Here is a 103,549-nt window from a genome sequence, read left to right as displayed (position 1 = left end):
CCCAGGTGGGTGACATTTGCACATCGTATAAGCATCCTCTCTATTCTATTATCCACCTCATCCATGACAGTACTGAACAATACCAGAGCCAGAACTGACCCCAGCAAGACCCCATTACCTACACCCCATGAATTTTTGACAAACATTGACGAGGGCTCGGACTACAGTCTTTCGACCCGTTGTGCACCCACCTTACAGTAACTACATCTAGGTCTCATTTGCTTATGAAACTGTCTTGTGGGAATAAGTGAAAAGCTCCCCATCTGATCAAGCATCAACAGCTTCTCCCATAGCCACTAGGCCAAGAACCCTGTCAAAGAAGCAACTAAGGAATGATTGCTCTTGATAAAGCCATGCTGGCCATGCCTTGTAATCCTCGAGGGGCTTACAAAATGATGGTGGTTTAAATGGTTTCAGTATCTTTCCAGATATCAAAGACAGGCTGATGGATCCATAAATTCCCCAGGTCCTCTGTTCCTTTTTGCATACCATTCTCCAGTCCCCTGAAACTTCACCTCCTCCCTGAGTTCTAGAAGATCACTGCTAATGCTTCTGAGACCCCTTTAGTTACCTACACACCTCAGAATCAATTTCATAAGTTCTGTACATGAAAGCGAGTAAGGGTTTATATAAATAAATATTCTTTGACCAGTGCTTTCCCTAGATCAGCTTGCGCTCCTTCCAGTCTCTGTTTATTTCAAAGAGGCAAATAGATGAAAACAAAAAACTCGGGCAAGATGCAGCCGTTCCATTCTTGTCCATTCTACCAAGAAGGCCACATCTGGCCTCGTACTCTTGTGAGCATGGCCTGGGATGGAGGTAGCCTATTGCAGCTGGTAACAGAGGCCAAGCGCACGGGGGGTGCGTGGTACAGATGGATTTTATTGACAGACAGGCACAGCAAGTGAATTCCCTTTTTGAGAGGAAGGAGATGAAGCGCATTTAGTGCCACAGGACCTACCCCAGCCTCTCCCCCGCTTCCCTCCCTGCACGCACGCACTGGTTTCCCTGCGCCAGTCCCAGTTTACCCACAAGGCCTAACTGCAGCATTACAAATAAAAACAAACCCCCAAACTGGCTGTTCTGGAAAAAACAAAAAGCAGCCGCCTCCCTCCTCCCGCTCCTCTGTACAAGGCTGTGTTGAGCCAGTCTCTGCTCAACGGCTAAAAAGACCCGGGGCCCTATGGCTCCAGCAGCTTGCCCAGGAATCGCAAGTTCAGGATCTTGAGCTGCTCCTCCAAGTCCATGCGGACGATGCCGTCCTCTCCATCGATGCTCAAGAGGACACCCGTTGCCTCCCGGTCCTCGCCCAGGATCACCTTCACCTGGAACGCACCAACACAGGAATTAAGGAGCCAGGGGTGATGGTTCTACAAGATCCGATGCAAGGAAGTCTGGCTGCTATGCAGGAAGTTGACTGATTGTGTCTGCTGTGGGATGGAAGGGGCGCAGGACTGGCTGCATTGGGTCAACATGTTCCTGCTTATTATCCTTGCCTGGCTGCCCCTAATCCTTTGTGTTTTGATTTTCCCAGCTGCCAGGATGTGGGCCAGTGCCTTAGGATCCATAGATGGAAAACAGTACACAAAAGCCTGGTATATCATCCCCCCTATTGAACAGATGGGAAAACTGAGGCCTAGAACATCAAAGTGACTCGTCCAAGTCCAGAATCTCAGTTTAGTGCCACAACTACCTGACTATTCTAGCCCGTAAGCAATGCAGCCTTCCGAAGATATTGCTCAATACGATCCTGATTAGCTAAGGGCTGGTGGAGAGAAGCGCAGCATTCCAACAAGCGAGAGTTGAAGGAGGCCCCAAGCACAGCTATCAGGGTGGTCTCAGCAAAAGCAGGCCGTCTCCATTTCAATTCCTTATCTATTAAGAAATGCCAGTTGAACCTCTGTAATCAAAAACTCTCTCATCCAGCAACAAATATAATCCAGCATGGTTTTAGCTGGCTGGATGACCACTTCTCATGGATGTGGCCAAGCTTCCCACAGTCCCATAAAGTTTGCTTCCAGCCACCAGTCCTGGCTCTCAGTGTTCTGTGCTGTTTAGCTGTAAGTTACCCCTCAATGTCTTCTAAGAGCCATGTAAGCAGTGGAAGTGTTCGTAACACTGCTGGACAATACCGACTTCCCATGGTACAGCAAATTCTCTCATTGCCAGACGAGAGAACTTCAACCTGTTGCTCTTCAAAAGGGCTTGTCTCTTACTCTGTGCCTGGCCTGATGGGCATTCAGTCCGGACATCATAAAGTTACACACTTGTACCTCTAATCCAGCAACCTTGGGAAACTGACATGTTCTGGCATAGCCTTTTTCCAGGCCATGAGTGTTTGTCATAAAGAAGGGCAAATAAAATCTATTGCTAAAGACTTCATATGTACAAAACATACTAGAGTACTGTTCGTGTTTAACAGGTCATAAAGTAAATCCCTTATGAACCGTATTTAAACTAACTTTGTTATTATTGTATTTAGATAATTAAGGAGAAAACCACTAATTGTACAGTACCCTGCTCTGCCATTTCTCATGTTTACACAAGTTATATTTGTATATGAGTGTACACACACACACACACACACACACAGAGTTTTGCACTGTATATAAAAACTTATTTTGTTTTTATCATCATTATGGTGCTCCAGCCACGCAGGGGGTCTGAACCACAGGAATTCTGGAGTTACACTTGAATTAAGGAGGTTCGACTGTATTGGTGATCTCACACTAGATCTTTAATTCCCTCTTTGTTGCTGGGGGGGTCCTGGCCAAGTTTAAGGGGTAAAGGAATTATTCTTTAATTCTGGTGGTGCCCACAGCATAGAAGTCAGCATGTCCCAGCTCCACGAAGAAGGATGATTATACTGCACAAGTACCTAGGAGCTGCAGTCATGGACCAGCACCCCATTGTTATGAACAGAACAAAACCTCCTGGGTAAGCTTGCGCAATTCACACACACCACCTGTCCCGTGCCTCAGTTTTCCCCCTGGGACAACAGGCATGCTGACTCTGGCTTCCTTTGTAAAGCACTTTGAGGTCTGCTGATAGAAAGCACTGGTTGAGAGCAAGGGATGATTGACAGAATGCTGCTTGAATGGGGATTTTTTTTCTTGAGATATATTACCACTAACAGAGGGACAATTCTTCCCCCGGGGCCCAGTGATTCCACCCTTGAACTCCCAGCTATCTAGGGCTGGGTCACTTCCTACTCTGTACAGCCCCTAGCACAACGGGACCCCATGGCTGGCCCTTAGGGGGTACAAAGCTAACCAGGAACAAGTTACTGTTAGTCAGGACCCAAGCCACCTTCAGAATCAGATTCTATATAGGACCGCATAAGCCAACCACAGGAGAGGCCAGCAGTACTGCTCAATCAGAGCCTCCAGAAACAGACCGGCGTTACCCTACCTTGTTGTTTTTGGTCGGTATGACGGGTTCCAGGTGCTCGCTGGAAATGCTGACCACCTTCTCACTGTCCTTCAGGTAGACTGAGCACATTCCACCCTGACAGGAGAAGACACCCAGGTCAGACACCAACACCGAGCCAAAGGGCTTTGGGTACCACTCGCTCTTTCAAACCCGGTTGTCGAGCACAGCTGAGCTCCAAGGCAAACCTGAGAATTCACCTCTTCCCACCTGGGGTGCACAGCCTTCAGAATTCCAGTCAAACTGATCCCCAGAAACTTCGTTCATCCCTCAACAGCCACTTAGGGTATCTCAACATTGCAAATAAAGGTCTGATTGCAGCACAGACGACTTTGATCCAGTGCGCACATGTAAACGGCTGTGTCTGTCCTACAGCACAGTAACCAGCAAGGGGCAGTTCCCCAAGTCCAGGCCCAGGCCAATAGCACACCAACACTGCTGTTACCTGCTCACGGGGTGCCACAGAAAGGTGGATACAAGAGCCTTCTCCTCTGCAGCTTGTGGTGTCTGAGCGGCCTTTGCGTGCACGCTTGCTGCTAACCTGAGTGTTCGTACAGCTCACCTTCCTGCCTTAATTTCCACCTCTGCTCCTTCATGGCCTTGCAACTTTGGTTATTCACTGCACCATATCTTGGCCCCACTGTTGTCTATATCCCTCCTGCTGTTCTCTGTCCCCCATGCACTATCCTGCACAATTCAAACCTGTTGACACCTGGTGTTGCTAGCCTGAGCGTCAGAACGGACAAACTGGGTCAGACCAAAGGTCCATCTCGCCCAGGATCCTGTCTTTTGATAGTGGCCAATGCCAGGTGCCCCCAGGAGAATGAGCAGAACAGAGCAATCGTCAAGTGAGCCCTCCCCCTGCAGTGTTCCCTGTAAGCTGAGTGGTTGGGCAGCTGCCTAGGAGAAACTCCAATGCTGCCCAGCTCACTGGCAGAGCACCCGCAGCTCTCAGAGCTGGCAGCCTGTGTTTCTACTGGTGGTGCACATCCACACCTGCGTTTTTGCACAGAACAAGATGTATTCCACCCATGGATGTTTTTAAAAAAAAAAGAGAGAGAGGGAACACTGCTCCTCTGTCACCCATTCCCAGCTTCTGACACACAGCCTAGGGACCCTGCTCCTCACTCATACCAGTTGATGGACCTAACTACCATGAATTTAGCAGTTTTTCGAACCCGAACCTGCTTGACAGCATCTGGCAATGGGCAAGAGGGAAAGGATCACGTGATGATCACCGGTTCTGTTCACTCCCTCAGGGGCCCCTAGCATTGGCCAGTCAGAAGACATAAAACTGACCTGAATGGATCATTGGTCTGACCCAGGATGGCCATTCTTACGTATGCATTGGGGCAGGATAAACATTGAAGGAAATGCCAGACCCAATACAGCTGTGCACACAGGCAGTTGTTTGACTTTGACTGGGTTTCTCCACACACCCCGGACCCCTTTTCCCAACACCTGCACAGTCTAGCCTACAAAACTCCACAAAAACTCAAATTAGACCAGGCAGCAAATTCAAACGTGACAATGGCCTGGGGAACTGTTCTAATCCGCCCATTCACGTACGGCTGTTCCCCACAGTAGAATTCTGCAGGGCTTTTCCTTGTCCTAATTCAAGAGGATCCAGTGGTCGCCCAAGATAACAAATCCTTCACGCAGTTGCTCTCGCTGTCAGAATGCTTCCCTGGGTCTCTCATGAGCTTTTCCACCTTTGGTTAATTTCATCCCTAATTATTTTATCCCATTCCTTATAATTACATTTGTCAGAGCCTCTCGTATGCCCCATTAGGCCCAGCTACAAGCTGGCAGTGCGCTCTCCTCTACGCACCGTCACGCTGCGGATGACTCCCGTCTGCCCCACCACCTGGCTGTCCACGTAGGTGTCTCGGACTTTGACCTGGATGTCAGTGGTGACCCAGTCGCTGGAGTTCTGCTCGATGCTGGAGCCGGGGGTGTGAGGGTTGTAACCCCCCGGAGAAGGAGCCCCTGGGGTCATGGGGCTGTAGCCCACAGGGCTGGGGCTGGGGCTGGCCTGTGGGGAAGAAATCTGAGTGTTAGAGGTCTTGGCTCTCCGGCATTAAACCCTCGTGGCCACAGCAGCAATTCCCATTGGAAAAAGTCGTGTCACACCCCGGAGCTGGCTATACCAATTACAATCTGCAGCTCGGCCTGGCGTTTTCACAGCAAGGAGCATGGACGGTACCTGGTACGCCATGGGCGATGGGGTCGGGTGGTAACTGGCTGGTGAGTGGGTGTTCTGGTAGCCTACAGGGCTAGGCGCCACCTGGTGATAACTCTGAGGGCTGGGGCTTGGTTGATAGGAGCCCTGAGGAGATGGGACAGCGTATGGCGAAAACTGGTCGGTGTTATACCTGCAATGAGAGGAGACAAGCAGTCAGGAAAGGGGTAGGGGCACAACTAGGAACCCAGGGAGGGTCCAATCCATCGACTGCTGCCCTGACTGCTCAGTCCATGGAGGCACAGAGAAGGGGAGCAGAGGTCTGCCCCGTTCACCAGGCTCCTCTGGACTGGCAGCAGCACAAGCACAGATGGACGATCAGATCCCCAGCAACACGGCAAGGGTCTATTTACAACTCCGGCAGGCAGATCTCCATTCTGGAGAGCCCTGCCTGGCAAGAGAGCAGGGCAGCTCCCAGATCACAGGAAGCAACGCTGCTTCTCGTTGGGGTCGGGCTGCAGGGGGCTCTGCTGGGAAGCGAGCAGCCACGTGGAATCAGAACAGACAAGGCAGCTCGGGAGCAACGCAGGGCCCCTGGCAGGCACCGCCCAGCTCTGCTCGAACACTGGGTGTAGCGATCCACCCCGAGCTAGGCGCGCACACTCACATGGCTGGGGTCCCCGGCGTCTGCGGATTGTAGGGTGGATTGACCTGCGGAGATGAAGGGTCGGGGTAGCCGGGAGTCTGGGGATTGGGAGTCCCCCCGTAGCCTTGCGGAGAAGGCGTGGGCTCGTCATCGAAGCCGTATTCGAACTCCTCATCCGCCCTGGGGGGAGAACGTGTCATTCACAGAGCACGCGGGAGACCCGAAGCCTGCAGCCCCCTCCCCGCAGCAGCTCCCTACTCTCCAGCAGAGGGCGCCACACTCACAGCCGATCAGCATTTCCCTTGACCGCCTGCATCGCATGAACCCGTCCCAGCCCAGCCCCACCTCCCAGAGCCCCCACCAAGCCATGCCCCTCTGCCCCTACTGGCTGCACCTGCCAAACCCACCCTCTCTGCCCGGCCCAGCCCGGCGCACAGGGCACGAACCTGGAGGGCGTGTTGGGGTTGTTAGGGTCCCAAGCCCCGCTCTGCGCAGGCGTCCGGCTGCCATCGTGCAGCGGTGTCTGAGAGCCATAGTGCGGGGTCCTGCTGCCTGCAAGAGCCCAACGCGCGCCTGGTTAGCTCTTGTGCCCGGGCAGCAGAGACAGGGAGGGGCCAGGCCCTACAGCACCCAGCTTCTATGCCACTCCCTGCCATGGTCTGGGGCAGGTCCATCAGGCTCCCCAGTTACCCAGCACCCTGGCAGGGGCAGGGAGCACAGGCAGCGTGCAGGCCACAGGACAGAGTCGGTCAAGTGCTGGGCTAGGTAATTCCTGCAACCCATTCCTGGGGTATCCCCCAAGCCTTGGGAGCCTCCTCCCAGGGCCAGCTCTGTTGTTCCCCCCACCCCCAACAGGCTGTGCTCACTCACCGTCGTGAAGCGGCGTCTGTGATCCGTACATGGGCGTGCGGGAGCCAGAGCCATACATGGGGGTCTGTGAGCCGTACATGGGGGTGCGGCCATAGGCGGAGGTCATGCCACCAGGTCTCCTCGAACCCCTGCCAGGGGAGAGGGGCAGCTGTCCACTGGCTCACTCTGCCCATTGCCCCAGGGCCAATCCCACAGCCCCGGGAGCACCCGCCCCCCTGAATGGCTCCCACCGGACTCACTGCCCACCACCACCAGAGGGATTCGGCTTTCCCTGAATAAGGCCAGTCTCCTTGGGCTCAGATCCACTGAAGCTGACTATGCACAAAATAAAGCTCATGTTCCTGTTGGGGGCACCGAGCTGCCAGTCACCACCCGGCTGGGCTGCTTTAGCCAGGGTCCTAGAGGTCAGCTGCTCTAACCCAGGGGCCTCAAAGGGAATTTCTCCTGCTTCCCTTCAACTGGGGCACACTTGGGGATCACCTCTGCCCCCAGCCTGATGAGTATTTGCTTTGACCACAGAGCAGGGCTGCCAGCCTCCATTCTGGGCCCTACCTCAGACAAACCTATAGGCACAGCCCCCAGCAGTGGGACTCGGACGCATGACAGTAGCACCTAGCAGTCTGAGTCACAGAACCAGACCCAACTGGCCAGGGATGTTGGAGGCCAAAACTATCACTGAGCTCAAAAAAGAATGACCTGAGTGCCTGAGGACAGGTCCATCAAGGGCTACTAGCCATGACGGGCAGGGATGCAACCCCATGATGTGGGCACCCCTAAACCTCTGCCCACAGCTGGGCCTGGGCAATAGGAAATAGATCCCTGGGCAACTACCCTGCTCTGGTCATCCTCTTGGAAGCTTTTGTGCAGTATCCAGTCTTCCCAGACTAGCCACTGATCTGACCCAGTAGGGCCTGGTTATACTCCTGTTGTGATAGCTTCTAGGCACCCCCATCACAGGCCTGGCCCCAGCATGCCAGGTGCTGTACAGTGCAATCAGTGGTGCAGCTGTCTGGGCCAGAGCCGATCCCAGCACCCTAGGATTGCAGCTTGCTGGGCGTCAGGTACCCCCGGGACAAGCGCCGCCACACTTACACTGTCGTGAGGCGCTGGCGATCCACCGAGATGGTCTGGCAGGTGGAATGGAGTTCCACACGGGCCGTGGACTCTGTGGCATCTTTAACCACCCCGATGTAGCCTGCAAGCGACAAGGGCTCAGCTCTCTGACCCAGATGCAGCTCGAGGAGATGGAGCGTGTACAGCAGGGGGACCCCGAGAGCCGTGTGGAAAATGGGCCATGGGCCAGCAGGGGATTCACAACCCCTGGCTTCCCAAGGTCAGAGCACCAGCTGGGATCCCCATCTCCCTTGCTGGGTGGGAAGGACCAGCTGGGAGCTGAGATCTACTCAGTCCTCACTCCACGGCTATAGGGAGAGGCCTTGAGCTCCGGAGCTCACGTTAGAGCCTCCCCTCCCCGTGTATCACAGGGACACTCGGGCTTTCCCCTAACAGCAAAGACTAAACTGGCTCTCAGGGGTGAGAGCAAAACCCAGGAGTCCTGGCTCCCCACACTCTGCCCACTAGACCCCACTCCCCTTCCAGAGCCAGGGATAAACCAGGCGTCCTGGCTCCCTGCCTTGCCAGCTCTAAGCACAAGACCCCACTCCCCTAACAGAGCCAGGAATAGAATCTCCTCATCCCCATCTGGCAACTGGCCCATTACCTTTGTAAGGTCCTTGGGAGATCCGCACCGTCTGCCCAATCAGGTCGTTATCTCTGCGCCCGCGACCTCGGCTCATGCCGCCCCCACCAAAGCCACCTCGCTGCCCTGGGAAGGGTGGGGAAGACGTCAGAAGGCTGCAGCCACGTATCACCCCAGCCTTACAGGTTGCATCCCCCACATAGGGCCACAGATCACTATGGTATAGCACCAATCCTCACGTGGGGGCAGCTGTGGGGAGGGGCTATGAACTCTGGGGTGAGCCACAGCAAAGCCCAGCCCTACAGGACACCCACCTGCAGCGCTGGGGTGCATGGGGCTGCTGATCCGAGGACTCATGGGGGCAAAGCCTCCGACGGTGAAGTTGGTGACGTCCCGGGGCTGCAAGAGGGAGCGTGAGTGAGAGCAGGAAAGGGGGAACCTCCCACAGAGCTGGGCTCCCAGAGGCAGCTGGGAGTGGGGGAGGGAGAAGTCCATCTGGGGCCTTGAAATGAAACCTAGTGAGAAACCAAGGAGGAGCCAGGCTGAGGCAAGAGGGCACTTAGGTTCCCCCAGGACAAAGGAGAATAGAAGATTCAGGCCCTAGGAAGACAGATCCGGACTCATCCTCCACCCAGCCCAGAAGGGGCTCTGGCCCCGCCCCTGCCCATCAGCTGCAGGAGAACACAGCCTGCAGGCAAACCAGCCTCCTGCCTTTTCTCTTCTCTAGCGAAAATCTCAAAGCACTTCCTTAACTTACCCCAGCCTGTTTCGTCATCTCACCCCCAGTCTATTGGGTCTCTCACAAACAGGGGAACCGAGGAGTCCTGCTTCCCAGGACTACGCTGTAGCCACTAGAAGGCTTACAGCCTTCACCTTTCAGGGCATGAGCTAATTGCCAGCTGGGGGGTCTGGTAGAAGTCCGCTTCTCCCACTGCAGCAGCACTGGGTGCCACTGCCTTTGAAGCACCCAGAAGCAGCTGACAAGACAGAGTGTTGGGGACAAGGCTGCCTGGCCCAGCCTCAGGCTTCAGGCAAGTCCCACCTGCCAGGTCAGCTGCAGCAGGTCCCTGGGAGTCTCCCTAGGTGCCTCACCTTCGAGCCCCCAGCCAACACCAGGTGGCGAGTCTTGCACACAAACATGCCCCCGTTCTCCACCAACTTCTTGCAATGTAGGAATCCAAAGCCACGGAAAAGGTGCCTGATCTCCCCTTCGCGACCCTGGGGAAGGAGAATTATTCTAGAGACAAACCTCTAACCCATGCTGCATCCAGAGCCTGGCAGGCTGGCCAAAGCTACAGCCCACCCCCACTGGGGGAGGGCACATCCCCGAGCTAAGAAGCAGCCGAAACTCCCCTCTCCCTGAAGCCTGCACCTCGGCAGTGGGGCAAATCCGAGGAGGGAATACTTCGCCCACTGCTGCAAGGCAGCCCCTCCGGAATCCCTCACAGCAGCAGTTCGCAGCCTGGCATGAGGAGAGGAACTGAAGGACGAAACTACTTCTGGTTACAGAGGGAACCCAGGGACATGGGGAAATTTTGTGCCAGTATCTGAGTACCAGCATGTCGGCAGCCCCGGCCATGGGATTGGCTGGAGATGAGGAGAGCTGGCTGGGTACCAGCAGCTCTTTCTTTTAAGTGAAAAAGGCACTGTGCACCACCGACAGGCTAGCGGCAGCAACTGCTCTGCTAACCAGGTGGGCAGTACCTGAATCTCTCCTGGGCAGCCACCCAAGTGCTCAGCTTACAGGGAACAGTGGTGCCCACCCAACCCATCCCAGCTGCAAGTACACCATCCAAGAGGGTGCAATCTCATATGGCGGCGCTGCATGTACAGCCGAGATCCCACTCGCCCCGCACACAGGCCCTGGGGCTGCCCATCAGGAAGCCCCTTCCCCCCCTCACCGAATGTGGCCCGTCAATGACTTTAACGATGTCCTTGACATGGATGTTGTTCTGCTCTGAGTCCAGGGCCACAGCAAAGCGATTGTCCTTCTTCCGCGTTACAGCCTGGTGTCTGACCGTCACCACTTTGCCATACATGTTCAGGACCTGCCCAGGGGACAGAAGGGGGAGAGGGGGGATCCCAAAGGAAATACTCCCTTAAGACAGAGCAGCAGAGACCCAGGCCTCACCTTCCTCTGCAGCCTGGGGCCTGCGTCATTTGCTGCTTTGAACTGGAGTAAACGGCAGATTCACTGTAATGTGAAGTCTTTATATCAAGACTTGAGGCCATCAGTAACTCAGCCAGGGCTATGAGCAGAATGTGGGTGTGGGGGCCTGCAAGCTGCAGCCAGTCAGACTAGATAATCACAATGCTTCCTTCTGACCTTAAATTGCAGGAATCTACACGACGGGCTTACAGACACAGCCAGGAAATCAGAGTCACAGAATCATAGAATACTGCAATGGGAAGGGAACGCGAGAGGTCCCCTGCCCTCGCAGCAGAACCACGCACCATCAAGATCCGTGTTTCTTAAACTCATTGAGACCACAGAACACCAAACAAGACTATTTTTTATGGGAAACACTTATGAAAATTTTCTTTAAAAAAAGAAGCAGTCAGACCAAAAAGAAAAAAAAAAAAATCAAACCAGCAACATAGAAAGCAAAAACAAAAGGAAGTAACTGGACCAAGTATCACAGCAAAGTAGTAGTAACATTGTATCTGGTTTTAACAACAGAAAACAGAGCCTCTGTGTATCTTTCCCAAACACACGCGGCTCACCTGGGAGTTGTTCACAGAACACCAGTATTGTGCAGAACACAGTTTAAGACACTCTGATCTAGATCATCCCTAAGAGGCGTTTACTCCAGTGATGGAGATCCCACAACCTCCCTGGGCAATTTATTCCAGTGCTTAACCACCCAGCAGTTAGGAAGTTTTTCCCAATGTCCAACCTAAACCTCCCTTGCAGCAATATAAGCCCATTTCTCCTTGTCCTATCCTCAGAGACTGAGGGGAACAATTTTTCTCCCTCCTTCTTGTAACCCTCACAGGTATTTGCAAACCGCTATCACGTCCCCTTTGTCTTCTCTTTTCTAAGCTAAACAAACCCAGTCTTCCCTCCTAGCTCCTGTTCTCTAGGCCTTTAATCAGTCTTGTTGCTCTTCTCTCGACCTCTCCAATTTCTCCATGTCTTCTTGAAATGGGGTGCCCTAAACCGGGTATAATACTCCAATTGAGGTCTAACCAGCGCAGAGTAGAGAGGAGAGACTCACTTCTAACATCTTGCTCTAATGCTCCCGTTAATGCATCCAAGCAGCATATCTGCTTTTTCACAACAGTGTCACATTGAGTCCTATGCGGACAGGGCTTCTGCCCAAGACTCCATAACAACCTACCAGCCCAGACGGGACCACAGATAATCCAGTCTGACTGCCTGTGTCGCATAAAGAACCCAGGCAGTGAGGGTTGCACGGACGCTGGGGGAACAAGCTCAGCACCCCCACCCCCACCCCCCGCCGATCAGGCTGGTAAAGCAGAGAAGCGGGATCTGGCAGAATGGGGAATTCCAGCCTCGAGCCAGGCAGAGGCTGTGGCCGGATCATTTCAATCCCGTTAACTGCTACATTGAACATTGCTGGTGGGCGAGCAGCCAAATACCGAAGGGATCAGGAAGGAATTCCCCTTCTCGGCTGCTCACTGCTGAGAAAGGTGGGGCCTGGGCCCACAGCAGAGGCAGGATACCAGACCACCCAGCCCTTTGGTCTGATCCAATGCAAATACCAGGTTTCTTCTGCCACACAACTCAGCACCCAGGCCTAGACAGAGAGAAGCCAGCAGCTCCCTCTGCCTCATTACCGCTCCAATAAGAGGGTTCAGTGTGGGCTTCCCCAGTGTGGGCAGCACCAGAAGAACAGAGAGCCATGCACACCCACCTGGAAGGTTTCCCGCTCCAGGCGGACAATGACCCCCACGGTCTGGGGATCCAGCTGGACCAGCTCGCCCCACTCATGCTGCCCACCCACGTCTACGCCGGAGGCTGTCTCAGAGCAGAGCTGCAGGTCCCGAGGCAGCACCTTGAGCTGGAACAGGGGAAGCAAGTGAGCAAGCAACTCCAGAAGGGGATGGTTAGAGGGAAGGTGCCCAGATCCCCGCCCTGCTCACCTCGTGCATAGTGAGGTCCGAGAAGAGGATGACGAAGTTCTCCTCCACCCGCACGATCAGCCCTGTGTCGCCCTCAAAGCGCCCTGCAATCACCTTGACGTGGTCCCCCATCTTGAAGTACTTGCGCAGCTCCTGAGCTGGGAACTCCAGCATGTCCTGGATGAAGAGAGAAGAGGGTCAGGGTAGGATGCAGGAGACGGGCCGAAGGCAGGTGAGGGCAGGATGCGGGGGGTGGGAGGGGCGGCAGGGGGGCACCGCTCTATTGTTTTACATTCCTAGAGATGCCTGGGAACCGCAGACACAGCATCCAGGAACCCGCAGGTGCTCAAGGCTGCGAAGATCCATCCCAAGAGGCCCTCTGCCCCATATACAGCCAGGAACATCACACACTTGCAGTCATTGGGTCTCTCCCATCCTCCTCAGCAGCCTATGGGCCTGGATGCAAGCGGGGGGAAGCTGCATTGGCCAGTGCCACCCACTCCATACCTTGAGATCCTCGTGTTTGGGCATGATGGTGATCTTGTTGCCATCCACACTCAGGATCTTGCCCTGCAGGTTGATCAGCTCCCCCTCGCACACTTCCACATTGTCGCCAGGTTGGAAGTTGTGCTCCCGTTCCTTCCCTGCCCAACGGAGAGCAATATGACTTGCAGGGAGGGCGTCGCCCCTCATTTAGGGGAAGGAGGGTGCCTACAGCAAGACCTGGGAGGCAGAGACCAGGCCCTCCCATAGATGTGCATAGTCTAAATGGCCTCCCCCGCCTGCAGACACACGCTCTGCACATACCTGTGCTTTCAGTAACCACCTCCAGATCGATGCCTTCTGGCTGATCCTCAAACTTCTCCAGCTCTGACAGGGTGGGCTTCACGCCCTCCGTAATCTGGAGCACAGAGAGATAGAGTTCAGGGAGGGGAGATGGAAACAGGAAGGGAGCCTGCAGCACTCCCCTCCAACCTGAGATTCCCTGCAGCATGCTGAGGACCAGGCTCCCTGCCTTGCTGCGCACCAAGGGATGACAGCAGGGCTCTGGCTCCTGAGGTGGGCTTGTCTCCAGCCCCATGGGGAGCCTGGCATGCAGATGATGCACCCAGCCGGGGATCTTACTGTCCACTGCTCCCCTCTTCCAGTGCACACACAACCTGACCCCTCCCCACGTAAATGGGGATTTCAACAATCTGTCCCCTCTAGTCAGGCATCCAAAGGAGGATCCCACGCTGATCACATGCCCAGACTGGGACCAGCTCAGCTCACACCAACCACAAACATTTCATCAGCGGGGTTTTAAATAGAAACGTGGGTTTGTGACTGCATGGAGGTTTCTGTGCTCTGTGCCTACGTCCCAGGGGAAATTTCAAATTGTCTATTAAAAAAAAAAAAACAAAAAAGTGCCCAAAGACAAAATATTCCCATGTGGATGTGCTGTTGTGGGGCCTTGGAGGGGACGTGGCTCAGTTAATACTTCCTGATTCTATTCTATGGGCTGGGCTTTCTAGCCGGACTACATCTTTCCATGGTGCACTGAGGCCATGGATTTCCACAGTGTACCTGCATGAGGGGAGGCCATGGTGTCTCATGGGAGATGTAGTCTACCCAGGGAAGCCAGATCACGGAAGGAAAGGCGAACACAAGGCATCCAAACTACAACTCCCAGGAGGCATCTTGGTGACATTTCCAGACCAGAATTATGTTGTGGTTTGAATTTATTGCCACAGGAAAAAAATGCTGAGGGAAGCAGGTTTTCTGGATCTGCCATGACAGGTCCAGTTCCCCCTTCTCCTCAGAGCCCCACCTTGTGAAGAAGTCCATCATGCAGCCTCTTGGCACAGACCCACAAACACTCACCACAGCCGACATGGCAAAACTCTTGAACAGGAAACCCTTGCGACTGTAACGATTGCCTTCAAAGATGAGGAAATCGCCATCGGAAGCAACATCTCCCCCCAGGGACCTGGAGTGGGAAGAGAGGGGGAACGTTAGAAAGTCAGACCCCCACAGCGGCAACCTTTTCAGATAAAGGATGTTTTGTAACAGGATGGGAGAACCCTAGCAAGATCAGGGAAGGGTAGCTCCACCTTAGCCGTCAGGGAGGTCACAACTTCATGGTCAGGTCTCTCACCAGCAGCTGTCTGGCCTGCTAATCTAGAGTAACTTCACCCAATTCCCAGACTCCCTGTGGCCTAGAGCCTCCTGCCACTCAAGAAGCCCAAGTCCTGGTGTGCCTGCGGATGGAGTTGGAGGAAAGATGCAATGGAAGGGTGACAAACCATCACCATCTTTATCTGCCTATGGCCTAGGAGCCCTGCAGTGTCACCTGGGAGACGGCTCAGGGGGTGCAAAGGTTTTTACAGAGATCCGCTGAGTTGGGTATCTGCATGATAGTTCGAAGGGTAGCAGGTATGACACCTATGATCATAATCACTACAAAATACAGATTGAACCTCTCTAGTCCAGCAACGTTTGTAATCCAGCATTATTTTAGCTAGCTGGATGACCATTTCTCATGGGCGAGATCAAGTTTCCTATGGTCCCATAAAGTTTGTTTCCAGCCTCCAGCGATGGCTCTCAGTGTTGTGCTGTTACTTAGCTGTAATTTACCCCAACAGGTCTTCTAGGAGCCCAGCAGGCAGTGGAAAAACTGGTAACACTGTTAGACAATGCTGACCTCCTGTGGTTCAGAAAATTCTCTCATCCAGCACCAGTCAAGCCCCAAGGGTGCCAGATTAGAGAAGTTCACCCTGTGAAAGCCCAGATAATCTTCAATACTGAATGGTGTGCTCTTAATGCCTTGCAGCAAAGGCATGTCAGCAGGAGGTGACTACCTCCTCTATGTTTCATTCCAGCAGGAGGTAACGGACACTTATCTCCCCATTGGGCCACATGTGCATCAGGTGTTCTATGCCTATGTGCAGATTGGGCCGGATGTCAATTGCGTCCACAGGAAGATACAACCCGTGGGGGCTGGGAGGTCCCGTTCATGAATAACGGCAAAGAATTGACCTGGTATATCCAGCAGTTCACCAAATCCTTCATCTAGACAGCAAACAGAAAGGGTCACGGCTAACCAGGCAGAAAAGCAACAAGGATTTGGGTGAGCAAGAACCCGCAGCAGTAGCGTCTTCATTCAGTCTAAGCTCCGGGAGGCATTACGATTGTCTGTGGTATCCTTTGTTGCCAGCACTTCTCCACGCTGCACTACATATGCTTGCGTTTGATTTCACTATAACCCTAAATGCCCCAGCTAGGGCAGATGCTGCTTCCTTGTGCTCAGGGCACACTGCCCCCCAGGGGTCAACCCCAGCAAGATACCAGGCCTGTACCGGATCTTTTCCGCATCAAAGAGCCGCTGTGGGGGCCTCTTGAACTTCTTCCGCTTGGCGAACCAGTCCTTCTGCAATTCAAGGGCGGGGGGGGGGAGAGGAGGAGGAAACAGTCACCACCAGGCCTGGAAGGGAGAGGGGTCAAGAGCCCAACCAGACCGTGCAGTGGGGTACTGAGTGGCAGGGACAGCCCCTCGGCCAAAGCATTTGCCTCCCTCTCTGGGAGCACAGCAGAAGAGTCCTGCTGATCATGGGCCGCAAACAGGGGCACTCTGCCCTTCCTCAAGTAATACCGCACAGCAAGAGGCAGTGCGGTAGGCGCCGTACAGCAGAGAAATGTGTTGCCCTGTAATCAGCTGGGTAGCTGCACACGGATGTCAAACCTGCCACCAACCTGCCACCCTTTGAAGCCCCCCAAAGTGGAAAGGCCAGGGTGGGGGCCTAGGGAATTAAAAGCTTTGAAGCACCAGCGGGGACAAACTCTTGTCTAGCAGAGCTCAGGAAATCCCGGCAGCCAACATACCAGGCTCATGCGAGCTTTGATCCGGTCAAAATCGATCCGTGGGATCATCTTCAGAGAGATCTGGTTCTGGCTCGGCTCAACATAATCCACCTGGGCGAGAAAACGATGATGTTAGGAGAGGAGCGGGGAAGTGTCATGGAGGCACCAGAGGGGACCAGTCTCACTCACAGCTACTCTCCGGGCAGTAGGATGGGGAGGCTCCCCTGGCATTCAGTGTCACGCTAGCTAGGGAAGAGCAGAAATCAAACCCAGCCCTAGGCAGTTTCTGGCCCACACTCCCATGCCTAGCAAGGCCAAGGGTTCCCAGCACCCAGCTCCTCCTCTGTTGAACACAACGCTGCCAACGACAGTCTGCCTCCTGGTGAACTGCATGAAATGAGCCCCTCAACACCAGCTAAGCGAGACGAGCTCCATTCCGAGCCAGCCAGTGCCATACCTGAGCAATGTCATCCTTGTAAATGCCTCTCTTGAGCCGGACCCAGGACTTAGGCTTCAGGTTGGTCACCTCTTTCACCACCTTCAGCACGTCCGTCATCTCCTTGATGGGCACCATCTGCTGGTTCCAGTAGCCCATCCGCAGGTTGCCCACTCCCTCGATGGCCTGCTTGACGTGGGTCTGCTTATAGGCCTCCACGTAGATGTACCCCTTCACGTGCTCAGGGGCCACCACTGACTTGATCTGCAGGGGCTGCGGGCAGACAGGAAGGGAAGTTACGTGAGATATGGGGGCTGGCCTCAGGCATGCTGCAGCCTATACAATCTCCCCACTACCTTCCACAGATCAACAGCAAGAAGCCTGGCCCAAGTCAAGAGTCCCAGGACCCATTACCACCCCTCAACAAGCTTTGTGGTCAACACCACTGAAGATTTGGGGGCTGAGGGACCCCCTGCCCTCCAGCCTTACCGTGTCCGTGAACTGGTAGGCGATGAACTTCCTCATCAGGGCTATGGCTGTGGAGCGCTCCTCTCCGATCTGTGGAGAGGAGAAGAGAGGCTTTGGTGAAAGAAGTCTACAGCCAGAAAAAGATGCTCTGAGCTCAGAGAAGAGATGGTGCTAGCTAATGAAAACCCAGCCCTAGGGCAGCTGGTTTTCTGGGTTTAGAGGTTTCAGTAGCACCCTCTGTTGCCTGGAACGTACCTTACACTTCACAGTCCAGAGGTTGGGATCCCTGAGTGGAAGGAAAGATAAAAAGGCTATTAGCAAAATAATGCGTGAGGGTTGCTGACTAAGTACCAGCTCAGGCCAGTCTGCCGGTGTATTAGTACAGACCAAAGTGATTGTAAATGTACCAGGGTGTAGCTGGTGTTTAAATGTTATTAGAACTAATGGCCGGTTAGTTGTGTTTTCACTTACTTGTATCCTGTGGTAGGAAACGTCCACCTCTCTAACTAAACAGCCAATTAAAAGACGAAGAAGCCTAAACAGAAAAGTGTACTTTCAAAGCAAGAGGTGCAGGGGATCCCAGGCTGACGGCTCACCAGGCATTCCACACTCTCCATGATCAAAGAAATAGTTCACTTGGGTCACAACCAGAGCTCCCTCTAATGTTTTCCATCCACGTGCAGAATAAATTTTGTTCTGTGCACCAAGGCATGTGCGCATGCGCACCACCAACAGAAACACACCCGGCTGGCTGTGGGTGCTCTGCTAACCAGCCGAGTGGCACCTGAATGTCTCCACACTCAACTTCTAGGGAACACTAGTAGTGATCCTGCATGATGGACAGTATCAGAGAGGTTGCCGAGTTAGTCTGTATTTCAACACAACAACCCAGCAGTCCTGTAGCACTGGAAAGACTAACAAAATAATATACTAGGTGATGAGCTTTCATGGGGCAGACCCACTTCTATTCCAGGTGTGCCCCATGAAAGCTCATCACCTTCTAAATTATTTTGTCAGTCTTTCCAGTGCTACAAGACTGCTGATTTGTTTTGTTAGTAGTGACCCGGACAGCTTTTCTGTGAGAAGCAGCTATACATATGGATTCAAGAAAAAAAAAATCCTCTGTCTTTGAACTGCTTGCACTCTTACAGGGACATGTACCAGATGCAATGTGGGGACCCCCTCTGGGTACCCTGAAAAAACTTGAGACACTGCCAACGTTTGGAATTGCGAACTGTGATTCACCCACGCGTGTATGTTACCTGCTTGAGCTTCTCTGTAACTCGTTTCCCTCTCTTAGCTCAACTCTTAGTTTATTATAGAACTGGCTGACAGTGCTGCCTTTGGCATAAGAACTAGAGATCTGGTCTCTCGGGACTGGAAGCAACCTAAATGAGATGTGGCTTTTGGCATAACTGACCATTTTATCTCAGTGTCTAGCTTGTCTTGGTGGCAAGATAGGCTGGGAAGTTTAAAAGGGACTGCCTGTGACTCCTTAGGGAGGCTGGAATAGCGACCCAGAGTTCTCATGTGTCACTGCCTTGTTGAAAGTACAGAACACACCTCCAATTGTGGCATCTGAGCTGTTCCCCCAACAGCCTGCCCTGCTGTAGACACTCACGGACGTGAGACACTCCTCACAGCACGATACCTATTACCACCACCTAAGTCTCCCAACACATCATCAGGTCCTTATTCTTTATGAACCCTCGCCCCTCTACTTCTGGCTTGATGTCACAGCCCATTCCCAGCTTTATGATGACCTTCCATCCACCCTCTACCAGGTGCACATGCTCACAGGTGGAGAGGCCTTACTTGACACCGGGCAGTAACTGCTGCTGCGTGATGTCATCCGAAAGCTCATCAGAGCCGCCATACACCCTGCCAGGGAAACAGAAGGGTGCGGGGGGAGAGAAGAGTCAGGACAAACAAGGACTGCACAAGCCAAGAACTGTGATCCTGAGAGCCCAGGGCCACCAGCCACTCCACACACACCAGGAAGGAGTGGAATTCTCTGCACTGGTTCAGAGCCAGTCTAGGAAAACAGTCTAGAGAACAGTCTAGGAAAACAGATGCTCTAGAACCAGCCAGCACTGGCCTACATTCAGGGCACCAGTCCCATCCCGCAGTCACCCTACCCAAAGCACTGGCTGGGTCAGTTACACATGCGGAGAAGTGGGCAGAGCCTTTGCAGGGCTCATCTCTAACAACCCCAGGGCCCTGAAGGAGGCAGAGAGGGTCCTGCAGTTGTCAAGGGGTCCATACAGCATATCTGTTCCTGACGGTCAGACCCTTTCCAGGACTGAGAGTGGGTAGAACCCAGCTCCCCTGTGGAAATCAGGGAATTCGAGGCCTATCATTGCCATGGGGATCAGAAGGAGGAATGACATCCCCAAGGGGAAGGAGCAGGAGCCAGGTGACCCTGAGGTGAGGGTGACCAGAAGATGTAAGGGAGAGATGACCCCTCATTCCCCCACACCCGCACCCTGCGCTAGGACCCTGCACTCACGTCTCTCCCACTGAGGACTTGGCATACTTCTTCATGTAATATTCGCCCAGCTCCTCCTCCCGTTGGTCCCTGCAGAGACAATGAAAGGTGTGAGCAATCAGACAAGAACCACACAGTTCCGTCAGCATCACTTAAAGCCCCAGCACTCCTGCAGGGTTGGCACGTTCTGCCGGGGTGATGAGGGGAACGACTCGGGCTCCTTTTCCCACTTCGTCTCCCAGACTGATCGCCACTCTGGGACCACAGCTGTTGGCAGAGGTGAGGCTGCTGTAGGATACAGCCGGGTCTCCCCAGCTGGCGGAGATAAAGCACCCAGGTTGCCAGAGCATTGGCACAGTCACCAACACCCCCTGCTGGACACTCACGGGCACTACTTTGGGCTCTTTAGGGCTCCCTCTCATGGCAAGCCCTTGTACCTCCACAGCTGCAGAGAGATTCTTTTCCAGCTCCATCAGCGAGGCCATTGTGCTGGGTCCCGAGTCCCATTCCCCACCGCGCTATTTACACTTGTCACCAGCACATTAATGCCACAGGCCGCAGCCACAGGCCGATCTGCAGCTGCCACATCCCCCACCCTCCCCAAGCAAAGGGTAACATCACCTCCAAAGGTTCTGCAGCCTCCGGGCCCCAGAGCGATCCTCATCCAGAACCACATTATCAATGTTGGAGGCTGCAAGAGACATGGTGGTTAAATAGCCCCCACCTAGCTCGGCCAGGGGAGAGGAGAACTCTCTAAATGGTCAGCGACCTGGCCAAAGGGCAGTCAAGCCACAAAAGAAAGGAGAGGCCAGGGAAGGGACGGGAGGGTGGGAAGCCGAATCCAGCCACATACAGCAATTTCCTCGTGGCTGCAGCACAAATGGGGCACCTGCAGGGACACCCATGTTTGGAAGAGGCATCACGGACTGCATGATCCCCATGGCACAAAAGCTAGCTTTGACTCCCTTCCGCCAGGCTTCGCCGACCGATGCACCTTCTCCTCCTCTGCTAGAGTCAAGCCACAGCTAGAACCAGAGCCCCCTGCTGACCTGCAGTCATCTAGGGTAAGACAGACCACATGTGGCTACTGCCACTCTCATGGCAGTGCAAGGCAATAGAGCCCATGAGGCAGCTTCTGTGATCAATACAGGAAACAGCAAACTCATTGCCCTTCTCCCCCCATCACCCCTCCAGCCTGTTCTACTGCTGCACCATTCACAGCAATTGAGCCAAGGGTCAGCTGTTGTCTCTGGCATGACTCAAAGAGCCCACCCGGCTGGAGGGACATGGTGGCACGGGGAAGGAGCATGGTGCGGGGCAGGGCTGCAAAAAGGCAGGGGCTGGAATGAAAAACGGACTTACCTTCAATTTCTTCTGCTCAGGAGGCAGAGGTGGTGGAGGGCGGACAGTATGAGCCAAATAATAGCATCAAAACCAACCACAGGGTGAATGGGGAACAGAAAACCGGAAGGAACAAAATTAAGATGTGGCACAAACCAAGCAGGTGCGAATGAAATGCACGTAAACAAAAAAACCAGCACACAAGAGGGGTAGACGGGGAGAGCCCTGGCAAGGGGGGCAGGCTGTCATGGCACAGAATATCAGTGTCGCGTTGCCTGGGTTCTGCAGGAGGCACTAACACTTGATAATCCCTAGCTCTCATATAGTGCTTTACAAGGGATCTCAAAGCGCTTTACAAAAAGCTCCCCTCCCCATTCTACAATAAGAAAACTGAGGCAGAAAGCAGGGGAGCAATGAGCAGAAGGGCATTCAGCAGAGCCAGGACTAGAAACTGGATTTCCTGAGGCACAGACCAGCTCTCTCCCTATTAGGTATGTTCCCACTCCATTGGATGGCCCTGCTCCAACTTCCACACCCATGGAATGAATTGTTGGCTCTGACATATCCCGCCCCCCGACACACACACAAATCTAACCTCACAGCTGTGATGGCTTTGGCCTTGGCAATTCCCAGCCAAAAGCCCAGGAGGTGCCAACGATCCTGACCTGAACTCCATGACCTGAGTGCCCCAGGCAATGTGCATCACTGCTCCCTAGCCAGACACTGTCTGATCAACAGGTGTGTTTGGCTTGCTAGGTAGGCAATGAATGAACCCACAATCAATACCACCACCAAACAAGGAGCCAATCGGAGCACGGCACTCCTTCCCAGGGCAGGATCCTCATCTCTAGGGCCTCTGAATCCAGCCTGGGAGCAGCAGTGACTATCACTGTCACACCTCCATTGTTTGGTAAAACGGGACCAAGCGCCTCACTCTAATTCCCAGGGGACAGGCTATGGCCTTAATCCTGCATCCCGTGCCTGCTGCCCCTGTCAGCAGCATCACCAGACAGGCCAAGCCCTGGAGCCTCCTCTCCCACTATAGAGGTCCCTGCGTGGCCAGGATGAGACACATGGACAGGACACGAGCTAGCACCAGTCATCACAAAAACTGGCCTCCCCTCCACCTCCAAGGAAAAGCCTCTTCACGGTGATGCCACACAAACCAGTCCAGCCCCAGAGAGCCAAGGCAGACAAGCAGAGCCGTCAACAGACCCCACAGTGCTCCCCTGGGGAGAACAACTCTTCCAGGCCCCATGGCCAAAATCAGGGCCTGCCCATCTCCCTTTAGAACAGAGTGCAGATGGATGCAGAGAGCAGAGCCCCTGGACCCCAGAGTGGCTTTTAAGAAACAAGGGCCTCAGATAAACATAACGTGACTGACACAGCAACACCGACAGCAGCCGTTGCCCAGGGACAAGGTGGGAGGGGGGCCAAGCTCCCTGCCCCAGGAAGGGTTGGGACCAAAGGCTGGAGGGGGCGGGGCGGGGCAGGGCTTAGGACAGTCAGTCCTGAAGCATCCCCCCTCCACCACATACACCCCATGTGCGGCAAAGTAGTGCTCCACGGTGTCTCCAAAGGTCCCGGAGCTCCAGCCGCCGCTGCTGCTACTGTGGCAGTGTCCAGAGCTCTGGACCTCTTTGAAATGCTGGGTCCCGGGACTGCCCGGCCCTGGCGACAGACCTAGGCTGAGATCCAGGAAATATATCCCTAGCTGGAATCATTTAGACTGGACACTAAACACCTACCCACATGCAAAGTTAACCTCTAACAGCTCTTGGCATGCCTTGGTTTCTAGCAAGTACCAATACCACAGCAAGCTACTGTTTCGTTCAGCTAAAAACCCATCTATCAAAGTACTCAACTAGTTCAAAATCTTCCAAACAACCTTTATTTGTAGAAATTTGGCCAGTTTTCAAAAATTGTCGAAAACGTCTTTCATCGACACACTCTCCTGAAGTCTTTTGGGTTGGAAACATTTGGGACAACGTTGTTAACCAGAAAAGAATCAACCTGGTAGTCAACCTTTTCGAGCAATCAGTTCTGACTGGTAAGATTAATCAGACGGGGGAGTGAGGGGAAAGAAATGAGGGGGATTTACATCTCCAGAACCAGGGGATACGGGATTTGTTTCTGTATGTTCCTACGTCAAAAACAAAATTATTCCCCAGGAAATTTCAAGGAAAAAAGTTGGCTCATCACAAAAGATGCTTTGAAACTTGCCCAAGTCGACACAACATTTTCTGGATTTTGATCAGCCCCCAATTTGGAGCAACATTCTTCTTTGAAGAGGGACTGCTAGGCCCAGCCATTCACACCAAGGGTGGCCAAGCTTCTTAGCTTCTGCATTACTACAAATTGCTCGTATTACTTAATGCCTCAGAGCCTCAGGCCCAGATCAGAAATCCTGTTGTGCTGGGCATGGTATTTTTTTTATTGCTATTAGACATATCATGATAGGGCCTAATCACAGCTCAGGACCCCCACTGTGCCAGGAGCTGTACAAAGAACAAAAAGACGGTTCCTGACCAGGAGATAAAAATTCCGATCCATGTTCCACTTATGCAATCCAACAGGCTACTGCAGAATTGGGAACAGAATTCAGCTCCGTGACAGCAGCTATCAAGCATTTTGATGATATGAGCCAGACTGGAAACCAGCTCCTTCTCTGAGCTGTGTTGGTTTCTCCAGGACTCGCAGAGGCAACTTTAATGTGCAGGCAGCAGCCGCTTTTCTGATAACTCTCCACATCTGGCTGGGCCAGAGCACTAGTGCGTCTCAGCACTTAATTTATAGGTCATTACCATGGCCGGGTTAACACCTCCTCTAGGAAGTGCTGGAGCTGCTACTGCAGCAACATCTCCTGCACAAAACCCTCATTGTCGTTGCCCCCAACATTAGCACAACTTTAGCAATGATCTTAGCAGGCAAATCAGGTAGCGTGCTGCCGGCTTGGAGACCCGCCCGCTCAGCAGCTGTGCAAAGGGCCCAATCCTGGTGCTAACAGACAGCCAAAACCCACGTAATGACACATTTCTATGGCTTGAGCACCATCAACGTGCAGTACAAAGGAAGACAAGAATCTCTGCTGAGTTAAGTGAGGGGAAACAGAGATACGGGGCAGGGAAGTGACTTCCTGACACAGCAACTCAGCGACAGAGCTGAGAATAGAACCCAGGAGGTCCTCGTCCCACCCCCACCCCGAGTACACCCCTCTCAGAGCTAGAGCATGGGTGTCCTGACTCCCTGACCACTACACCACCCTGCCTCTCCAAAAGGCAGCAGAGCAGGTTGATTTCCCCTCTGATGGGGAAGGGCCATGTTGGGAGCCGGGCAGCAGACCAGCCTTTAAGTGACAGATAAGCTAGGAATTCCCAGAGGTGACGAGACTTGAACGCACCTCTCCTGCCAGCTGCAGTGAGCTGTTTACAGGGCTCTGTATGTCAGTGCTCCCATCACCCTCATATGGGGCCCACAGCTCTTCCTCAGCAAAAAGGAATCAAAAGTAGTCAAAGCACGCTCTCCACCACTAGCGGAGGGGGAGGGGCACGCACAGGAGCGAAACAATAAGGAGCAAAGCAATGTCAGAACCCAGTGCCATGCGCGGAGGTTGGAAGATACGGACAAGACATGCAGCAGCACCCCATCCCCAAACCTTCCTGCACTGGGGTCTGGTCTGCCTCACCCCACAGGGCTTCCAACCTAGTTCAAATGCAGGGGGGGCGGGTGCAAGTCGGTGAGTAAACAGCAGCCACTCACCACTCCCCATGGGAAATTGCTAGCTAGAGAGAATCTGACTGCTAAATCTGTACTGGAGATGGCTGCAAAGAGCAGCTCAGCTGGAGAAACAAGGACCACCCTGGAACATCACCCCTGGAGAGTCCTGTTAACACCCCATCCTGCCTTGCACAGGGCTCTGCTCTTTAGCCTCCCCAGTCACCTCAGGTCAGAGCTATCTCACTCCAGAAGCCAGTTGAAAGCCAGGGTAATGCCCTGGGATTACTCTGAATCCCCAGCTGATCCTCACAAGGAGTGAGACAGGGGAGGGCACAGCCGTACCTTTCTCCAGAATGTCCTCTGCGCCGTCTTCCCACTGGTCCTCATCTTCATATTCGTCGTCCACGTCTGCAGAAAAGAGAGGAAGAGGAGACTAGCTCAGGTAAATGGGATGCAGGCAAGTGCTGAGCAGAGACGCAACAGGGAAGGCATGGCCCAGAAGCTGCCTGAGGGAAGCTAAAGATGCTCTGTGATCACTGGCCCCGAGGGGAAAAGGTGGAGAGAAACCCGACCAAAATTTCTGAAGCCCTTAGCATCTGGGGAAACCCTGGGGGCAATGCACAGGCAGCCAAGAGATCCTGCCCACAGCACCCATGGCCGGAGGACCAGCATTCAACTGACAAGTCCGAATCTTCTCTGGCCCCCAAGGGACCTCTCAGAAGATAGAGGGAAGGTAACAGTAACCGGTAGTCAGAACTAGCACTTGCTTAGGACCTCCCCAGCCCTGCTGACACCAGGAATAGCAGAGCACTTTGTCTCCTGACACACTGGCTGAGAAGACAGGAAGACATTTCGTGCTCATGTTAAAGCAGGGGAAACTGAGGCAGAACAAACATGATTTGATCCCAAGGTCACCCAACAATTGGACAGAATGACTGGGAATAAGGAGTCCCGATCACCCATATTCCCCTGCTCTAATGTCGAGAGCCAACTCCTCTCCCAGGGCCAGGAACCAAACCCAAAAGTCCTGACTTTCAGCTCCCTCTGTTCCTGCCAATCACGCTGCAGGAGAGGCAGCTGTCCCACCAGACCTCAAAGTTGCCCCTCCTCCTCACCAGCTTCATCCAAGATGAACCCTCCGTGTTTCGGCTTCTTTGCAGGCCGGTCATCATCGTCCTCCTCTTCCTCCTCATCATATTCCTCCTCCTCCTCCTCTTCCTCCTCTTCAGCCTCTTCCTTTTCGCTGCCCCCAACGCTGGCGTGCTCCTCCTCTGCCTGGGCATTGCCGAGGGATGCAATCAGTTACACGGCAAATGCCAGCCCTGGACTCTCAGGGTGCATCTTTCAGGAACAGGTAAGAACCAGCATGCAGGGCCCACAAGGGAGTGGAGGGGTGATCAGGGAGATCCTTGCTTCCTGCACCACACCTCCTTGCAATCTGCCTCACCCAGCCATGAGCTGACACCCCAAAATCAGATTCAGTCTCCAAGGCCTACTCAGTCCATGGCCACTCTGCTGAAAATGGCCACAAGAAGGGTGACTGGGCAAGTGATTTGGGATATGGACATGTGTCCTCCTGGACTGACAGGTGTCAAACTCACGTGAAACTGGTCACTGGCCAGACACGAGATGGCAATTTACTCCTGTTACCAAAAGGAGTTGGACTGGAACTGGAACGCCTAGAAAGCTCTTCGTGTGTAACTAAATGCTTTTTAAAAAAAAAAAAAGGTGGGGTATTACAGAAGCAATTTTCCTCCTTTCACATATGAGGAAACTGAGACACAAAGAGGCAGTGACTTGACTCAAGTCACACAACATAGCTAGGAATAAAGCAGGGTGTCCTGACTCCCGGTCCCCTGAGTCATGCTCCTGGCTTTCTGTTTTTTGTTTCAAACGTCTGATTAAAGTAACTTTTGGGACCTGCTACATTTCATGTGGGTATAAACACCTGTCCCTCTCCCCCACATAAAACACATTCCTTTAGGCAATGGCCACATCTCTCCTTCAGCCTCACCTCGTTCTCCTCTACCTCCTCCGCCTCGCTGCTCCGCTCGCTTTCATCCTCAGAGAAGTTGCTGTCTTCGCTATCTGACATCTCTGTGGGGTTCCTGAATTCTAAGGGGTTGGAATTTCCTCTAGAAAAATACCTATGAGAACAGGAGACACTCTCAAAGAGGGGACCTTAAATGGATGTCACCCTTCCTGTGCCTTCCACCCAGAGAGCTCAGAGCTCTGTATATGCATCAATAAGTCCACCTAATTACCCTTGCAGGTCTTCTATTATTCCTGTTTTTATAAACTAAGAGAGATACAGGTTAAAGTAATTTACTCATGATCCATCAGAGGTGTGTATTTATAAGACCTCCAACACCAGAGTAACCAAGCACCTTACAAATATTTATGGATTTTTTCCTCCAAACACCCCAAGGATATAGGAAAATATCGTTATCCCCATTTTACAGATGGGAAACAGAGGCCCAGAGTGACCTTGGGCAGCTAGACAAGAGAGAACCATACAGCTTACATTCCAGAAACATCAATCAACAACCTCCTTCGTAGTCATCAGATCTAAGCCCCATGCTTAATGGTAGGTGAAACACGGCAAAAAGGCAACATCTGCCAAATGTGGTAGACACCTATCAACTGAGCCAAGATAATCAATTAAAATCCACTGAGTGACTATTATATTTATTACAATGGCTCCCGGGAGAGTTAAGGCTAGAGCAGGATCCCTCTGTGGAGGATGTGGTACATTTTAATTGCTATTAGGTGTTTTACGGTAACAGCTAAGCAGACCAAACCCCCATTATGCTAGCTGCTGTACAAACCCAAAACAAAAATGCAGACAATCTGAGAGAGAATAGGAAGAGCTGGACTGGGCACACAAGCCAACAATAATTAATAATATAATACACATGAAAAGACCCACCCTGGAGTTTGTCTTTTCTTTTTTAAAACAAAACCTTACATTTTTGCCATCTATTTCCATTTTAATACAAAGGTTCTGTTCGGCAGCTGAGTATGAAAGTGTCAGTCACATAGCCTGGAATTCCATCACTGTGCTAGACAGTGGAAGTTAATCCCTGACAACGACGCTGGGCAGAGGCTATATGGGTTGCAGAGGAATGACATCAAGCACAAACCTGGCAAGCGTTCAGGTCCGTCTGCAGTCTGAAATGACCACTTGTAAATCCCTGATCTTTAGACTCCGCTGTGCTTCTCACTGCATGTGATAGATATAGCGATTACCACAACAGGCTCTGTATAGGACTTTGGCAACCTATCTTCTATTCCTGGCTCTGCTCCAGCCTACTCACAGGGGCTTGTTACGGTCTCTGTACTTCAGCTCTTCAGCTGCAAAATGTGGTAATGATCCATATTCCCTCTAATTTTTTCCCAGACATGTGTGAAATAAATTTTTCTATGTGCCCCAACAGTAGAAACCCCACTGCCGACTGTGAACACTCTACTAGTCAGTTGGGCAGCATTTGAATTTCTCCTGGGTCGCCATTCAAGTGCTCGGCTGACAGGGAACAGTGGTGATGATACTTCCCTGCCTCTCAGGGATACAAAGCTAAACACACTAACAATTGTGAGGCACAAAAATACTAGGATGATGTGGGCCGCACAGTACCTTAAATACAGAGAGACACCTTCTGAAACCAGTGGGGATTTGTGGGAACACTGGAAATCACCCACTGGGGACTCACCACAGAACCAAGACCTATGTGATTATGCATGTGATTTTGCAAAGACTTCCTTACGCATTTCACATTTAGCACGAGTAGTTCTGCCCTGTGTAGAAATCCTCTGAAGTCACAAGCCCTAGGGCCTTACCCAAGCTCACTGCAGTTAATGGAAATTACTGACTTCTAGCAGAACTCTAAAGAACTGAGAATTTCACATTGATTCAACACTACACAGCACAATCAATACCAAGCACTATCATAATTCAAACCATTTCCTAACTTCTAAACACAGTACAGCCTAAATTATGCAGTTCCCCTGGGGTGCATCTAATACATGTGGCTAAGCAAGGGAATTTTTCAGTGTAATTAACTGACATGGGGTACAAGAGCCTCTTTCAGGTAAATGAAGTTGTAAACTTTAATCAGTTATGGCACAGATAGGTGTTAACTGATAATTAACTTAGGTAACGTTTGCACTGCTCTTAATACATTTTCTACAAGCTAGCCTCAGTATTTTGAGGGAAAGGGTGTGGGGGAAGCAATCCAATTTCCTTACAGGAAATAACTTTCCTAACTCCACCATGTTTTAATATATTATTTGCAATACAGTAGCATTCAGCGACCCCAACCAGACCCCATCATGTAGTGCACTCTGCAAAGCAGTCCCGACTCCGAAGGAATTAGAGACCAAACTCCAGTCCTGGAAATTGCTCGACGCACGTGTAGACCTAAGAGGCTGCTAAAGCTCCCCAGGCAAAGCTTTCATATCAGAGGCCTATATGAAGACAGGATGCTGAGACTGCAACAGGGCAGGTGGAGGGAAGTTGAGGGGAACAGTGGTGAAAACGTAGTCAAACACACCTTACCCTTCATTTAAATGTGGTGTAACCCCACCAATCCCCACATACTTTACACACAAATACATCAACTATATACACGAAGGACTTCACATGCCAGGGAAACAGGACAATGTGAAACATGCCCCACCAGAGCTGGGACCACAAGCAGTACCACACAACAGTTTAAGGCAGGAAGTGAAGAATGACACTACATCCTGTATAAACCACATGGTTGTGGGGATTTTTTTCTTTTTCTTTTTTCAAAGGAAGCAAAATGTAACTATGCAAGAAAGGGACAACAAATCCAGTTAAGAGGAGTTCTGGGATATGGCTAACAGAAAAAGGTTATCAAGATGGGCAAAAAGAGTCAGAGGAACTGAAAGAAAAGGGGATAAACAGGTGGGAATTAGAGTAACATTACAGATAAATTATAAATTCCTTTAATAATTTATATTCTATTTTACTGTATTTCTGACCAATATTCAAAAGAATTTATAAGAAAAAAGATAAAATGGGTCTGTTGGGATTACTTCACTACATAATCATAGAACACTAGGAGTGGAAGGGACCTCGAGAGGCCATTGAGTCCAGCCCCCTGCCCCAATGGCAGGACCAAGTAGTCTAAACCATCCCTGACAGACATCTATCTAACCTGTTCTTAGAAATCTGCAGCCATGGAGATTCCACAACCTCCCTAGGCAATTTATTCCAGGTTTGACCACCCTGACAGTTAGGAACTTTTTCCTAAAGTCCAAACTAAACCTCCCTTGCTGCAGTTTAAGTCCATTGCCTCTTGTTCTATCCTCAGAGGCCAAGAAGAACAAGTTCTCTCTCTCCTCATGACACCCTTTTAGATACCTGAAAGCCACTATCACACAGAATGCAGCATTAGAGAAAGGCTTAGACCACAGATGAGCAATAAAGCAGCCTGTGGGCCAAATGCAGGTCACCAGGGTTAGCCCCTGTATGCTGCTTTGCTTACCTGGCCATCCACTGGTACAGCCGTTTGCACCTCCTTTTGGCTTCAGATTGTCATTCACAGCTAATGGAAGCTGCAGGAAGCAGCACGGACTGAGACATCACTTCTTGTGGCTCTCATTGGCTTGGAATAGCGATCCGCAGGCAACGGGAGGTGCAAATGGTCTGTTTGGCTAGATGTGGTCCGCACAGCTAATGGGCCACTTACTGCCTATCCCTGAGTTAGAACCCAATATATACCCAAATGCACACAGAAACTACCCTATATATTGACCACTGTAGCACCAAGAGCGCCTCACCTGACATAATTTTCTGATGATTGCAGATGGACACTCCCCCAGTACAAGCAACGGAGAGTCCGTATTTGCTGCCGCGGGAAGCAGATGGCCAAAGGTAGGCAAGAATCATCTTACTTGGCTGCTCTAAAATTCTTAGGCCAGACGTGCATGTGGAAGGAAAGCCACCAATTCAGAATCCACTGGGCAAGAACTATCACCAGGGTTCTCAAGGAAACCTGAACAGGCCATATGCCACATTACAGCCTCAAATGTCGAATAACCTGATGGGAACTAGAAAACCACTGGGTGACTAAATGGATTTTCCTACATTCCCCTGGATAGCAGATTTCCAAAAGCAGAATTACCATGTCCTGAAGTCTGATTTCCAAAACTTGCCACCTTCGATGTACTTACAGAGCAAAGCTTAGGGATTCCCCATGCCAGAATATGAATCCTCTCACACAACAGTTTGCCAAGCTTGGCCAAATCTGGGATTGGGTACTGCAGGGCGGGGGGGGCCTACTCATCTCAGTCTTTTCATGTCAAAGCCAAGAGAGGTGTATGGGGAAAGCGAGGGTCAGGGCTGGCTGGAATTACAATCTGACTTGCCTAGGTGAGAAGCAAGAGCTCACAAGGCAGCATGCACACACAGGGATCAGAGGTTTCAGGTCAAGGTGGGAAGACTCACGTTAGAAGTCACAGATCAGTGAGAGCAGGTAAGCATGGGTGGCTAGGTCACAGGTCAACATGGGAAGGCTCAGGTCAGGGGTCAGAAGTCAGTCCAGAAGGGGCATGGGAGACACATCAGCAACTGATGTAAAAAGGTGTTGGGTCAAAGGTCACAGGGGAGAAACCAGGTTCGGATCCTCCACCACTCACGGGTCAAAAGCCACTGAGCAGAAGGGACCAAATCACCCCAAATTCTGTCATTTCCCTGGCTGGGCTGGGCAGAAGCCTGGTGACATCCATCCCATTTTTAACAGGGCAGTCCTGTATTTCAAGTATCTGCCAAGCGTCCTGACTATTTTTAAGGAACGGGCAAATTGCCCCATGTTTTACTTCCCTCCCCTACTGAACTGCCCTTCCCTGGTCAGCGCAGCCTCCTGCTTGCTGCTGCAAGTAAAAAGCTACCAGGTGTCGGACAGCAGGCGCAGCACGTACTGTCTGGCAGGCAGCAGGAGAGGGAACCAGCCCACGGGCCCTAAGAGGGTATGTGAGGGGCGTAGTTGCACACCACCTCCACGTCCAGGGCTCCTAAGAGGAAGTGGAGGGAATCCCCCTGCAGGGTGGCACATCAGGGACAGCCCCCCAACTCCCCCCAACTCGGTGGTAGCCCCATTCCAGCACCCTACAAGGCAGGGCCTGCCGGGGAGCCCCTCCCCCGCACCACCTGGGAACTCTGCCGTCCCCATGGGGCAGCCACCCGCGCAGCGCAGGGAGCCACCGCCTCCTCCTCGCGGGGCAGCAGGCGGCAGTCCCCCTCCCCCACGGGCAGCAGCTCCCCGCCCTGGTGCCCTGCTCCAGTGGCCGAGGCGCGGGGAGCCCTCCCCCGCCATGGGGCGGCTGGGGGTCACCCCACGGCCCGGGGTGAGGGGTCAGGGCCAGGGCCTGCGGCTCTCGGCCCCAGCAAGCGGGGGTGGGGGAGGGGAATTCATTCACTCACTCACTCATCCCCCTCCCCTCACCCCGGCGGCTCCGCTCTCCGCGCGGCCCAGACCCAGGCCCAGCTCCGGCCTCCACAGCCCCCGCTCGGCCCGACGCTGCAGCCAGTGGCGGCGCCGTCGCCGCCGAAGCCTCGCGAGAGCGGCTGCGGGGTCACGTGGGAAACGGCCGTGCGTTACGTCACGACGCAGAACGAGCGGGAGGCGGGAGGACGAGAGGAGGCAGGCGGAAGTGCGGCATAGTCACGTGCCGAGGGGAGCCAACACGCGCGCTCCCCTCCCTCCAAACCGCGGAGAGTCACGTGACAGGAGCACGCGCTGTCTTTGAGTATGGGGGCCGAGATGGGTTAAACTAAGGGGAGTTGGCGGGGAGGGGCGGATCCCGGAAGGGGAACCTGGAAGCGGGAAGCAGAGTAGTAAAGGGACGTGTCCTGGAAGAGTGTCAAAGGGGCAGGCCCCGGAGGGGGGAGCAGGGACCAGTCGCGGGGTATTAGGACAGACCCCAGGGTACTGGGGAACTGACAGGAGGTACCTGGGGAATGGGATGCTAAATGGGGCTGGGGATCCCATACGAGGTAATGGGGGAAAAGTAAAGGGACAGGACCCAGGTGCAGGGGGGGAGCCAGGGGCAGGGTATTAGAGGGGGCAGGTGTCAGAGAGCAGACCAGGGATTTGGGAGTCCCAGAGAAAGTAGCTGGTGGTGGGTGGAATTAAACAGGCAGGACCCAGAAGCCTTGGGGAAACATGCAGCTGGCTTGAAGGTTGGCAGGGGGCCATGGGAAGATAAAAGGACTTGGGGTGATGCAGGAGGCCAGAAACCTGCTGTGACCAGCTGTCCTTTTGGACCCCAGTAACCGTGTTACCGCCCAGCCTAGCCCAAGGACTGCAGCCTAAGGGAGCCCAGCCTGTGCCCATGGCTTTGTTTGGTTGGCAGAGCTTGGGTTTGTCCTGCCTTAGCACCTAAGCTGCCCACACACATTCCTCTTCCATGCCCTCCCTGTCTGCCCCCTGTCTTCTATTTAATATTCCAACCTTCAGGGGTGTAACTACACTGGGGCCATTCCTCCACCTCCTTCCCTGGCCCGGGCTGGTTTCTGGAAAGCTGCTTTGCACCCTGCTGAATAAATCTCAGGGTTTGTCTACGGTCATAGCATTGCATCAGCACAGCTATGCTGCTGTTGCACTCATTGGAGATGCTACCTGCACCATTGCAAGAGCTTCCACCCGTGTGGGTGCTCCATATCCACGAGGCAGTAATTTGGTGGCCAGGAGAAGCCCTCCTGTCAATACAGAAGCATCTCCAGTGGGAGCGAGGTCAGCATGCACATGGGTGTGGAAAATCCACATAGTTACACTGACATAAATCTGTAGAGCAGGGTTAACACTCTTCTAGCTTTGGAGTCAACAAAAAATGCATGAAATCAATTTGTGGATTCACGGCCAAATCTCAGCTCTGCAGCCTCGACCGTGGGAGCTTTCTGACTGGGGTGCTCCAGGGTTACCAGTGCCAGAGAATACACATCCTGCTGATTTAGCAGACCTTGATACCTGTGTTCCCTCTAGACCGTGCACTCATATAGCTGCTCAGGAGAGCTTCAAATGGGGCCCAGCTGAGTAGCAGAGTGCCCACAGCTGGGTTTTGTTTCTACGGGTGGTGCACATCCACACATGCCTTGGTGCACATAAAAATGTATTCCGCACATAGATGGACAAGACTGGAGGAGACGTTGCCTGATATGCATAAAGAAAGGCCATACGCACAGTTTGGTGTCCTGGCTCTGTGATTACAGGTACACTAATGCATGAGTGCCCACTGGCAAGGAGCAACTCAGGGCGTCTCTACTGCCTCCTAGGCCATGGAAGGGCCAAGGTGCTGTATCCCAATACAATATAATATATGGAGATACATATCTCAGAGAACTGGAAGGGACCTCCGGAGGTCATTGAGTCCTGTCCCTTGCCCTCTTGGCAGGACCAAGCACCATCCCTTTTTCTTTTTTAAATCTATTTGTCCCAGATCTCTAAATGGCCCCCTCAAGGATTAAGCTCACAGCCATGGGTTTAGCAGGCCAGTGCTCAGACCAGAGCTGTACCTCCCCCCGATATGCATAGACTGACCCAAACAACTGAGAACAACGAAAAGTCTTGTGGCACCTTATAAACTAACAGATATTTTGGAGCATAAGCTTTCATGGGCAAAGATCCACTTCATGTATCTTTGCCCACGAAAGCTTATGCTCCAAAATATCTGTTAGTCTATAAGGTGCCACAAGACTTTTTGTTGTTCTCGAAGCTACAGACTAACACAGCGACCTCTCTGATACTTGTCACCAAACAACTGAGCCATTTACATACCACCTTATGTGTTTCATGACATCTGTTACCTTCCTTATTTCTGATCTATACAATAAAACATCCCCGTTCATTATTCTGTCAAACCATCTTATCTTGCACTGGACTGGGGGCCCTCTATACTAGCCTGTGGGAACATAGTTACATAACTATCTCATGCATTGTGGTTTTGCTAAGGCCCGGCCAACTCTGGTCCACAGCCTTTGGTTTAGGCCTCAGAACTTGCTCCAGGCTTGCTCACTCTCTGCTGCCTATGGTCCAGCCCCAGCTCTTAAGCAGATGGGTGTTGGACTGTGTTTCAAAAGTCCAATATTACGGAATTCTCCCTTGAGTGCACCCACCCTTTTCGCCAGGCCTGGCCACCAGGTGCCTGCTGAGTCAGTTGTTGGGCTTTTAGCACTTGCACTTGGAATGCCCAGCCTTGGTCTCTTATGAGTTATTTCTGTAATGCACTGGCCCAAACAACTTCAGGTTCCTCCAGGGCCCATCAGAGTGGTGTCAGGTGACTTCAGCCAGTGGGTGCAGGACTTCTGGGGGGCCACTATCCACCTGTCCCTGCTCCACCCCTTCCTCTGCTCCTCCCAAACCTGCTCCGCACCACCCTCCTTCCTCCAGAAGCTCTGTGCTGCTTCTGGTAAATATAGGAGGCCGGTAGTTCCCTCCACCTCCGCTTTCCTGGAGCAGCATCAGCAACAAAGCTTGCTCTGCTCGAGGGCCATGCAACTGTGCACCCCCATGTACAGTACTCCACCCATCACCCCACTTCAGCTCGAGTCAATTCTAAAGTCAGCATCTTGCCATGACTGTTTAACTTCGCTCTCCTGTCAGGGTCTGTTATCGCAAGGGATCGATCCCAGAAACAAGGGCTCTTGAGTAGCAGTCAACTCCCTAACTGCTTTTGAGTACCAAATACAGGGTACCTGGTCCCAGGGGCTGGGGAGCTGCTGTCCCACACCAGGGCTCTCCAGCCACGAGGGTCTGCTGCCCCCGATGGGACACCAGGGATGTTGGCTTCACAGCCTCCCTAGGGCAGGGGCACAAGGAGCAGGGCAGCTGTCCTGTGGCAGGGGTCGCCAGCAGTGATGCACAGGGAGCTGGGGGACACAGCCGCCGCCCCCTAGCAGTCGGAGCTGCTGCCTTGAGGCGCAGGGGATGCAGCAGCTGCGCCACAGCGGGGCTCCTCAGCAGCAGGGGCTGCCCCACTGGGGACCAGGGCAGCTGCCCCACAGAGGAGCTCACCTGTACTGGGAACTGATGCCCCAGGGTGCGGGGCACAGGGGAGCAGGAGCCCTGCAAAATAGGGGACAATTTGCCCATTTTCTTAAATTAGTCGGGCTGCCTGTGACACAGCTCACATAAGGGACTGTCCCAGTAAAAACAGGACAGACACACGGTCACCCTATTTCTGCTAACCTCATAGTTTTTAAGATGACTGTGTCTGTTTTCCATGTTTAAGGGCCAGCTCTACACTAGTGCTTATACCAGCCCCACTTGGCTGCTCTGGGATGTGGAAAAAAAGCTCAGCCTTTGAGCAAGCCCAGGCACCCAGTGCCTTCCATGGAGAAAGCGTTCTGCTGCTCATCCAGCTGGCTGCCGGGAGAGCTCTCTGCCAGCGGCATAATGCAGTTGCATGAGAGATCTTAGAGCATGGCCCTATTGGTTGGTCTGGGCTGCTGTAACCGGGGCCCCATCCCTTGGAGGCGGGGGGGTCCAAGCAGTGTTCCCTGGAAGCTGACCGCTTGGCAGGTCACCCAGGTGAGATTCAAATGCTGCCAAGCTGATGAGCAGAGCGCCCACAGCCGGCAGCGTGTCTCTCTAGTGGCGGTGCACATCCACACATGCCTCAGTGCATACAAAATTTATTCTGCATGCAGATGGAAAAATTTCACAGGGACAGGGGTGCAGGGGGCTCCGGGTAAACCCCCCCCCCCCCCCGACTCCTGCTCTGATCCCACCCAGCCCCCGCCTTCCCCAAACCCCACCCCCTTCTCTGCCCCATGCTGCCTCTCGCCACCCCTGCTCCCCCCTTTGCACCCCCTTCTCCAAGCCCCACTCCTCTGAGGGTCACCACCTAGGGGATTTCACCAGGGTGGGCTGGGGCCAGGACTCCCCCCCTACAACAACTGCAGCTCCAGGAAGAGGAGTAACCTGGTCCCAGCCTGCTCCCTCCCCCTTGTTCCACTTCTCACTGCCATAGTAAACATGAAGGCTGGGGGGAAGGCTAGTCCAACCCCTTCCACTGAAGCACGTGATCCAGGGGATTACCAGAGAGCCTGGCACCAGCAAGAGGGATTTCCCACTCCCCAAGCAGCAGGCAGCACTGTGACCCAGCTGAGAGATGACAACATGAGGCAGACTGCAGCTGGGTCGCTCCCCTTCCCATAGCTGCCACTGCCCCTCCCCAGTTATTTCACAGGCCACCCTTGGCCCCTGCAGAGCCCACACAGCATGGGGCCAGGGCGGGGGCTGCCCCAGGTGTGGGACGGCTCTGCTTGTAAGCGGAGGTTTAAGTTTGGCAAGCTCCCCTAGGCTCGATTCTTGTGCTAGTTTAGACTTTATCCTTTTGTGCTCTGCCCGGGAAGACTCAAGTTGGTTTATTTCAGCTCCTTCTCCCACACAGCTGCTTTGCGGCAGGCTATAGCTTGCCCCCCCCAGTTTACAAAGCTGCTTGGATCTGAGCCTGTCGGGTTGGTGCGCCAGCCCAGCTGGGGGGCACCGGAATGTTCACATCACACCCTGTCGGTACCTGCCTAAGGATCCAACCCAGCTGGACAAGTTCAGTGAATCCCGGTCGCTTGCCAGCCATCCCCCCACAGTGGTGCTGGACCTGGCTTTCTGGTCATCAGCCTAACAGAGGTCTCTTGTCTTGCTTCTCCATCTCCCAGCACCGACTGGTGTGGACTGGAATACAAGGCAGCAGGGAATCTCTGCTGGTCCATCCCTTCCTTGCTGTCCTTCAGTCACTCTTTCATCTGGAAAAACAAAGGGAACTTGGTCAGGCACTTGAATATAAAGGCAAATTGTCCTTAAAGAAACAGTAGCTGCCACCCTAGACCTACGAGCCCCACTGCCCACCTTTCACTGCCTCCATAGAATAACCCTTGAGAGCACTGGCACATCTTTTCCACGGATGAATGAAGGCACAGCTGGGGCTGCCCCTCACCAGTGTGGCTGGCACGCAAGGCCAATGGTTTCTCTGGAAAGAGCTCTTAGGGTGCATCTACATTAGGAACTAACTTGGAAGTTAGTTCAAAGTTAGGGGCTACTTCAAAGATGCTCTGCAAGCTACTACACATTTTCCCTTACTTCAAAGTAAGGGAGCCCACCTTCAAAGTCCTTACCCCCACTCCCAGGAATGGACTAGTGCCCTACTTCCAAGTTTAATTTCAAAGTAGGGTGTGTGTAGACTTCAAAGTCTGGTACTTCAAAGTTATTTTATAGTGTAGACACAGCCTTGGAGAATTTCTTCCCAGAAAGTCAATGCCCGCACTCTCCTCCTGCCACCCCACCTACGGTTTTGTCCACCTCTGAAACATATGGGCCAGGACTCCACAACGATGGAGAAGCAGAGTGTGGGATGGGGGCAGAGTTCCCTGGAAGCTGAGCACTTGGGCAGCCACCCAGGAGAGATTCAGGTACCACCCAGCTGATTAGCAGAACACCCCCAGCCATCAGCATGGTGCACATCTGCACATAAAATTTATTCTGCACATGGATGGAAAAAATATAAGGGAACGCTGGTCTCGTGGGCAGATGTCCAGGGTGGACAGCTGATTCCACTTGGGATGGAGGGAATTGAAATGTGAAATTGCAGAACTATTGCCTGTGACATGTGACCTACCACTGAACTCAGACTCTGTACAAGATGACTGCCTCCAGAGCCTTTTAGCGCACAAAAAAACAGCATCACATTAGCTATTACAGGCCATCAAGCTTAACCTCAGTACCAGGTAAATTGGGTGAAATCAGCATAAAGAACAGAATTATCAGATGAATACAGTACACTTGGGAAGAATCAATGCAGCTTTTGTAAAGGAAAAAAAATCACTCCTCCCCAATCTATTAGAATTCTTTGCCACATGCTTGTTGAACCCCGTCAGAGTGTACTTGGAGGTTCAGAAACCATTGACAAGTCTTCACCAGAGGCTCTTGAGCATGGGATAACAGGGCAGGCCCTCTCATGGATCAGTAGCTGGTTAAAAGACAGGAAATAAAGCATGGGAATAAAATGGTTAGTTTTCAGAGTGGAGAGAAGAAGTATGTAGCAGGAGCCCCAAAGGGTCTGTACTGGCACAAGGGGTGTTCAATATAGTCCTAAATGATCTTTTAAAAAAAAAAAAAAAAGAGGTAAACTGTGAGCTAGCAAAGTCTGAGCCTATATAAAAGTTACTCAAGGCAGTTAAGTCCACAAGCTGCCTACAGAGAGTTACAAAGGACTCTCACAACACTGGGCAACTGGCAGCAAAACAGCAGGTGCAATTCAGCATTCACACACGCAAAGGCACACCCATCGAAGCCTATCCTCCCAACTATTCCTACAAAACGATGGGGTCTAAACTAGCTGTTAACACTGGAGAACTGCTCTTGGGATCGGGTTCTTGGAGAGCATCTGCTCAACATGCAGGGCAGTCAAAAAAGCAAAACAGGCTTAGGAACCATTAAGAAAGGGATAGATGAGAGAAAAATATCATGCCACCATGTACATCTGTGGTACGCCCCCACCTTGAATGCTGCTTGCTGGGTTGATTGTCACAGTCTCAAAAAAGATGCATTAGAAATGGAAAAGGTGAAGAAAGGGGGAGCAGAAAGGGTTTGTTATATGGAACAGCTTCCCTACAAGAGAATACTACAGTTCAGCTTAGAAACGAGACAATGACGAGGGAGGGATAGACCAGAGGAATGTGAAATCCTCCACAGTGTGGCGAGAGTGAATGCAGAAGTGTCAGTTACCCCTTTGCATTGGGCAAGCACCCGGGGTCACCTAGGAAAATTAAGAGCAGTTTTAAAACAAAGGAAGAACTTCACCCGACAAAATCAACCTGTGGATCCCCTTGCCAGGGAGATGCTGAGAAGGACAAAAATAACTGAATTATCAGATACAGGTGGACACACTTAGTTGGGGAAAAGAACGAGATGAGTTCTGGGAGGGTGAGTACCTTGATGACTATTAGCCAAGATGTAACCCCTTACTCTGGGGGTCCCTAACCTTTTGAGCACCAGGGGCTGGGATTGGCTGACCAGGGTGGATCACTTGTTAATTGCCTTATTCTGTTCATTACCTCTGAAGCGTCTGACACTGCCAGAAGACAGGATGGTGGCACTCAGAGTTCCCTCTAATTTTTCCCATTGGGGCAGAATAAATTTTGTTATGTGCAGACATGCACCACCAATAGACACATGCTGCCGGCTGTGGGCATTCTGCTAATCAGCTGGGCAGCATTTGAAACTGTTGGGTGGCTGCCCACGAGCTCAACTTCCAAGGAACACTGCTGGCACGACAGACAGACAATTGGTCTGAAGCAGTAGGACCAGTCTGATGATGTGAAAGATGCAGGTGGCACCAAGATGCTCAGAACCATGAGCCAGAGGGAAGATGCAGGGCACTGGGGTGGATGAAAATGAGGCGGGGAGAGAAGAGTAGTATCAAGGCCTTTCTGGGTGCAAAGATTCCACCAGGATCACATTCAGAAGGTATCAGAAATGTCAGGCTGGACAGGCCCTCAAGCAGTCATTGCATCCAGGGCCAGTCTAGGGTTATTTGATCAGGTCTCAGTGGAGGGATCAAATAATCCTGGACTAGGCCTGGCAAAACCTCCACTGCCAGGTATTACACAGCCTCCCCGAGAGCCTGTTCTAGACCTTCTCCCTCCCTGGAGTTGGAAGGTGTTCCTCCTATCACCTTAGTGTCCATTTTGGTGGATTACACCCGTGAGTTCTGGTCTTGCTTCCCCGGGGGCATGGCCAACTACTGATGTAGAATTCAGTGAAGTTTAAAAAAAAAAAAATCTTAAAATGAACCAAACTATTCCATAGAATCTCTATGGATAGTATTTCCATACGCCAATAGAAATATAGCAGTAGGTATATATTCTCAACCACTTTACCAGGACAGTGATAGTGACTATGAAATGCTAAGGGAGATCAGAGAGGCTATCAAAATAAAAATAATCATCAGGGTTTTCAACTATCCCCAAGTTGACCAGGTACCTGTCACCTCAGAATGGCATGCAGAGATCAAATTTCTTGATACCTTAAATGATGGCTTTTCGGAGCATCTGGTTCTGGAACTCACAAGGGGAAAAGCTATTCTTGATTTAATCCTAACTGGACCTCTTGGAAATAGTGACCACAATGTAATAAAAGATTTAACATCCCTGTGGTGGGGAAAATGCCTCAGCAGCCCAACACTGTGGCATTCAATTTCAGAAAGGGGAACTACACAAAAAAGAGGAGGATAGGTAAACAGAAATTAAAAAGGTACAGAGCCAAAAGCAAAATTCCTGCAAGCTGCATGGACACTTTTCAAAGATACCATAAGAGGCCCAACTTAAATCCATACCCCAAATTGACAAAACAACCAAAAAGTGCCACTGTGGCTTAACAACCAGGTAAAAAGCAGTAGTAGTAGTAGTAGTAGACATCCTTCGATCCCGAGGGATCATGGGTTTGCACCCCAGTTGGACTGATTCGAGCAGCGTCTTCTGTGGCTGTCCAATCCAATCCGGGAGTGGCAGTAGGCAGATGTCACTCTGGTATCACGGGCACGGATCTTCCTGAGGGCTCTCCTGTCTTCCGCTTCCTTCACCAAGGTAGTTTCATACGTAACAAGAGCTTCCTTCACTTCCTGTTTCCAGGCGTGCCTGTCTGAGGCGAGCGAATGCCAGGTGTTCACACTGATAGAGTGCTGAGGTCACGCTTGCATGGGTCCTTGTAGCGTAATTTAGGTCGCCCTTTCGGCCTCTTTCCAGATGCCAGTTTGCCGACAACGAGGTCCTTCGGTATTCGGCCATCCGTCATGAGTGAGACGTGGCCCAGCCAGCGCATACGCCTCTGTTTGAGAAGGGTGAACAGGGAGGCGGCGCCTGCCCCCTCAAACACTGCGCTATTGGGGACCTTGTGCTGCCGTGAGATACCGAGTATGCGCCTAAGGCAGCGCATGTGGAATGTGTTGAGCCGCTGCTCTTGTTTTGAGCACAAAGTTCATGTTTCACTGACGTACAGCAGTGTGCTCAAAACACAGGCTGTGCAGACCTGCACCTTGGTGTGTACAGTGAGCTTATTGTTGGCACATACTCTCTTCATCAGCCTGGAGAACGTTGTGGTGGCTTTTCCAATGTGCTTGCTGATCTCGCTGTCAAGTACACGAACTCATGGACGACTTCCAGTTCATAGTCTAGCACGCTGATAGATGGCTCGTCACCCATGTTTCGGCCCATCACCTGGGTCTCCTTTAAGCTGATTGTGAGGCCAAATTCCACGTATGCATCCGCAAAGCGAGTTATGAGTGACTGCAGTTCCTGCTGAGTGTGAGCAGCAATAGCTGCATCGTCAGCAAAAAGGAACTCCCTTAGATGCTTTGTAAGCACCCTGGTCTTCGCTGCAAGCCTCAACAGTTTGAAGAGGTTGCCGTTCGTTCTCGTGCGGAAAGAGATGACCTCTGTAGCAGTTCCGAAGGCATATTTCAGCAAAACTGCAAAGAAGATGCCGAACAGTGTTGGAGCCAGCACCCACCCCTGCTTCACTCTGCTGAGAATCTCAAAGGGTTCGGATGTGGATCCATCATATACGACGGTCCCTTCCATGCCTTCATGGAAGGCCCTAATAATGCTGAGCAGAGTTGGGGGACAGCCGATCTTAGCCAGAATTGCGAACAGACCTTTTCTGCTGACTAGGTCAAATGCCTCGGTCAGGTCGATGAAGGCAACATACAGAAGTTTGTTCTGCTCCCTGCACTTTTCTTGTAGTTGCTTAACAGAGAAAACCATGTCTATGGTGGACCGTTCAGCTCTGAACCCACACTGAGACTCAGGGTAGACTCTCTCCGCAAGAGCATTGAGCCTCTTCAGAACAACACTTGCAAATAGCTTCCCCACGGTACTGAGAAGGGAGATGCGGCGATAGTTGTTACAATCGCTGTTGTCACCCTTGTTCTTGTAGACAGTAACGATGTTAGCATCCCTCATAGCTTGCGGTACGCTGCCTTCTCTCCAGCATTGGCAAAGTATTCCATGAAGCTCTGAAACTAGGGTACCATTAGTGCATTTGAGGATTTCTGAGGGAATACCATCTTTCCCTGGGGCTTTTCCAGAAGAGAGTGCTTTTAGTGCATTGCTGAGTTCCTCCAAGGTGGGCTCAGCATCGAGTTCGGTCATGGCGGGCAGAGGCTTGATGGCATTCAGGACTCTCTCTGTAACTACGGTCTCTCTGGTGTACAACTGTGACTAGTGTTCCACCCAGCGTTCCATCTGCTTGGTTCTGTCCTTCAAGACCTCACCTGTGGCTGACTTAAGTGGGGCAGTCTTCCTTTGTGATGGACTGATGGCCTGCTTGATCCCATCGTACATTCCTCGCATGTTACCAGTGTCCGTGGCCTGCTGAATCTTGGAGCCAGTAATCATTGGCACACGGCCAAGCAAACTGTTGCACTTGACTCCAAGCAGACCGGGGCGCCTGCAGGTTCACCTCACTGGGAGAGGACCTATATGCAGCCAGTGCCTGTCTCTTCTTCTCAATCAGGGGCGTCAGCACTTCAGTGTGGGCTTCAAACCAATCAGCAGGCTTGACTGTCTTCTTCCCAAAGGTAGATATCGCAGTATTATAGATAGCGTCCCGTAGCTGTTCCCATCTCTTGCCGATATCAGTGTCGTCCGGGTGGGGCAAGGCCTCTTCAAGTGCTTGGACAAACTCACATACTTTTGAAGGGTCACGAGTCTTGCCAGCGTCAATGCGCGACCTCCCTTCCTTTTTGGAGCGAAATAATCTTCGCAGCTGGATGTGCACCTTACTACACATGAGCAAATCGTCAGTGTCACAGTCTGCGCTGTGGTAGCTACGTGCCACCCTGACATTACCTAAACGGCTGCGTTTGGTGAGGACGAGGTCAAGCTGGTGCCAATGTTTCGATCTTGGGTGTTGCCACAAAACTTCGTGCTGAGGTTTGACGTTGAAGAAGGTATTGGTTATGCAGAGGTCATGTTGGGAGCAGAGTTCAAGGAGGCGCTGTCCATTTTCATTCATCTTCCCTGTTCCAAACTGTCCCAGACAGGATGGCCAGCTGTGGTGGTCGCTGCCAACTCTGGCGTTGAAGTCACCAAAGATGAATAGCGGCTCATGGGAAGGTACCTCACTGATGGCAATGCTAAGCTCATCATAGAACTTCTCCTTAACTTCCTGGGCAGAAGTTAAAGTAGGCGCATAGACGCTGAAGATGTTGACCCTACCGACTGATGTTTGAAGCTGGATTTGCTGGATTTTCAGCATTCTCTCAGTTCCCACATTTGGTGGTATGACTGAGCCAACTAGGCTGTTTCTGACTGCGAAGCCAACACCGTGTTCCCTGTTCTCTTCTGGAGGCTTCCCATGCCAAAAAAAGGAAAAATCCTTCTCCCTGAGGCATCCAGAGGATGATAGCCTTGTTTCCTGGAGGGCCAGGATGTCCATCCGCAGTCTTCTCAGCTCGTTGAGAATGATTGCTGTCTTCTGGGGCTTACTAATGCTCTGTAGGTCTTCTGTAAGGCCCAGAGTCATGGTCCTTACATTCCATGTGCCCAGCCCGCAGGCTGGATTATTTTGTTGCTTGTTTGTTTTGCCTAGTATAAGGTTAACAATCCACCTGTCGGCGATTCCCTAAGCCCCACACACCCAGTGGAGCAAGTGGACTGTTGCGAGGCAGCACCTACTTGGCTGAGGGCTGCCCAGCCTAAGGCAGGCAGTAGCTGCCCAATGAGATCCGAAGACCTCTCCCACCAAAACCAGTTGTTTTGGGCAGACGGGGCTCATCAGCCTGGGAAGGCCGCCCACCTAGGAGAAGGAAACTGATTTAAAACCTCTGCTGCCTTGCGGCGATACCTAGTCATGGGAAGGCTTCGGGAGTAAACCCCAAGGAAAAAGCCGGAGATGGAGCCCCTAAGGGCAGTTTGAGGTTGTGCTCAATCTCACTCTGGCAGCTCCTGCGATGACATTGGTGCCAAGCTGTACTGGCTTTTGTCTTTCCCTTGGATTACATCAGCGGCATGGAGAGGAGGAACCTGCTGCTGGACATCAGCTGGTTCTTCAAACTTACTCGCCCAGCCCTGCACCCTGGAGAGGACACTCCAGCATCGCTTTGAGCAGTGACAACACGGGAAGCAGCAGTTACCGGTATTAAGCCACTGCACTCGACTGGCGTAGAGTGAGGTGCCAGGGGTTGCTTCCAAGGTAAAAAGCAGTGTGACACAAAAAGGCGTCATTTAAAAAGTGAAGTTCAATCCCAGTGAGGAAAACAGAAATGAGCATAAACTCTATCAAGTGTAAAAACATAAGAAAAGCCACAAAAGGAGTTTGAAGAATGGCTAGCTAAAGACTAAAAGTGTTTTTTTAAGTACATTAGAAGCAGGAACCCTGCAAAACCATCAGTGGGGCCAATTGATGATCATGATGCTAAGGAGGCACTCAAAGATAAGGCCATTGCAAAGAAACTAAATGAATTCTTTGCTTCAGTCTTCACAGCTGAGGATGTTAAGGAGATGCCCAAACCTGAGATATTATTTTCAGGTGACAAATCTGAGGAATTATCCCAGATCGAGGTGTCACTAAAGGTGGTTTTGGAATCAACTGATAAACTTAATAGTAACAAGTCACCGGGACCAAACGGCTTTCAACCAAGAGTTCTAAAAGAACTCAGATGTGAATTTGCAAAGCTATTAGCGGGTTTATAACCTATCCTCTAAATCAGCTTCTGTACCTGATGACCGGAAGATAGCTCACGTGATGCCAATATTTTAAAAATGCTCTAGAGTTTATCCTGGCTATTACAGACCAATAAGTTTAACATCCATACCAGGCAAATTAGTTGAAACTACAGTAACGAATAAATTGTCAGACACATACATAACAATTTGTTAGGCAAAAGGCAACATGGTAAGAGAAATTATGCTTTGCTAATGGATTAGATTTCTTTGAGGGGGGTCAATAAGCATGTGGGACAAGGGGTACCCAATGGATATAATGTCCTTATATTTCCAGAAAGTCTTTGATAAGGTACCTTACCAAGGCTCTTAAGTAAAGTAAGTTGTCATGGGATAAGAGGGAAGGGCCTCTCATGGATTGAGAGCTGGTTAAAAGACAGGAAACAAAGGGTAGGAATAAATGGTAAATTTTCCGAATGGAGAGTGGTAACTAGGGGTGTCCTTAAGCGCCTGTGCTGGGGCCAGTCTCATTCAACCTGTTTGTAAATGATGTGGTGAAAGGGTTAAACAGTGAGGGGGCAAAATTTGCTGATGATAGTAAATTGCTTAAGATAATTAGCAAAAGCAGACTGATGAGCTTCCAAAAGATCTCACAAAAGAGCAAATGAATATTAATGTTGATAAATGTAAAGTAATGCACATTAGAAAAATCCCAACTGTACTTACAAAATGATCGGGGCTAATTTAGCTATAGCTACTCAAGACAGAGTTGGAGCATTGTGTCCCGTTCTGGGCATCACATTTCAAGAAAGATGTGAAGAAACTGGAAAGGCTGCACAAAAGAGCAGCAACCGTTATCAAAAGTCTACAGAGCATGACCTATGAAGAAAGGCTGAAAAAACTGGGCTTGTTTAGTTTGGAAAAAAGATTGAGGGGGAGCATGATAGCGGTTTTCAGGTATCTAAAAGGGAGTCATAAGGAGGAGGGACAAAACTTGCTCTTCTTGGCCTCTGAGGATAGAGCAAGAGGCAATGGGCTTAAACTGCAGCAAGGTCAGCTTAGGTTGGCCATTAGGAAAAAGTTCCTAACTGTCAGGGTGGTCAAACACTGGAATAAATTGCCTAGGGAGGTTGTGGAATCTCCATCTGGGGAGATATTTAAGAGCAGGTTAGATAAATGCCTAACAGGGATGTCCTGGGCAGGACTCTATGACCTCTCAAGGTCCCTTCCAGTCCTAGTATTCTATAATCTTGGAGTTGTTGTGTATAGTTCTCTGAAAGCATCCACCCAATATGCAGCAGCAGCAGCAGTCAAAAAAGCAATCAGAATGTTAGGAATCATTTAAAAAGGGACAGCAAATAAGACAGAATATCTTAGTGCCTCTATAAATCCATATCTGAGCACTGCGTATAGATGTGCTCACCTCATCTCTAAAGATATTGACGGTGGAAAAGGTCTAAAAAGGGCAATAAAAATGATCAGGCATTTGGAATGGCTCCTATATGAAGAGAAACTAGAAAGACAGATTTTTCATCTTAGAAAAGAGGAGACTAAGGGGGGATATGATAGAAGTCTATAAAGTCACGACTGGTATGGGAAAAGTGAACAAAGTGATGTACTTGTTCCCATAAAACATAAGAATTAGGGGTCACAAATTAAGTTAATGATTAGCAGGTTTCAAAATGACAAGGGATTTTTCTTCATGCAGGACACGGTCGGCCTGTGGAACTCCTGGCCAGAGGATGTTGTGAAGGCCAGGACGTTAACAGGGTTGAAAAAAAGAGCTCGATAAATTCATGGAGGTTGGATCCATCAATGGCTGTTAGCCAGGCTGGGCAGGCACAGGTCCCTAGCCTCTGTTGGGAGCTGGGAATGGGGCAATCACTGGATGGTTACTTGTTCGGTTCACTCCCTCTGAGGCACACGGCATTGGCCACTGGTGGCAGACAGGATCCTGGGCTGGATGGACCTTTGGTCTGACCCAGTCTGTCCATTCCTATGTGTAAGATGCAGTGCTACCATGCTGAGAGTCTGCAGCTGGCTCAGAGAGGCACAAACTGCCTTGACTCATCTCAGCGAGGTGCAGACCAGGTTGCTGGATGCTGGTGACTTTAATCGCAGTTCTGTCGTGGGAAGGATCATTTAGCAAAATCCTTCAAATCCTTGGGGATCTCCTCCCTCCCAGTTCTTACCTTCTTCCCTACCCGCTTGGTCCTGGGGCCTGTAGGGACTGAGACAAGGATTGGCCCAGGGTGCAGCTCCGCCAGCCAAAGCAAACAAGCCAAAGCAAACAAGCCAAAGCAGGGGAGGGAATGAATCAGGCAGAGTTTTCAATTATCTTTCAATCTGTATCTTACACTGCTTTGCAGTTGGCTAAATGCTCAGAGCAGAGCTTGCATCAACAGCCCAGATGCCAGTCTGCTGGCACACAGGCATGACAGGGTTGTTTATGGTCCAGGACACCTGGAGGGAGATGCCTATGAGCGCATTGGTAGCATGCAAACTGATCATGTCACCTCTAATAACTGCAGGTAGGTCTTTTTCTCCAAAGGATTCACACGCTGCAGTGGCTGTCAGAGGGACAATGGGCTTGTGGTTGAAGTGCTGGATCACATCCATTCCCAGTTCTGCCTCACACTTCCAGAGCAAGTCAGGTCACTTGGTGCCTCAGTTTTCCCCATCTGTAAAATGGGGGTCATCCCACCTGCCTCCAAGGGGTGTTGAGGCTCCATATATATCTATAAAGTATGAGCTCAGATCCTATATAAGTATGAGCTCTGTTGGCTTCATGGATAATCACTTGTCTTAGGAACAGCAAGACTAGATCAGACCTGAGGCCCAGCTTGGCCAGTAACCTGTCGGCAACATCATTTAGTACCTGATGGTTCAGAGGGAGCATGAGGACCCCGCAGAAGCGCATCTGCTCTCCCCACCCCCGACATTAGAGAGCAGATGAGACCAAATAATCAGAAATTGACTTACACCCCTAGAAACTGGAGGTTCAATATCTCTGCCAGCCTTTGGGTTAGCAGGAATTCCTACAACTCTGGCCATTCTCATTAGTCACATAAATTATTCAGGCTCTTCGCTCTTGCTTGCTTCCCAGCCTGAGTACAATCATGTGGCAGAGAGTTCCCCAGACTAATAATGCATTGTGGGTTTTGAACTTCCCACCTTTATTTTCACTTAAATGTCCCCTGCCCTTTATTACAAGGCAGGAGGAAAAGCAGCTTCAAAATACTGTCCCTCTCCCAGTCCTTAAGTCAAAGGAATCAGCTCCCCTTTGATTCATCTTTCTAAAGTAACAAGCCCAATCTCTTCCTTCTTGCTATTGGGAGCTATCCCGGGGCCTTGATCGTTCCCACTACAGTATGATGAAGGCTTAAGTCCATGCAGTACAGACCTAGTCTGAGGCCTAGCTAACAAATGGACAAAGCTTTGCTCCATGTTTGCAAAGGTAAGCTGTGAGCAAGAGGCAGGCCCCAGACAACAGAATTTGGCACGGACGGGGCTGAGTGTGCAAAACACGAAAAGGTAATCAGCCCAGGTGCAGAACAAGAATCAATGCGGGTCATAAGTTGAACTCACAAGGTGCCGCCAGCTCATTAAGAGAGATCTTAGTACCCAATCCTCACAGACAGACCCAGGTTCTAAAAGGACAGTCTGATAGATAGAGAGGATCTAATCAAACCACGAGGTACAGGGTGACGGGTGGTAACCTGACAATGCAGCAGACAGTAACCGGATGCATCAGCAGTGAAGTGTGATTTATTTGTACCCGTATATAAAGTGGTGTCTTGCGGAGACAGTCTTTGTATGACCCAGGGAGCAGTGGAAATTTGCCACTGACTGAGTCACTCCATTGTAGCAAATACGTATGCACAGTGGTTCAATAGTCAACTGACAACTGTTATTGTCCTTAGCTTTACAATAAGCCTGCCTGGCACCTTTGAGCGTCATCTGGTCTGTGGTCTTTGGGGCCCTCTTGGGGTCTACAGTGATCATTGGGTCCATACCATTGACCGCCCTTACTCCTGGCAAGTCAACCCCGATAGTTTGATTTCATCCATCTCTACTAGGCTCCCGAAATCAAACCCAGTAGTGAACACACACCCTAATTCTGCAATATTTTTTTTGGAATGGGGTGACCAGTGCTGTGCAAAACATGTACCAAGTGATTTCTCCATTAGGGTTGCCTGCCATCCTGCAACCTGCAGGACAGTGCTGAATTTCCATGACAAGTCCTGTGTTCCAAATTTATGCAAAAATATCCTGCAGCAGCATTTTTATGTAAATGCAGGACTTGCCATGGAAATTCCCAGCCCCACCCGAGATTCCCACAGCTGGGGCTGCTCCTGGGGCTCTGTGCCCCAGACAGCTCCCAGACACGGAATCCCAGTCAGGAGGGCATGGGGGCCCTGGCAGTCCTATGGCTGGGGCACAGAGCCCTGCTAGCAGCTCCAGCTGCTGAAACTCTGGCCAGGGGTTGGGGGCTGTGAGCCGTGAGCCAAGAGGAACCCTGGCAGCCCTGCAGCTGGGACCCGGATGGGGTACAGAGCCCCGCTGTCAGCCACAGCTGTGGGAACCCTGGCAGCCCTGCGACTAGGATCCAGCTGGGGTTCAGGATGTCCCCGCCTGGCAGCACCTTCCCAGCCACAGGGCTGCTGGGGTCCTGCAGGTGGGGATGCCTGTCCCACAAACCCTCCCCAAAAAACTGGCAACCCTATTCTCTATCCGCTCCAAAACTGCCTTGCTGCTCCAATACCCGCCGCACTGGCCAAGTTTTCAAAAAGCCTTTGACACCAATCCAGTTACCCGAGCTGCACTAAAAGTGACAACCGTTTAAACAAACAGACCCATTTCGCCCCCAGTGCTGTAGGTCTTCACAGCGAGGAAATGCACATGGAGTTTTTAAAAAAACAGCTTGACAATACAAATTCACATAGGGTGGACAAAAAAACTGCACACGCAGCCTGCTGTCCAGGATCGCACCTTTAAGAGACCTGGCAATGGAGCGCACCAGGAAGTGAACTGGTTGCAAGCAAGTGAGCCACAGATGTGTGTAAAGATTTGTTTGTTTGCGTTAGCTGCCTCCATGCGTGATATCAAACAGGATGGCAGAGCGAGGGCCAACTGGTGATTGCTATCCTAACTTGCTCAAAGGGGAAGAAAAGCCAAGTTAAATCAATTTCCTTCAACTTTTCCAGGAAAGGGACTGCCTGGCCCGAGAGCAATCCTGGGGATTTTCCAGACAAACATTGCAGAGGCTTGAAAAGCACAGGGCCAGGCATGTGATAATGGCAGCATCCTTAGTGAACCCAGAATGGCCCCAGAAATCCCACTTGTAAATTAGGCCTTCCCCAAGAATCACAAGAGCTGCTCCCTGCAGCACAGCGCATCCTAATGCCTCCCTTAGGGCTCTGGGTCAGGAAAGAGCACCCCTTACTGCCCCACCCCTGCAGCCCAGCACCCCCAGCGCTGCAGTGGGGTCAGCACTGTCAGGGGAGCATGCCCCCTACTGTCCCCGCTTCTCCCTGCAGCCCAGTGCCCTACTAGAGTCAGCACTGTCAGGGGATAGCGCCCCCTGCTCCCCCACCTTCTCCCCACAGCCCAGGGCCCCCTAGTGCTGCACTGAGGTCAGCGCTGTTGGGGAGAGCACCCCCTACTGGCCCCACTTTCTCCCCACAGCCCAGTACCCCCTGGCACTGCACTGGGGTATAAAAGTCCACAAGTCCCCACCCCACCTCTTGCAGCCTGATATTCGGGCAAATGCTGGAATCGCTCACCTGCACCAAGGGTGTCCCACCGGAAATAGGGATCCAGCTCAGGTCCCTCTGGGTTCCAGCAGCCTGTGGGCAGTGTGGTTGTGCTCACCCAGGCCAGGACGGACAGGAGGGCACGTTGCTCCCCTGAATCCAGCACTCCCACTGCAGCTGCTCCAGGAGTTTGCTCAGGAACTGAGGAACGGGCTGCTCCTGGTGGCTCTCGCAGGGGTGGCATGGCTGGGCCGTCTGGCAGCTCTTGGCTTCCAGCTTGCGCTTCTCCAGCAGGCTCAGGTGCCTGATCAGCAAGGAGAGGCTCTCGATGTGCTCCCTGTGCTCCCACCAGATAACCCGCAGCTCGGTGTGGAAGCAGTTCAGGTTCTCCACCGTGCAGACCTGCTGGGACAGCAGCACACCATGGGAAGGGTCCATCCCAGGCCCCCCTGCATCTTCCCAGGGAGCCCAGCAGCAGGGGAACAGGGCTCACCCACCCCAGGAACCAGTCACAACACAGGCGCTCCCAATCCCAGCCCAGCAACTTGCTTAAATAGCCATGGCCCGGGCGCTCGCCGTGGGAACCAGGGTCTGTTCAGCCCTGTGGACCTTCCACCGTCCTCCAGCCAGACACCCAAAATCAGATCAACTGGGCCTTGACTGCTATCTCTTCCATGTCCAGGCTTGTCCTAACCCGCCCTGGCTAGAATTCTGGACTTGGACACCTGGGTTCTTTCCCCAACTACCATTGGCCAGCTGGGTGACCTTGGGAAAATCCATGCCTCCGTTTTCCCCTCCAACCCTTTTGCTATATAGGACATAAGCTCTCTGAGCTCAGAGACTATATCCATACTTATATAGGGTCACCAAGAACTTCACAGACCTGAGCATAGTTATTCTCACAACCTCTGTGAAACAGGGCTATGTTGCATGGGAAGAGATGGTGATTTCCTGCAGGAAATATTTTGAATTATGTTTATGTATCTGAGGGGACCTATAACGGGCGGGACTCCCCACCATGGCACCTCCTGCTGGTCACATAGGAATTAACTCTTCCAGACTCCAAAGTGCCCCCTTCTGAATCATAGAATTCCAGGGCTGGAAGGGAACCTGCAGAGATCATCTAATCCAACCCCTGCCCAACGCAGGACCACCCCCAACGAAGTCATCACTCCCACAGTTGCTAATCTGTTTGTTCTCCATCTTATACCAGAGCCCTTCCGTCAAGGAACTGCCCTACCACAGTGCCCCACACCCTCGGGTGCTTTCCTCCTAGGGAACCCCAAGCCTGCCTAGCCACCTGGCCTCAGTCCTCATCTAGATCCTCACCTCTGGGCCAAACGTCAGTCTGAAATAGGCACCTTGGCCAGCCATCTCTTTTATACAGCCCTCTTGGGCTCTGATTGGCTGCCACAATCCTTCCCCTGATTGGTTCCCAGGACAGCCCTCTTCCAGGGCTGTTTTTAACCCATCTCTATCAGTGCTGGGCAACTGCCCTGTCACAGGACCATGCTAATTAAAATGCAAATGTCTCTGCAGTCCCATAGGATCATAGGTGGCATCTCGAGGCGGGAGACAGGAACCGAGGCTGGTGTACACTAGAACATTAGATCCGCCCAAATACATTGGGATGCTATTCGATTTGTGAGATGACCATACAAAACATTGTTGCAACCACTATTCTACGTATGCACCAAACCTTGTGCAAAGTGGGCCGAGGGAGATGCCTGCGAGAAAGCTTATGAGTCACCGATTCTCTTAAGGCAGCTCCTATGCAGGTATCATTTTTTGTATTTGAAGCTATAAATATTGGCTCTGTGCTCGCAGTTGAAGTGGTTGCCTCTAAGAGGACAGCAGGAGATTTGGCCAACCTACTGTGAAAGGGTTACAAGTCAAGGACATCAGAGGACTTGGCAGACAATGGACCTTACAGGATGTCAGTTTGCATCCGAGGATCTTTGCTGTTACTATGACCGCTCAGACCAGCGCGTAAGCCATGGCTGCTGCCGACAAAGGACTGAGTCATCTGTGGACAGGTGGCTTGTTCACATGAGAAACTCCCTCTTGGGCACGTGTTCACAGAGCGAGAACAATGCAGTTCCTTCCACGTGGGCCCTGAGGGTCCTCCATCTTTGTCTTCACTCCAGCTCATTGCTTACAGCTGAGGAGCTGGGAGAATGGAGCGGGTGCCCTTGGTGGAGGGGGAGTACAGGTGCTCTTCTTCTGAACACTGTTGTCCCCTTTTTACAGGTGGGGAAACTGAGGCACATGTTGGCAGTGCTGGGAATTGAACCCAGGTGTCCTGGGTAAGAGCCCCTGGGCCATCCCTCCTCTTACTCCATAGCCGTGCAGCATCCAGCTCAGCAGGGGTCTGGGTGCCACCCTAATCTAACCCGCCCATGCTTTCTAAACCCATCCAAGAGCCTCATCAGGGTGACCTGTGCCACTGGCAAGCCATCGATCCCTGTGATACGGGGACAGATCAGAACCAGAGTCCTGGAGAAGAAAGGCCTCATGTCCCACTGCCCCGTGACCTGGGACCTGTGTCAGAAGCATGACTGTCATTCTTCGTACCGCCAAGCCGCACTCGCTGCCAGAAATTCACCTCCTTGAACAGAGCTACCCCCTGCTGGGTTGGACCCCTTACCCCAGGTAATGCGGTTCAGGGGTTCTCAAGCTCTGCACCCCGTCTGCAGGCAGGGCTCTCGCTCAGCAGGAGAACAGCGGGTTTATTAGCTGACAGGACACAGCATCGTGCAGAAGGTCAGTGCAGCAGGCAGGGACAGTCAGTCCAATCCATGTTGGGGAGAGGAGGCCCCAAGGGGCCCCCCAAACCGGGGCCTTGCCCCTTCCTTTGTCTCTTTCTCTTCCAGCCCAGACTCACTGCTTCCCAACTCCCAGTGCCAATTCAAACCCCTCAGGCTTCACCTCCTCCTTTGTCAGCAGCCCAGAGGGGTCACCTGGTCGCCCAGGTTACCCTCAGCAGGAGCCCCACACACCCTGTGAGCCACATCCCCCCCACTACATCACACCCCATGCGTGGATGGCTTCAAGGGGTCCACTGGAGAGGATACGTACTGTGATATCTTCCGGCGTGTACAGCATCCCATCCACGGTGTCTCCCTGGAAGAGATCGGCAGCACAGGTTAGGGTGTGAGGTGTTGCCTGGAACTGGGCCAGCGTCTAAGCTTAGGGAGGCCCTAATGACCCACCAGGGTTTGGCAGAAAGCAGCACGTTTATTACACCGATAACTAAGCTCAAGAAAAGGATAGGAAGGGGGTCCCACATTCACATAATCATGCTCCCAGGACAGGCCCAGGACTGGAGATATCTGGACTCACCTAGGACAGGCCATGGACCACTGGCCAGACAGTCTGGGAGAAGGGCCTTCTGGGGACGTGCCGTCTTATGACGGCGCTCCCCAGGATCCTGCCTCCTTCCCCTTTTAAGGACCTGCTCCTTCTGGCCTATGGCTACAGATGACTTGGTCTTGTCTGGAGGCTCAAATCCCACCCCAGGCAGTGTCCATGCCTGGGGCATGTAACTGTGGCCTGATCAGGGTCCAGAGGCTTTGGCTACCTGGGAGCTGCTCAGCTGGCCCATTCATTGCAATACACATTCCAGGAGAGAGAGGAAGCCATCTCACAGGCATTCAATGAGGTCAGGAGGAGAGGGGTGTGACAGGCTCGTTAGACATACAGAGCACCGCTGCTCCTCCAGCATGAAGCTCATTGGAAGGACAGCCGGGGGAAGCTGATTCGAAAGCACAGTAGTTAGTCCAGAAGAGAATCCCCTCTTATCTGCTACTGTAGCCGCTCTGGTCAATTTCCCGGGGTAGACAAGGCAGCCAGCCCTTCCTTCTGGTTACACCTCTGCCGCAGGATCACCAACCCATTATACAGCTCGGTCTAACCGAGGCTGTTCCCTGCATGGAGGAATGGGCCCAACACTTTGCACCTCTCGGTCCCCTGACATTTCAGACTCAGGGCCTTTGACAGTCTGTGATTAAATGAGCCCTGGAAAGCCACCAGCTGCCCCCATAGCAGGGCTAGATGGTGAATCCTGGTTTACAGGTGGGGAAACTGAGGCACAGGGCAAAGCTGTGACTTGTCCTAGCATAACCCAGAGGCACTCAGCCCACTGACCAGGCAGAGTGAAGTCTGCTCTGCAGCCTGAGCGGAGAACCTGTTGGCTTTTAGCTCCCATGGGAGAGGAGACTCCTTCTTTCTCTGTAAGTGGTCTAAGCCCCACTACATGGGACTGTGACCCACACCTAGTAGGTTTTGGGAGGGTTACACAAGGTGGAAAGAGGAGCTGGTGCCAAAGCTGGTGTAGTGAAGCTGAGAGCCTGGGGTCCAGGCCCAGCTGTAGGAGGGGCATGGGGTCTAGTGGTTAAAGCAAGAGGCCAGGAGCCAGTCTGCCTGGTTGTGTTCCCAGCTCTGGGAGGAGACCTGCAGAGAAGGTGAGCTGCCAGGTGGCTGGGAAGCTGGGTTCAGCCCTGGCTGCAACACGGTAACCCGTCCTGTGCCAGCATGTCTTGGCTGCGCCCAGGATGTGCATCACATTCCATGCCCTTGCCCTGCTTGGCCCCCCCTCCTGGCAGAGGGGCCCCTGATGCTTCCTGTTAGCAATGGCTCCAGGACGCCAGCCACCCTGGCGCACAGGCAGGGGGCAGGCTCCGCCCTTCCCCCAACCCCTTCCCCCCACCCCCACACCCCACCCCACTCACCAGCAGCTTGGTGATGTTCTGCAGGATCCTGATGGCCTCCCTGCCGCAGACCCGGGTCCTGCCCGCTGAGAGGCACGTCAGCAAAGTGACCCAGAGAAGGGCGTGGAGGCCCCACATGGGGGGAGGCAGGCTGGCCTTGGGAGCTGACCCTGGTTTGCTGAAGACCATGTCGGCATCCGCCGCTTCAGAGTCCAAGACGCAGCAGCAGCTGGAGAGCCCGTGAGAGCCCGGTGAGTTCCTGGGGTCCTCTGCAAAGCTGGCAAGGGTGGCACAGCCTCAGGGACTGCATGCCCCCCCCGACCCTGCCTACTCACTCCCTCAGTGCTAGGGACCTGCCCGAGTCCAGGGGATGCTACAAGGAGACAGACCCTGCCAGAGGGGCAAGGTGGGGCTCAGCGGTGGAATGCCCGTCTGCAGGACGGCCTCAGAACATTCGCCAAGATGGCTCCATCTGTCCACCCTGCACCCATCCCTAGCCCTGCCTGGCCAGCCTCATCCCTGCATCCGGCCCTGGCCCTGGCCAGCTCTCCCCATCCCACCTACCTGTGTGGGTATACACCCCCGCCTTCATCCAGACGTCCATCCACGTCCACCCTTTGGTCTCACTGTCCTCGCACACACCCTTCTCCCACTCCACCTGTCCATTTCTATTCCCACACACCCCACCTGCCTGTCCATGCCCACGCACAGCCATCTACCGATCTATCTACCTACCTATCCCGCCCCATGCACCCCGTCTTCTCTCTCCCCATCCACCTATCCCTCTCCAGGAACACCCCTCTCTAGCCATCCAGCCCATACCTATCTGTCCACCAACTCCCATACATCTCTATCTAGACATCCCTGCACAGGCCATCTTGCACCATGCAAGCTGTGTGTAATCTGTCCTACCAGCTGCATCCAAGGTATCTCTCCCCATACACACCCATTGTGCTTTCTGTCCATAAACAGGCTCCATCATCCATCTCTCTCCTCATCCATCCATCCATCCACCCACATCCCCATCCATCCATCTCTCTCTCCCCAGCCACCCATACATCCATACCCATCTCTCTCTTCATCCATCCATCCATCCCTCTCTCTCTCTCCCCACCTCCCTCTCCCCAGCCGTCCATACACCCACACCCATCTCTCTCTTCATCCATCCATCCACCCACATCCCCATCCATTCATATGCAAACCTGTCTCTCTCGTTCTCCATCCACTCACCCATCTGACCTAGGAGGAAAGGTTAAAACCCCTGCACATCTTTAGCCTTGAGAAAAGCAGACTCGGGGGGGTGGGGTGTCTGAGACGTGGTTTCATATATGTTACAGGCTATTATAACAAGGCTGGGGATTAATTGTTCTCCATGTCTGCTGGAGGTTGAACAAGGACCCCCGGGCTTCATCTGCAGCAAGGCATATGGTGGTCAAATAGCAGAGCACAGCTGGTCACTTTCCAGGGAGTGAAGCTCTGCCCCAGGCTTGCAATCCCCGCACTGGAGGATTTACAGAGCAGGCTGGACACACACACCTCCGGGATGCTCTGGGTTTCTGCGTCCTGCCTCAGTGTAGGGGGCTGGGCTCCATGACTTCACAAGGCCCCACCCAGCCCCACCTCTCCAAGGAGCTTGGACATCTGTCAGGCAGCAATCAGGCCCCGGGTCCATATGGCTGCACAGGCTACCCGGCAAACCCAGGCCGGTCAATGCAGGAGCAACACTGAATGGCTAGAGCAGGCGGCTCAGGAGCAGAGCTCACCAGCTCCTCCCGCCAGAGCCCTGGGCCAGCAACAGCTGCAGGCACACACCAACTGGGGGAGAGGGACTCAGGGAGCTCAGACTTCGGGAAGGGGTCAGCCAGCAGGCAGAGACGCTCCCAGGCGTGCAGTGCGAGACCGGAGTCGGCAGGGCCGCTCGGCAGGGTCTGGCCAGGCAGCCTGCAGTCGGCACTGGGAAAGGTGGCTGGGTTCGGCCTGTATCTTTGGCTCTCCCACACCAAGAGCCAATCTGAGCAGGAGCGGGGAGGGGAAAGTGGGAGCGACAGGCCAGAGAAGGCATTGGAGTGAGTCAACTAGCTGCAGCAGCTGGACATAGTTACATGAAGGCACTGGCTAATTACCAGACTGCAAAAATCTCTGTCCTTCCTTGCACCCTCCCTCTCCATGCGCACAGCTGTATCCATCCTTCCAATCCCTCCCACAATGCACCCTCCCTCCAGCTCCACCTGCACCGCTCATCCCCTCCCTCCAATCCCTCCAGCACCGCTCAATCCCTCCCTCCAATCCCTCCTGCACCACTCCATCCCTCCCTCTGATCCCTCCTGCACCACTCCACCCCTCCCGCACCACTCCATCCCTCCCTCTGATCCCTCCTGCACCACTCCACCCCTCCCCGCTCCACCCCCCCTCCAATCCCTCCTGCATCACTCCATCCCTCCTATCCCTCCCTCCGATCCCTCCTGCACCGCTCCATCCCGCACCACTCCATTCCTCCCTCCGATCCCTCCTGCACCGCTCCATCCCTCCATCCCGCACCACTCCAGCCCGCCCTCCAATCCCTCCTGCACCGCTCCACCCCTCCCTCCCATCCCTCCTGCACCGCTCCACCCCTCCATCCTGCACCGCTCCACCCCTCCCTCCAATCCCTCCTGCACCGCTCCACCCCTCCATCCTGCACTGCTCCACCCCTCCCTCCGATCCCTCCTGCACCGTTCCATCCCTCCCTCCGATCCCTCCTGCACCGCTCCATCCCTCCTGCACTGCTCCATCCCTCCCTCCGATCCCTCCTGCACCGTTCCATCCCTCCCCGCTCCATCCCTCCCTCCGATCCCTCCTGCACCGCTCCATCCCTCCCCGCTCCACCCCTCCCTCTGATCCCTCCTGCACCGCTCCATCCCTCCCTCCGATCCCTCCTGCACCGTTCCATCCCTCCCCGCTCCATCCCTCCCTCCGATCTCTCCTGCACCGCTCCATCCCTCCCCGCTCCACCCCTCCCTCCGATCCCTCCTGCACCGCTCCATCCCTCCCTCCGATCCCTCCTGCACCGCTCCATCCCTCCATCCCGCACCACTCCACCCCTCCCTCCGATCTCTCCTGCACCACTCCACCCCTCCATCCTGCACTGCTCCATCCCTCCCTCCGATCCCTCCTGCACCGCTCCATCCCTCCATCCTGCACTGCTCCATCCCTCCCTCCAATCCCTCCTGCACTGCTCCACCCCTCCCTCCAATCCCTCCTGCACCACTCCAGCCCTCCCCGCTCCACCCCTCCCTCCAATCCCTCCTGCACTGCTCCATCCCTCCCCGCTCCACCCCTCCCTCCAATCCCTCCTGCACTGCTCCATCCCTCCCCGCTCCACCCCTCCCTCCAATCCCCCCTGCATCACTCCATCCCTCCCTCCAATCCCTCCTGCACTGCTCCATCCCTCCCTCCAATCCCTCCTGCACTGCTCCATCCCTCCCTCCAATCCCTCCTGCACCACTCCAGCCCTCCCCGCTCCACCCCTCCCTCCAATCCCTCCTGCACTGCTCCATCCCTCCCCGCTCCACCCCTCCCTCCAATCCCCCCTGCACTGCTCCATCCCTCCCCGCTCCACCCCTCCCTCCAATCCCCCCTGCATCACTCCATCCCTCCCTCCAATCCCTCCTGCACCGCTCCATCCCTCCCGCATCACTCCGTCCCTCCCTCCAATCCCTCCTGCACCGCTCCATCCCGCACCCCTCCCTCCAATCCCTCCTGCACCGCTCCATCCTGCACCACTCCACCCCTCCCTCCAATCCCTCCTGCACCGCTCCACCCCTCCACCCCCACCCACACTGCTCCCTCCCTCCAACCCCATTCACACTGCTGTATCCATTCATTCAAACACATCCACACTGCTTCATACCTGCCCATTCCCACCACTCCATCCATCCACCCCCATACATCCCTCTGTCTATTCACTCACCACAGCCTCCTCTTTTATCCTTCCTCTGTCTGTCCACCCTTCTGTCCATGTATCCTCTGACACACCCACCTCTCTGTGAAGGCCCTGAAACACACCCATCTACCCACCCACCCACCCCACAGCTCTGTCTGTCCCTGTACCCCCCTCCAGCTAGACCGCTGCACATCGCTCTGCCTGGTTCTGTCCCTCCCCATCCATTGCTATCCCCCTCCCCGCATACCGACAGCTCACACTGCTTCAGTCCCTGTAAAGACCCGTCTACCAATCTGCCTCCATGCACACTCTATTTCCACCCCTCTTCCCACCCACACATGGATATATCCATCCATCCTTCTGTCCCCACCTGCCCTGCTTCTCTTTATGTCCCTCCAGCCCCAGTCACCTGCTCTAGCTCTCCAACCTCTCTAACAGCACATGCAGAAACTCTGACAACTCTCCCAGTGCTGGAGAGGGCCTGTGATCTAACAGTGGGACACCAGCAGCCCAGATTCCTGGGTTCTCTTCTGCCTGCGCCACTGGGGGTGGGGGTTGTGGGGCTCAGTCAGTAACTGATCGCGGAGCTGTTGGTGAAAGAAGCCAGAGGAATGTGAAGGAAACAGCAAACAAACTACGTGGTTCATGATGGCACTGTTGGCTCTGCTAATGCTGGGGTGTATGGCCAGGGCTCCAGGCCCCTAGGCTCACCCCTGACAAATAGCCGCCTGGGGAACTGAATTGCTCTGTAATCCAGATTTGCCCCACACTAGTCCAGTGGTGCTGAGGCAAAGGATGCAAAGTGCTTTGCCACCTCATACCGGTCCCTTCTCCCAGCCGCTGCTTTGGTCAGATTTCTCTTCCCCATTTGCTGTCTGCCTGCAGCCCTCTGGCCCAGCACTAGCACTGTGGGGATGGGATCCCTGCATTAACAGCTGCTGCACTGCACCCCAGCAATGGCTGCAGCTCAGCAATAAGCAGAGACTCCCCTGCTGTATAATGCTGCCACACCTGACAGCATAGGTGGCTGCATTTTAGTGCTGAAGGAGAGATGTTGAGGTAAACAGTTGCCATGCTGCTCCCCAGAGATGGCTGCACATCAGTGCTGGGTGGATGATTTCTGTATTTACAGCTGCGGTGCCCCAGAGCTGGTTACATTTCTGTGCAAAGGGAGCAAACCTGATATAAACAGGTGCTCTGTTCTTCCCCAGAGATGGCTGCATGTCCGGGTTTGGAGAGTGATCCCTGTATAAACAGTTGCACCTCTTCTCAGTGGCAGCTACATTTCATGGCTGGTTCTTTCACTAGCAATATCTGTGCTCACCTGCAGAAGTGACTGCATCTCAGTGCTGGATGAGAGAGCCCGGTATAAACAGCTGCTGCACCCCAACCCCAGGAGTAGCCGCATCTTAGCCCTGGCTGCAGTGAATCTTCTGTGCATAGTTTGCAAAGCTCATTGACCGACAGTGCTACGGCTGCTGTTGGGTGACCTGCCCACGCCTCCCAGCCATGGAGCAGGGAGGGGCAGGGCTGGTGGATCTCCAGGGCCAAAGCCACCCACCTCCGCCCTGCTCCAGCCCCCAGCATGGCCTGCAGAACCCAGCTGGCTGCTACTCACCGGTGCCCTCAGCTGGAGACCTTGAACATCCCCTTCCTGTGCCGCAATAGGAAACAGGCTGAAACTTGCGCTCCAGAGCTGAGCCCCCTTTCCCAGCTATGAACCCCGCAGTGGGCTCTGAGCTCCTTTGCCCGCAGGTGTCAGGCAGGACCACTCAGAGGACCAGGTCCTGCAGGGCAGGTGGATGTTAAAGGGCCAGCGCTGTCTCGCGGCTGGGGCGTGCACACAGCTGAGCAAAAAGCACTTACACTGTCCCCCCTGGGACACGCAGGCGGCTGCGGGCTCTGTCTCGGGTCTGTTTCTTCCGCCGGCTTCTTGCGCTGCTGGGCGGAGCAGTGACTTGGAGCCAAGCCAGGAGATGTGGGGTCGGGGGGTGGGGGGCGCTTTCCTTCATGCGCCTCTCCGGCTCAGCACTAGGGAAGGCCTGGACTCACCTCACCCTCTCGCCCTGTCCCGCTGAGCTTGCCCAGGAAGGGCTGCCAGAGCGCACAGCCCGCCCCCTACAAAGTCCAAGGCGGTGCCAGAGGCTGGAGGGAGGCGCGGCTACGTTCCTGGGAGTGGGGGGGGGGGGGCCCTGTTACGACCCGCCCTGGAGAAATGCAAACACTTGCTGCCCTCAGTTCCTAGGCTAAGTGGCCTTCTCCCCGGGGGAAACTGAGGCACGGCAAAGCAACCCTGGCTGGCAAGGCAATGGCACAGCTGGGGAAGGAACCCAGGAGTCCCGGCGCCCAAATTCCCGCTGCCATGAACCCCTCTCAGGGCCTGAGGCAGAACGGAGGAGGCCTGCCCCGACTCCTCCGACCACGCTGCCGTCTCCGATGCAGGGCTGCTCCTTGCCCAGGCCAGGCCAGGCTTTATCCTGCACTCAGGTATGCCTGGGGCTGGTTGTGCTGCATCAGCATAAAATCGGCTCCCAGATCCACCCTAGTTCGGCTGGGCGCTGCTGTTCTGGGCAGCCCTGCATAATGCGCCCCCGGGGCCCCTTCCCTGCCTGTGCGATGCGCAGCAAGTCTTGGTTTGCTCCTAGTGGTCCCATTGATTAGGTGTATTACGGTAACAACTAGCCGCCCCAGCTGAGATGAGTTGAGGCCCAGGCTCAGGGCTGGGATTCCCTGATGGGTCTGAGGGTTGCACCTGGTGGGCCCCACCTGTGGTCAGGCCCCTTTGCACTGCGGGGGTCTGGGCAGCCCTGGATAACCCGCCCCCACCTCCGCACACAGCTCAGCCTGACCAGGGTGCCGGGACACACGGCAGGGTCCTCTGCAGCTTCAGCTCCAAGCCTATTCATTTTGCAGTGTGGCCACCTGTGCTGCAGGTCTCAAAGGCCAGGGCAGGTTAAGATGCCCCTAACCCAAGGCATGAGCCCAAGCCACCACCTCCTTCCCACACACTCCTGAAGCTGGCTAGGGCTTGTCTCCAGCACGGGTCCACCAGTGCGCAGGGGCTACTGCCAACCTGTCAGGCTAGCAGCTCAGCTTGGGGATCAGGCCAGTGCTGAGGCTGGCCGGGGCAGCCGGGGCAGGCTGGCCGTTGGCTGGAGGGGTGGCAGCAGCGTTCCCCATAAACTGAGTGGCTTGGGCGGCCGCCCAGGAGAATCATCTGCTGCCCAGCTGATTCGTAGCGTGTCCACAGCTGGCAGCAGGTGTTTTCGCTGGTGGTGCATGCACCCCAGTGTGCAGAACAAAATTTATTCCTCATATGGAGGGAAACAATTAGCAGGCCCATTGGTGGGCAGGCTAGGATGCCTCTGGTGGCAGGGTGTGTGTGCGTCTGTGCACACGTGTGCGCCCACTCAGAGCCCTGGCCGCGGGGGCGAGATCCACCCACCCACTCGCAGCCATGAGGGACCAGGTCTGCAGTGCACAGCGTGGACACGTGCACATGGCTCTGAGACCCAGGCCCAGCAATTGTAGGCCCCCATTGACAATACAAGCAGCTGTTAAAGGGGGCCCCCACTGAGTCCCCAGGCTCAGGGCGCGCAGCCAACTGCGAAGGCTCTGGCAATGCTAAAACCTAAAGTAGGTTCTAGGCTCCCCCCCGCCACCGCCCTGTGAGATCTCACCTCCCTCCGCCTCGCCAGCCTGGGCCAACTGCCAGCACACCCCTTCGCAGGCGGGGAGCAGCTCCAAGGCCTGTGCGGTGCAGGAGGGGCTGGGCGCTTCCCCCCCTGCTGTCACCATGCTGGATGTCTTTGGCTCCATCCTCAGCCGGATGGACGAACAGAGTCGAAACCCTGCAGAATAGTTTCCAGGCCTCCTCCTTGTTTCTGTGCTAACTGGTTTTATCCATGGCTGCATCGCCCAGCAGGGTGGCTGGACCGTCTATCTCAGGGGTCAGCGACCCCCGGCCTGGGTGCCAAGAGCAGCACACGACCCGATTTGCATCAGCATGCGAGGCAGGAGCTCAGTCCCACCCCTCCTCCCCCAAGCAGCCAGGAGCTTGGTCAAAGCCAGGCCACCTGCAGGTTAACAAAAGACCAGCTACTGCTCCCAACCACTAGCTAACGGTGCAGCTCTGCACCTGAATTTATTTATTAACGAAGCTGTTTAAGTGGGACTATTAGTGACTTTAAAAAGTATCACCGGTCCTCCGCCCGTACGTACAGGTCAAAAGGTCACATTTCAACCCTCTGCCTCAGAAAGGTCCCCTGCTCTATATAATTAGGGCTGGCTTTGCTTTATCATCCTGGCCAACCCACCCTCTCTGGCCTATATACTGCCACAGTCCCCTGAGAGGGCTCCCTGTCCAAGCGTCAGGCTCAGAAGATAAGAAGCCAACAGAGAGAAAAAGGAAAAGGCAAACGCTGTAAGAATTTTGCTTCGTTAAACGTTTCTATGACCTTGTATGGAAAACATCACTAAGCATGTACAGCCCCTGACGCCATGGGGGTCTGGGCCATGACTGGGGCTCTGAGATGTAACCACAAGCCACCTCACCCCAGATAATAGCAGCAGCCCCGCCAACTGCATGGAGTGGGGCTGCAGCTGGGAGGCACGAGAGGCTTTGGGTGAATTATGCTTGCTAAGCAGGACAGCTGCTGCTCTGAGCACCGAACTGGCAACCTGCAGAGCTAACAGCCCTGTGCAGAGGGAGCTGGGAGTCTGTAACAGCTCCCACCGTGTGGGGCTCTGCCCAATGGGTGAGCACTCACTCACACCCACAGCTCACCCTCGCGGAGCTCAGACGGGAACCCAGGAGTCCTGATGCCTTTCACCCCTGGGCCCAGCCACCACAGGGAGGGCAGTTTTCCAAAGTAGACGCTGTAGAACATGGGTTCCCAAACTGGGGGGCGTGCCGCCCAGGGGGGTGTGAAGCAACCCAGCCCCCCCCATTCAGGCAGGCTGGGGGCTGACTCCAGCAGTGTGGGGCTTGGGCAGCTGAGCCGCTGTTTGGGTGAGCAGTTTGGGCATCTGGTGTGGGGGCAGCTGGTCCGGGCAGCTGACGGGCGAGCAGGCAGCTGGCCCCAGTGGCTGGGGGGTGGGCAGGCGGTTCTGGCAGTATGGGCAGCTCTGGTGCCTGCACAGGGCTCAGGTCGCTGGCCAGCTGGGGCTGCACCAGGCACCTGCAAGGAGGGGGGCTGTGCTGTCAGCTTGGCCAGTCCATAGCTAGCCTCTGGGCTGGGAGGGGGCTGGCAGAGTATCCAGCAACCCAGCCAGGGCTGCAGCTGGTCTCTGCAGGGCCTGGGTTGCACCTGCATCTCTGGGGCCAAGCCAGCAGCCCGGTTGGGGTGGAGCTGGTGCCCATAGGGCCTGGGCCATGTTTAGCATGGGGCTGGAACCAGTCTTCACAGCCTGTGGCTGGGCTGGTGTCAGCCCAGCAGGGATCAAAGTCCAGCAGGAGGTAAGGGAGCCCCAGGGCTGTGGGGGGGACACGAAGGCTCTGGCGATTGGTGCGTGGCTTGGAGGGGGGTGGCACGGCTCCCCATTTCTGGCAACCCCATTCAGAAACTAGTACGCAAGCCATTCAATGGTGAGGTCAATACATTGCCAGAAGTATTGCAAGAACAAGCGCTCAGAATAAAACATGATTCAAGTGCAAAAGAATTTCAGAAACTCAAGCTTGGAGGCACTTTGGATAAAATATTTCCCAACGTGCTTGAAAGCTGGGGAAGAAGTGCTATGCTCCATCTTCGAATTTTGTCAACACCCCGCTGTGAAAAAAAGCTTTTCAGGTTTATTCACATTAAAAACCCCACAGAGAAATCGACTAGATGTCAGAAACGATTTGCGTTGGGGGCTTTTGTCTTTCAAACCCAGGATGCCCCAACTTGTGAAGAAAAGGCACTGTCATCCTGCACATTACATTCATTTAGTTTCGGCTGTTTCTGATGTTAAATTACATTTTTATTAAATTTTTGGGCCAAGAAAAACTATTTGTGCTTCTTTTTAATTTTAAATGACATTTTTATATCCAGTTTTTGTGTTTAGTTTAAATGATGAATGGAATTTCTTTGCTAAAAAGGGGGCTGGATGATGGTAAAGAAGAGGTGGGGGGCATGAGGGTTTCTCAAAAATCAAAAGTGGGGGTGTGATGCTGAAAAATTTGGGAACCCCCGACTTACACAGGGAAAGAATGAGACTCCTCCACAACCTCAGCAGAGAGGCAGTTGACACTTAGCACAAACTGTAGACGCTCTTCCAGTAAGCTCTAGAGACCCAGCTTCGAGACCAGCCTGTGGGTGGGTGAAATCTGTAAATGACCAGGCCTTGTGGTTTTCTGTTGCTGCCCACTCTTGCAAAGTCTGGGCACCTTCCGTGGGAAAATCAAAAGCAAGAGCAACGTCCTTAGTGGATTTCATGGCATTCTCCAGTCCGGAGGCAAAAACTTGCATGGGCAGAGGGGCTTTGAGTTTTCGAGCTTTAATTAGTTCCCTCATTGGGTGGGGGGAGTCTCTGTCGGGAGTGTCCATCTAACAGCGAAAGGGCTTATTGTGGATGGACACAGAGTTCAATCCGGTTTACAGCCGCTTAACACACAGGTTGTGGCTGTTAACCAGCTTGTCAGAAATCACTGGTCTGCCCATTTTGCAGCTGGGGTGGACTGAGTTCAACTTGGCAGGGTGTCTCCTCTTGTAAAGGAGCAAAAAGGGGAGGAGGCCCCATCCTCGTTTGATTTCCCTTCGTGGGTGTGATGGAGTAGGGGGAGTGCATGTGTGAGACTCAGGCTGGATGTATGTGAGACAAGCAGAGCAGCTCCCAGTGGCTAAGGACGACCCGGGGGCTATAACCTAGGCTGGCAGGTAACACCTCTACCCTGAACAAAAAGAAGGAAAAAGCCAAGCTGGGTTTAAATCGGAGGGGGCAGTTAAAAGCTGGGGGGAAAAGGGAGCTGGAAGGCAGCCAGCCTGGCGAGGGGGGAAGCTACACCCCAAAGGGGCGCCCCTCGGGCTCTTCTCCCCACAATGGGTTGGAATGACTTTCCCTAATTGCTGCACTAACTCTTCTGTGAAAAACTGGGCCTCTGTTGCCTAATAAACTTCCTATTCTACCTGCTAAGTAAAAGTCACTCCTGCCTGCGGCCAGGGTGCAGTGCATGGGGACTCCTAAACCCTATCACAGTGGGTCCCCTGTAACACTGCCGCTCTGCAAACCCTCCCCCGCCACTGCTCTAGCTGGGCCGGGCAGAAAACAGTCCATATACTGAAATTAAGGCCCTCCTGCCGGTCTGTAAAGCCAAGCTCCATTCCCAGTCCAGGAAGCTGACCCCAGACTGCCTATGCCCCAGGCAGAAAAGGCTCAGCCAATCACTTACTGCCCCTATGTAGCCAGACAGCCAGCCCCCTCTCAGACCAGCATTGCTGGGAACACAAGGGAGCCAAAACAACAGGGCACTTAACATAAATTCCAGCACAGCCTTTGAAGCTGTGAGAAAGCACAGGTGTGCTGCTACAAGGTGCCTCTGGGAACATATACAACGATTAGGCTCACAGCAGACAGAGAAGCTGTGACAGACATGGCTCTTAGCCCCTACTAAATAACGTGATGCACACACACCCACATCCTAGGTGGGAAAATATTTACCCTAATAAAAGAATGTCCAGTAGTCGAAACTTATTGTTTCTCTCCCTTGCAAGTGTAAACTACTCTTGCGAGAGCTGGCGTCACCCAGACAGACCAGCCCCAATTTGGCATAAGAAAGGAGAAAGAGAATAAAGGAGTACAGAGGTATAAGTATGGGACCTACAGCACCATGATTTTTGAGTGCTTTTCACTATCTGTCTGCTGGTCAGATAAGTGACAGCCTCCCAAGGCTTCTGCAGCTAAAGGGGTCCCTAAGCCTTGTCCCTTATTCGTCTTTCCGCGGAATTGAGTGACCGATCCTGGCTTGGCACCGCTGGAATCGAGAGATGCAAGGAGGGTAAGAAGCACCCACACCTGATCTCCTATCTTTAGTGTACACATATTTTGACATAGAGCTCTATACTTTGTTTTCTTTCTTTGGGATCGTGGCTTCAGTTGTGTAACTTGTTTGTGTGTGTAACATCTATACATTTAAATAAGTAGGCACTAGCAATTTTGTAACCATATGATTAGAATCTAGTTTAATAAATTTTTGATAACCGTTTGTGCATAAGCCTGACTTGTTTTCTCTGGGTTACTGTAAAGCAGCCAACACAATTAAAGAACCTCAGCCGTTTTGGCAATAAAGCCTGGCCATTAGGTGAGAGTACTAAGAGCCTAGCGTTGAGTTGTGCCGCCTCCACGGGGCAAACTCTTGGGGCGCCTGTCAGTCAGCGTCGACTGCCCACTGCGAAGGGGCTCTGAGCTCTAGCAGTTAAAGTCACGGGTGTGGAAAGGCTCTTAGTGCTGCCATTGGGGCACCTGTCAGTCAGTGTTGACTGCCCACTGCGAAGGAGCTCTGAGCTCTAGCAGTTAAAGTCACGGGTGTGGAAAGGCTCTTAGTGCTGCCATTGGGGCACCTGTCAGTCAGTGTTGACTGCCCACTGCGAAGGGGCTCTGAGCTCTAGCAGTTAAAGTCACGGGTGGTTAGGACCTTGGGGCATCCGTCAGCCTAGCCCGGGCTGCCCGCCGCGAAGGGACAGTGCGTCCTAGTGGTTAAAGTCACGGATGGTATAAAACGGGCATAGCTGGCACCTCACCAAACATCCTTGGCCGTCGGCTAACACCCTACCAGCTGCAGTGAGCTGAGGGGAGCACAGCGATGGGGCCACCAGCCAGCGGGACAGTGAAAACGTGGGCTTCGCACTCGCAGCCCACGGAAGTGACAAGTGAGGGCAGTTCCTTGTGCAGGGGGACAGGGAGAGGTCCTATGGGAATACCACAGCAAGCCAAGCCAATTGCTACCCTGCCTGCTCTCTGTCCTATATGCTGCTCAGGAAGGATCCGGTCCCGGGTTTCCTCAAGGCAAGGGATTTGTTGCTGCCCAATTTCGCCTTTTCCTTGTAGTAGCCCCGCTTCATTGTGGCCGTCAGGTACTTGAACAGACTCTGCAAGGGGAGGGGAGAGAGAAAGCACCGGGGTGAAGCAGGGCTGGCAGGGCGGCTGGTACGACCATGGTCACCCTGGGGTCCAGGGGATTGTCTTTTGTCCGCCCCGTGACACCCCACTCAAGTCTGCCGAAGTTAGAAGGCTTTGGGGGGTGGGTGGGATGTGGAGGGGGGAAGCTCGGTTTGCGCATGCTCAGAAGAGACCGGTTAGAGATTGGCAACTAAATTTGCCAAAGATTCTGTCTGCACTGAGCATGCGCCGTTCGCTGGCAGAGTAACTGAGCACGTGTAGCTGCCTACAGGCGGACTCAAACCAAGGACCCTAGAGCTTAGCGCAGGAGCCTCTGCAGTCTGAGCTAAAAGCCAGTGAGCGCTCAGCTCAGGCTGTGGAGGAGGCTCATCCTCTCTCTCAGTAAGTGCTCTAGATGCCATAGGGGCATGGGTTACACATGCTTCAGCCCAAGACACCAGGAGCTGAGCAGGACGTTCCCACTGTGTCATCTGTCTCACCACTGAGTCACACCAGGGGTTCAAACGGAATCCCCTGTGCACTCCCAGAATGCACCATGCAGGGCCTAGCCCAGTCCCCAAGTTAGAGCAGCCCCAGGGCTTCTAGCCCTGAGGAGAAGAGAACAGCCCCAGTGCAGTGTGCTTCCAGCCATGTCCTGCCCTGCCCCAGTCAAGACTGATCCCCACTCTGGCACATCGAGTGTAGCAGGTGGGGGCCTACACGGGCTTTGAAGTACTCTGCCACTAAAGGGTCTGCTTAAAGAAACCTCCCCAGGGTCACAGGTTCCCTGGCCAATCTGCTGCCTCCACCCACATGCAAAAACCTCTGAGAACCCAGACACACAACTGGGATGTCTCTCACGAGAGTGGGGGGGTAACGCCAAGCTCTTAACCCTGCCTTCACTGACCTTTCCGTCTCAGGCCTGTGCACACAGAACTGCCTTCCATCTGGCACCTAGGGGCTTGTGGTTACCGCCACAGGAAGACACAGGGATTTGCAGGTGGGTGGTAGCAGTGCATCTCCTAGGGTCAGGGAATCTGTGACCTTGAGGAGGTAGGCTATTTTTTTTTTCTTAAAGCAGAAGCCTTTAATGGCAGGGTACTTTAAAGCACCGTTTCTTAAACTGTGTTCCGCAGACAACTTGCAGGTGTGCCACGAGCATTTGGGAAAATATTGTCTGTTATTAAAACCAGATACACTGTTACTTCTTCATTGCTCTGATATGGGATGAAATTGCTTCATTTTGGGTTTGCTGTCTATGTTGCTGTTTGGTTTCTTTGTTTTTGGTTCTTTTTTTTTTTTTTTTTTGGGTCCAACAACAATTTCTTTTGAAGAAAATTTCCATGTGTGTTCTCCATAAAATAAGCATCAGAGGGGTAGCCATGTTAGTCTGTATCTTCGAGAACAACAAGTCGTCCTGTGGCACCTTATAGACGGACAGATATTTTGGAGCGTGAGCTTCCATGGGCAAAGACCTGCTTTGTCAGATGCGTGAGTGGTGGGGTAGGTTTCCAGAGGGGTATTTAAAGACTGGGGTCCCAGTAAGGGTGCTGACCCTCCCTTTTCCTGGGACCGCACTCTTTAAGTGCCCCTCTGGAAAACACCCCCCACTCATGCATCTGATGAAGCGGGTCTTTGCCCATGAAAGTTTATGCTCCAAAATGTCCGTTCGTCTATAAGGTGCCACAGGATTTCTTGCTCTGCATGAAATAAGAAACCTGCTTTAGATTTCTTGTCTCAGGGGGCTCGTCGTGTTAGCCTCTCTCTGCAAAAACAACGAGAAGTCCTGTGGCACCTTTTAAACTAACAGATGTAAAACTAATAGATCTATTGGAGCATCAGCTTTCATGGGCAAAGACCCACTGCGACAGATGGTTGAAGCGGGTCTTTGCCCAGGAAAGCTGATGCTCCAAAATATCTGTTAGCCTATAAGGGGCCACAGGGCTTCTTGTTGTTTTTAAGGTTCTTGAAGGCTCCCCAGCTTCTGCACTTGAATTGGCAGAGTGGGGATCAGCCAAGGGGCTGGGAGAGGGGGCAAAGAACAGCCCCCGTGCAAGTATGCTCTAATCGCACCTCATAGGGCTGGAAGGGACCTCCTGAGGGTATTGAGCCCAGTCCCCTTACTTCTTTGGCAGGGCCAAACCACCACCATCCTTTCTTTTTTTTTTAAAAAAAAAAGCTCCACCTAAATGGTCCCCTCAAGGACTGAGCTCCTAACCGTAGGTTCAGCAGGCCAGTGCGCAGCCCCCTGAGCTATCTCTCCAATCACCTTTAAACCCTTTCAATCCACACCAAGGCCCCTTGATGCTGCCAGAGATGCCCGATTGCTGCTGAGATCTGGGCTCCAAACCCACTACCAGGCCAATCAGGGGAGCAAATCCCCGCCCCCGCACCTTACCCCCAAGAAGCCTTGTCCTGTTCCCCTCTGGCTGCAGCAGACAAAGGGTTCATCGCAGGATGAAGAGCCCGAGGGCCCAACCCTCCTAGGGGCAAGCGAGAGCTCTGACGGAGGCCGCGTGGGAGAGGGTGACCCACCCGCAGAGCCGCTCCTTACCTGCCACGCCTCCTCCACTTCTGGCGTCCACCGCTCCTTGAAGATGGGCCGCACCGCACTGATGAACTGGATGCCAACGTACTGGAAATGGAGCCGAGCTGGGGTCAGAGGGAGGTGCCAGCCCCAGGCCCAGCCCCTGCACCCACGTACAGACGGACTGTGACAAATACAGATCAGTCTGGGCATTGCTGTGTGTGCAGGACTCTCATGGACCTGGCTGCTATCTTGGCAGCCGTGCGCGCTGGGGGAAGCAGCCCATACAGGGCAGTTGCGGGGAAATCGGTTCACAAAGGGTTCATCATGGTGGGAAACACCATTTGTACTGGCAAAAGGCTGGGGGAGAACAGCAGTTTGCAGCAGTGCACGCTGGGAAAAAAGCCGTTTGTACAAGTGCACAGAGGGGAAAAAATATTGTATCAGCACAGGCTGGGGGGAAAAGATTTCTACTCGTGCATGCTGGGGAAAAACTGTTTTTATGAGTGCATCGTGGGGAAAAAACTGTATCAGAGCATGCTGGGAAAAAAGATTTCTACTTGTGCGTGCTGAGGAAAAAAAAAAAACAAAAAACTGTACCAGGGCATGCTGGGGAGAAAAAGAGATTTCCACTAACGTATGCTGGGGAAAAACTGTTTGTACTTCTGCATGCTGGGAAAAAAACTGTACCAGGGCACTCAGCGGAAAAAAGATTTCTACTCATGCATGCTGGGGAAAAAAAACTGTATGAGTGCACTGTGGGAAAAAAAACCTGTATCAGAGCATGCTGGGGAAAAAAAAAGATTTCTGCTTGTACATGATGGAAAAAAGCTGTACTAGAGCATGCTGGGAAAAAAGAGATTTCCTCGAGTGCACGTTATGAGGGAAAAGCAGTTTGTACCTGTGCATGCTTGCAGAATGCTGGGACGTACTGGGAAAAATCGCTTTCATACTGTCCCCATTACTGGCACCAGACTGCAGAGGGTTATGGGAGTCTTCCCCCATCCCACATGGTGCAATGCATTCTGGGGTGTCACTAAGCAGCAGGGTTAGCACCAAACATAAGGCGATCCTGTCAGTGCAGCCCAGCAGCCGCCTCCCCCCGCCCCCGAAAGTGAGGTGCGCTCCCTACCCTGCAGCCCTTCCCTGGGGCTCTCACCTCGTAGTACTTGGGAGGGGCATTGTATCTGCAGTGACTCCTGCCGAGCTCGAAGGCCAGGTGTTCCAGTTTGTCTTCTTGGTCCAGCCGGGCCACACTTTTCTCAATAAAGGACATCACCCTGGGGCGGGGGAGAATCAAGCCCTGAATTGCACTGCCCTGCAGCTATTCCCTGCCTCCTAGGAGGCAACATGGGACCTACACTGCCAGCATCCCACCCGGGAGCCTGCCAAACTGGCTGCTTCTGAGGGGGGCCCCCAACCTTGCCCTGGCAGAAATTCCTTCCTGACCCCGATGCAGCCCCAATGCATAAAGACAGACTCCTGAGCACTGGCAGCTGCCACTGGCTGAACAGTGAGCATCAGGTGCTCAGCCCCTCTGCAAAGCAAGCCCCTGGCACAGGTCCCACTTCCCCAACGTCGCCCTAGCTCGGGAACGCACTTTGGCAGGGAGTCCCACAGGCTGACTAGGATTGCTCTGCAGATGTCGGGGCCCCATTCTTCAGAAAGGGGCAATAATACCGTATTGATCTCGGTAACTGCCTACCCAGCCCCTCTCAAATCTCCTCCGTCCCTCCAGCTTCCTTTCCAGCCCCATGTCCTCTCCAATTTTCTTCCCCTGCCCCTGACCTAGGGCGACCCAATACAGGACAGGGAGATAGACAGGGAGTGGCGGCTCCTCCCAGAGGCATCAAGCCCTGGCGAAGCAGCAGCCGTGGGCACTCCCCACCCCCGAGGGCTAAATACGGGTCATTTTGTCCCTTTAAAAAAATAAGTCAGGATGCCTTTTTGGCATCCCAAATACGGGATTGTCCCGCCCAATTCGGGATGGATGGGCACCCTACCCGCTCCCCATCCCACAGCTGGGCATAACTTATAGGAGTGAATCTGGCCCTGCCCCGCACCTGAAACCCATGCTTTCCATCTTGGATTGCTCCCATTTCTGTGGTTCACAATGACATTTCAAAGCCAGGTCTGGCCGGAGGCGTTAGGCAGAACAGGGAGAGAAGAGGTCACTCCCCAGCCAGATCCAGAAAGAGAACCCAGGAGTCCTGGTTCCCCTCTGCCCACTAACTACTAGAAGGCACTTTCCTGCCCTCTGGGATCCAGGAACAAACCCTGGAGTCCCAGTTCCCAGCCTCCCCCTGCTCCAACCAAGAGACACATCTCCCCTTCGTGATTCAGGAATAGAACCCAGGAGTCCTGGTTCCCACACTCTCCCTGCTCTAACAGCTAGAACTTACTCCCCCACCCCTTCTGGGATCCAGGGGTCCCGCTTCCTGAGCGGCTCAGTCTTTGGCATCACCTTGTACTCAAGGGCTGTGTGGCACCCTTGTGGGCCCAAGGGACCGGGCAGGGGGCACTAGTGAGTCTCACAGCTCACCCCAGGGACCCACCTGAGGCCGTGGGCTTGCAGCTCCTTGTTCCTCTTCAGCTGCTGCAGGTCGTCAATATCCCGGAAGAGGAAGAAAGCGTCTTTGCATTCGGGGTGGGTCTCGAATAGCCTGAGCGGGAGAAGGCGAGACAGCATTAGGGGGGACGGGGCGCTGGCCGGCCCTTTAACTGGGCTGGTTCGTGCCCCGGGGCTGCTGGGTGACATGCACAGGAGTGCCCCTGAGTGGGCCATCGTTCCCACTATTTTTTCCGTGCATGGGTGGAATAAGTTTTGTTCTGTGCCCCAAAGTGTGTGCAGATGTGCACCACTAACAGATGCATACGCTGCCTCCTGAGTGTGGCGGAGGGCACTCAGCTGCTCAGTTGAGCGACATCTGAATCTTTCCCGGGCAGCTCCCAAGTGCTCAGCTTACAGGGAACACCGCTCGGGAGCCCTCTGTAGCTGGCCAAGCAGCTGTTCATTCCCAGAAAAAGAGCTAGAACCCAGAAGTCCTGACTCCCTGCCCGAATCACTTGACTCCATTCTCCCTCCTGAGCTGGGGAAAGAACCAAGGAGTCCTGGCTCCTAGCCTCTTGCTATAGCCACTAGATGTCACACCCCTTCCTCGGCTGGGAAAAGAACCCTGGAGTCCTGGCTCCTGGCCCTAAACACCAAGCCAAACTCACGTTCTAGGGTCTCAGGCCTCATACAATTTCACAGGAGTTGGTGAGATTCTGGAATTCCCTTTTACCAGTCAGTACCTGTATTACTATCATGTCAAGAGCCTGGAGTCCCCCCCCAGTGCCAGGGAGTGTGCAGACTTAATTTCATAGAAGAGATCTCAGAGGTCATCTTGTCCAGCCGCAGCTAAATCGTCCCAGCCAGGGGCTTTATCACACCTGGCCTTAAAAACCTCTAAAGGCGGAGATTCAACCCCCTTCCTTAGGCAACCCATATTCTAGTTACTGTGGGTCTGGGCAGCGCCCAGCTCGACAGGGCCCTGATCTCAGTCACTGCGTGTCTGGGCAGCGCCCGGCCCAACGGGGCCCTGATCTCGGTTTAGCACCATGCTGTGCTCAGGACAACAAGACTCGAATCTCAGCTGCAGGACATAATTGCTACTGTGAAGCACTGAACCCTCATGGAGACACCCTGGATAAGGAGTCCCTTCAGGAGACCCATTTTGCCAAGCCCAACAGAAACACACACACAGCTGAGCTAATGCTCCAAACAGGCGGTGTGGGAGGATGCTCTGCACCTCTCTGCTAAACACAGTGATCTGGAGAGTGACTGCCATGAGCTGGGAGGAGCCATCTGGCACGCCCTCACGCGCAAACCAGCTTCAGAGGCACCCCAGTTCAGTGGAAGGCAGCAGCGAATTCCAGGCAGCTGTGTCAGGGCTGTTCCCCTCCACTCCATGGCCCAAGAGTGACAAGCGAGGTCCTGCAAAACTGAAAAACACCTTGCCCAGACAAGGCTTCACTTAAAAAACCCCAAAAAACAATCCTTTGCAAAAAGACACACAACAACAATTAGGCAATTTATTCACCCAGCAAGAGAAAATAACAATCATACCAGTTGTAGCCCAAAGAATTAGGAATCATCTCACAAGTTATAGGGGGCAAAATATCAGCCAACTAAACAAAGCATAGTCCGTCCACGCCAAATTCACACCCACCATAGCTTGGTCACATTTAACTAAACATTTCCCTTCTCCTTCCATATCTAGGGCTGATTTTGAGGCGGTTGGTATTTCCTGCATTCATTCCAGTGGCTGGGGAGAAAGCATCTCTCCCTCCGTCCCTGCTGCAGCCGCACAGACAAAAGACGCCTCAGCCCACAATTGTTCTCAGTCCGAAAAATTCTCTTCCCCCTCCCCTTGGCTTACCTGATCACCCCCGGCTGCGGCTTCCCTGTAAGGGTTAACCCTTGCCCTGCATTCATTCACGACTTGCCCCCACAAATTACACCAGTTGTGGGCGTCCACACTGGCTGTAATCTCCTCCAGGAGGACAAGGAAAAGATAGTTAATAAGATACAGGCACACTTAACTTTGCTGTAAATCCTGGATTTAACGGACTACCGGGGCGGAAGGCGCGTCCGTTAATGCCGGAGGTCCGTTACAGCCGACCAGTTGGACTGTCTGATGATGCACTGACCTTCCCAGCCCATTGCTCGCTCCTGTCTTCTGCCCCCTCCTTCCCCATTCTTCCCCTCACACCTCCAGCTCCCTGTCCCAGTTACCAGGACAGGAGTTGGATGCCAGACTGGCTCCTTCCACCTCCTGCAGCTCTCAGCAATGGGGCTCCTCCAGCCCCCCGCTCCGAGGCACCGGTGCAAAGGTAGAATGTGGCTGCCTCCAGCCTGCCAGCAGGCAGCAGCCTCTGACACCATGGGCGCGTCTATGCTAGCCGGCTACTTCGAAGTAGTGGCACAACGTCGAAGTAGCACGTGTTGCGTCTACACGTGCCATGAGCTATTTTGATGCTGAAATTGACGTTAGGTGGCGAGATGTAGAAATCGCTATTCCTATGCGAAGATGGGAACAGTGTGTAGACGATCCACATCCTGCTACGTCGAAATAGCAGGGTCCTCCATGGCAGCCATCAGCTGAGGGGTTGAGAGACGCTCTGTCGAGCCCCTGCAGGGCTCTATGGTCGCTGTGTGAAGCGGCCCTTAGCCCAGGGCTTCTGGCTGCTGCAGCTGGCGGTCCATGCTGTGTGCACAGGGTCTGCAACCGGTTGTCAGCTCTGTGGATCTCATGCTGTGCAAGGCGAGTGTGTCTGGGAGGGGCCCTTTAAGGGAGCGGCTTGGGGCTTTGCTGGACCCTTATTTCGACAGGTGGCGCTTGTGTGTGTGGATGCTCAGCATTTCCTACCGGGGCGGCTCCTTTCCACGTTCTCCGTCACTACTTCGACATTGAACACCAATGGCACCAGCCCTGGAGGACGTGTAGACGATACGCGTCGAAGTAGCCTATTTCGATGTTCTTACGTCGGAATAGGCTCCTTCGACGTAGTTTGCTAGTGTAGACGTAGCCCATGGGTGCTGCTGGAGCGCCCTAGCAGGCAGCAGCGGCTGGGCGCCGACACGCTACACACACCTGGGGCTGAGGGAGAAGAGCTCCTGCATCCCACCACAGCCCCCACCCCCCGGCTCCTCTGGCCCCTCCAGCCCCAGGGGCCACTCTGGTGAGTCTTCGGCATTTATCTGGGCACAGCCAGGGGGCTGGCAGAGAGCATCCGTTATTCCTGAAGCCTGTAAACTCTTAGACAAAGAGTTAATGGGCATAAAACAGACATAAAAACACTCCTGATCCACAAACCTGTCAGCTGGCACTTTACTGGAGTGGGCCATTCTGTTAATGACTTCAGAGTCTGCGTGTTACCGAAGAGGAATTTTCACACCACTCTTGAAAGAGAGGCTGCTGAACTCTCTCTTATATTCAAATGTGACACGTTAACATGTGGTTTGAACCAGAGGGGAATTTTGTGGGTCACTATAGGGGCTCAGCTGCATACTTGGCTTAATCTAATTCTTGACTCCCTCCCACTTCTGCCCCCTGCTCTCTGATTTGCTTACCTTGATCATTTCCCCCCCCCCCCCGATTTGTCCACCTTGGATTACTGTCTTTGATGCTCTGCACCTTACATATCGAGTCTGTTCTGGTCTGGCTCTGGTCTGAAGAAGTGGGTCTGTCCCACGAAAGCTCATCACCTAATAAATTATTTTGTTCGTCTTTAAAGTGCTACTTGACTGCTTTTTTGTTCTGTCAGGGTCCATTAAATCAATGGTTTACTGTACTAGGGGTTCCTTGAAGAGCCAATAAAACACTTCCACATTTGTGTAGTACAGGAAGAGTCTGAACTAGCTGAGTCCAGAAACACCCTCATGAGAGAGTGCATCAGCCACCTTGTGAGAAGCTCCTGAAACATGATCTACGTAAAGTCGAATCTTGGGGAGCCAAACTCCATCGAAGTTAGTTCTTGTTAGACTCTTTGACTGTGTGAAGCCACCTGAGTGCAGAATGGTCGGTCTGCAGATGAATGCACAGTCCCCACAGACATGGTCCTAGCTTCTCTAGAGCACATACAACAGCTCAGCTTTCTTTCTCAGGGGCTTTCCCTCTCAGAGGGAATTTTTTGCTGAGGAACATGATAAGGTGAAAAGGTTGATCTGGTCCTTTCTGCATCAAAACTGACCCCACACTGCGCCCAGACGCACCTGTAGTGACAACGAAAGGCTTGTCTAATCTGGGACCCTTAGCAGAGGGTCAGACGTGACGACAGCCTGAAAGCAAATCCATAATCCTGTTTGCCCATGTCCCTATGAGCTGGCATCCTCTACTAATTCCTGTTGCTCCCCTCTGGACTCTTCACACCTTTCCTAACATGCAGCCCCCAGAGCTGGACACACTAGAGGCTGAATTTCTCTAACCCAACACTCTCTGGTCCAGCAACATCCGTAATCCGGCATGATTTTATTTAGCTGGATGACCACTTGTCATGGGTGGGGCCAAGTTTCCTGTGGCCCCAATAAAGTTTGTTTCCAGGCCCCAGTCCTGGCTCTCAGTGCTCCGTGATGTTATTTAACTGTAATTTACCCACTAAATATGTTCTAAGAGCCTATGAAGCCGTGGAAGTGTTGGTAATGCTGCTGACCTCCCGTGGTGCAGCAAAATCTCCCGTCCAGTCCCACGGGTGCCAGACTAGAGGCTAAACCTTACTTTAACTGAGGCCTCACCGATGGTGTGTAGAGCACGGCAATCCCTTACCATGTTTTACATACGACACTTTTGGTGATACACCCAGAATGAGCATCAGAGGGGTAGTCGTGTTAGTTTGTAGCTTCGAGAACAACAAGAAGTCTTGGGGCACCTTGTAGGCTAATAGATACTTTGGAGCATAAGCTTTTGGGGGCATCTGATGAAGCAGGTCTTTGCCCACGAAAGTTTATGCTCCAAAATATCTGTTAGTCTATAAAGTGCCACAAGACTTGTTGTTGACCCAGAATGAGATTAGCCTTTTTCACAACCGTCTCCCACGGCTGACTCATGTTGGGTCTGAGACCTGCTCTAACACCCAGGAAGCTCCTCGGAGGCTGTACGTCCCCTCGCCAGGCATTGCCTAGGCCTGGGATTTTTTCCTTCCTAACTGATGTCTTTCCCTGTGTGCTTATTGAATTTCAGCATGTTCATTTCAGAGCAATTTTCCAATTGGTCCTGCTCACTTTGAATTCCAGTCCCGCCCTCCCCAGTCCTAGCAACCTCTCCCAGCTTGGCTGCCGCCACAAATTTTATAAGCATCCTCACTACTCCACTACCCATGCCATTAATGAAAATATGGACTTGTACCAGCCCCAGGACTGACTCCTGCAGGCTCCCACTTGGTATGCACTCCCAGTTCAACAGTGAGCCACTGATAACTCCTCTTGGAGTCTGGCCTTTCAAGCAGCTGTGCACATACCATTCAGTGATTTCCTCTAGTCCAGCATTTCTCAACCTTTTTTATGAAGTACCCTTTTAAAAAAAAAAAGTACACCCAGACTTCTCTCACCTACATATACCACTGGCTGAGAAACGTGGTCCTAAAGTAATGTGAAGTTTTGAAACAACTGCCATTTAACCTTTCCAGATTACTGTACTCTTTGCAGGAGTCAGATTTGTTTCACATCCCACCCAGTTACACCTCACTTAAAAACTACTTACTCACAAAAGCATGTACAAATATCCCAGCAGACGATGACTGGAAACATGCTGACCTTCTACCATCTCAAATAAATGAAGTGGAATGGAAATATTGTGCCTACATTTCAGCATAAGGCATATGAAGCAGTAGAAACAAGCCATTGTCTGGATGCACTTTTAGATTGTCCTGACTGAACCAGTATTTTTACATAGCCTGTTGCAAAACTAGGCAAATATCTAGATGAACTGATGTATTTCCTGGAAAATCTCAGTGTACCCCTGATCGAGAAATGCTGGTCTAGCCCATTCAATCAGGAAGAAGTGGGGATAAGATAGGTCTGTAGCAAATAGAAATACCCAAAACGCAAGACCTGGGAGTAAGAAGGGGCTTTAATTACCCAGGTATTAGCTGGAAAGGAAATACAGCCAAAATGCAGCATTGCCAAGATGTTCTTGAGACCTGGATCTCAGTCACTGGGAAGACATTTTTTTCGACTTGATTCTGACCAGCAGGGCGGTACGGGCAGCGAAGCTGGAGGTGGAAGGCAATTTGGGTGAAAGTGACTGTGAAACAAGAGCTTTCCTGATTCAAAGGAAAGGAGGAAGTGGAATAAAGTATAAGGGACTTTTCTAAAAGCAGACTTTGGGATTGTCTACACCTGCTGGTGTTTTTTTCCTCTCTTCCCCCGCCCCCGGGAAACTTTTTTTTAAAGTGGGGGTACTTTCTATGAGGAGGAGGGATAGCTCAGTGGTTTGCGCATTGGTCTGCTAACCCCAGGCTTGTGAGCTCAATCCTTGAGGGGGCTGTTTAGGGAGCTGGGTCAAATGGGAGGGGAATGATGGTGCTTGGTCCTGCCAAGAGAGCAGGGACCCTGAGTCAGTGACCTCCCAAGGTCCCTTCCAGCTCTATGAGATGTGTAGCTACATATATTAGTATTATAAAAAAAAGGTTGAGAAATACTGAGCTAGAGCAGATCCCCGCCCCCACCATGGCCTGACCCTTATTTTTATCCTTTTTTTTTTAATGCTGGCAGCCACAGTACTGCGAGAAGCAGGCAGAGGGGAGGTGTCTCTCTTGGGGGCGATCTCTTCTCAGTCAGTGCTGACCCCAATGCCTCACCATGGCACCAGGGGGCGCTGTGCGGCAGGGTTGGGGTGCCGGGAAGGGATGATCTCCCCTAAGGCCTCTCCCGCTATCAAAAGTGATGAGCAAACTTTTGCAAACTTCCACAAGCAGGAGATGCTGCAAATTTGGGTGAAAAGTTCAAATAAGGTTTATGATTTTGAGAACTGGGTTGGCTCTGTGGGGAACTGTCATCCAGTGGAGAGGATTAGACTCCTGGGTCCTCTCCCAGCTGCGCCCCCAACTCCCCATGTGTGTCACGAGTCCTGGGTCCTCTCTGCAGCTGTGCTATGGAGTCTGTGTGACTGTGGGTCAGCAGCTCACTGGTCTGTGCCTCAGTTTTACCCTCTGTAAAAGGGGGACAGTGTCATGCCACGGGGGTTGATGTGATTTCTTTCCACTCTTTGTGAAGTGCTTTGAGATGTTTGTGTTTAAGGCCCCTTAGGACGGGCCCAGTCTAGTGGTCTGTGATTATCCGCACAGCCCGTTCGGCTAAAGGGAATCACAGGCAACCCCTCCCCTGGGGTTAACTCATGGGACTCTACAAGAGGGGCCAAGTCCCTAAAACTGCTAAGAGGAGCTGAGTCACAGAACCCAGCTCCAAAAGCCCAGACTGGGAAATCCCCACTGACTCAGAGAACCAGAGGGGCATATGACAGATGGTTTGGCTGCTTCAGACCAGCAGCGGGCAGCTCGGTCCTGATGCACAAGCCCGTAGAGCAACAGCCTGTACTGTAGTTGCAAGGGAAGGGAAGCCAAGCCCAACTAGGGACGGGGTGGGGGAACTGGGCGCTGGTTAATTACAAACCTTTATGCAAAGCAGTTTAATGCAGGAGAAGCAGCAAAGCCGCAGGGATGAAAAAACCCACTTGCACCAGGGATGCGCAGGGCGAGCAAAGCTAATTGGAGCCGTGGCACCCGGGGATGCCACAGAAGGGGGTGGCCCCCTGGGCGGTGCCCTTTCTCCACAGCTGGTTGTTGACGATGGCGAAGCAGTGGGGATGGGATGCAGTGATGGTGCAGAACCAGTTGCTAAGAAGGCTCCTGGATCATTGCGATACAGAATCCACCCTGGGGCAGCTGGCACTTAAGGCGGGGGGAGCTGCTGGGTGTGCCAGTCTCAGCCCAGCTCTCTAACTGGAGGGGAGGTGAGCACCGCCGAGCCAGGCGTGCCCCAGGTCAGGAAATGGCGAGGGCTGAGGAGGAAGCAGAAGGGCTCGACTTTGCCTGGGAACGCAGCTCGCTAGGGCTAGAAGGCCAGGGAGGAGCCCCCCAGAGAAAGGGTGGAAGGAGACTGGCCTTAGATGCTAAGAGCCGCTGGAAGTAGAATGGGAATCAGAATGGCCTAGGGCAGGGGCCTGCAACCGCACTGGCGAGAAGAGGCTTTTTTAAAAAAAAAAAAAAAAAAAAAAAAAAACTTAGTTACAAAACTCAATCCTTCGAGAGCCGCAGTGCAGGTGACTGCGAGACCGTCCTGAGCGCAGAACGTCAAACCGAGCTTTCCGTCACCCCTGCTTTAAGCGCAGCAAACGCACCATTCAAAAGGTGTTACCCCCCACCCCCCCATCTCCAGGCTTTACCTGCCTCAGCCCCCAAATCTGTCCCCTATCCCCTAGATGCACCCCCCCACAAACCTGCCCCCCACACCCCAGACTTAACCCCTCTCAGCCCCAAACCCCACCCCCCACTCGCAGGCTTAACTCCTCTGAGCTCAAAACCCACCCCCAGGAGTAACATACCGCTCCCCCACAGCCGCCCCCACTGCTCCTGCCACCTTCTTCTCAGCACAGTTCTGTGGTGCCAGCAGGGGCAGGCTCAGCCGACCACCCCCCAGCTCATACTTCCCCCATTGGGGGCAGGGGCAGCTCCCTGCCCTGCCAGGTTTCTCTTCCGGGGCTCCCTGCTGCAGCTGACTGATTGCTCAGCAGCTCTGGAGGCTGACGCCACTTAAACAAAAAACTTCAATTCAGGTGGTTTAAACGTGGGCAACTGAATTTAGTATTTTCGTTTGAGCAGCAGCAGCAGAGCTCAGAGGCGCACGTGGCTCTGGTTCCACAGTTGCTGACCCCTGGCCTAGCAAATAGAGCACCAGTCTGGGGCCAGGGAGACCCTTTCCCTGCCTCAGTTTCCCCCATCAGTCACACAGGCATGACAACACCGGCCTCCATGGTCAAATCCTTGGATGTGGTGAGTGGGGGTGTGGAATCATCAGCCTGCGAAGCAAGACTTGGCAGTCCTTGAAGGCAAGGGGCTGAAAACCCGACGGATGAGTCCCGTGAGCCAATGGCTGGCGGGATAACCCACTGGAAACAACCAGCCACAAGCCTCACCAGGAGACACACCCTCAAGATGCTCCAGCTTAATCACAACCCTTTAACTCTGACCCCCTTTGGAACTCCAGCCCAGGCTGGGGGTGTGGGGCAGGGCGGTGGTGTGACCGGATGGACAGCGCACTCACAGGGAACGGTGGATGCCCAAGCAAGCCCCAGTCCAGTGCTCTATCCATTAGGCCACACTGTCGAGCCACTTAGTGCCTCTTCGCAATGTTGCGGGGGGACGAGCTGACCGGGGCCGTGATGGCTAGGGTGATGAATGGCCCTGTGCACGAAGGATGTCCCCAGTATCACCCCCTCCTCCTCCTGCAGCTCATGGGTCATTACAATTCACTCAACCCAGCCTCTTTGGTTGGGCTCCAACATCCCTGTCCACAGGAGACTGAGGGCTTGTGAGCCCCAGGCAGAGCCAGAAGGGCCCCCCTGCAAGCAGGGAACCAACAAAGTGAGATAGGTCTGGGCTCTCCCAGCAGGCATGCACCCTGCAGAGGGTGGGAAAAACCCTGCCCTGGGACAGGGGGACATCCCTTCGCTTTGGACACATCTACCATAGGACACCCACTGCACAGCCAGAACAGAAGCCCAGCTGCTGAGTTCCCTCCCACAGCTGTGGGAGGGGAGTGAGGACTAGCCCAGGGGTGGCCAACCTGCAGCTCGCGAGCTGCACACGGCTCCGAGCCATTAAATGCGGCTCCTGCTCAGAGCTGTGCGCTGGGGGTATCATCTGCTGCTCTGGGCATGCGCCCCACTGCCTGCTGGGGAAGAGCACAGCCACCCCAGTGAGTAGCTGGTGTTTGAGCAGGGGCCTGGGGGTGCCCAGCTGAGGGGGAGGACATTGAGTGGGGGGGGGGGCATGCTGGCTCTGTGGGGAGGGGCATTGGGTTGGGGGGCAGGAGGTACCTGGCTCTGGGGGAGGGTTGGATTAGAGCAGGGGGAGGGGGTGCCTAGCTCCAGGAGAGGGGAAGGGGATTGGATTCCAGGGGGAACTGGGGGGGGGGCCTGGCTCTGGGGGAGGGTTGGTGGATTGGATTAAGGGCGGGGGCTGGGGGTGCCTGGCTGGCGGGAGGGGGAGGGCCTTGCACCACATATTACATAATTCATTTTTATCCAGCTATACTGTGGCTCTTTGCACTCCAGCCGTGTCTGAGTCCCTACCTGGTTGGCCACCCCTGGCCTGGTGGATAGAGAAGGGGTCTGGGCACTCAGGGTTCACTAGCTGGGTGGCTGTCGGGCACACTCAGGCCTTTGATCCTCTAACACTGGCCCATGCTGCTGGAGCAGCCCTACCTGTCTCACTAGCATGGGGCACAGGGCAACTGCTTGGATGGGTGACTGCAGGCCACTCATGTCCCTGCTCTGTGCCTCAGTTTCCCCTCCCAGCCTGTAGTATTTATGGGACTGCCTCTCACTGGACATCACTGGCAGCAGCTGGCACAATGTAGCCCCAGTTGCACCAGGGGCCTGCACAGCACAATGAATCCAGATTTTGGCTTTGTGCACTCCAAGGGGTGCTGACATTTTTCCCCTGTCCCCCACCCCACCCCTGCAGCTCCAGCTCTAACTACCTGCCATTTACCCAGCAGGCCCTAACGACCCTCATTAGGCAGCTGCTGCGATCCCACCGGCTGGCTGGGTTTCCAATCAATTTGCTGCTTCTGCTATTGGATTAGCCTGGAGGCCTGCAGCTGGATAATTGAAGTAATTCATGCCATATGGAACTGGAGAGGGGCCCTGCTGCCCTGGCAAGGAGCCTCTCTCTCTACCCCCGCCCCTCCACATGCAGTCACTGCCAGGCCAGGCTTCCCATCTAAACAGCTAAAGATCTTCTCGCCAGTGCCCAGGGACTATTAAACCCTGCTTGTGCCTCTTCCACCTTCCTGGGAGAGGCATATGGTCCCAGAGAAGCTGTTTGTCTGCCCCAGCACCCCTGGGCCTGACTTTTGCACGTGCTCAGAGCCCCTTACCCCCTCTGGCTGCCCACACAGCCCTATGACCAGCTCTTCCTATGCCAAATACAGGCCAGGGAGCTGGGGTAGGGCTCCTCCCAGCTCTGCCAAGGCACGGGGAGCTGGGAAAGAGGCCAGAGCCAACGGTGCATCTCCCAGCTCACCGCACCTCGGGGAGCCAGGCACAAGGTGTGTGGCTCCGGCTCCTGGCTCTCCCAAGTCACAGGGAGCCAGGACCCAGGCGGCAGCTACGCCGGTGTGCGACTTGAGCTTCATGGCAGCTGACCTGGTGCTGGAAATACGGGGCTGTCCCACCAGAAACGGTCACCTTACCTATGAGGTTCTTCTTCCCCCAGCAGGGACTTTCCCCATCTGGTGTGCAGCTGATGCTCAGCCTCCAGCCTTGGAGCGTGGCCAGAGCATCCTGAGCTGTGGCTATTCTCTGCCCCACAGGACCCATAGTGAGTAGATGGAACCATACAACTGGGGCTGAAAGGCACTGGTCCTTGGGCTACACCTAGAACTGTAAGGGACCTCGAGAGATCATCAAGTCCAGTCCCCTGCCCTCACCGCAAGACCAGGCGCCATCTAGATCATCCCTGTTAGATATTTATCCAACCGGTTCTTAAACATCTCCAGTGATGGAGATCCCACAACCTCCCTGGGCAATTTATGCCAGTGTTTAACCACCCTGACAGATAGGAAGTTTTTCCTAGGGTCCAACCTGAACTTCCCTTGGTTCACTACAATTTAAGCACACTGCTTCTTCCCCTAACATCAGAAACTAAGGAGAATATTTTTTTCTCCCTCGTCCTTTATAAACACCCTTTGTAGGCCTTGGAGGTTGCGATCATGGCGCCTCTCAGCCTTCTCTTGTCCAAACTAACCAATCCTAGTTCTTTCTGTCTTCGCTCACAGCTCACGTTTTCTAGACCTTTAGTTATTTTAGTTGCTCTTCTCTGGACTTTCTCCACGTCTTTCCTAAATCATGCTGCCCGGAACATGACACAATATTCCATCTGAGGCCTAATCAGTGCAGACAAATGACCTCTGGTGTGTTGCTCACCCCACTCCTGTTAATACATCTCTTTTTTTGCAATACAGTGTCATATTGTTGACTCACCCTCGGCTTGTGGTCCACTAGGACGCCACACCCCTTTCAGCAGGACTCCTTTCTAGGGAGTTGCTTCCCATTTCTTTATGAGTGAAACTGATTGTTCTGCCCAAAGTGGAATAATTTGTATTTGTCCTGATTGAACTTCATCCTATTGACCTCAGACCATTCCTCCAGCTCATCGAGATCGTTTTGAATTCTGACCCTGTCTTCCAAAGCACTTGCCACCCCTCCCAGCTTGGGATTGCCGGCAAACTTGATAAGTGAACTCTCTATGCCAATATCTAAACCATAGATAAAGATATTGAACCAGACTGGCCTCAGAACGAACCCCTGCAAATCCCCACTTGTTATTCCCTTCCAGCACAATTGCAAACCACTAGTAACTACTCCCTGGGCACGGTTATCCAACCAGTTAGGCAGCCACTTGATAGACGCTCCATCTGTTGCATTTCCCCTGGTTTACTGATAAAGGTCTTGTAATACTGTACCAAATTCTTTGCTAAAGTCTAAGTATACCACATCTACCCCTTCCCCTTTATCCACATGGCTTCTTATCCTCTCAGGGAAAGCTAGCAGGTTGGTTTGTCATGATATGTCTCCAGAAAGCATTGTGCTCTGGCTATTCTCTGACCTCCAGGGAATTCAGCCAACACCAGCATCTCCCGCTATTTGGGGGCTTCCCCCCCCACCCCAAGTCCCAGCTGCAGGAGGCAGGGGATTTCGGGAGATTCAGCTCTCGTTTTAAAGTGCAATGGTGTTAGCACCATGCAGCGGCAGGGAGAAGCCAGGAAATGGGACCCTCCAAAGGCTCAAAACAAACAGAATGCCAAGAGGGAGACCGCAGGATTCTCCTTTAAAATAGCGGGAAGCTCCTTAGACAGGGCTGGCACATACCCCGGTGCTGCCTAGGCTGTGCCTGCTCTGTGGATGGGTGCGGAGGCTTCCCCAGCATTCATCTGTCCCCTCTACCCTTTCAAAATCTGAGCCAGCAAAATAGTCAGCCGCTCCTTGTCAATTGCAGCTTCACCAGCTGCAGTGACCCCAGAGGCATCCGGTCTCTGGCTTGTTTCTCCACCCCAACAAGGACTAGAGCCCCTAGCCACTGTATTGCACTGCCCCATGGTATGGATGGGGAAACTGAGGCACAAAGTGGTGGACTAGAGCAAAGCTGTTGTGCTTAGTCTCACCCACTCACGTTCAGGCATTTTGAGGCTTCCAGCAACAAAGCAGATCCCAGCTCAGAGAGACACTCGTGCTGATCAAGAGGAGGGGTCAGCACTCCCCCAGCCAAACTGCGGAGGGCTAGGACAGGGTGTAGGGTGACAGCATGGTCCAGTGGTTAGGGCACCAGACTAAGAAGTCTGGATGTCTTTCCCAGCTCTGCCACTAGCTTGCTGGGGGACCTTGGGCAAGTCACTTTGCAGCTCTGTGCCTCAGTTTCCCCATCCATCCTTTGTTGAATTGGACCATGAACCCTTTGAGGCAGGGACTGCATCTGCGTCGGTCTGACAGGTCTTCTCCCCGCACCCCCTCGATCCTGGCTGGCATATGTACAGCACACAGCCCGACGGAGCTCCAATATAAATCAGGACACCTAGGCACTCCTGGCTTCTATCCCCCACTTTCCCACGTGTGTCTTGTGGGGCACATCCCAGCTCTGCTCCATGCCTCAGTTTCCCCACCCCTAGGGAGACAGCAACAGTGGCCTGACTCTCAGATCATTGTGACCTCCACCACTCAAGCTACAAGAGAAGAGCTTCAGGCAAGGAAAAAAGAACACTCTTTTCCCTTCTGCAGGGGGCAGAGGGCATCCCCGGGGTAGCAGGTGTGTCCCTCTGACTGCCAGCCAAGTGGTTCACAAGAAGGGTGCTGGCCCAGATCACAGGCACAGAGTTCACTCCATTCACACAGGGGGTTAAACCACACTGGATGACCCGTCCAACCCCCCTACCCCCAACACACACACACACACTTCAGCAATCTAGTTGGAGGGTGGTCTACTCCAGGCACCTCAGTCTCAGGCCAGGTGACAGGGTTCAGTCCAGGATATGGCATGGATGGGCAGCCTCCTAGTTTTCCTGGCTCTCAGGGTGAGAATGCCCCAGAGACACAGGCAGGAAGCTGCCTAGTGCTTAGGGCTCCCTGATCTGGAGGGTGGATGGGGGGGGGGGTGCAGGCAGAGGGGTGGCTATTCTCTGCCCCCAGGGCCCATGATGAGCAGATTGGTGGGTGTGGCTGGAGCACGCTGCACTGGGGCTACTCTCTGCCCATGTGGCAGGGCCTGGGGCATGGCCTGTCAATCTATGAAAACCACCGAAACAAAATTTGTCAGCTAGCTCCATTCGCTACTTGAAGAGGAAGGATGGGGAAGGATGCTGCCAGCCCAGGGGCCCAGGGCACCCTTCCCAGCTCTACGCTCCCACTCCCCCTTTAAACCCTAATTTAATTACCTATGTGCAAAATATGGTATGGACATAGAGGTCACTAAGCCTAGCCTGCAGCAGTTTAGTTTGTGTCAGACACAGTCATGCCTGGAGAGGTGGCCCTGCTTGCATATCCCCTGCACTGGTGGTATAGCCTCCCTCCCCATGTAGATTGGCCTTAGGCCAGTTTTTCTATTTAATTAAGTCTGGCCTTCAAAAGCCCCAGTGAAGCAGATGGAAGCTTCAGCCATTGGCCACTGGGTTGTTTGTGTGGTTCTTTCACATGGCAAAAAAGGGGAAGAAGCAGCCACCAGGGAAATACCATTGTAACCTCAATTATTGGCAGTAGTGGAGGAGGAGGAAGTGGCTTCTGGTGGCAGTGGTGGGATTCAAGTGAAAACCCACCCAATTTCCTGCTCTGCTCCACTCACACCAAACATTTGCTGCCTCGTGAGCTGCCAAAAAGCAGGGGCCACAGTGGGCAAAGCATGAAAAGCCAGGCTGTTTCACTTGTTTTCTGGCTTCTCCTGTTACCAGCCCAACCCTTTCCCCCAGGCTTCTGCCATTGCTAGTAAAGGTGCCTTTTCTACTTACTCTCCAGCTGAGTGCTGGCTCCTTCGCAGGGACAGCAGCTGCTACCTGAACCTACAAGCCTGCCTCATGCAGATGCCAGACGAGGGACACCCAGAATGGAAGCAAACAGCTGAGCCAGAGCTGCTAATAACTCAGGGCTGCCCTGTGTTAGGGGCCACCCCGTCCATCTTCTCTTTGCAGGGATGCAAAGGGGCCCTGCTTCTCCATCACCCTGAAAAAAGGGGGCCCGCTACGAAACCATGGAGCTCCCCAGGCACCACGTTGCTGTGACTGGGTTGCAAGCATGAAACGTCAGGACAATTTCATGGACAAGACAAAGCCCCTTCTAGCAGGGCAGCTGATCGCCCAGTGGCAAAAGGGTCAGGCCCACAGGTTCCAAAGCAAGAAGGGACCTTTGTGACCCTCTGAGCTCACCACCCCCCCGCCCCCGGGAACCAGGCTGGGAAAAGTTGATTTCTGTCAGTAAAGGTCCATTTCACCACACACAGGCAAAGCTGGGAGAAGCCACCTCCTGCTGTAGTCCGGGAAGCTTACAGACCGGCAAAGGAAGAAAAAGCTGCTGTTGGACCCTACTGGGGATGTTAGGGTTAACCAGCTAACCCATAAATCTCACCCTAAACAGAAAAGGCTGCTAGGGGCTGGAGCAGGTGCCTGTGGGCAGAGACCTGGTCCAACCCACTGCTGCCAGCAGGGGCTCTCCAACTTGGCCAAAGCAGCCCCATTCCACAGGGATGGGGGGCACTTCAGCCCAGCATGGCTAGAGCAACCCCCTGACCCCATCCACCCCTTTAAACGCTTAGCCAGTTAAGCTTAAGGTTTAACCTATTTACAAACCAACCAGGATTTTACATCCCTGGGCCCCACTGGGGGTAGGGATTCACAGCAACTTCCTTGGTGCAGTTTGACCATCAGGAGGCGACGCTGACAATTCATGTTTGACCAGTGGGTAATGATTTGAAACACAAGCTGGGGGCCGGTATTGGCTCACCCACCCTGCTGTTTCCCTCCCCAGTCAAGTTCCCGCAACTTTGGAAATGCAAAGAGATAGAACAAGAACTGGAAGGGACCTCAAAAGGTCATGGAGTCCAGTTCCCTGCCTTCTTGGTAGGGCCAAACACCATCTAGACCATCCCTGACAGGCATCTGTCTGTCTAACCTGCTCTTAAATATCTCCAGAGATAGAGATTCAACAACCACCCTAGTTGAAGCTAGATCAAACAAATCTTAGAATCAGAGACTCCTAGGGCTGGAGAAGACCTCAGGAGGTCATCTAGACCCGCTCCCACCGGCTTACAAATAAACATGGATACTGGCTGTTGAAATACATCAGAGCGGGAGCCCTGTTAGCCTATAAGGTGCCACCGGCCTTCTAATTGTTTTTGTGGGTACAGACTAACAGATATTTTGGAGCATAAGACCTAAAGAGGTCTTTGCCCAGGAAAACTTATGCTCCAAAATACCTGTTAGCCTATGAGGTGCCACCAGCCTTCTCGTTGTTCTTCTCCATTGAAATGGTTTTAAAGAACAGAATGCAGACGTGCCTAAGACAGGCTAAAGGCCATCCTGGGATTAATTCTTGCTTCAACCAGAGCAGCTCTGTCTGAACATTGATTTGCCAATTGGTGCCAATGCAGACCTGCTGTGCTGCCCCACCCAACACAGGGAGGAGGGGGGCAGCTGTCGGGGTGCGAGGCAAGGACTTGGCCCTGGTTGTCCGGCCTGCCAGACTCTATGTGACCTTGGGACGCCAACGGAGAGGTGCTGTCAGCCACATGCGACAATGCTCCTTCAGTCTGGTTCCATAGTGGAGACCCACTACCATTAAAGGAGACTCTCCACTAGGCAGCATATGGGGGCTAGGACACACAGCTCAGCCTTCCTCCAGGGGTGCAGGATGCACTCTGTGAGGATCTCACAGCCGGGTGGCTCCTTTTAAATACTGACACTCAGACCAGAGTCCTCACGCAGCAAAGCAATGGCTGCCGTCACTGTATTGGAGAGCTATTGCAAATCCCTTGAGCAAAACACAGTCACTGAGCAGTACCAGTCACAGGTAGGTGCCCTAGGCTGGTGAACAGACATCCAGCTCTCCTTAGGCAAGAAAGACTGGAACCCAGCAGACCAGGGGCTGCGTGCCGAACTCACCCCTGCCCTGATAGAGCAGGGAACAGGCAGTGGGGTCTGGTGACTGGCTTCTAAGGCGTTACAGCAGAGGGAGGCAGGGGCTGGGAGCTAGGACTGGCTGATCTATTCCTGACTCAGGATGGAAGTAGGGTTCAGTGGTCTGAGCCAAGGAAACTAGGAAGCAGGATTCCTAGGCTCTATCTAGGAGTGGACTGGTTAGAGCAGGAGGGCTCAGCATAAGAATTTTATGGTTCTTCCTCCATGTCTTATGTGGGTTTTTGGTCTTGGAGCCAGGGATAGAGCCTGGGAGTCAGGTCTCCTGGGTTCTGTCCTGAGCCCTGTCACAAACTCTGGGCACATCCCACTCCATGCCTCAGTTTCCCCTTCCATGGGACAGCTGTAAGGACACTGACCTGCCTGCAGGGAGGGCTTCTGCAACCAGGGAGGTTTAGGTTGGACATTAGGCAAAAGTTCCTAACTGTCAGGGTGGTCAAACACTGGAATAAATTGCCAGGGGAGGTTGTGGAATCTCCATCACTGGAGATATTTAAGAACAGGTTGGATAGATGTCTATCAGGGATGGTTTAGACAGTACTTGGTCCTGCCATTGGGGCAGGGGGCTGGACTCGATGGCCTCTCAGGTCCCTTCCACTCCTAGTATTCTTTGAGAGCTTGCGATGAGAATCATAGAAGCCCCCTGTAAATGCTGTGGTTCTGAGCCCTCCCTCAAAATGTCCTGAGTGACCCCCGCTTTGCTGCACGCATTACAACTGTAAATAGCCAATAGCCACTGCGATCCCAGGATCCAGAAGCACTTGCAGACAGCCACCAGTTCAGTCTCCCTGTTCCTGGGGAAACAGAGGCACAAAGCCAGGCCAATTGCCCAGGGTCATGCAGCGAGTCCGCGTCAGGACTGGGAACGGGAGGCAGGTGTTCTGTTCTGCCCTGGGGTAACGCCAAACCCCATTCCGCTCCCAGAACCTCTCTGCTAGAATCACTAGGAAAAAAAAAAAAATCATTTCGCCCCACCCTCCCCCACCACACACGTAGGACTCAGGAGTCCTGGCACCCACCCCTCCCCCATTCTAACCATGAGACACCACTCCCCTTCCAGAGCTGGGAGCACCAAGCAAACAGCACCTGCGTTCCAGCCTCCCATCATTGACCGGGCAACTGCGAAACATGGAACTACACACTGGCGCCAGGCAGGAAATAATTTGGCGATGAGAGCAAGACCAAAGCCTTGTGCAAGGGGGCAGTTTTCTGCAGCTTCTTCCAGCAGATCCGGCACCCGTGTAAATGGGCAACGGCCTCAAGAGACCAGAACCGCAGCCAGTGTCAACCGGTATGGTCCCCTCAGAGCCAGGTCCCCCAGCTGGTGGGAACAGGCCAAGCCTCCACTGGAGACAGAGGAGCAGTGCCGGCGGACATCAGCTGGGGATCAGGGTTCCTTAGTGCACCCTTCTTCAACACCCGAGAGCTGGGCCAGATGCCAACTCTGAGCCCTCCTGCACTGCTTGCGAGAGGCTGGAAACGGGAGACAGGGAATTGATCACATGGCAATTCCCCGTTCTGTTCATTCCCTCTGGGGCACTCGGCACTGGCCACTGTCAGAAGACAGGACAGTGGGCTGGATGCACTGATAGTCAGACCCAGTCTGGCTGTTCTTACATGGGCCCTGCTTCACTAGAAACAAGCAGCTTTTTAAACCCATTAAGAACCCGGGGGCAGCACCCCCTCATGGGAGCAGCATGGCCTCCCCCTGCTTCTTGCAAACCGAACCAGCCGGGGGGCTGTCTTGGTGGCAAACAAGGCCCCCTTGAGTTTTTTTTCCCCCCCCACCTATGTGCGGAATAAATTTTGTCATGTGCACTGAGGCATGTGCAGATGAGGGAAGTCCAATCCGGTTTCATGCTAGGTTGAACTGCTTACACCTGTTGGGGGTCAGCTGGGGAGGCCGCTCCAGTGCTCTGGCTGGGCTGCAACACCCACAGCCTCCTGGAGTCTGGGGCTGCATCAGCACAGCTAGCGCATAGGGACTGATCCAGTGTGGCTGGAGCAACCCCATCCACAGCAGCCCGGCTTGGGAGTGCTCCAGCCCAGCCTGAGCAGCTTGTCTGCAGTGGCCACAGGCACACGGAAGGCAGGGAACACTGGCTGGGCCAGAGCAGCCCCTGTCCGCAGCAGGGGGGCCCAATCCAGATCTGTGGGGCTACAGCAGCCTCCCCGATACAGCCTCCATGGACTGGGGTGGCTCTGGCCATGCTGGAGTCTCCCACCTCCAACGGCAGCCCCATGAGGCTGGAGCAACCCCTGCCCACAGCGCCCCCCCCCCAGCCCCCAGTTAACTAGAACCTGTAAACCTCAGCCACATAGGCTGATGCTTAACCATTAAGCAGTTAATTGTTAACATCCCCAGTGCAGAGGTGCACCAGCCATAGAAATCCAAGCTGCTGGCGCTCTGCTAATCCGCCGCGCAGCACCCTAATCCCTCCTGGGCGGCCACCCACAGGACGCTGGAAACCGTCCTTACAAGGCTCCTTCCCCAGCAGCGCACCTCTGAACAAGCCAGGAACACTTGCAGCTGGAGTCCAAGACAGGGCAGAGGGCTGGACTCAATGACCTTCTAAGGTCCCTTCCAGCCCTGGGATTCTGTGATCCCATGACCTGGGCCATGCACCTGGGCTGCAGGCAGCCCCCAACCCTGCGGTGTGACTCACCGGATAAAGACGATGATTCCGACCTGCGCGATATTGTCATGCAGGATCCGCCAGGACTCCTGGATCCGCGCTTTCTGCGTGTCCACCAGTGGAAAGGGACCTGTTTCCACTCCCTCGCCTCCGTGCCTGGCTCCTGCCTTTGGCACCCGTGGGTTTTCCGCCGACGGGCCCGGCTTAAACTCCAAGATGGTTTTTCCCGGGGTGATCCCGGAACCCGACAGAGCGCACCCCATCTCTCGTGGGGCCAGGGAACTAAAACCCACTCCCAGCAGAGCAGAGATCAGGACTCCTGGGGTGTATCCCCAGATCTTCCAAACCAGCTAGAGACAGAGATGCAACACATAAGCAAGGACCCTGGGGTGAAGTTAAACCTTCGCACCCACCCCAGAGAGGGTATGCCTTAGGGCAGAGCTTGCAGCACAAAGCACCAGGAACTAACGAGCAATCTCGCTGCTTAAAGGGAAAGAGACCTTCAGGCTGATGGAGCCTGACACACAATGGGCATAAATCAACTCCTTCCAAGTTTACACCCAGGGAGGATCAGGCCCTGGAACTCCAAAGAGGGCCAGCCAATGCACCCCTACTGGGGAAACCCTGATACAGTCTGGTAGCATCACTCACCTTCCTGGAGAGCTCCCCCAAGGTGACCTGGAGGAGGCTGCTAGGGATGGTGAGCCAGGCCAGCATGTGCTGGGAGCTCCACTGGCCAGGTGGATTGTATTTGTAGGGAGCTGAACAGTGCGGTGTCTCCAGGGTCCTAGACAGCAAAGGTTCTCTGCAGACCCAAGGTGGGCATCAGGTCTCCACCTGTCGGAAGAGGGGGGGCATTCAAAGGAGCTTCCCAGCCAAGTGGGCTCTGTTCTGGGCCTGTGGCTAATAACAAGCTCTTGGGACCTGAATCCACCCCCTTCTCCTGAGGTCAATCCATGCGGCTGCACCCCCCCCCACCCCACTGGAGTTTGACACCCCTCCAGAGAAGGGACAAGGGGTGTCCCCTTGCTGGGATGGCTCAGAAGCCAGGGAGTGGGCCTAGCTCATTCACCTCCCCCTCCTCCCCCCAGGTTCCATCAGCTAGAGTTGCTCCCCATGGGCCCCTCTCCACCTCTGCCCCACTAGGCAATTTGCACATGCATCCCCCCCGACACACACTGACTGGTCCTGGTGCTGTACAGCAGAGCATTCTGGGTATAGTAGCTGAGCAAGCCTGGAAAAGTGTTGCATCATTTTAGAAGTGTGGAAACTGAGGCACCACATGAGGGACACGAGGGGAGGGTAACTTACTCAAAGCGTATCTGGCAGCCGAGCCAGGAGCAGCACCCAGGTGTCCTGCTGTCTCCGCCTCCATGCCCTCAGCCACTGTATGGCACTGTCCCATGGTATGGATGGGGAAACTGAGGCACAACATGGTGGACAAGAGGGGAAAGCAACTTACCCAAAGCTCAGCCAATGGCAGAGCCAAGAATAGCACCCAGGTGTCCTGCCTATTCCTCCTTCATGACCCTAGCTACTGTATTGCTCTGCTCTAGTGTATGGAAGGGGAAACTGAGGCACAAAATGGGGGGACAAAGAGGAGAGGCCAATTCACCCAAAGCTCAGCCAGCAGCAGAGCTCAGAATAGACTGCAGGTGTCCTGCCTACTCCTCCTCCAGGGCCCTAGCCATTGTACTGCACTGCCCCACTGCATGAACGGGGAAACTGAGGCACAGCATCTGGGCGGTGACTTGCCCAAGGTCTCACAGGATACTGAGACAAACTCTGGGTTTCAGCAGCTCTGGGTCCAACCATCCCCCACCACCCAGCATGCTGCTTGACCAGTCTTCTGGCCCCACTTGCTTATCCCATTGCGTTCTGGGACGCCTGTTCCAGAAAGGGACCCAGCCAAGGGCTGTGCTCCCCGGGGAGTCTGTCTCTGAGCCTTCCTTCTCCCTGCCGCAGGCTGGGGAGCATTCCAGCTGGGCCTGGATTTCGTCAAACTTATTGCCTGCCAGCTGCGTCCGTATCCCAGAGGTCAGCATGCTCCCTGGCTCATGGCCGCCCCCAACCCCCTTGCTTCTCCACACACCAGCAAGCCAAAGGCTGGCACCGGGCCCATGAACCACCAGTATCTTGGGAGGGGGTCACCCCAAACCTGATCGACCGGTGGGTTTAGTTTGAACTCTGCCGCCGATTTTGCGGGGTCTTCCCTCCCCCTTGCCCAATGCCATTAATGAAACGAAGCCGAGTCTCAAAAGAGGAGTGGGACAGACAGACGCCGGGCCCAGAGGAGGTGGGTGAGTGGTGGAGGTAGTGGGGAGTCTGGATGGGGGTGGGCAGAGAGTGTGAAGGGCGGGATGATTCAGGCGGGGGCAGGGGCAAGGAGGTAGCCATTGTACCGTGGGGGGAGGTGTTAGGGGATGGGAAGTGTGGGGCGGAGGAGGCCAAGGGAGGATGGGAGTGGCGGGGGGGTGAGAAGGAACAGACAGGGAGATGCTAAATGCCCCCCCCCCCAGTTCCTTGCTGGGGTGAGTATCTGCCCAGCACACAGAGAAGGCAGCACACCTGACCCCCGAGGCTCCTAAAGGTGGGGGGCAGGTTTGCCCTTGCTCTCACTCTGAAGGGAGGATATTTAAGTGGGGGGCTGGGAACCAGGACTCCTGGCTTCTCCTCCTGGCTCTAGGAAGGAAGCAGAGTCTAGTGGTCAGAGCAAGGGCATATCAGACCCTGGATTCTGGGGTTCTCTTTTTGGCTGCGGTAGGGAGAGTGTTCTACTGGATTGAGCTGGGATCCCTGGGTTCTAATCCCACTAAGCCCCCTGGTGGGGCAACCACATACTCCCAAACCTCAGTTTCCCCATCTGTGAAGGCTCAGCTAACACGCTGTACTGGAGATGGTTATTCCCAGGAGGGTCTGTTTGACAGAGAGAGAGTCCAGCATCACCAAACACATGGCTCTTTATTTACTGAAGACATTCCGCCCCCCCTCCAAAATTAACTTGAATTAAAAAGAAAAAAACAGGAAGTAACAGGAACAAACACACCCAAACAAATGTTACATACGATACAGGGGCTGTAATCCCATCCACCAGACAGGTAACACGACAGCAGCTCCGAACCAGCACCGATGTATTTCCAAGAAGGCAAACTTCACCAGAAGCCAGGGAAAAGAAAACCTTAATTTTGTGATGGCAGAAACAAGCAACGAAGCTGCTGGAAATGCCACAAGCCCTGGCAGGGCAGCTGTGAGCCGAGGCAGCTGCTGGCCCGCAGGAAAAGCGTAAATGTTCTTTTTCGGTCCAAGCGGCTCTCATGCCATCTAACAAGGCTTGAAGCCAGCACCTGGTCCCTCTTGTACTGCCCCATCAACTGGCACATGCTCCCAAAGCTGGAGGAGGGGAGAACCCACGGAAACTGCTCCCAGCCCCCTCTTCTCTGACCACTAGACACCACTGCCTGCCCAGGGTTTCAAAGAGAGCCCAGGAGGCCCTGGCTTGCTCTACCCACTAGGTAGAACTTCCCTGAGCTGGGAGAAGAGCACAGCTGCTGATGTCCTGTGCTCACTTCTTGGCCGTGTGTCGCTGGGTTGGAAGGCACTGGGGAAAGCTGAGGCATGGGCCATGTTGTCAGGGCTAAGCCCTTAGTGCTGGGAGGGGCTCAGAGGCCATGGTGATGGGCAGAGTAGGAGCAGCTGAACCCCTGGATAGCTTGATCCCCTCATTGCTCCTTCCTCAGCACCTACCTCCCACCCACAACTCTCACCCGGCACCCTCACATCCCCACCGGCCCCCTGGGTCACCCTCCCCATTGCTGCAGGGGAGGAATCTGCTCAAGGTGCTCTGACCACTGCGACAAAGTCAGTCTTATTCTTGGGCCTCTGGCCTCTACTCAGGCCACTGGTCCCACTTCAGGGCCCAGTCGGACTCGCTGGGGTGGTCTGGGGGTAGCCCAGCCCCCACCCGCTCATGCCAGGTTCCAGCCCAGGGACCCTACGCCGCTGCTATAGCGGAAAGAGCTGCCTCTCTTAGCCCTTGGCACAGGAGCTCTTCTCCCTGGGCCACTTCCTCCGACGATTGCCCCAGTACTTTCTCCAGCCTGCAGCAGTTGCAAATCCCTGCTCTTGATCTGCTGAAGCTGCTCACTTGCCCTCTGGTTTCTCATGTTCCTGAGCCTTTCAAACCTGCTCTCGTTTCCTTGCATCTCTCCACTCACACTCTCGCCCCATCCTTGCCCCCCCACCCCCGGGAAGGGTTTTTAAAGGCCTCTTATGAGCCCAGTCATGGAGTCAGCTGGCCCCAGTTGGGCTGAGCCAGCTCCTGCTCAGCTGCCGTGATTGCCCTGCTGGTGCTCAGCAGGTCCTTCTGCTTGTTTGGGCTCCCTCTGAGGGGACCCTGTCTAACTCCCATGTCAAAGGAAGATGGGGCAGAATTGAGACTGAAAACTAGGCATCCTTCCCCCTCTGCTCTAACCACTCATCTTCACTCTGCCCTAGCACTAGGCCAGGAACCCAGCAGTCCTGGCCTGTTCACACGCTCTCTGCTAGATTGCAGACTGACCTGGATCTGGGAATGGAACCCAGGAGTCCTGGCTGTCACAGGTAGACTGCATGTCAGCCCAGACTTGGACGCGGAACCCAGGAGTTCTGGCTCCCTCCCTATCCACCAGACCGCATTCCCATCCATACCTGGGAAAAGAAGCTTCACAAGCCAGCTGCCATCCCAATGCTGTGTGTGTATGTCTGCGTGTTTGCATGTAAAAAAACCCGCTGCTTCACTGGATCACTTGCAGGATGGGCAGGAACAGAGAGCAGGCTGAGAGGTGACAGGGATAAGGCTGGGCCAGGAGGGGGTGGAGGGATAAGGCTGGAAACATATGTCCCACGAGGCCCCGCTACACAAGAGAGTGGGGTAGGGGTTCCCCAGTGGGTTGGGAAAGTGCCACAATTCTTCCCTGGGCATGAGAGCCACCCCCTTCAAAGGGACAATGCCCCACAGGAAGTCTTTGGAGTTAGAATAGGTCTGTGTTTGGAATACAGCTAGCAACATAGAGTCCTGGGCTGGGACTGACATACCTAGATACTACCATAATGCACCTAACAGCAAATCAAAAACGCAGTCCAGTAGCACTTTAAAGACTAACAAAGTAATTTATTAGTTGATGAGCCTTCGTGGGACAGACCCACTTCTTCAGACCAGAGCCAGCCCAGAACAGACTCAAAATCTAAGGCACAGAGAACCAAAAACAGGAATCAAGGAGGACAAATCAGAAAAAAATGATCAAGGTGAGCAAATCAGAGAGTAGAGGGGTGGGGGGGGGGAGTCAAGTATTAGATTAAGCCAAGTATGCAAATGAGCCCCTATAGTAACTCAGAAAATTCCCATCCCAGTTCAAAGGGGCTCGTTTGCATACTTGGCTTAATCTAATTCCTGACCTCCCCTCCCCTTCTACTCTCTGATTTGCTCACCTTGATCATTTTTTTCTGATTTGTTCTCTTTGATTCCTGTTTTTGGTTCTCTGTGCCTTAAATATTGAGTCTGTTCTGGTTTGGCTATGGTCTGAAGAAGTGGTTCTGTCCCATGAAGGCTCATCAACTAATAAATTACTTTGTTAGTCTTTAAAGTGCTACTGGACTGCTTTTCTCTTTTGATAGTATATAGACTAGCACGGCTCCCTCTCTGTTACTAACAGCAAATGTGTACAACGCTTGGCACAACAGGGTGCTGGGCCATGCCTGGGCATCAGCGTGTTGCTGTAATACATCTACTCGCAATAGAAATGTACAGCACCTGACACGAGCGGATCCTGGACCATGGATCAACAGTTGCTACCATAATACACCTAATAACAACACAAACATTCAGTGCTGGCCTGGGGAAGGGCTGGTTCTACCCAAATGCAGACAATGATAAGAAGATAGTGGGGCAGTGGCTCAGTTGCTAACCTTGTGGGTGCAGAGGGGGAAAAGCCAGAGGGCTATGAGAGATGAGACAGACCTAATGTGGCAAAGATGGGGTGGGGGTGGGAGTGGGAATTAGCCCTGTCTGCTGCGCAGGGGTCCTACACTTCACTCCTGGTGCTGGCCATTGTCACAGCCAGGCTACTGGACAAGATGGGCCTCGGCTCCACCCCCCGTCTGGCACCTCCTGGTACCTCGAACAGGCTCACAACTGAGCTGAGGACCAGAGAGACTCAAGTAATTTCACTGGCTGAAGAGAGCACTAAGAAGCCCCATGCTGTCCTGCCTTAAGTGCCATGCTAGGTTGGGTTAAAGCCCCTGAAACAGATGAGCTAGCTGCTGCAGGTCATTCAGATTCAGCATCAGATACAACAGCACCTTTCCCCGGCAACGGCAAACTGCAGCCACTCGGGAACTCCCAAGATTTGGGTGGAGGGAGTCGGCAGTGTAGCGGGTTCAGAGGGAGGGTTTTAGAGACACAGCGCAAGGCAAGAGAGACAAATAAAAGCAGAGAAACAAACACAAGACATCCACACGAGGATGTGTGTCCACTGCCTGTTTTTTTGGGGGGCGGGGGGGCTGCCTGGGTTCAGAGAAACAGGACTTTGGACTGTCTCTTGGAAACAAACAATATCACCTCAAAGGTGCCTGATTCTATCATTAATTTCTCCTCCCCACTGGAACAACTGCAGGGCCACAGCTTTGACTAGCTGCTTGGGTCAAACAGGGCAAGTGTGCCTGCTTGGGCCAGTGTTTGTTGATAGCAGGGGCAGAACAAGATGAGCGCCAGAGAGCAGAAGGGAGAGACATTCAGGCAACATCTACATTACCTGGAAGATCATCGAATCCTAGGGCTGGAAGGGATTAAGGAGGTCATCTAGTCCAGGCCCGTGCTTCAAGCAAGATCAATACCAACTAAGCAGTCAGGACCTTGTCAAGCCAGGACTTGAAAACCTCTAGGGATGGAATCCACCATCTCACTAAGCAACACATTCCAGTGCTTCACCACCCTCCTGGTCCGGCTGAAGGTTGGTCTTCCGGGGTTTGATCTCCTGCTGTGATGTAGTGGGGGGTGGATGTGTGTGAGGGCCAGTCTGAGAACCTCAAACCAGCTGGACATGACCCCATGCTGTCTGTAACCTAAGTTGGCAGGTAACACCTCTGGCCCCCAACAAAGAGCAGGAAGGAGCCCAGCTGGTTCGAATCAAGGGCAGCAGATAGGTGGTTGGGAGAGTTGGAAGGCAGTGGGCTGTGCTGAGGGGGGCTAGACCCCAGATGGGGGCACCCCTTAAGCCTCCTCTCCCCAAGAAGTCCTGGGCCACCTTATAGACGCAACAGATATTTTGGGGCATAAGCTTCCGTGGGCAAAGACCCGCTTTCTCCTGCTCTAAAATAGGTTAGTCTATAAGGTGCCACAGGACTTCTTGTTTCTGAAGATACAGACTAACTTGGTTACGTCTCCGATACTCTCCCCAAGGTAGGTTGGAATGACAGTCTCTGCCTGCTGTACTGACACCTCTGCGCTGTGCTGTCAACTAATAAACCTCCTGTTCCACCTGCTGAGTGAGAGTTGCTTCTGGCTGCAGATGGGGTGCAGAGCTTGGGGACCCCTGAATCCCATTACATGTGCAAAATCGACCCCGTACTGGCTATTGCAAAGAGTAAGGGACATCGATGGGAGAAATTCTATTTAGTGAGGATGGCCAGGTAAGTCGATTGCTGATAAGTCAATTCTAGCTACGCATTGTGTAACTGCAATCAACTCACCTGCCAAGTGCAGATCAAGCTTTAGCCTGGCAACAGACACAGGGCAGCCAGGGACCAGCCCTTGGAGAAGTTCCCCCAGATACCAGGCAGATTCTCTCTCTGAATCGTTAGATCCCGACCGGATGCCTCTTGCTGAAGACTGGCACTAGCTCAGCCACAAGGCCTGGGCTGGAGGAAGGACTGGCCATGAGGGGCCAAGTGGTCTGATCATACAAAAGGGCGGAGTTATCTCTTCTGGCCTTAAAAATATCCCTACAATTAAAGGAAGGACATTAACAAGAGTTTTAAAACTGACCTTGGCAGTTTGGACGGGTTTCCAAAAGCTAGCAGAGTTTGTAGCCGTCAGACATGAAAGTTGACTCTTGGATGGAAACATACAGGCTAATCTATTACAGGCAATAAAGGAGCTAACAACCTCAGGGATTTCTTCCAAATGGTGGGCTGGGAAATCATTTGTAGGAACGTTTAGCTAAATGGATCCATCTGGAAGATTTGATATTAAATACCAGAGTCTCCATAACTACCTGCTGCTGCAATTTAAAATCTCCTCATGAAACCTGGCTCTAGAAACAAAGCAGGAAACCTCATTAAAAATAAAAAAAAAACCCATAGCTGTATCACTTTTCCAAGGAGCCAATATTTATTTCATTATTCTCATTTCCTAGCCAGCCAACTCCTGATTTCCTCTTTTAGGGAAAAGAAATACACACACAGGATTTTCCCTTGTTATTTTCAAGGAAAACAAGCAGGGGTGCAAACAGTCCAAGTACTTTACTCGAAATCATAAGCCATGATTGCAGCGTCTGGAGGAGTTTTACTGTAGCAGTGCAGTATTTCAGCAAATGGTTGTTTTGTATTTTGAGTTTGTCAGAAAGGGCAACTGGAAAGTCACAGCAGCTCAGCTAGAGAGAAAGCTGGGATGGAATGGAAGGAAAGTTTTGAGTTACAGCTTTCATGGATGCAGAAAGTGGGAGCGGATCATTCTGGAGGGGTTCAGACCAGTTTAGACCACTCTCTGGAGAGCTGGTGGTCCGCAATTTAAATGGGGCATCACTCCACTGGCATCAATAGGGCCAGATTCCCAGCTGGTTTCAATAGGTACTGAGCCAGTGATTTCAATGTTGGGCTGATCCCAAAGCTTTTAAAAGTTATATCCAACTGGCCCACTGCACTTTTTAAGGGCAAATTTTCAGTGTAAGGTGCATTTAGGCCTTGTAAAGAGATGGACTTGGCTGCCTTGGTTCCAGCACGCTCTATGCATGGCTCTCTCACTGTGTGCCTCTGTGCTTTCCTTCTAGCAAAAGCAACTGAACTGACCCAGATTCTGCTCACTAGGGCTGACATTTATATTGGATGAATTATAGTAGCACCCAGACAAGGG

General features: G+C 53.4%; 3 protein-coding genes and 1 pseudogene across 10 annotated transcripts; 1 reads left to right on the top strand and 3 right to left on the bottom strand.

Moving 5' to 3' along the window:
- Nucleotides 1–646: 646 nt before the first annotated feature.
- Nucleotides 647–32,791, bottom strand: SUPT5H (SPT5 homolog, DSIF elongation factor subunit). Of its 8 annotated transcripts, none has more exons than XM_075015919.1 (32): nucleotides 32,672–32,784; nucleotides 31,675–31,797; nucleotides 28,346–28,425; nucleotides 27,217–27,349; nucleotides 26,318–26,477; nucleotides 25,545–25,610; nucleotides 21,507–21,518; nucleotides 20,766–20,835; nucleotides 20,166–20,234; nucleotides 19,472–19,537; nucleotides 17,912–17,942; nucleotides 17,678–17,746; nucleotides 17,210–17,461; nucleotides 16,774–16,863; nucleotides 16,251–16,321; nucleotides 14,776–14,881; nucleotides 13,720–13,813; nucleotides 13,420–13,556; nucleotides 12,934–13,089; nucleotides 12,705–12,851; nucleotides 10,728–10,874; nucleotides 9,919–10,044; nucleotides 9,141–9,225; nucleotides 8,848–8,952; nucleotides 8,220–8,322; nucleotides 7,128–7,255; nucleotides 6,704–6,809; nucleotides 6,279–6,437; nucleotides 5,636–5,804; nucleotides 5,261–5,464; nucleotides 3,412–3,507; nucleotides 647–1,325 (listed from the first exon to the last, which is right to left on the bottom strand). In XM_075015919.1, exons 4-32 carry the CDS (start codon nucleotides 27,295–27,297, stop codon nucleotides 1,182–1,184), a joined length of 3,249 nt encoding a protein of 1,082 aa, XP_074872020.1. In that variant the 5' UTR covers nucleotides 27,298–27,349; nucleotides 28,346–28,425; nucleotides 31,675–31,797; nucleotides 32,672–32,784; the 3' UTR covers nucleotides 647–1,181. The 8 variants fall into 8 exon arrangements, with proteins under 8 accessions (XP_074872020.1, XP_074872021.1, XP_074872019.1 ...); XM_075015920.1 differs by lacking the exon at nucleotides 31,675–31,797 and adding an exon at nucleotides 31,008–31,138 and having other exon boundaries at nucleotides 32,672–32,760; XM_075015918.1 differs by lacking the exon at nucleotides 31,675–31,797 and having other exon boundaries at nucleotides 32,672–32,791.
- A 4,226-nt stretch (nucleotides 32,792–37,017) lies between these two features.
- Nucleotides 37,018–62,262, bottom strand: LOC142024399 (interleukin-15-like). Its single transcript, XM_075016364.1, has 5 exons — nucleotides 62,139–62,262; nucleotides 56,372–56,579; nucleotides 54,720–54,764; nucleotides 51,672–52,043; nucleotides 37,018–37,971 (listed from the first exon to the last, which is right to left on the bottom strand). The coding sequence occupies exons 2-4, from the start codon at nucleotides 56,537–56,539 to the stop codon at nucleotides 51,756–51,758; spliced, it is 501 nt and encodes a 166-aa protein (XP_074872465.1). The 5' UTR covers nucleotides 56,540–56,579; nucleotides 62,139–62,262; the 3' UTR covers nucleotides 37,018–37,971; nucleotides 51,672–51,755.
- Nucleotides 62,263–64,068: 1,806 nt separating this feature from the next.
- Nucleotides 64,069–64,699, top strand: LOC142025295 (signal peptidase complex subunit 1-like; annotated as a pseudogene).
- A 4,061-nt stretch (nucleotides 64,700–68,760) lies between these two features.
- LOC142024736 (cytoglobin-1-like) lies at nucleotides 68,761–94,706 on the bottom strand. Its single transcript, XM_075016913.1, has 5 exons — nucleotides 94,474–94,706; nucleotides 74,430–74,537; nucleotides 73,034–73,154; nucleotides 71,902–71,982; nucleotides 68,761–69,337 (listed from the first exon to the last, which is right to left on the bottom strand). Exons 1-5 carry the CDS (start codon nucleotides 94,704–94,706, stop codon nucleotides 69,212–69,214), a joined length of 669 nt encoding a protein of 222 aa, XP_074873014.1. The 3' UTR covers nucleotides 68,761–69,211.
- Nucleotides 94,707–103,549: the final 8,843 nt, after the last annotated feature.

Source organism: Carettochelys insculpta, chromosome 22 (genome assembly GCF_033958435.1).
Source record: "Carettochelys insculpta isolate YL-2023 chromosome 22, ASM3395843v1, whole genome shotgun sequence".
NCBI lineage: Eukaryota > Metazoa > Chordata > Testudines > Carettochelyidae > Carettochelys > Carettochelys insculpta.
Note: the sequence above shows the minus strand (reverse complement) of the source record. Positions and strands in the feature narration are given on the sequence as shown.

Excerpts from the sequence above, each read along its gene's own strand:
- SUPT5H (XM_075015918.1), bottom strand. The coding sequence starts at position 27,297 with ATGTCAGATAGCGAAGACAGCAACTTCTCTGAGGATGAAAGCGAGCGG. Across the intron at positions 16,864-17,209 it reads ACAAGGATGACATTGCTCAG|GTGGATTATGTTGAGCCGAG; the intron begins GTATGGCACTGG and ends TTTCTCGCCCAG. Across the intron at positions 8,953-9,140 it reads CATGCACCCCAGCGCTGCAG|GGCAGCGAGGTGGCTTTGGT; the intron begins GTGGGTGTCCTG and ends CACCCTTCCCAG.
- LOC142024399 (XM_075016364.1), bottom strand. The coding sequence starts at position 56,539 with ATGGTCTTCAGCAAACCAGGGTCAGCTCCCAAGGCCAGCCTGCCTCCC. Across the intron at positions 54,765-56,371 it reads AGAACATCACCAAGCTGCTG|GGAGACACCGTGGATGGGAT; the intron begins GTGAGTGGGGTG and ends GATCTCTTCCAG. Across the intron at positions 52,044-54,719 it reads ACACGCCGGAAGATATCACA|GTCTGCACGGTGGAGAACCT; the intron begins GTACGTATCCTC and ends CTGTCCCAGCAG.
- LOC142024736 (XM_075016913.1), bottom strand. The coding sequence starts at position 94,706 with ATGGGGTGCGCTCTGTCGGGTTCCGGGATCACCCCGGGAAAAACCATC. Across the intron at positions 74,538-94,473 it reads GGAATCATCGTCTTTATCCG|GCTATTCGAGACCCACCCCG; the intron begins GTGAGTCACACC and ends TCTCCCGCTCAG. Across the intron at positions 69,338-71,901 it reads AAGTGGAGGAGGCGTGGCAG|AGTCTGTTCAAGTACCTGAC; the intron begins GTAAGGAGCGGC and ends CTCCCCTTGCAG.